The following is a 144179-nucleotide window of genomic DNA, read 5'->3' as shown; positions in this document are numbered from 1 at the left end:
TTATTTTGAATTTTAATTTCGAACTATAGTATTGGAATCATTTTAAACAAATGAATAAGGTCAGCTTTGGAAGTAAACATTAAAAATCAACCACTGAGCATGTCTACGTGCCAAGAACCTTGTGAAAGGGCTGGAGATACAGAACTAAATTGCAGTTGTTTCTTATTTGCAAACAGGTTTACAATCTTATGCGAGGCAGACATATATGCAGCTATTATGAGGGAGTAAATAAAAGGGAGGCAGAGGTTTGAGTTGGTGCAGGAAGGATCCAAAGATGTGTTGTGTGCATGGAGGGTGGAACTGGGTAGTCTCAGGGCTCCAAACCGGAAGACTGGGATTGAGGTGCCAACTTGATATTCTGACCCAGAGGCTTGATTGATGAAGGAAAAAATGAGACAAAAGAGTGGCTTATATTGTTCACCCAAAGATATATATTCACAAAGGTAGCAGGTGCTCAATAAATACTTGTTGAATAAACTAAAACATGAAATAAAATTTAGAGTTGACATATCCCTACAGTGGGATGATTATTCAGCCTTCTTTTTTTTTTTTTTTTTTTTTGTAGAGACAGAGTCTCACTGTACCGCCCTCGGGTAGAGTGCTGTGGCGTCACACGGCTCACAGCAACCTCTAACTCTTGGGCTTACGCGATTCTCTTGCCTCAGCCTCCCAAGCAGCCGGGACTACAGGCGCCCGCCACACGCCCGGCTATTTTCCTGTTGCAGTTTGACCGGGGCTGGGTCCGAACCCACCACCCTCAGCATATGGGGCTGGCGCCCTACTCACTGAGCCACAGACGCCGCCCTATTCAGCCTTCTAATGAATCCTGACACCTTCTATTTCATGGATGAACTTAAAGATCCTTAAAGATCAGTCACAAAAAGACAGAGACTTTATGAATTCACTTAGACAAGGTATCTAGAGTTGTCAGCCTCACAGAAACAAAGTTGAAGTATGGCTTCCAACAGCTGGGGAGAAGAGAAATTGGAAAGTTATTGTTGAATGAGATTAGTTTCAGAGTTTCCTCACTGTCCACTAAGAATACTTAAAATGGTGAGCTACGACACCACAGCACTCTACCCAGGGTGACTGAGACTCTGTCTCAAAAAAAAAAAAGAAGAAAGAAAAGTTAGACCCTGTGATAGTCAGGGATCATTCTGGGAAGCTTGGAACTAAATTCATGGTCTCGTTTTAGGCATTTTCCCCTCAATCTGAATGCTGTCACAGTGCAAGGACCTCAGGCATCCCAGTCAATAAATCACAATTAATGTCCAAAACTATAGCACCAATTTATTTGCTTTGGAATGAAGGGATGTGACTATAAATGGTTTGTATTTGCAGTTTCACACATGGTGATATATAAAAAAAATTGAGCTCACCTCAATCTTTTCAAATAAATACCTTGGCTGGTCAAAAAAAAAAGAATACTTAAGATGGTAAATTTTATGTTATGTGTATTTTCCCACATTTTAAAATAATAATGATGATAAAATTTATAGTATGGTTGGTGTCTCAGCTGCTCCTCTAGGATCTCATAAATTAAGTTACGATGAACAGTTTTAGATGTCATTTTAAAATGTGTTAGAGTAGTTTTTTCAAAATTCTCTTACTCTGTAGGCAGGTGAACCTAATAAGTTTGAAGACAATTGACAGAGATAATTTTTTTTTTTTTTTGAGATAGAGTCTTACTTTATGGCCCTCGGTAGAGTGCTGTGACATCACAGCTCACAGCAACCTCCAACTCCTGGGCTTAAGCAATTCTCTTGCCTCAGCCTCTCAAATAGCTGGGACTACAGGCGCCCGCCACAACGCCCAGCTATTTTTTGGTTGTACTTGTCATTGTTGTTTGGCAGGCCCGGGCTGGATTTGAACCCACCAGCTCTGGTGTATATGTCTGGCACCTTAGCTGCTTGAGCTACAGGTGCTGAGCTGGCAGAGATAATTTTTGATGAACTGTCCTCTCAATAGGGATAGTGAGAAATTGGTAGGTAGCTGGAGGAAGGTGGGAGCCAAAGGCGATTTTTATTTTGATTTTGCTTTGCTTTTGTTTTTAAAGATGGTAAAAATGATACAGTGTTTGCGTGCTTAGGAGAAGGATCCAGAGAGGGGAAAACTGATGGTGCAGGGGGGAAGAGGTTCTGGGAGGGTTGCTGGGGGGTTCTGCCTGTGACTGAGGCCTCACACATAGTCAAGGCCAACCAGGGTTAGATTGGGTGGGTAGGTGGTGAAGGCCCAGGGGAGTTCTGGCCTGATTGCTCCATTCCCTCTATAAAATAGGGGAAGACTAGCAGTAGTAAATAAGAGGGGCAGAGCAGCTGTTGGCAGCTGAGGGGAAGTGGTGTAAAACATGTGTTTAAAGAGTGGGAGAGGATCCACTAGGGAAATGTGGAAGCACTGTTCAGCAGCCTTAACTACCCACTTAGAGTTGGTGTCAAGAATTGATTGGGAGGAGTTAGCCAGGCTGTCTGCTTCTCTGCCACATTCTGCCAGGCAGGTGCAGGAGACGGTGGACGGCAAAGTTGCATTTGACCAGCTTGGGAGTTGGCAGGTGTATCCATTGTTGGGCGCCAGCAGCGGCGAGCTGAGGCTGGATAATTGAAGTGACAGAATAGAGTTGACACTGGGGAACAGAGCGGGGAAGGCATGCGGATGGGTGAGGAGCAGCGAAAAGGCTGGAAAATCAATGGATTCTTAAGTCCCTGCCAGCTGACAAATGTTTCTGTTGGGTTGGAGTACTAATTTTTCTTTTGTAAATTTCAGCAGGTCTATCACAGTAGAACCTCTTTAAGTTGACCACCCAAGGGACTGCAACAAGCTGGTCAACACACGGAGGGGGTCTCCGTAAGGAGCGAGGCTACTGCATTGCTACGGAGATGTGCATGTCCCGTCTATGAAAATTAGGTTAATTTAAGGAGGGAGTCCACGTAGGGGGTGGTCGACTATAGAGTGTGTGTGTGTATGTGTATATGTAATGTAGATACATTGTACGTACACACCTGTGTTTATACACAGTTTAGACAGATATATACACCTGCATATACATTTACACCCAGGAGCACTTTGTGACTCCTCAATTCTCCGGCTTCTTCAGAAGCCTCTGCAGTTGTTTTCCTGGGCAGTTTTGGAGGAAATCGGTGGCGGAGGTGCCTTTCCGCAGGTTGCTTTCCGCGAGCTGTGACCCCCTTGGTCAGTTTCCTGGGCACCAGCTTTCCAGCTGGTTTTGGTGCAGGGCTCTCCGCCCCCTTGGGGCTCTGCCTGCGGTCGCCGCTTCTGGCTGTTCCCGTCACTGAGTGGGGGGCGTAGAGAAGGCCCCGCTGATTGGAAGCTCCGCGCAAGGGCGGGGCCGGTCCTCGGGAGCCGGGAGGGACCGAGACCCCCCGGGTGGGCGCGCCGCGGCTGGTCCTGGGGAGCGGGGGAGGGACGGAGACCCCCGGGGTGGGCGCGCCGCGGCCGGTCCTCGGGAGCCGGGGAGGGACGGAGACCCCTGGGGTGGGCGCGCCGCGGCTGGTCCTCGCCGCCGAGGCTCCCGCTGTCGCCGGCTGTCTCCGGCCCGGGCCCCAGGCGGGCAGCGAGCTGGGGGCGGCCGGGAGGGGGCTCATTGCCCGGCGGGCGCTGGGTCTCTTCTCTGGTTTTCATCCCCGGATCAGATTTTTTAGAATTCAAATGCTGGCTGCTCGTGTGGCCGTCCGTTTGTCCGGGAGCCTAGGTTTGTTTGGGGTGAGATCACAGCAAAAGGTTTTTGTTTGGCTTTTTACACTGTTTCCCGAGAGAGCTCGGAGAAGCCCAGGGGAGCTGGGGGCGCCGACCTGCCGGGTGGGCGGGCCGGGCAGGCGCGGGCCCCCGGGGAGCGGCCGCCGCTGGAGCCGGTCCTGGCTTTGCAAGGAATCGGGTCAGAGGGGTGTTCAGCATTAAGGCTTAGTGGGGTGGCGGGGAGACCTGGCGGGTGGGAGCTGCTCCCCTCGGAGCGTCCAGTCCACTAACGCCACATTTCCGGTTACCTTTGTGCCACACCCTGGGGACATTTCCCAAGAGAAGGGTGACTTCTGGTCACTGCATCTAAGGTTCCTCTCCAGTACCTGGATGTCCAGGGCTTCATCCCTCACCTACCGAAGATGTAACTCTTCCTGCCTTCGTTTATTTATTTATTTATTTGAGACAAAGTCTCACGATGTCACCCTCGGCAGGGTGCCGTGACCTCACAGCTCACAGCAACCTCAAACTCTTGGGCTTAAGCAATTTTCTTGCCTTAGCCTCCCAAGTAACTGGGACTGCAGGCACCTGCCACAACGCCCGGCTATTTTTTTGTTGCGATTGTTGTTTAGCAGGCCTGGGACAGGTTCAAACCTGCGTCCTCTGTGTCTATGACCAGCGCCATAACCACTGTGCTACAAGCACTGAGCCCCTGCCTTCATTTCTTTAAACGAGGCAATCAAAACTCAGAATATTGAAGTGTCTTACCCAACATCAACCACAGCGTAGTGGACAGGGCCCTGCAAGGCCCAGATCTGCCTTCCCTGGCCCTCTCTGCTACTCCACCCAGGTGGTGCCCTGCAGAGGAGGCCAGCACGGTGAGTGGGGAGGAAATAAGAGAAATTAATGTCAAACTGCGGGAGTGGTTAAGTGCCATATCCTGGTGAACGCTCAAAGCAGAAGATGTGCTACTTTTTTGTTTGTTTGCTTTTGTGTGATTTAGGGAAATAGCCCCAGAGGAAATTAAATTGTTCCACCTGCAGAGATGGGCATTTCAGGCCCAGGGAGTGGCAGGTTCAAAGGGACAGAGCCTGTGGTGCTCACTGAACATAAGAACTGTAAGACCCTGAGGGAACTCCCACCTGGTAGTTTTACTGAAGACAGAAGTGGAGGCCCAAAGAGGAAGTAATTAGTTATGAACAGGAAACATGAGAGGGACAAAACTGGGACAAAAACGCAGGTGCTCTGCTTTTTAATCTGTGCTCTTTCTTAGTCATAATGTAAGAGCCACATTTGTTTAGCACGTAACAGTGGGCCAGCCAGTTTACATACTTCTATCTCTTTAAGTCCTTGTAACAGTTCCATGAGGTAGATAGACACTGTTTTATAAAGGGAAGTAACTTACCCAAGATCACACTGCACCTGGAGCCTGCGCTCTTTCCTCAGCTGCCTTAGTGCTGATAAGGAGAGGAGGCAAGAAGGGGGACATGGAGAGAACAGGTGGTGGTGTAAGCCCACAAAGCCTTTGCACTATTAAAAAAAAAAAATTGTTTTTTTGAGGCAGAGCCTCAAGCTGTGGCCCTGGGTAGAGTGCTGTGGCATCACAGCTCACAGCAACCTCCAATTCCTGGGCTCAAGCGATTCTCCTGCCTCAGCCTCCCCAGTAGCTGGGATTACAGGTGCCCACCGCAACGCCCGGTTATTTTTTGGTTGCAGCCGTCATTGTTTGGCGGGCCCAGGCTGGATTCGAACCCGCCAGCTCAGGTGTACGTGGCTGGCACCTTAGCTGCTTGAGCCACAGGAACCGACCCTGCACCATAAAAACTTTTATCCCTCTATTCAGATGGGGAAACTGGGTCTCAGAGATGGCCAATGACTTGCCCAAGGTCACAGAGAATGTAATGGAGCTGGCACTGGAGACCAGGCCTGGGTTCTCCCTACTTCCCCCACCTTGGATGGTGAAACAGTCAAAATTCTCCCTCTCCTGATGGTCTTTCAAATCTTTCACAGCCAGTTGTGCCTTGGGATCATTGACCTCTGCCGACAGAGAAGGTCTGGTTTGGTCCACATGTATGGTCAAATCATCTAGGCTTCTCTGCTAGAGTCACCTGCCACCACGTCTCACTGCGGGAGTGGCGGGGCAGGGGTCAGAACCTGAGGCTCCCTGCTGCCAGTGGGGGTGATTTTCTATCTCCTGTGCAGCATGTCACCAGATCTGGACCCCATTCTCCCCAAAGCCCAAAATATGAGTTGCCTTAGGCTTTCAGGGTCCTTTAGAGAAGCCATTTGGTAAAGCAAGTTTCGTTTAGGTTTGCAAGCTAAGAACTTCAGGGACAAATCCAGGTCGGGACAGCCTGTATTACAGGCATGGGACAGGCTGGAACTTAGTACATCTTAAATCTGGGTGAAGAGTGACAAGCAGGCAGAAATATGAATTTGGGGTGGAAAAACGAGACTGCTTAAATGTTGCTGTGTGCCAGTAACCCTCACCAACCCAGTGGATAAGATGCATAAGATTGCTCGAAATGGATTAAGTTCATCTGGCTTATCTTCACCACCAACTAAGGTGTCTCTGAGGACTTGACTTCCAGAAGGAATATTTGGAAGGAGGGCTTACACGGTGGAAGGAAGTTCTGGACTAGATTTCAGGAGGCGTAGGGGTTAAGCCAGCTCTGCCACTTACTGGCAGTGTCTCTCGAAAAGTCCATTTACCTCTCTAGAGCTCAGTTGTCACTCATTCATGTAGTGTGGCGTCCCGTGAGCATTTCTTGAAGTCCTGCTGTGGGCCTGGCACGGTACTGATGGTTGAGACAATGTCACACAAGACAGCCCCTGTGTGGAAGGACTCACAGCTTCCTGGGGGAGACAGACAAGTTGAAAGTGGACTTTCAACTACTCTGGACTGTGAACAACTTGCCCCCGCCCCACCGTAAGGACTTATGTCAATAGGACCAGTTAGCTCTTGAGGAGCCTTTGTGAAAATTTGAAAATTTGAAAAAGAAGTCACCCCTTCTTCTGGGTGACTGCAGCTCCATGCCAAGATGTCCAGCATGTCCAGCAGAGACAAGCAGAGATGTTTTCACCTCTAGTTGCCCCATCAGCTGGCCAGTCTTGCCTGGGGAACAGTCTGCAGACTGGAGTGTTAAGACTGAGACCTACAGGCCCAGTGGAAGGCAAAGGTGGAGGGGTCTATTTTGGGCTGGGGAAGAGGTGTGCACAATGCGTGCAGGCTTGGAAGGAGTGTCCCACACTTGGCCACCTGCACAGGGTGCAATGTGACCAGCAGGCAGAGTGACTGGAAGATGGAAGAATGGAAGACACGTGAGTTAGGAAGTTTGGGAGGGGCTGTTTATTACTGATCCATTAAATAAGAATTTAGTGAGCATCATTCCAAGTTGAGTGTTGTAAACACTAGGGAAATAGTGGTAAATTAAATAGACAAAGTCCCCTGATTCCAGTGAGATCCTGGTGGCCTCCAAGGTCATGTTAACCGGTCAGAGAGCATACTGATTTCTGTCCTGCCTCTCTGCTAACATTGAGCAGGCCCCAAATGCTGTAATGTGTGTAAACGGCCTTTGAGAATTGGGACCATCTGGATCATTCCCATGAATAATCCCTTTTAACCTTATTCTGAGGGATCAACAGTGGTGCCCAGGAATTGGGGGACCTGTTCCTGACCCTTCCTCTGGGACGAAGAGACCTTTGGTCAAGATTCCGCAGAAACTGTTGGAGTCATCTGAGAAGGCTGGGTGGCCCCTGACTTCCTGGGGCCGGTTTAGGAATTCACCAGCCCGGCCTGAGGCTACAGTACCTGCCATGGTTACAGGGTCTTTTTCTTTGGGGTAAAATACAAATGGAGACAAGAGAGTCATCTAAAATTCATAAATGGAAGAGAAGTTCTGTCTGTGGGATAACGGTGGGCTGAGGGACTTTAGGAGGCCTTGCCAGGTTATTCCCAGGTTAGAAGCCAGGTCTGGCTGGTCTGTCACTAGGCCTGGTTCCCAGGCGTGGGGAGCTTGGCCTCCCCCTCACTGCATGACTTTGGGCAAGCCACTTCCCTTTTCTGGATGCCAGCTCCTTCCTCTTTCAACCACGAGGTCAGACTTGTTCAAATTTGAACAACAGAGCCCTTCGAATGTTTCTACACAACCCCAAATTCTAAACCAAATGAAAGCGGTGGTGTAGTGGTTGGCAAGGGGGGGACCTGGGATTCTGCTGCTTCCGTCTCCACCTTGCCCTGCCTCCTTTGCTCAGGACTTCTCCCACAACCAGGTATTACCCTGGCATCACTGAGGAGCGTATTCGAAACTATTGGATTAGTTCCTTTTATCTCTGACTGGGCTCTGAGGACTCCCAGATTCAGGATAGGGGTGGGGGCGATTTAAAAGTTCTGTAATACTTTATAGAATTTTATGTTTACATTGACGTAATTATCCAACCTACCCCCAGTCCATCATAAATAATCTGGATTATCTAGGCAATGGCCCTCCTTGCTCGGTTTCCATCTACAGACATGAGCTTTCAGTGGCTCCATTTGAATTTCTCCCCCAAAAATAAAAAATAAAAAAAAAATGTGTCCTCCCAACTGTGGCAGCACCATGCAAACATCTGGAGTGTTAGCATTTAGCTTCCCACGTGAGGTGTTTTCCTTATTGAGGAATCTGTGATTTTTTTTTTTAAGGGATATAATTGTTAGAAGACAGAAGTGTAAGCTAGATAGGAATTTATTTCTCTCTCAAGTGTAAGGTTCAGGTAGGCGTGCAACTAGAATGAGGGCTCTGCAGTCGTGGAGACCCCTGATAGTCCTATCACGTTGCTGTGTGGTTCCCAACACTTGACTTCTGTCTCACGATCCAGAATTGCAGCTCTGGCTCCTGTCATCAAGTCTGCATTCCATCCAGCAGAAAGGAGAGAGGAGACCCCACCATGTCCTGTTAGAGACAGAAGTTGTACACATCCCTTCTTTCTACATCTGACTACCCACAATTTGGTTATATGGCCACAGCTAACTGCAAGGAAGGGCAAAAAATCTCTTCAGCTAGATAGTCTTGTGACCAATTAACAATTCTATCACCACGCACAAGAAGAGAGAAGATAAAGGAGGCAAATACAAGTCCTGCCACAGTGGTCTGGCTATTTCCACGGTCCTTTCCAGGCATGAAATTCTGTGATGTGAATAGAACCTAAAACTTAAAGCTGGAAGGATTCTCAAGAGTGAAGCTAACCCAGTCTCCTTCACCAAATGATGAACATATTATAGACTCATTTTACGCAGAGGGCAACTGGGGGCCCAGAGAAGTTTGGTGATTTGCCCAGGGTTAACTCAGTAAATAGCGAAGGGAAAAGTGAATCTTGTGTAGACAATCACCGGGGTGGTGCAGGCTCCTGGAAGGACTCTTGTCCCCATGACCATAGGCCATCATGTGGGGGATAAACCAGACTCTGTCCTGGGGATTAGGATATTCTGAAAGGAGCGTGAGCTTTGAAATCAGACACAGCTGGCTTTGAATCTTATTTCTGCTTCTTCTTAACTGGGTGGCCTGAGCAAAGCATTTCATTCCTTGGTCTTAGTTTTCTCATGTTTAAAAAGAAGGTAACATCTGGGTGGTGCCTGTGGCTTAAGGAGTAGAGCACTGGCCCCATATGCTGGGGGTAGCGGGTTCAAACCTGGTCCCGGCCAAAAACTGCAAGAAAAAAAAAAAAGAAGGTAACTTCCCCCTCACAGGTGTCTCCCTTCCTTCCGCTGTTTCTTTTGCCTGTTCTTTTCTTTTCCTCCCTCCCTTCGTCCTCCTCCTTCTCTCCATTTCTTCTCCTTTTCTTTCACCTGGCATGGAACTTGGCGCTCAGAAGTGTAAACCAAAGTTAACTCCTCTCCTTTCTTCCTTCTTTCCTTCTCTCCCTTCCTTCGTTTTTTTTCCCCCAACTCTCATAGGATTTTGTATTTTTTTTTTCTCACTAAGCTGAACCGCTGGACTGAACAAATTGAGTAGTTGGTGTGCCCTAGATTCTCTTCTGAATATTCGATGCCCAGAAATCGTCTGCCCGGACTGATGAACTTGCAGTTCCTTTTTGCAATTTTGCTTTTTGTTTAATCAGATGAAAATGATGGTCCTTCTTGGGTTTCCCCCTCTGGCGGTCTCATGGCTAGACCCTGACGTGGCTATTTTCTCCTTCCTCTACATGACTTCTGAACTCTTTAAAATAGTTACATAAGTGGTCTGCTTACTATGGGGGTTTCCCCACCTTGTCTTCTCCGACAGTTTTTCTGTGAGCCCCTGGAAGACGGGAGATGTACATGTGGGTATCCAGGCAGTTTAGCTCAGGATCCAGCCAAGAGGTGCTCAGTAATCTGTGCTGAATACCACGAACATACGAAGTCTGACAATTAGTTTGTGAACTCATCCTAGAAAAAAATGCTACATCCCTCATTGCTGAATATCGCTGTGGTCACCTTGGGAAGCCATGCACTGACACCAGCACCTAGTCCACTCTGCAAAGCAATTTTGAAACTCTTTTTCTGAAATGGCCATCAGAGCTGCTGTCTGACAGTTAAGTTCACGAACTTGCCACCATGTGCCTTGTAGGCAGCATTGTACAGACAACTCGGTAAGGTTTCGTAGCCTCGGCATTTCAAGGTCTCACAGCTGTGTTCCTGTCGACATGTGGCGGTGTCTTGCTGAGGTGTGTTCATTATTTCTGTGGTGTGTTTTTGTGTGTTGTGTGATGACGGCACTGATGGTCGTTCCAAAATTGCTTTGAAGGGCAGAAAAGACACTAGCATCAGTGCATAGCTTCCCAAGGGGAGTACTTTGAAGGTGATATTCAGCAGTAAAGGAGGTAGCCTTTTCCTAGGATGAATTCGCAGACTTAATTGTCAGACCCCATATGTTGCTGCAGGGAAATTGGCCAGGGAGGATGCTTCTGCAGAAATCAGCCCTTTTCACCTCACACTTCATAGGTGGAAAAACCACAGCCCCCTTGGAGATGGGTTTCCACCGAGCATGGAGCCTGTGTTAAAATTCTGCACCCTGGCCACCGTGACTGTTAGGAAGAAGGGAAGGAAGAAGGCCTGGGGGCAAAGAGAAAGACAAGAAGAAATGGAAAGACAGAGGAAGGAAAAGAGGAAGAAGTTGGGAAACTAACATTTATTAAGCTACAAGTAACAGGGTTAAGTAAAGGCCACCTCACTTCATCTCGATAATACTCAGGAGAGAGAGGAATGTTACTGTCCCAGCTTGTGAAGGATGCAAATTGAGGCTCCAAAAGGTTTATACAGTGCATATGAGGTGGAATTTGGAACTGGAACAAGGTCTGGGAAACTCTTCTCGAACCATGGATTTGTCACTAATAAGGTCAAGTGTTAGGATTCAATGAAGAAAGCTAGAGCAATGTAAGGAGTCCCTTTTAACAGCAGTGATAACACACAAAGTTATTTGACCTTGAGAAAGTCACTCACTGCCTCTGAGCCTCGGTTTCCTCTTCTGTAGTGAAAGATGGCCTCTGAGAGTGCTGCGATTCCGTCTTAGTCTCCCGGAATTCCTCGGCCGTTGTGTGAGCCATTTAAAAATGACAAATTCTTCCAGGAGGAACCATGTCTCTTTAAGGTCAGGCCAAACAAACTTATTTGGGAGTTTTGATGAGATCTCTCTTAATTGATTGGGGTGAAGAGTTCAGAGCTAAGTTGGAGGATTAGATCTTTCAGCTCTGAGCTGGAAAAGAGACTGGGGCCTGAGGGGATTTTAAGTTGATGACAGCCATGCTTTTAAAACAGCTGACTGGAGAGGCTTCGCTCAGAACCAGCCACACTCTCCACTCCCCCGAGAGGCAGAGGGGGCTGCCAGACACGAAGGGCATGTGCTATCTTGGTCCCCAAGAAACGATGTCAAATTTCTGGGGCTTTCCTGTGTTTTATTCTGCCTATTACTTGGAAGGTTTTCACTGTTCCTTTGTTTTGTGTTTTTTGTGTGTTCTTTTGTTTTTTCTTTCTCTTTTTAAAATGACTTTTGGCTTCTTATTTATTCTGTTGCCTGGAACCCATTCTTAACTCTTTCTCTTTAATTTGTTTTTTGTAGGTTTAAAACATTTAGGACAGTGAGAAATTTTGAATTACTTTACTCTGCCGTTTAGTTAATAATGGTTTTTATCTCTTTTAATATTTATATTTTCTTTCTCTTCTTTATTCATTTAACTAAGATTTATTAACAATAATAATAGTTCCACGTACAGTAGGGAGAAATTACTAACAATGAACACCAGTCACATTCTTTCAGGTAGGAGAAGGCGCCGCATCCTTTCACTTGACAAATACAGAGGGTGCCAAAAAAAATGTATACACATTTTAAGCGATGTTATGTGTGTATTACTTTTCGAAGTTGAATTGAGGGTATTGTTATTGCCAAGTGTTACTTAGACATGCTACGAGCATCCATTTTACCTGCAATTCATACACTTTTGGGGAATGATCAATTTACTTCCAACAGGAGGGCTTAAAATTTGCATACATTTTTTGGCACCCCTGCTACTTATTGAACATCCAACCATTTCCAGGTACTGTTCTAGACACCAGGGATTCAGTAGCGACCAAGGAAAAGCCTCTTTCTTTATGGGGCTTAGATTGTGGTGAGGAACATAGACAATAAACAACTAGACCAATACCTATTTATTTATTTATTTTGGAGACAGTCTTGCTCTGTCACCCAAGCTAGAGTGCTGTGGCCTCAGTGTAGCTCATAGTAACCTCAAACTCCTGGGCTCAAGTGATCCCAGGAGCTAGGACTACAGGCACCCGCCACAATGCCCAGCTAATTTTTCTATTTTAATTTATTAATTAATTTTTGAGACTGAGTCTCCCTCTTTTGCCCTGGGTAGAGTGCCATGGCATCAGCTCACAGCAACCTCAACCTCCTGTGTTTAAGCGATCATCTTGCCTCAGCCTCCTGAGTAGCTGGGACTACAGGCATGCTCCACCATGCCCAGCAAGTTTTTCCTATTTATGGTAGAGATGGGTTCTCACTCTTGCTCAGGCTGGTCTTGAACTCCTGAGCTCAAGTATTCTGTCTGCCTCAGCCTCCCAGAGTCCTAGGATTACAGGCATGAGCCACTGCATCCAGCCCACATATTTGGTATAGTTTCAGGTTCTCCAAATCCATCTTTGGTTCAAAACAACCTTAACATGCAAGTATTTTAAGTCCATTTTTATGCATGCAGAAATGCCAAGGTATCATAACGAAGTTATCTGTCCAAGGTGAGACCCAGTCTGTGGTCTTGGCAGAGTAGGTCCTGGCTTTGTATTGTGATTCATTTCCCACAGGCAAATGAACCATGATGCTCTGAAGCTTAAACTCCAGGGCCCCTTATGTGCCTGGACCTTTTCTAAATTCCCTCTACAGCTGGTTTTTAATCTTTTTCCTCATGAGGGCCCACCACATGGTAAGCCTTGGAGTCTCACAAAACCTGCACTGGTCCTAACTGAGCTACAGATTCAGAGACATTGCGAATTCCCTCAGAAAGCCAGTGGAATAGGCAGATATGAAAACCAATGATCTTAATACAGAGAGGTAAAAGCTACAATGGAGGTGTTGTGGCCTGAATTGCCCCCCTGCCACAGTGGATATGTTGAAGCCCTAACACCCCCTGTGGAGGTAAAGGCCTTTAGGTAGGTAATTGAGGTTAAATGAGGTTATAAGGGTGGACCCTCATCCAATAGGACTGATAATCCTTAAATGAAAAGGAAGAGACAGGGCGGTGCCTGTGGCTCAAAGGAGTAGGGCGCTGGCCCCATATACTGGAGGTGGCGGGTTCAAACCCAGCCCCAGCCAAAAACTGCAAAAAAAAAAAAATGAAGAGACATCAGAGGTGCTTATGCAGAGAAGGAAGACAGGGAGATAGTGGCTGTCTGCAAGCCAGGAAGAGAGCCCTTCCCAGGAACCAAATTTCCTGGCACCATGAATGTGGTCTTCTAGACTCCAGAACTGTGAAAGAATAAATTTCTTTTGGTTAAGCCACTCAGTTTGTGGTATTTTGTCATGACAGCCCAAGCAGACTAACACAAGGCAGATGGATTTGAGAAGGGGGATTTTCTGGCAGGGAAAATATCTCCAGCAAAGGTAGGGAGGCTTGAGGGAGCACATTATATTTGTGGAACCGTAAGTCATAACAGTGCATTCTTGTGGAGTAAGAAGGCAGAGGGGGAATGGCTAGGAGATGGGTGATGACAGGCTGGTAGGGAAAAGTCACAAAGGCATGAGGAGCCAGGCTGAAGAGCTTGGGCTTTATCTGATAGATGTGGGGCCCGCCTGATTTGCCTTTGAGCAGGAGAGAGTCTGAATCCTGATGGCGGCAGCGGCATGGGGAAGACGATGGGAGGAAGGAGTCTGTGTTGACCAGTAATGCAGAAGCCCAAGAAGGAAGGGGGGTGGCCTTGAAGTTGGTGAGTGGGGATGGAGAGAGGGACTTGTTTTGGAATTTGAATGAGGGCAGGGGAGCGAGATGGGGAGGAATGAGAAGCACACAGGGTTTGCTAACGTGCTGCCTTGGTCGATGGATGGTGCTTGTAATATTTTGACCCTACGTCTAAAATAACTTGAATAGATCCATGAATTTGATTTACTTATGAAGAAAAGAGTTTGGCATTCTGGTATTTCACAGAACTATCAGGAGGAGACATGCAATAGTCCTAGGTTTGTAGGTTTGGTTAACTGTCCATCTGCTGTTTGGGAGCCAGAAAGATGGAAATAGGCTGGCCGGGAGGCATGGGAAGGGATGTGCTAGCAGGATGCATTAGCCACGTTATGCTTTGTAACAGGGAATAGGATGCTGCTTTTGCCTCCTACTTCTTTGTTGTTGTTGTTTTTAAACAAAACCTGCAACTTGGGCCAGGGAAGTTACAATCTTTTGCAGCGAGTTGAGGTCAAACTTGGTAACTACTTGGCTTGAGACAAAGAGCACTTCCATCCTGATCTGAGCCTTGGTCCTGCCCCAACTTGCTGTATGCCTTTGCGTGACTCGTTTACTGTCTCCAGGCCTCAGCCTCAGCTTTTCAAAAACGAACCACTTAGCTTATATTCTATGCGCTAATATTCTATGCTTCAGTGTTTAACTGACTTGTGTAAAAGTGTATGGAAATCAAGAGTCAGGGGAAAGATTAAGGTCTTATTTCCAAAGGGAATGACTAATTTGTTCCTGAAATGACAAGCTTTTACTCCAAGTCTTTTTTTTTTATTATTATTTTGAGACTAGGTCTTGCTCTGTTGCCTGGGCTAGAGGGCAGTGGTATCATCATAGCTCATGGCAACCTCATACTCCTGGGCTCAAGAGATCCTCCTGCCTCAGCCTTCCTAGTATTTGGGACTCCTCAGCATGCAACACCAGACTCAGCTAACTTTTCTATTTTTAGTAGAGATAGGGTATCACTCTTGCTCAGGCTGATCTTGAAATCCAGACCTCAAGCAATTTTCCCAGCCTCCCAGAGTGCTAGGATTACAGGCAAGAGCCACCATGCCTGGCTGACTCCATGTCATTTTATCTCACCCTGGACTAGAGAGGAGAGGATATTTGGAAACCATCCCCTCCAGACTCTTTATTCTACACTTAAAGAGACTGAGAAATGTGCAGAGCAGCATCCAACTAGTTAATGGCAGACCCAGGTCTCCTGCTGAGGGCCACGAGGTTGTGCACTGCGTGACTCCAGAGACCCAAGTGCCCCTGGGATCGTGCAGGGTGGAGGTCCTGCCCCTGGACCTCCTTTTGGCACTCCACTTGCTCTGTGTATCTGTAAAACACAGATACTGCTGCACCCACCACCCCCCATGTGAATACCCAGCACTCTCCTCCCTCCCTGTACCTGCCTTGTAGAATTCTACTGGTCCTTCAAGTTCAGCACAGATGTCACCTGATAACCCTTTCTTCCCTTGGTACATACTTCATGGCTTTATATAGAGACTCTCGTGTCTCCACAGTTGACCCAATATGGGGGTGGGGGGGACCATGTCTAATTCCTGTCGTGCATCTAACATCTAGCTCAGATGCTCAGTTCGTGCCCACAGGAGTAATGAATACAATGGATAAATGATGGGTTGAACGGAAACTGAGGTCTTAGGGAATGTAGAATCAAATAGAAAAGGTCTAGGACGTCACGTCCCATGAGGTGTAAATGAGACTAGGGTTTTCCTCTCATCTGGTTGTTTCTTGGCCCTACAGGTCATCACCCTCATTAAGGACAGCTCCCCTCAGCTGTTAGCAGGAAATGCCTTGGTATCAGGGCCGATGGCCCATATTGAAGACATAATCCTTTGGCTCACGACTCACCAATGGATTCCAGAAGGCACAGTGTGGGTGGCCTCCCTCTATCAATCAATGGTTGGGCGTCCCAGCTTGTGATTGGAGCTCCTTCTTGCCACCCAAGCTTATAGGTCTCTCGGATGCAGCCTGCATGGAGACCTCTGGCTATCAGGCCTGCTAAATTTCTAACCACACACCAGGAAAGGTAGAGAAGCATCCATTAAAAACTAGTTTTTATGATCGCTGATACCCCCTTGAGCATGGCTGTGATGATTATTTAACATTTATAAGACACCCTGGGTGCTGACAGGGAAAGGCAGTTTGGCAGCCTCAAGGCAAACGGATGTTTCTATAGAAGCCCCAAAGGTGCTCCCTCCCACTCAGATGAGTTCATTTGCAACTGCATTTAGGAACTCATATAGGTCAGGGCAAAAGTCACTGAAGGTATCCTGTATAATATCAATTCAAGCATTTCCAAGGGAACCTCAGTTAACCAAAACCCAGCAGAAGGGAACCTTTGATCAACTGGATTTTGAGTTTTGCACTTCTGTTGATTGGTTCTCTGAATGATGTTGAGGTGCAAAGTCCTTTATTCATTCTTCTTACTCAGCAAAATATAGAGACTTCTGACTTCATAGCAGACCCTGTGTCTGGTCTTGGCATGATAGAGAGAAAAAAGGCAACCTGTGCCTCCAGGGAACTCAAATTTGAGCAGAAGATAGGCATGGAAACACAAATACGGTGTTACAGCCAGGTGGTGCGTAAGAGCCAAGTTCACAGAAGCATGGAGGCCTAGAGGAGGGACTGGGAGACCCACTCTCCTGAGCGGGGGCAAAAGGAAAAGCTCAATATGGTATTTGACCTGTTTTAGGGTGTGTGGGTGTGGACCTTGCAGGCAGTGGGAATGGCTGAGCAATGGGATGAGAGATGGTGTGGCCTATGCAGGTTGCTGGATCCCAGCCAGACAGACAGGCTGGGATCCACAGCATGAGGAGATGAGCGGGGAATACAGTCGGGGCCTAGGTTATAAAGGGTGGCGGTGCCTGCTGCACTTAAAAATGCTGGTCATGTGGCTCAAGGAGTAGGGCGCCGGTCCCATATGCTGGAGGTGGCGGGTTCAAACCCAGCCCCGGCCAAAAACCAAAAAAAAAACAAAAAACGCTGGTCATTCTTTTTGGATTGTGCTCCTCCCTGGGCTCCAATGGTGCCACATGCTAGAAGGTGGCTCCTGCCTCTCTGGACACCCCCTCTGCTGTTGGCATGGGGTTGTCTTTCCCCACCCACTGACGCGAACCCTGTGGCCTTGGTCATGGCCGCATGAAGGAACCAGGCGTGACACAGATTGAAGTACAACCTTGCAGGAGACGGGCTAACCTTAAGCGCAGGGTAGCCCTGAGCCGCCTCTGCAACAGCTATTTATTAAGCTTATATACAAGTGTGGAGAGTTACGGGAATGACAAACACAACAGGTGTGGAGAGTTGGAGTAATTCCATAGGAGGGCTGCATGCGTAAGGATTGCCACGGGCTCTTTCCCCACACCCCCCAGGAAGAAGTACCAAGCATCAATGTTTAACAGATGTTTACTAACAAGTGACCCATCTTATCTCTTTTTGGAACACTGAGTTACTTGAAAACATCTCTAGACTGTCCTGTTCTCAGCGTTTCCTTTTAATGTGATAAAAGTCAGTAACTGTCTTGCCAGCCTGGCGTCCACTCCTCTACAACCACCCTGTAGTGCCAGTGTTCTTCAGGCTTCCCTTGACTGTTTTCTCACTCTAGACCCCTCCCCCCGAGGAATTTTCCCACTGCAGAGATTCCCTAAATGATATCTCTCCTCCAGATGAGCTCTCTCCTGAACTCCAGATGCATACATGGGTCCAATTGCCCAGAGAACGTTTCTGCCTGGTAGGGGCAGTCGTCTGCTCCCTAAACTTTCATTCATTCTGTATTTCCTGTGCTCATGATCTACGTCCAGATCTACGAGTCATTGATCCTCAACTCTGTAGTTACCCTAGACTCCTGGCTCACCCTCATAAATCACATCAAGTCTCTCGACTATTGGTTCATTCACTCACCCTGACACTTACTCAGTTACCCTTGCCAGGACTTTGGCTGGTGGTTGGTTGATACAAAGATGAGTAAGATGGAGTCCTGGCCCTTGAGGAGCTCACAAATGGGAAGACAGGCACATGGACAGTGACTGTCCCTAGGGGTGCAGGGGTGGCAGTAGAGAGCCACGGGAGCCTGGAAAAGGCACTGCCACCAGCGGGGTGGGTGGACTGGGAGGGGAGAGTGCTGACAAAGCTTTCAGAGGAGGTGACGCCTGTGCTGAGCCCCAAGGACGAGCAGGAATTAGACAAGTGACCAAGGTGGGAGACAGTGAGGGGAGGGAGGTGGTCCAGGGAAAGGTAGGAACACAAGGAAGCGAATGAGGACGATACATGGTAGCAGGTGGCTTTAACTGCAAACAGAAGGGGAAGATGAATGGGAGGTGTGGCCGGAGAGTAGGAGAGGAGGCTCCCTGGTAAAGGGTTTGGACTTCCCAAGGGAAACGGCAGTGCAGCAGTGGGAGCAGGCGACTGGCCCGCCCAGGTTAATGTGCAGGGAGATCACACCCGGCCTTGGGGTAGGATGGCAGCGGGAGGGAGGGGTGGCTGCAGTAAGCAGGTGGGGAGGCCATGAGGCTGGAGAGGGGGCAGGTGCTCCAGGAACACAGCAAGGGAAGAGATGTCCAGGAGACACTTCTCAGGCAGAGTCAGCCGGCATTGCTCCTCATTTGATATGGGACTGACACAGAGCGAGGAGGTGCTGAGTTTTTTCCTAGCTGAACGATGGGGTGGGTATCCGTGTTGTTCATTAAGAACATAAGAGTGAAGCAGGCCGAGGAGGCTGGGCAAGGGCCTGCTATTTCAGATCACTGGTTTGTAAGCCTGAATGATTTTTTTTCACACAAAGGATGAGGCTGACTGCAGCTCTTGGATCTGACTTTGACCCCTCTAAATAGGCATCCATACCTTTGAAGTGGGTGCAGAGGCCCGGACAGAACAGTGCACGGTCAGGCAACGTGGACAGCCAGGATCAAAGGTGCAGTGAACGTCAGAATGAGAGGAGGTCTTTGTTATCTTTCCTGACCCCACTGGCGGTGCTGCGGGCCTCCTGCTCGCCTCACTTCCCGCGAGGAATGCTGGGATGTTGGAGATAACACAGCAAATCCCCATCCACGCCAGAAACGGGAGGACCCTCCTGAACTCTGCCCGTCCCACCCTCGCTCCCCCGCACCTGCATGTGTTTCTCATTACAGAGCTGATGGCAAGGGCTGCTGTGGTTGGTAGATCCATCATCACTCTGTCCTCCCCCAGCGCAGTCCTCCAAGAAAGCTTATGGTCTTAAAAGGAGAGGGGCTTTGAAGAAGAAAGGGCAGTTCTCAGGGAACAATGGATTTTGGGGCTATGTTAGATACTGTTTTTTTTTTTTTCTTCTTCTTCTTTTTGGTTCTTTCTTTGTTTTAAAGGGCAGGTGTTTTCTGTCATCTTTGGACAGAACGGTGTCTCTGGTATTTCTGTGAAGCATGGTGAATCGGGCTGGCCTGAGGGTGAGGAAGGTGACCATGGAGTCGCCTACCCTGGGCCACTTCTTCCTTGTCTTGAGGAGGTTGAAGCCAAAAGTCCTCTCAGTTCTGAGCATCTGAGGGTCACTTAGTTGAGGCCGCAGCGTAACAGTGGATAAGGTGTGGGTCAGGAGTTCTTGCTCTACTTGAGAGCTTGAGACCCCCGGCAAGTCAAGTTACCTCTCTGAACCTACGTTTTCCGATCTGGCAAATGAGGACAATTATCCTGTTTGTATACATTTCAGAGTGCTGTGGAAAAAAAAAAGGCTATGTACTTTCAATGAACTTGGGCCCCATGGGTGACTTTGTCCAGATAGTTGCTTCTGCAATTCAGTCCAGCTGAGTAGTGCCCAGAGGTCTAGAACCTGGTCAGTGTGTTGACAACCAAGACCCACCTTCGTGGGACTGAGATTTCCTCATCTGTACCATGAGTCTAACAGGAGCTATCTCATGAGGTTGTAGTGAGTAATAAATGACATCCTTGCACCACCTCTTCCTCCTTCCATCCATCCATCCGTCTGTCCATCCATCCACAAATGTGTATTCAACACTTCTTCTCTCCCAGTTTCTGTGCTGAGTTCTGGGAATACAGAAAGAAATATGATCTTGTCCTTCATGGAAACACAGTGTCAACACAGAGACACAAAACTAACCAAAGAATTACAAAAGGATGTGAGAATCAGGGAGACACCTGCACTTGTAGTCTTCAGGAGCCCCGAGGACAGCAGCATTTGGGTTTGTGTAGGTGGAGATGGCTACCAGCAAAGGCACCTTGGAGAAGATGGCAGCTGAACTGAGACTTGAAGGCTGAGTCAGCAGGTATGGGGTTTGCAGGGGACATGAGAGTTGGACCACCAGCTAGCAAAGGAGCTGGCATGGAATGTCTTTTCTCTACAACATCACACGGCTCCCCTCTCACTTCCTTTGGGCCCATGCTCAAAATGTCATCCCCTCACAGGCATGTTCTTATATGCCCTGATCCCTCCCTAGCTCTTTGCTTTATTTTCCTTTATATCATTTATCAGTACCTGAAATCATACATATGTTTTGTGAACTTAACATCTGTCTTCTCTGCTGGGACATAAGCTCTACGTGGGCAGGAACCGCCTCTGTCTTCGGTCTTAGACCCCTGTCTCTTAACAGTCTGACCCTGTATTAGCTTGTTGGAGCTGCTGTAACAAGATGCTATGGATAGGGTGATTAGAACAACTGAAATTTATCATTTTGTGGTTCTGGAGGCTGGATGTCCAAGATCAAGATGTTGGCAGGGTTCTTTTTATTTGGAGAGTTGTGAGGCTCTGTTTCAGGTCTTTCTTTTAGCTTCTGGTGGTGTTATTGGTATCGTTGGTATTCTCTGGCTTATGGACAGACCATTCCTCTCCTGCCTTTATCTTCACATTGATATTCCACCTGTGACTGTGTGCCTGTGTCCACTTGCTCTCTTTTTAGAAGCACAGGACTCATTCAGAATTAGGGGCCCACCTTGTTCCAGTATGATTTCATCTTAACTGATCACATGTGCAGTGACCCTATTTCCAAATAAGCTGACATTCTGAGGTACCGGGCATTAAGACTTCAACTTATGAGGTTGGACAATTAAGTTTGAGAACTCAATCTTAGAGAAAGTGCTACGAACCTCATTGCTGAATATCACCACTGTCACCTTTGATGTACTCCTTTTGGGAAGCTCTGCACTGATGCCAGTGACTAGTCCACCCTTCAAAGCAATTTTGGAACTCTTTTCCTGGAAAAGAGCTGTCATCATGTGTATTTTGGAGGGACACAATTCAACCCCCAAAAGACACATAGTGCCTAGTTGGAATATATTTGTCTGATGGAGGAATGAATGGATAAAGGCAGAGACAAGGATTAGAACGATGCCTATTGGGAGCTCTGGGTTGTTCAGGATTCTTGGAGTTTAAAGAGCAAGGCAGCGTGTGGTGAGAACTGACACCCCAGAGGTATGCAGAGCACCTCCACAGTGTATGGGAAGCTCTCGGGTGACAGGAGCTGCTGTGATTTTAGTCTCCACTGCTTGGCAGGTGGACGCAGGACCAGGACTCCTAGAAGATTCAGTTCCCAGCAGGCAGGGCCGACCTGTCAGCGGCTTGGGCTGGCAGCATCCTGTTTGCTGAGGGTCATGTGTGCACCAGCTTACTCAGCAGGTCCTTGGAGTTCACGTCTAGTACGAGGCCTCCTAATCCGGCCATTTTCCCTTTACGCCCAACAATAGGCTGCATTCTGCCTTCTGATAAATAGTTTATCACCCATGAGCTGAGATCAGGGACAGGTTGGTGGAGGTTCCGGAACATTTCCTTTAGGGTCATAACTACTGAGACATAATTTCTGACTAATCAATCCTGGTGATAGGGCATGGGCAAAATAACAGAACACAAATAGCAAAGGAAACCAAGATTAATGTGGACATGTTCCTGAGCTATCAGGATAGGAAGCCGCAAAAGAGCCGAAAGAGATCCTCGGAGAATGAGCTGGAAGTTGGGGGAGATAACCTGATTGTGGGGTGCAAATGGGCTCTGGTGTTGACTGGTTGGCAGGAATCCAGCTTCTGCCTCCTATTAGCCGTGGGACTGAGGGCAGGTCATCCTCCCACTGCGAATCTCAGTCACCCAAGCTCCAAGGGGGGACAACGTGACCCACATCATTGTGAAAATGAATGCATGTGGGAGAGTTTAACACAGGCCTTGGCATTCGGAAAAGCTCAAGTTGTGGTAGCAATAACAATAATAATAGCTTACACAAATCGAGTGCTTACAATAGGCCAGGCATTATTCTGATTATTAACCTGTAAGGTCGATGTGATCATAAAACGCATTTTGCAGTTGTGGAAACAAGTTCAGAAGGTTTAAGTAAATGTTTCAAATCACACAGCTGCGAAGTGATAGGACGAGATTCAAACTCAGGCCTTCTGGCCCAGAGCTTATGCTTCAGCCATGCTTGGAGGTAATTTCAGGCACAGTTATAATTGACATTTAATGTTTTTTAGCCATAAGGTGAGAATCTGGGGCTTTTTCAGTCAAGAAAACTGGAAAGAAATTAAAGTTATTAAACAATTCTCAGGAGCCAGGGGATAAAATACTCATATCATCTTGATTAATCCTGATGTTTGGCCTGGAAAGATGTATTATCACCTGGCTTTTAAAGTCAAGGAAACCAATACTCAGAAATATGGCATAGCTAAGAGTCACACCCAAATCTGAGTCCCCAAAGCCCAGCCTTTCTCATCACACCTGGGGCCTCTGGAAATTCACAGAGGTCACATGTGGGGCTGCATGACATCCCGGACCCCAGTCCATAAGGGATGACATCACACCTGGGAGGCTTTTCCTGACTGCGTCAGAGATGGCAGGGGCCAAGAGCCATGAGTAAGTTCCCAAAGTATCAGGTTCAAAGAGAGTAATAAGCCAGACTCCCGAAGGAAGTTTAGAGGGCAATAGGAAAAACACTGCAGGGCTAATGGTCCACGGAGCACAGAGGAAACGCCAAGATCAAGGAAGATGAATAGGGGAACCTATATTTAAAATTGGCCCAAGGTAAGGAAGGAAGCGATCAACTTAATTTTAGAAAGCCTCAGACTCTGAGGCTCCTAAGGTACCAGACGTGGAAACTTGGGTGAGGATTATTTGTCATTTATCACCCACTGGCTTCCAGAGGAGGGTTTGAGGCTGATTTAGCTCCAAAGTGTCCCTCCGCAGAGTAGGAAAAGGATGCCGGGCCCAGCTGAATTTGCTCAAGCAGCTAATTTCATCACTTTGCTTTCCTGATCTATGAAATGAGACAATAATATCCACCTGGTAGAGTTTTTAAGCATTCAATGAGAAAAGATTGAAAGGGCCTAATACATGGCCTAGCCCAGGTAGATACTCTATGAATGTTCATTGAATGAATCTTTTTTTTTTTTTTTTTTGAGACAGAGTTTTACCATGTCACCCTCGGTAGAGTGTGCGGTGTCACAGCTCACAGCAACCTCAAACTCTTGGGCTCAAGCGATTCTCTTGTCTTAGCCTCCCTAGTAGCTGGGACCACGGCACCCACCACAAAACCAGGCTATGTTTTTGTAGCAGTTGTTAAGTTGGATCGGGCTGGGTTTGAACCTGCCACCCTTGGTGTATGTGGCTGGTGCCATAACCACTGTGCTACGGGTGCTGAGCTCATTGAATGAATCTTTATGGGAAGATGAAGTGTATATAAAAGAGAGTCTTTAGTGATTCATGACCAGAGTGTCCACAGACTCTCCTGTCTTTAGAACAGAAAAGAGATCTTCATGTCTGCTGTGTTTGGCCTTTTTCTTACTCAGCATTCAACGTCTACAACATTTGGAAGACTTTAGGAATATGTGATACCTGATGAACCCTACATTTGTATGCTCAAACCCTCCTAATTACATAATGCATTCTGATTTTTATTATATGACTTCAACATCATTGTCTTTTTACTTTAAAATTGAGATGGCTTTGCTTTTTTTCTTACTCTAACACTAATGCAAATTGGCTGAAAATAACTTTATTAATTCACCATGATTTGAAATAGAAAGAGAAAGAATAGCCTGTAACTTGACTTCCTAGATATAACCATCTTGTGTGTAGTTTCTAGACTTTATTCTATACTCACAGTAAACATATATGCTGCATTCTACACCCTCCCTCCCCTTGAGTGCAGAAACTTGATGTTTAGCTGAACACCTTGAAATAGAGACTACACCTCTCCCTTCCAGCTAGAGGTGTCCACATGGCTACGTTCTGACCAATGACAGAACAGAAGATATGTTCATGCAGCACTCGAAGGTCACTGGGGAGGCACTGACTTCCATGGGAGGTGTGTCTTTTTATGCTCTTGTCCACCCTCTTTCTTCTGGTTTAAAAACACATATGAAGTTGAAATTCCAGCATTCACCTTAGGCCATGAGGTGCCCCTGAGAATGGAAGCCACACACTGGAAACCAAAAGAAAGGCATAAGAGTCATTAGGGCAGTGCCTGTGGCTCAAAGGAGTAGGGCACTGGCCCCATATGCCAGAGGTGGTGGGTTCAAACCCAGCCCTGGCCAAAAACTGCAAAAAAAAAAAGTCATTGATAGCACCACAGAACAGTCAAGCCCGTCCTGATTGCCCTTCTTCCAGCCTTTTTTAATGCTGATTTTAGGACCTGTGATCAGGTCTTCTCTTTATGCAATTTCTAGATGAGTCTTCCCTTTCCTCTTCAGTTAACTTTGTATTATAGATACTTCAATCCCCCATTAATGGATAAAAAAGTTATCATATTCCATTTAATGATACAATATTCATAATAGTCCATTGTAAGGATTTACCAGAATTTATTCAATTCCTTATTGACAAACTCAAAAGTTCTTTTCAATTCTTACAAGTTATAAAAAGTATGGTATATAAATCTTTGGTGCATATTTTAATGTTCTCTTAGGATAAGAGGAATATTTTAGGGCTGAACAATTTGTTCATTTTGAATTGACAGGTATTGCCAAATTGTTTCTAGAAAAGTTGTTCCAAGCTATACTTCTCTAGATAGAACTAAAAAACTGTATTGTGAGGTATTGCTCATATTCTAGGCATAAAGAATAGCACGGCTGGGATGCCACGGCTGACACCTGCAATCCCTGCACTTCAGGAGGCGAAGGAGGGAGGTTTGTTTGAGACCAGCCTGGGCAACATAGCAGGACCTCCCTCTCTACAAAATAAATAAATAAATAAATAAGCTAGATTTGGTGGTGCACACATGAAATCCCAATTGCTCTGGAGGCCAAGGAAGGGGAATTGCTTGAGCTCAGGACTTTGAGGTTATTGTGAGCTATGATCATGCCACTGCACTCCAGCCTGTATAACAGAGTGAGACCCTGTCTAAAAAAAGCAAAAACAAACAAACAAAAAAGACAAAGAGAGAAACACAACTCATGATCCAGTTTAAGAATTAGAACATGTCCACAGCCTGCCATTCCTGCTGCACCACTCAACCCTCTTCACCAGTGGACCCGTATCTCCAGTTCTTTTCATACCCCTTGAGGAGGTGAGTGGGACTCTTTGGCACCGTATAGACAGCCCCCCCCCAAAAAAGAATGAATGGTTCATACAATTTCAATGTCCTGGGGTAGCACTTGTTGACAGGGGCTCACCTGATATCCTCAGGACCCCTCTCTCTTCCTCTAGGGACTCCCTCCCTCCACATTGGCCTCCTCAGTTTCCACATAGTGGGAAGTGGGTGTGGGCAGTTCCAGGCCTATGTTCTACAGTTCACATCCAGCAGTAAAAAGTTCACACCCTGCCCTTCCCTGTGGTTCCTACACCAGACCTGGACCTCCCCTGAGTAGATTAGCAAGAGTGACGGTGGACATATCTACCCCCACTGCAGATCTGTCATTGGGACCTATCAAAACCTTTCTGATGTCGATTTAGAGTTTCTGCTGTCTGGGGTAACAAACCCCACACATTAACTACCTGTTTTGTAGTGGGATCCCTGGCAGAACACAGTCCAATAGATAGTTTGCTCACATTTACTGGGTACTCTGTACACCCCGTCCAATTCAGCATCCCTGCCAGGTGGGTCTGATGCCCGCTTTGCGGATGAGGAAAATAGAGGCTTAGAGAAGGTAAGTGACTTTGCCCTCACACAGCTCCTGTGAGCCAGGGCTGCAGTCCAGCCCTAGGCTTAGCTCACTCCAGTGTCCGGCAGCAACACGGCAGGCCACGCCACCTCTCTTGCAACAGGCTGTGCTTACCTCCTAGAGCTGCTTTAAAATGTAGCGAGAGAGCAATATCAGATGAGGGACTTCACAAACACCAGTTCGTTGAACTCAGTGACTTGTCCTAGATTTGCCTCCCTCGACCCTCTGGGGGGAAAGGAAGGGATAGATTTCATCACTGGCCTGGTCACCTCGAGGTAAACAGATTAAGTAAGGGAGGAAGGGGACAAGTAATTCCTGGAATTATTTTTCTGTATTCCTACAAAGGACATCTATAACTCTTCAGGATTTTAAGAACAATAACAAACATTAAAAAAAATATGTTTACTCTGGGCAAAGTGTGGTGAAAGAACTGGACTTTGAAGTGGGCGGGTCTGGGTTCCAGAGTGGACACTCCGGCCCTTACCAGCCCTACTATTTGGCTTGGAGAATGGCCCAGTCTCTCTGTTGGGCTCGGTTTCCCCACTGGCTCAATGAGGGGTTTGGATAAAGACATTTCCCACCCTCAAGTTTTTCATCTGTAGAATAAATGTGGGGATTAAGAAGTGATTGTAGGCTTGGTGCCTATATGTCAGGGGCTAAGGTGCCAGCCACATACACAGGAGCTGGCGGGTTTGAACCCAGTCTGGGCCTGCCAAGCAACAATGACAACTACAACCAAAAAATAGCCAGGTGTTGTGGCGGGCGCCTGTAGTCCCAGCTACTTGGGAGGCTGAGGCAAGAGAATCGCTTAAGCCCAAGAGTTTGAGGTTGCTGCGAGCTGTGATGGAACAGCACTCTACCCAGGGTGACAGCTTGAGACTCTGTCTCAAAAACAAAAAAGGAAGTGATGGTAACCTCAGGCTCACCAGGTGTCATCCCTGAGGGCCTCAGAAAGAAAAGGAAATGGCTTCAGAACAACCTGCACCCTCCTGGGCTGAGGAGGAACTGAGGAATGGGACCTTAGGGGTTTGGCTTCAGAACAACCTGCACCCTCCTGGGCTGAGGAGGAACTGAGGAATGGGACCTTAGGGGTTTGGCTTCAGAACAACCTGCACCCTCCTGGGCTGAGGAGGAACTGAGGAATGGGACCTTAGGGGTTTGGCTTCAGAACAACCTGCACCCTCCTGGGCTGAGGAGGAACTGAGGAATGGGACCTTAGGGGTTTGGCTTCAGAACAACCTCCACCCTCCTGGGCTGAGGAGGAACTGAGGAATGGGACCTTAGGGGTTTTCCTGCCTCTGGAAATACTTGACTTTGGTTATTCCCCAGCCCAACGCTTCACAAGTCCTGCAAGGAGTTGCTTGGAGTATGTGGCCAAGCTCCAAGCTCCAGTTTGGAGTGGAGGAATAGAGGTCATTAGTAAGAGACTTCAATGTCCCGTAAATTGGCTTCCTAGAGGGTAGTGCTCTCCCCAGCACAACTGAGCTTTTAGCAGACAGCAGCCGTTTCCAGTCAGGGGCAGACAGAGTTTGAAGCTGGAGGAGGTACAGTGTCAAGAGGTAAGACTTGCACAGGCCTGTGAGTTAGAGGCTCGAGTCCAGGCTGGGTCACTGACCTGGACAAGTTGCTACCTCTCCCTGGGCCTCGTTTTTTGTTTTTTGTTTTCCCAAAATGAAGGTAGTACTGTGTGTGATTAGGGCTTTCCAGTATAAGGAGATTAAGCCAACAGGTGCTGGAGCCTCTCTGCCTGAGTTCTGATCCAGCCTTGGCACTCTCTGTCTTTGTGCATTTAGATGATTTATTTGAACTCTGTTTGCCTCAGTTTTGCCATCTGTGAAGTGGGAACATGACTAGTACTCACCACATGGGGTTTTGTGACCATTACCTCTGTCCAGTGTAATTTTTCTGCCACCCACATGCTCCCCAGCTTGTATTTATTTTGGCGGGGAAAGAGGTTGGTGAATTACTTAAAATTATCCTCTAGTTTTAAAAGAGAAAAACAAATATGGACTCGATGATTTTGTTATCTATTTTCAGTTATATAAAAGAAAGTGTTTTTGTTTATTTTTGTTTATGATTCTTTTGAGTAGGATCTTCCTGCAGCACCTGCAGGATGAAGTCCAGGCGTCCTCTGCAGGTCTCATAGTAGAAAACGGTTTCTCTCCTTCCCCCCTTCTCAGCAAACCAGGCAATCCATTGTTAATGTTTTTTTTTTTTTTTTCATTTTGCATGATAAAATGAATCTTCCCATTCAGCCTCTTCTCGGTGTCAGACGATAATGGTTTTCCCTTCTTTCTTGAATTTCTGTTCCTCGCATTGCTCCCCAGCGGAGTAGATCAGGTTTCTCCTGTAAGAAAGGTACGTCTGTACTTTTTCTCCAGCGGAGTGGGCGAACAAAGACAATCAAAAAAACACGTCGGACATCTTCTGATAAAGGATTGGAAATTAAATGTAGAACGCTTAAAACAGTTCCTGGTATGAAGTAAACACCCTCCAGGTGCAAGCCATTATGTGAGGACACCCCCTCCATGACAGGCAGGACCCCTGTGCAGGAGGTTGGGAGCACAGAGCTTCTGCTGTGGGGGTAGCAGGTGTGAGGATCCCCATGGCAGTGGCAAGAGGACTTTATGCCCAACTGTCTGTTGAGGACCCCACAGGGGAGGAGACCTCTTGCCCAGGAAACCTCTCTGAGGTCAGAGTCTTTGCTGGAGAAGGTAAAGGAAGGAAGGAGGAGGGGGTCTCTGCATTCAGGTCACACCCGGCCTCAAGTGGCTATGATGTCACTGGTCGTGGGAGCCTTGGATAAGTCTCTGGATTCATCTGACCTTCATGCCCCTCTTCTGTAAGATGAGAGCACAGATCTGAGGGGCGTATGAATGAAATAACATAGTGAAACCACCCAGCACAGTGTGAGCGGAATATGATTCTGGAGGCAGGAGGATGTGGCCTGTGACAGCACCAGGGCAAGCCTTGGGATTGTTGTTGATGTTGTCATTGGAGTCGGGGTGTGTGTGTACGTGCACCCATGTGCATGTGTGTAAGGGTGTATTCAGACAGAGGAGGAGAAAGAAGGAAGGTTAGAGATTTCTTGAGGTTTGGGAAGACCTTATCTACCAACCTAAGTTGTGGTTCAAGTGCACACCCCTTGCACTTGGACTTGTGCTGACCTCTTCTCGGATCTGCTGCTTCCACTCTGGCTGTGCCCAGAGATGTCCTCTGTACGATAGTTTCTCCCCTCCCCAGGATCGGTAACAAGCCCCTGAGTCAGGGCGGCTCCTTGTCCTTGTGGGGGGCCCACCATCCTTCCTTCCCACCCTGCTCTGTGTCCCAGACCCTGAGCTGCACCAGCGCGTCCCTGGGCGCCAGCTGGGAGGGGAGGAGGAGAGCTGTCAGAGCACTGCCTCCCGTGTCCTGCCCGTGCAATCTCCCTCAGCCAGAGTCCCCAGCTCCCATCACGGCCTCCCACGGACAGCGCCCTCCTCCTGCCCCTTCGGGCTTCAGGCTGGTTCCGGCTCCTCACACAGGGTAAGAGCTGGGTCTGCTGCGGCAGACGGCTCCTCCTCCCTGCCCACGCTGTGTGTGAAGTTCCTTGACTGTGTGCGAAGTTCCTTTTTTCACACTGCATGTGTGAGCGTGGCATCTCTGTGCCACTGGAGTCCTGACAGATGGGGCTTACCAGGCCCTGTGCCATCTGCCCCTGCCCCTCTCCACTGTCACCTGTGTTCCAGCTGATTCCCAGGGACCAGCCTCTTCCTCAGCCCTGAGCTTTCCCACAGCTGGTGCTTTACCCAGAATGACTTCGTTTCTCCAGACCCACTTCCTCCAGGAAGTCTTCTTTGATTTCGTTAGGCTGGGTCAGAGCTCTTCTTCTGGCACTGTGGTCCCCTGAACGCCCCATTACAGCGGGTAGCATGCATACGCACTGCCTGCTCTCCCTGTCTTCCCTACCAGACTGTGCCCTGCGTGGGCAGGGCAGGACTCATGTCTTGGCTTCCCAGAGGCAGGAGTGAGGAGCACAGACTCTGAGCTGGCTTCCCTGCTCTGTCGTGTGTTAGCCATGTCTGTGCAGCCTTCATAAGCTCCTCGACCTCTTTGTGAACAGTCACTCAGCAGTATCACAGGGAGAGACACTTACCTGCGGAAAGTGTTGCTGTGAGGATGACATTTGTGAATATGAGTAAAACAATTAGTTTTATATCTGGAATGAGTACACAGTAAATGCTAGGTTTATGGTCATTTTGTGAACACAGTGTGTACTCATTAATTAGGGAAGGAATTAATTCAAACTTACAGGTATATTGTTGCATAATATGGTTTTCCATTTCGTTTTTTACAGCAGCCCCAGGAAGGAGATAGGGTAGAAATTCTATCCACAGATGAGGACATCAGGGCTTGAAAGGACATGTCCAGAGACCCCCAATAACACAGAGACAGGGGTGGGGGGTAGGCCTGCGGGAGCCCCAGCTGGGCAGCCTAGCCCTCAGCAGCCCCAAGGATGGGGAGACGGGTGTGATCCACTGTCTCCGGCTGCCATAGGGCCTCGGCGGCCTCAGCTGTGGGCACTTTCCCTGAATGTCTATGAGTCACCTTTGGGACTTTCCAGGCCATAAGCTCCTGGAGAGTTAAAAAAAAAAAGTTCAATGTGTTACAAGTTATGAAAACAGCTGCACGTACAAGGGCCGTTGACCCAGGTGACCAATTGACCGTCCGAGAGAAGCCGTGGCTACAGGGAGAACCCCAGAGAGTCCTGAAAGGGAACGCACCTTAAATGTTTCCGTGAATAGCAGTAATGATAATTACGTAAGGCCCGCAATGACTGTGAACGTCCATCCCGGGCTTCCCTGTGTGATCAGCACCCCACATTCTGATTGGATACCCCTGAGCCGATGGCCTAGTCAGTGGAGATTCTCAATCAGCCCCCAAACCCCAGAACCCAGCTCAGCGCCTGACGTATCAAAGGTGCCCAAGTGGTTGTACAATGACTGGCTGAATGGTCCCCATCCAACTCCATCTTACAGATAAGGAAACTGAGGTTCAGAGGGTTTAAATGTCTTGACCAAGGGGACACTTGTGGGTCCCTCCAGAAGGCCTCATAGTTTAATGTGAAGGAGCCAAAGTTTTCAGGCCAAGCAAACCTTCATTCACATTCCCAAGCTGCCAGCTGCCTGCTGTGTGATAGAGTTACTCAACCGCTCAGAGCCACAGGGGAGGTCGTGGTGAAATGGGCCCCGTGGTAGTAAATATCTTACTTGGTTGTGGCAAGGATCGCCATAATGACTGCAGAGAGACTGGCACAATGGCACGAAGAGAGAGCCCCTTAACGGTTGGTGACCATAATCACTATTCTTACTGTTCTAGTCTCCTTTGCTTACCATGGGAGTTAGACTAACATAGCCTCCACCACAACTGGTGGCCCTAGGGCTGAACGTTTGCAAGAGGTTCATGAAGCCCCAAGTCCTGAAGGTATGGGAGGTGTAGAAAAGGATGAAGAAATCAGGGGTGATGACCTGGGAGGACATTTGCTACAAGCAGGTGGGCAGAAAATATCCGGCTTCTAAGCAAGCCCAGAAGTGCTTCATGCAAGCCCCAAATGGCCCACGCTTTTCTTGCCCTGCTTGAGGGAGGTGGCCACATGTGCTCTTTCTGCGACTTTTCCAAGGATTTCTTGAAGCTTCTTGCTAGTCCCCCTTCCGACCTCTCAGGAATGATGTTAACTCTGTTGGTGTCTTTTGAGATATGATCTATCTGCAGCTCCCAGGCCGGCAACGTAATATATTAAAATCCAGCCAGGAGCCAGGCTGTTTCTACAGCATGGACAGTCTGTCCTGACAGCCTCTGTTCTATCAGGTTATAAGCCTGGCCTGTCATGATGCAGAAGGGAAAACTGAGGTCAAGTGCAGGGTTAGGAAGAGACCCAGACTTTGGGAGTCATCATCAGAGAGGCAGAACAAGGGCGTGGGAAATGCCCACTGCCCTGGGCTGCATCCTGGCTCTGCCATTTACTACCTGAGTGACCCTGGGCAGACACTGCAGCACCTGGGACCTCAGTTTTCTCCGCTGTGAAAGAGGCTTCATGATACTTCCCTTGTGGGAACAGTAGAAAGAATAAAACATACAGTGGAGAGGAGTTACCTATGCAGTGCTTGGCTTAAAATACACAAGTCCCCTTTCCCTCCCGCCTCTCCTTCCTTCCTGAAATGAAGAGGGGCTTTGGCATCAGACAGGCCCGGGTTCAAATCCTACGGGAAACTGGGAAAAGGTCAAACTTGACTTTTCAGGGTCTCAGTTTCTTCGTTTATAGAATGGCAACAAGAATGACCGTGAGGAGGGTCCCCGAGGAGTCAGAGATGACAGACAGCACACAGGAGGCCTCTGAGGCACTGCCACCGTCTCTCCTTCACTCTGCTTCCTCCGACCCCAGCTGAAGTGGCCAGGGAATATGTATCTGCAAGGCTTCGGCCTCCCCCTCTGGGCAGGGGCAGGATTCCTCCGCAGAGCTGACGGTGCTGGGGACAGAGACATTCCCTTCCAGTGCTCAGGCCACTTCAGGACATGGATCCCTTGGCGGGGGGTGTCAGACCCAAAGATGATCACTGCAAAGCTTCCAAAGAGGATGTTGGGAACCTGGACACAAATAACCCTCATGAGACAGCCCCTCCGCCCCCTTCCTGATTGTGAGTAAACATGACGTTATTCAGAGGGACACTTAGGTTTCAAACCACTTCATATTTAATCTGTAATCATGCTTCCTTCCAAAAGCAATTCCAGAGAAAACATCAGCTTAGTTTTTGACAAGAAATAAAGCTCTCTGAAAACCTGTACACACAGGCCAGGCCTTGAGGGACAAACTGACAACTCCTTGTCCAGCCGGAGGTAGTGCCCACTCTGGGACACTGTGGCTGAAATGATGCCCTGTGTGCTGTGGTTAGCAGTAGGGGATTGTTTAGGAACAATGCAGAGGGAGGAGTCAGGGCTGTGGTCCCACCCACCTGCATTTGAATTCCACCTGTGCCTTTTACTGACTCTGTCCTGATTCAGCAAGTTGCTTAACTGCTTGGAGCTTCATCTTCTTCACTGTAAAATAGGAGTGACTGTGTCTGCTTGGAAGGCTGGGGTGAAGTTTAAATCAAATAAGCCAATGATTAGTTGAACCAAGTGAAATGGGCGTTTTCGAAGGCCAAGAACGGTAGAATGTGGGCAATTCCATATGGTTCCATACCAGATGAGGTGCCTGCATATCGGAATAGTTCCTGGACTGTGTTAAGTGTTTAAGTCTCAGACGTTTAAGGCTTAAGAAGGCGGGGGAGGCAGTGAGGGATATGTAAAAAAGATCAAAGTTACAAGACCTGCTGGGGAGCTTAGAAATCGGCTTTTGACAGACTTGGAATTACAGCTCCAGGTGATTCTGACCAGGTGGTGCTTCCTGCTCAGCTGATCAAGGCTTAGAACTAAGAAAAGCCTGCAGGAATGAGTAGATAAGAATAGTAAACGGCCAGTGGCAGAGCCCTTTCTCCACCATTGTCTGTTTTTTGTGTGTGTGTGAGAGAGAGCGAGCTTGAGAATCCTTCTGAATACACTGAATACATGAAAACCCCACCTAATGCTAGTATGTGTGGCCTCACCTCCCTTTTGAAATAGGGAGTCTTTGCACCATTCTGATATAGGGGTTACAGCCTCAGTAGCTGCCACCAATATTCTAATATTTAGGACATAGTTCCAACTCTTTCAAAGTGTCCTTAAAACTTGGAGCAGGAGGAATTAGCCAGTGGAGCAGCAGATTTGCAAGTGTGCTGCAAACTCTCCCGATCCACCTCGGCACCTCTCAGGGGAGGAAGGCAGGAGACGGCACCTCCCCAGGTCATTCAATGCCAGTTAGGGCTGAGGAGGAACCTCAGCCCAGCTCCTTAGTGTAACTTTACCTTAGCCTACTTATCGCTGCACCAACTCACCAAACCCTGGCCAGGGGGGGTTCTGATTTTGCTCAAGTGCACCTGGCTGACTTTTCTCACTAGCTCCTTCCTGTTGAAATTGACACCACACACACCCAACCGCCAGGTGAACTGGTCCTGCTAATTCTTCCATTTGTTCCATAAAGATGAATCAGCTCCACTGAGGGTAAGTGATGAGCAAATTAGACATAATTCTTACCTTCCTGAACTCTACAGACTTCACGTTCCCAGTGTATGTAATTAAAAGAGCTCCACGATAAATGTGGGAGATGGTTGAGAATGTGTAACGGGGGAGACCTGGGCCAGGTTGAGGCTGGGTTCGGGGTGCCTGGTTTTTACTTTGGGAAGGGTCCCTGTTAATAAGTCTAGGCTCAAAAATAATTAGCAAATTGTTTTGGAATCCATACTAATTTCAGGCATTATGCTGGTCTCTATGGTTTGGCTGTAGATCTCAAAGAAAGGAGGATGGAGCCAGAAATAGTACCGTACTTACGCCATGCTGATGGTGGCCAAAGCCTTGGGTTGCACAGTGTTTGGGGTGGGGGGGAGATCCCTGTCCTTCCTCTAGGGAGGTGTTCTTTTTTTTTAAATTTCAGATTAACAGGAGGGTACAGAAGATTAAGTTACACTGTTTGCATTTGTTAGGTAAAGTCCAAGTTGTAGTGTGTCCCTCCCCCAGGACTTGTGCTGTGTACCCTTACATTGTGTAAACCCCCTCCTTCCTCCACTCCCCTCTTTATCTTCGTCTTTCCCTCCCACTTGAGTTAACTGAGTTTTTCTCTTGTGTGGGCATGTATTTGTTCATCTGCTGGTTTCATATTAGTTTGAGTCCATTGGATGCTTGCTTTTCCATTCTTGTGATACTTTACCGAGGAGAATGTTCTCCAGCTCCATCCGGGTTAATACAGGAGAATGTTCTCCAGCTCTATCCAGGATAATACAAAGGATGAAATGGTGGGTGTTGTTAGGACCCCATTTGACACACGGGGTAATGAGCCCACAGGCTTTCTGCCCTTCAGCTCCATCTTAACATCTGCAAAGCAGAGACCAGAAGAATGTCCGCCTCAGAGGGGCTGCTGTGAGATTAATTGAGATAACCCGGGAAGTGCCTAACACCCAGTCTCATCTTGCAGTGCCTGAAGAATATTCACTTTTCTCTTCCGGGGAATTTGCTCCACACAACTTAGGCACCACTTGGTGGGCCAGGCTTGAGCTAAAGTGTGCCTGACACCTCGTCCAGACTCCCGGGTCCCCACCAGGCCATCCGTGAACTCTCCTCGTGGGGAGTTGTGGAAAATTGCAGAAGACCTTAACTTTGTGCTCTGGGTTTGAACATTTTGGGGGTTTATTAGGGATCCATTGTGCTCCTTGAGCAAGGAGTCTTATGACATAGCAGCATTTAGGTGCTGAATGACAGGGTAAACATGGGGTACGGGAAGGGTTGGGAACTGGAGCCTAAGGGTTTGTTTCATTTTGGCTAGTCCTTGAATTTGAGTCTAGAGGAATATTCAGCTCCTGAACCAGGGCAGGGAGCGGCTAGGGAGGACAGATGGAAGAGTGTTCCTCTCCGCCACAAAAGCACTTCGCGGCTGCCTGTGTAATCTGAGCCTGGTTCGGATTCAATTGATGTGGTGCAAGGGCTGTGTCCACAGCACCTACTTTGGTGCCCGCTTGCCACCACATTGGCTGGTGACTATCCTGTTCCACCCTTTGAAGAAGGCAGCGGCTTCAGACAGCAAATTTAAATTGCTGCTGTTCAAAATGAAGGTGGTAACCGCTCTGCCAGTCACCCATTAGCAATGATGTCATAGTTGCTTTTCACACTAGGTACTTTCCAGATACTATCTCTAATTCTTCCAGCAGCCCTAAAAAATGGGTATTGTTATTTGAATTTTACAGATAAAGATCTTGAAGCTCTAAGAAAACATTCAACCATTAAACAACAAGAAGTAGAAAATGAACCCAGCCGGCTCTGACCGGGAACCCACCTGATCCTTCCCAACTGCCTTTTCTGGTTGAGGTGGTTTCCAGATGAGGAAACTGGGGCTCAGCAAAGCAAAGTGAATTGCTTAAGATCACATAGATGGTACAACAGCTGAGTAGCAGATAACTTTAGTAGAGTGTTTGCTGTGTCCTGGGCAGTGGGCTAAGGCCCCAGCACACATTATCTCATTTAATTCACATACCAGCTTGCGTTACATCACATAATAAATACCAGAACTGATATCTACATTCAGGCCTACCTGCCTTCAAAGCTTTCAGCTGCTCAATTCTGCTTTCAAGGACACTGAATTCCAAATCTTCCATGGAGGAAAGGTAATATTGGCTACGAAGCACTTAATCTGAATTTATGGGATGAAGCTGCTACAAGCCAGCCCTTCCCCTGCATGCAAGTCCTGTCTGTTCCTGAGTGATTGATGGCAGTCTGTGCAGTGAGGACAGGAATGTCTGGCCTCATGTAATGGGCATTTGAGTGAAGGGCACCAGATAGTTGCTGTGATCAGTGAAGAGATAAACCCCCTAAAAACCCCGGGACGGCTAAGATCAGATGGATAAATGCACACTGCCCTTCTGGGATCTTTCCTTCCCTAGGAAATTGATGGAAGATGTGTCAGGCTCTGCCCACTGCATTCCAGCCCAGGGGGTCAGCTGTGTCTGAAATCTGTGTGTGCCTCGTGCCAGAGGTGAGGGGCCTGGGGAGGGGTCCTCATGGTCCCTGACCCAATCCTAGAGAAGAGGCCATGTGTGCTCTGCAAATACTGTAAACATTCCTGGGAGGTGAAAGGCAGTGCCACAGGCTGCGTCCTAGGCCCTTCCAAATCCAGGTGTGTACTCGGCCTCCCGACTAGCTCTCTCTAAACAGCACTGTAGAATCCGTGACTGCTGTGAAAGAGCCATGGAGGCCCAGGGCAGCAGTTTCACCAGAAGCTCAGTGTATTTTCTACACATAGCCCCAGGAGAGTGATCTCATCATTGAATTGGAATGATAATCATAAAATTAATGGACAGTGGTAGAAAGTTTGGCAGTTATATCAAGAGCTTACCTCTTCACAGCGTCTGTTCTCCTTTCCAGTAGCCACATGAGGAGTCCATTACTGTTATTGCCATTTTACACTAGGAACTGGGGCCTGGGTCATTCGCCCCTTATGCCTCAGTTACTAAGTGATGGAGCAAGGCCTTTAGCCCCAGACTTCTGTCTCACCATTTCCCTAAAATGTGAATTAGAGATCACCCAGTTAACCTCTGGGGTCTGCGCCGTGTATTAGGCAGATGGGTATCCTGTCTCTGAACAACAACACAGCCTATTCCAGGATTGGACACCCATAATTTGGTGAGATAAATAATAGTAACCATTATTGGAGCCCTTATTTCTTAGCAACCCATACGCTAAATGCACATTGCCGCTAATCACTATGTTCACCTTATGTGGTTTAAATGTATGGAGGACGAGTTGCATAGAGTTCAAGGGACGTGCCCAAGGTCACACAACCAGTAAGTAATGGAGCAGGCTTTCAAATTCAAGTCTGTCTTATGTTAAATTCCCTGTACTCACCCATACATCATACTTTCTCCTTACAGTGAGTGGGAATCATCTCTAATTTCTGTACATGTGTCACAGTTCTGCCCTCTGTACAGCCCAGCCTGCTTGATTTTTTTTTTTTTTTTATCAATTTGTCCACCTGGCAGATGCTGGATGATATCTCTGTGTCATGAGTCTCTTTTCTTACAGGTGTAGAATTTCCAGTCACCCCATGATGGGACCTACTGTTGGAGGGTTCATGATCTCATCATTCACTTTTTTTTTTTATTGTTGGGGATTCATTGAGGGTACAATAAGCCAGGTTACACTGATTGCATTTGTTAGGTAAAGTCTCTCTTGCAATTATGTCTTGCCCCCAGAAGGTGTGGCACACACCAAGGCCCCGCCCCCTCCCTCATCATTCACTTTTAACAGGAAGGTTAAGGTGGTAGAAAGAACACAGGCTTCAGGGCGGCCTCCTCAAGGAGTAGGGCGCCGGTCCCATATGCCTGAGGTGGTGGGTTCAAACCCAGCCCCGGCCAAAAAAAAAAAAAGAACACAGGCTTCAGGGTGAAGACAGTGGGCTCTGGCTCATCACATGGCCTCTGTGATCCTCGTCTATTACATGCGAATTCTACCTGATTCTCAGGGTTGTTTTAAGATTATAGCATATGGGGCCGGGCACCGTGGCTCACACCTGTAATCCTAGCACTCTGGGAGGCCAAGATGGGTGGATTGCCTGAGCTCAGGAGTTCAAGACCAGCCTGAGCAAGAGCAAGACCTCATCTCTAAAAATAGCCAAGCATTGTGGCAGGTGCCTGTAGTCCCAGCTACTTGGAAGGCTGAGACCAGAGAGAATCACTTGATCCCAGGAGTCTGACGTTGCTGTGAGCTGTGACGCTGTGGCACTCTACTGAGGGTAACATAGTGAGATTCTGTCTCAAAAAAAAAAAACGAAAAACAAGAATAGTATATGGAATTAAGAATGTGACATTTTCATAGAAAAGGGAGTTGATCAATCCCCAAAGTAACATTAATTACTATAGTCTAACAAATGAAAGAAAAGTTGTCTTCAATAAAAGAGAAACAGAACCAATCTACAGGAAGAGAATGGTTGGGTCACAGTGGTACATCACTTTAGTGAAATATTATGCAGGCATTAATGTATTTCTTTAAAAAATACACCTGTGATATATGCTAATTAAAACAACAGAGATAGAAGACTTGATCTCTAGTATGATCTCAACTTCACAAGAAGTGAGATGAGTAAAACAATATCCCAGTGCTAATAGCCATTATCTCAACCATCATCTCAGCACGACAGACCTACGGACTGAGTGTGTGCCGATGTGGGTATGCGTTTATGTATAGATGCACACATATATGTGTATTATGCTTATTTCCACTTTTCTGTTTTCCAGTTTTTCTGCAATGAGCCTGGGATCATTTTGAAAATCAGTGCAAAATGTGAGGCTCAGAGGAGAGCCCAGAGGGCTCCTCCCATGTAAGGCCTTGCTGGTCTAAAGATCAGGAGTGCCCTTTCCAAACTCAGTTGTTTTTTTGCAGTGCCAAAGTGCCATTTCAGCGCCTCTCCTCTGCTCACTCATCTCTTTTGGCTTCACTATCTTGATTTGACTGGGTTCAAAGAGGAAGCGAATACAATAGGCTAAAGCCAGTCTTTAAGAACTGCCTGGGCCGGTGCTGCAAATAGGATGTGCTGATATGGTCTTTTAAAAAAAACCAAACAATAAATAAAACCAACAACCTCTTTCCCATCTCACTGAACAAACAGCACAATGAGAAAGTTACCTCCAAGGTGATGTTCTGGCCCTACCTTCTGCCCCTGGAAGGTTGGCTGAATGAATCTGGCCTAAGGTAACAGCAGGTGATCTGGAAACAATGGGCTCCTTGAGTTATTTCTCTGGCCTGATGCTATCGTATCTGATTGTCTCTAGGAAAATTGCTGCCTCCCACTTTCTGGGAAAGGCAGTAGGGAAAGGCAAATGTTTTCTGGAGTAGCTTCTCCTCGCTCAGAAGCAGCAGGAAGCTGAGTCCTCTGTGAGCAAAGGACACGGGAAAATGGCAGGATCTTTGCTCCTTCCTATGGGTTTGGGAGTGGCAAGTGCTGGGGCCTTATAGTGGAACCATGTGAGAAGGAAAGGAATGTAGATGTTATGGGGTACCTGCCCTTTGTTGTAACTGAAGAGAAGGACAACATCTTGCAAGAGTACCCAGGCACCTCACTGGCCCCTGGTCGTCCATTAATGGCACAAGAGGGAGAAGCCTCGGACATCTATTGCACACTCCCTCCCGAGGCACCAGTACCCGTGACACCTGCCATCTATATAATATCTGCTGTGTGCTAGGTGCTGGGAGGAAATTTAGAAGCATCATTCCATCTGTTATGGGGCTGAATTGTGTTTCCCCCCAAATACATGTGTGGGAATCGTAAAGCCTAGTATCTCAGAATAGGACTGCATTTGGAGATGGGGTCTTTATAAAGGAAATTAAATTAAAATGAGGCCACTGGGGCAGGCGCTAATCCGATATGACTGGGGTCCTTGCAAGAAGCAGGGGGTTGGGACACAGCCAGAAGTTCATGGAAGACCAGGGGAGGGCCAGCCCTGCCACAGCTTGATTGAGACTTCTAGCTGCCAGAACGATGAGGAGATAAATTTCAGTGGTTTAAGCCACCCCCTCTGTGGTACTTGGTAATACACTATTCTAACCCTAGTCCTGCCCGCAGGGAGCACTTGCCCCAAGTGACCAATGAGGAAACAGCCTCAGAGTGGTGACATGGCTTGTCCAAGATCACAGTTAAAAGAAGTCTTGATTAATGACCCAGTCTCATTGACTCTAAGATCTGAGACTTGACATTAATTGTAGAAGAAATGAAGCCACTTCTGAAAAGGTACATCGCAAACTGTAAGTGGTTTTTGAAATTCTAGCTGAAGCCTGGCCCTCAGAAGGGTGTTTCCTGAGGATGGATTGCCCTTTGATCCCAGGGGCCTATCCCTGCAGGCTAGAGAAGGGTCTTCCCAAATCATCTAATAGTTGCTGCACATTTGGGATAGCAGCAGGGAGCCAGGGCTCTGTAGTTCTCCACCTGCCAGAGGAAGGGGTGACCGTGGGTGAAAGCAGTCTCTCTGGGCCTTTGAATTTGACCTTTACACTTTCTGGATTGCTCTTCCAACTTCTGCTATCAAGCTTTTTGTGGGTGTTTTAGTGAGCTACCTACCCTATTTCCCTATAGGCAGCCCCATCCCATTGCCAACTATGACACACTTTTAATCTTCTCACCCTGTGCCTTTTGACTCCTTAATGGTAACTTGTCCCTCAGGTCTTGGCTTAGCTGTCCCTTCCTCTGGGAAGCCCTCCCAGCCTGGCCCAGTGCCTCCTGTTAATCTAGTTAGGTGAGTTTCATAAAGGATTCATCCCTTCCAGAACCTCGAACTCTGCCCAGCACACAGTAGGCTCTCAAACAACACAGGTGCATAAATTAATCTCTATACCATTCATTCCTTCATTCATTCAACAAATGTTTACCCATGGTCCTCTCTTGGGTCAGGCCATGCATGTACGAAGCTGTCAGGAAATTGTCTTGGCTCCTTGTGGGCAAGTTCTGGCCGGAGGGCAGGCACTGAAAATGGTTATGGTGATTCAGCATGATCAGAGCTATAACCATGGACAGGTGCCAGGTTCTGTGCAAGCGGGGTGCAGCGGATCCTGGGTTCTGGGGAAGAGCAATTAGGCTGTGCCCTGGATGGAGTGCTACTGTTTGGGGGAGGGGAGAGGAGTTGGGAGGTGAGGCTGGGAAGGGGGGCAGGCCTCAACGGGTTCTCTGGAGGCCTTTGCAAGAAGGGAAGAGCAAGTTGGGGCTCAGCCTTTGTCCCAGTCTGGGCTCAGCTCCTTTGATCCCCTGCAAGGCCATTGTTTCCCCAGCAGTGGCCTCCCAGCTTCACAGGGGAAAATGTTGTCTTTGTTTTCCTAGGACTTTTCATCCAAACTCTGCCCTGGTGGGGACAAGCTGGGAGGGGCTCAGTGTGAGGACCCAGTCCCTGGAGCTGAAGGACAAGGGCAGCCCTTGCACCTTCTCTGGGCTATGCAAAGCCCTCAGAATCCTCTTGCTCATTATAAATCACCCTGGGTTGGGGGGCTGGAGATGGAATTGTGGGCAAACATTTTCAACTTCTTTATTTTAAAAAATTGCCTTTGTTAACATGTCCAGCCTGATCATAATATAAGCCAAATGTTGTGAGGGCCCGTGATAAGTTGCATTTGAATCATAACTCAACCACTTACTGGCTGCCTGACCTAGGGCAAGACATTTCAAGCCTCTCGGGGTCTCAGCTGCCTTCTCTCCAAAACCCAGAAAATGATATTTATCCCACAGCACTGACATGGGGTCGATGCACCTGCTCATGTTAGGGACTGATGCTTACAGGGGAAGAATGGCATTAAACACACACTTTCAGACGTAACATTCCATGTAGCTTGCTAAGGGTACATATAACGGAACTTCACTGGCTGTTTCGGGGGTCAGGGAAGGGGCCCCCAGGAAAGCAGTACTCATGCTGAGATTGGAAAGATGTACACACAAAGGAGCCTGGTCAAGACATTCTGCAAATGTCAGTTCCTGTCCCTTCTGCCTTGAATAGGATCCCTCCGCAACACCTGCCGGGTTTGAGCCGGTTTAAGAAGCTCCCCCTTCCCCTCCAGGGAACTTACTCATCTGAAAAGAAGTGGATGCTGGGAGCTGCTTCCAGGGGCCTGGAAATTGATGAAGACACATGCAAGGGAATGAAAATGGGGCCAGCTGTGACACTTTCTGTGTGCCCTAATGAGAAAAGCCGGGGCTGTACTACCCGGCGCTGAACTCTTGGCCCAGCATGCCGGGCTGTAGAGGAAGGGGGAGTCGTCTCCCAGACTGCAGCGCTTTGTGAGGAGAAAACAAATGGGCCTGTAACTTGATCGAGGCAGAGGGGAGGCTGCCAGAGCTGTGAGGATGAAGAATGGCTTTCAGAGGAGCCACAGGGGGAGGAGGCAGCCTTGTCCCTGCAGTGCGGGGATGTGCAGAGCACAGCTGACTCTTGGAGTGTCTCCAAACCAAGACCGATGGGTGTGTGATGCTGCTCAAGGCACATTTATTATTCCACCTGTATCAAGTACCCTCCATGGGCCCCAGGGACACTCACAGAGGTATCAGTTAGTCCTTGCCGCAACCCAAGCTTGTGGCCAATACTCTTACCCCCATTTTGCAGATGAGAAAGGTGAGAAGTTCAGAGAAGTAAAGTAACTTCCCTGAGGTCACACAGCCAGTAACTGGTGAAGGTGGTATCTCTACATTCACTTCTGTATGACTTTAAATCCACATTCTTCCCACTATATCATGCTGCTAGATAATTTTTTAGACAATATTTTCCTCTGCATTTTCTACATCTAATAATGATAATAAAAATCCCTTTTAGGCAATAATACGTCGAACAACACACTCTTGCAAATGCTAATTCGAGGGTTCTTCATAGTACCTGCCCTGTGAGGCTAAGTGTTCAGCCAAAGGGTGGCATCCTTCATGCCACAGAATAAAGAAATCAAGTTGCTGGGTAATCGCCAAATCTCATGTACTTTCCACTGTTGTCTTGAGATACAGGTGGGCTCCTAAGGTGTCTGCTGATAATCCAGACCATCTCCTGATCCTTAAAATTGAAGGCCGGAAGCATGGTTAGTTTTTCTAACAAGCTCAGAGCTTTTACTTTGTTTCTAACTGTTGATAAAGCCTGTAGCCCAAATCCCCTCTCCTAGGGCCCCTCCTTCTGAGAAAGGGATGGTTGGCCATGTGTGTTTTTCACTGGGGCTCCCACAAAGAATGTTGCATATAATATGAAACATATGTCCTCCGTGTTTGCTGGAGTGCCCCCATCCCAGGCCTGCCTTGCACAGCTGGGATCCCCTTCTGCAGCCGCCCCGTGCAAGTGGAGGGAGGCAAGTGCCCCTAGAGAGACTCTAGCTGGGCCTTCTGCCTTCAGCAGGCAGAGCAGGGCGCCGAGCTCCTCTGCTGTCTCTCCATCAGAGTCCTGGCCACCCCGTGCGATACCAGACTCAGACTCGGGTGCGTGTCTGAGCTCAATCCTGAACTATACGTGGGCCATGCAGGGCAAGAACCCTCCTGCCTCTTGTCTCTCTGCTGGTAGGTGCTGTGTGATGTGTGATGGGGGAAGAATGAGTCTACTACCATGGAGCCCTTCATGGGGGTGTGTTTCTGGAGAACGCTTAGCTAAAGGCAGCACCTTCAGTCCTTTCTGTTCTTAGGAGATGGGACTGTCTGGCTCAGGGGTTCTTGAACTTGCGTGTGCTTCAGCTTGTTAAAGTGCACCACCTTTGTGTTTCTGATGCCACCAGGGTGGGGTGGGGCTGGGGAATTGCATTTTTACCAAGTTCCTCCTTGATGCTGTGCTGCTGGTTCACGGCCACACTCTGGGAACTACTGGTCTGTAAGAGGAAGGAGGGAAGGGTAGGTGAGGGTTTGTGAGAAGGGAGGTTAGGAAATGAGACCAGATTGAGTCCAAGTCATCTTTCTAAAACTCAAAGCTGTCTCCTGGGCTCCCGGCTGCCTGCAGGAGCCCTACGTGGCATGCACAGCGCTTGTCAGTCTCAAGTCTCGTGGCGGCCTCCCCTCCCCTCTTTAAAAAAAAATTTTTTTTATTAATCATAAACACATAGATCATGTATACATGAATGCATTTACAGGGTACAATGTGCTGATTTCATGTAGAATTAGGAATGCTTACATCACACTGGTTGATATATACCTCATATCGTTTACTTAGTTATTGTGTTAAGACATTTATACTCTATACTAATAGATCCAACATGTGCCCTTGCGTTATGCACCATCCGTGTGATCCCACCATTCACCCTCCCTCGATCTGATCTCCCCACCCTCCTCTCCCATCCGCCTTCCTCCCTCCTTCATCTTGGGCCATGGTTGTGATCTATTCTTCATATGAAAGTGTGAGTGATTGTAAATCGGCTTCATAATAGTACTGAGTACATGGGATATTTTTTCTTCCATTCTTGAGATACTTTACTAAGAAAGATATGTTCCAGCTCCATCCATGTAAGCGTAAAAGAGGTGAAGTCTCCATCTTTTTTTTAAGGCTGCATAATATTCCATGGTGCACACACACCACAATTTATGCCATGGAATATTATGCAGCCTTGAAAAAGATGGAGCCTTTCGCCTCCCCTCTTGGGCTCCATACCCCCTGACACGGAACTTCTCATGCTTCCCTAATTTGGTGGCCCTTTTCCTCCTTCCCTGTCTTTGCACATGCCTTTCCTTCCACCTTGGCCATCCCAGTCCTCTTTCCTAACCCTGGAAAACTCCTACTTTTCTGAAAAGACCCATCACTACCGCCTCCTCTGAGAAGCCCTCCCTGATCCTCTGAGATAAAGTTCTCCAGCAGTAAGAATGTCTCCGTACTTAGGCTTCATCCCCTTCCACTGCTGTCATTTCTTGCCTCCGCTTGTCTGGTATCTTCTTGAGAGCAGAAATTTAGATCTATTTGTCATTTTATTCCAGGAACTAGCCTGGAACCTGACACATAGTAGGCGCTGCAGACATGCTGCTGGACTGAATTCGGGGGTGGTCACATCTGTTCATCTGTTGTGAGCTCAGTGCAGAGTGAAGGGTAGGTGGGTGACTTGTGCACCTGCCCTGGGGAGGCACTGCACTAGGTGCTGGGGAGTGACCTGAAGAATGAGAGACACAGCCCCGGTTTGTGAGAGAGGGAGAAAGGGATCAACTGGTTAATTTCGGCAGTGATAAGAATGGCCGTGGGGGAGCACAGGGAGCGGGGAAACTCACAGCAGCCATACTTATCTGAGCAGGACTGGAGGTGAAGATGAAGGAGGTGACGTCTGAAGGATGACGAGGATGAGGGGAACCACAGCACCGTGCATCTGGGGAACTGAGACCATCACGGTGGAGCACACAGGCAAGGTGGCCTTAACTGCAGCATTGAAGCAAGGTGAGGTTGCAACAGGTGGGGGGGCAGAGGGAGGGCCCTCGGAGAGTGACTGTAAGCGGGAAGTGGGGGACAGCAGGGTCCTTGCTGAGTGAGATGAGAAAGACAGAACAGGAACAAAAATACAAACTTAGCAGAAGAAAGAACAACTCTCATGATGCGGCCCGGTCTGCAGAAGAAAGAGCGACTCTCACGGGGCGGCCCAGTCTGCAGACACCAGACACCTTGAGAGCATGAGAACGCTGTAGTTAGCATCACCAGAAGGGACTTCTCAGAAATACTGTTGTCAAAGGCGGCGAGGATTTAGAAGATGACAGGAAGGAGGGAGAGCTTGGGGTGGAGGGACCCTGAAGGAAACATGGGAGGCGAGGAGACCAGCCTGGCAGTTCTGTGCAGATAGAAACCACGTCCCTCCTCAGCTGGCCTGTACTTTGCAATGCCCAACCCTGCTGCTGGGCGGTGCACACAGTGCAGACAGCCCTGCAGGGCAGGGATCACCTGTCCATGTTTCAAGGCAGAAACCAGCGCGGGGAGTCATGGGAATGATGAGGGAGGTCACAGGGCCACGCGTTGTTCTCTGGTGAGTGGCTGACCTTTCCCCTGCTTCCAAAGCCCTCTGCAGCAGCTTTTCCAGGGCTGAACAATGCCATCGACTCCTTGGCAGCCATCCTGGTTTCTCTCTCACCTGATTTTTTTCCTCTTCCTGTTATAACTTAAGAATACCATCAACACAGAAACTGCCTTTGCTCTCCTTAAGCCATCTTCCTTCCTGGCTCCCTGAAAGGGAGCAGGTGCTCCCTGCAGCTGTGGGGAGGGGTGGGCACCCTGGCTGTAGGTGTGTAAGGACCGCTAGGCGTGCTTGCACATGAGATCTCATTTAGCCTTTACTACCAGGGGCTTGAGGGCATTCAGGCATTGAAGCAGGCCCCATGCAAACCCTGGCTTGAATTTCCATTGCTAAATGATCTGTCTGGGAACTGATTTCATATCTGCTTGACTTCAAATGAGCAGAATAAACAACACCAGTGGGTAGAAAAGGTTGAGAAACCAGAACCTCTATCCGAGGACCAATGCTGTGTGGGGAAATGTTCCTGGAACACCGTATGGTTTTTCGTCGTTCACACCTGTTCACACGCGGGTCTCCTGCCTGTGCTTCCTGCTTCCTCTACCCACAAGCCCCTGTGCATCTTTAGCGTCCTGAAGATGCCTTGGAGCATCCCTGTCTGTGCTAGGCGCTCTTCTTCCAGCCTCTCATTTCTCTGTACTTACACTTAGTGCAGAATTTAGCACAATCGCTTGCAATGGATCTTTCCTGGGCTTTTTTCAAGTGACTATAAACTCCCGGAAGAGGATTTTTATGAATCTCTGAATCCACAATGCCTAGCACAGCACTTGGTACACAGAGGGTGCCTCATCAGATTCTTGGTGAATAACTGAGTGAAGAGAGGAAAGACTATCTGTTCTCAGATTCACCTCGCCACAGGGGCGCTAGCAGTCCCACACTTTATATTAGCGTAAATTCAGAGAGGTGAGTGACATGCCTGGAGTCCCATAAGTAGCCACATGAAAGCCGGCCAAAACTAAACAAACAGCAACACACCAATGTTCCGTGTCCTTCAACACTTTGCAATTCTCAGCTGCCTCGAGTTTTCATCCAGGGCGCTCTCATTGTCAGCCCTGGGACTGTAGCGGACATCACCAGCTGCCTGGCCGTATTTGTTCTCCCCTTCTGGGTTTAAATGAATTGGGGGTTGCAACATGCCCAGTTTAAAAGCCTATTTCCCAGCCTCGTTAGCAGCAGGGTGTGATGCTGCGACCAAGTTCTGGCAGCTTTGGTTTTCCAGGCGTTGTGGCAGGCTCCTGTAGGCTACTTGGGAGGCTGAGGCAAGAGAATTGCTTAAGCCCAAGAGTTCGAGGTCGCTGTGAGCTGTGATGCCACAGCACCCCAGGGTGATAGCTTGAGACTCTGTCTCAAAAAAAAAAAAAAAAAAGAAGTGGTTTTGGGGTGGAATATTGGGAAAGCTCTTTGAGAAGAGAGGTAGGTGGGGGATGACGGATACAACTTTGCCCTCATCCTTTTAGGGTGTGACGCATTGACAGCATCACAGAAGCAACCTCAGCCCCCAGAGTGGCTTTAAAGGTGGATCTGTGCTGAGGATGGAAGAGCCAAATGGTATGAGGGACTTGGGTTCTTAGAGATAGGGACCCTGGGCGGCTCACTTCTAGACTTCTTACCTGGGGGAATAAAAGACTTTTATTTAAGTCCCTGTCTTTGGTTTCTGTTATTTATCAGAAGATACAGGAAGGAAAGTGAGTGATCATCAGCGTAAGGCCTGGCAGGCTAGGCTGGTTTTAGACATACAATCTGGGAAACTGCCAGCGGGGTAGCCTGGCTGAGTGCTCTGCAGGGCCCAGACTGATCCGCCGGTGTGGAGGTCCTGGGTTGTTCATCAGCACCACCTACCACCCCGTCCATCTGGAAGGGGCAGTGTAGGACATGGAGCCTGGGGATCCAGGAGTTTCATGGCTAAGCCCCTCCCGTGATAGTCTATGACCTTAGACTGATCTCAGGTTACTGACCTTGTGGCTGGAATGGACCTGAGAACCCCCAGAGTGTGTGTTGGAAGCTGGGCGTTGCCTACCCACCAGCCATTTCCATGTTCTTTCTCATCAGAACACCGATTTTGTTGCTTTTCGTGGTAATTCCTTTTCTCTTTCCCTGATTTGTTTAGGTAAGAGGCATATGGTCATTTTCTTGCCTCTGCACCTCACCCTTCCCCACCAGGAAATACAAGGGGCACATCTGGGAAAGTTTTCCTTATTCTTAAGAGATCTAAGACAAACACTTGCCTCCTCTTGCCTTTGGGCATTAGCGAGGGAGGGTGTGAAGTTTGGAGCTGCAGGAGCAAAAGTAACACATTAAAGACTCACATACAAACAGGCCTGTGGCCCTGAAGCCTTTTAGACTTTATAATACTGTATCTATTCTCAGATTCATAGCCTGGCCCCTATGTCGGGACTACCTGAAATAAGAGATATCATTACAATGTTTTTGAAGCCGTTAGCATCCCGACTTTTCAAGAGAATCGAAAGTCCTCATTTGGCCTGGAAGTAGAACGAGGCTCAGAGAGGCAAAGCTGATGACCACACACTGGAGTGTGCATGGAAAGTTGGAGTTTAAGTCCCATTGTACTGTGGCGACCATAATCCTTCATGATGACAAGAAGAATAATCATCCCTCAAATTTACAGAGCACTTGCTGTTTACATAGCATGGCAACACCTGCGAAGGTTTCTCATAGCCGTCTTTTCATCCAATTATTGCAACGCTGTGGCGTATGCAGGATAATAATAATAATGGGAATTATTATTCCCATTTTTCAGATGAGTACACTGAGAATCAGAGACCAAGTAAGATATCCGGGAAGAGCCAGGCCTTGAAACTGGTGAGCGCAAGCTCCTTGCTGCTTACAAGGACTTTCTCCTTCCGTAGTCTGGGTTGTAATTCCTGGCGGTCCTCTATGGTAGTCAGGTGAGGACGGCTGTCCCCATTTTACAGATGAAGAAGTAGACGTACGGAGAGGTGAATGATGAGCCAACCAATGGTCATCTGTCCATGACTTTGTAGCATTTTCTGTAATCATTCCCGGCATAAGTGTCTGAGCTAGTGGTGGGTAGGACGGACGGGCCATCCTTGAGGAAGCCAGTGTTCCAGAAGCAGAGAGAAGCAAAGGGTTTTGGTTGAAATGACTGTGTTGGAAGCAAAAATAAGAATCCGGGCCTCTTGACTCCCTGTCTGTTGCTTCTCCTCTTTTCTCTTCTTATTTCCAAAGCCATAGGTAATGTTGGCTTATGTCCTCTCATCACAGAATACAAAGCAGAATATTCGTTCCTTTTGTCTCCAGGAAACACGGCCATCTTATCCACTGCTGTATCCCATTGCCTGAAACTGTCTGTCTGGCTCGATAAATATTCCTTAAATGAATGAAGGACTGTCTGCATTCTCACCAAATATTTATTGGTGGTAGGCCTTCGCAGGGGCGGGAGGGTTAAAGTTGGCAGTAACAAAAATCCACCTTTTAGTCTCGTGGTCCCTGCAGCTCCCTCTCCTCATGGGTCGACTGTGGCATCCTAGGCAGGGTTCAGACCTGAGCCCCTCTGGGCATCTGGGCAGCCCCATCTTCAGCCGAAATGGGGCTTAGAATAAGCATTGCTGTCAACGTGGCCTAAAGAGCTATGCCTTCACTCTATTGCATTCATCCCACTAGTTCATTCACTCATGGAACAGGCAGCCCTAGTGTCAGATGGTGAAGATAACAAGACGGAGGGTTCCTGTCCGTGAGCCACTCACAGTCTAGGACCACACGTAAGGAGCAGATATTAAAACAGGGAGATAAAGGACGACTGTGGCAGCAGGCACAGGGTGCACCAGCAGTGGGGAGGAGGGACACCTCAAGGCTGGGGCCGAGGAACGATTCCTTCGCAGCACAGCTGCCATTCATTATATGTCAAGTGCCGTGACAAGCTCTTTGTACTCTTTTACCGATTTACTTCTTGTAGCAGCCTTGTGAAGAATATGCCATAATTTCCATTATACAGATGGGCAAAGTGAGCCACTGAGATGGGAGGTGACTTTGCCAGGTCACAGAGCTGAGAGGCGCTAGGCGTGGAGATTTGCCTCACTATCAGGGTTCCTAATAACTGTCTTGCTGGCCGGCGGTGCACGTACCCGCCCCTGCTAGTCAGGTTACCCTCGAGTTGCATTTTGAAGGATAAGTATGAGTCACCTGAAGGAACTGGCTGTTACCAGCAGGGTGGGGGCAGGCATTGCAGAGTTTGAGGGGTGGCATCCAGAGGCTGAGAAGGGGCATTCTAGACCAAAAAAGGGAACCCCTGGGCTCAGACACGGGGGTTGCAGATAGCATGGTATCAAGGGGCAAATGAAGAGAAGGTGGGTCCTCCTCACCCATCTTCATGGGGAGACCACACAGGGGCTCTTCCTCTCATGACCCCTGACAACCCCATGGCAACCATAACCCTCAGGTGACTGGTTGAGCCATTCAACTCACACAGGAAAGTCCTGGTGGAAAGAAAAGCCATAGCTGGGCTTTGTGAATTTTGTAGTTTTGGCCAGGAAGACTGAAAATACCTGAATTCTAGTCTCAAGGACAGAGGTGAGTGTGTGTCTGCCCAGTTGCTGAGCGGGCAGGAGAACCGGCCGGGTCAACCGCTGCTGGTGGGGAGGGGGGTTCTATTTCCTTCTCTCCCCTTCTGCCCCCTTCCCGTCTTCCTTCCTGTCCTCCACACACACCCACTAAACACCACCATGCGTCTAGTTTGGCATCCTGGTAGAAGCAGACCTAGTCCTTGCCCTCAAAGTATCTGGGTCACTATGAAAGTTTTGAGACAGACTATTATGGTCCATTATTTCAGTTTCAAGGAACACAGTCCACAGCGTCCTTTCTGATTCACCTGTGGAAACTTCAACTTGCTCAGCTGATCGGGATGCTGGGGGGCTTCATTTGTTTCCGTATGCACAGATTTTATGTTTCTTGATTTTCGTGTACCTCAGCACTTTCATAAAGATCTGCATATAGTCTAGGTAGGGTACCCTGGTAGGTATAATAGTTAATGATCACAGAGGGTTGCATCAGTTCAAAGTGCATGTCACATGATACGCATTTCTAGGAAGCCATGCATGGCCAGGTGCAGGAAAGCAAGGATAAATAACCTATCGCCCCTGTTTCTGAGCAGCCACGGTTGAGTAAGAGGAGAGAAACTGCAGGTGCAGGGCACCAGGGAGCACGGAGCACAGAGGAAGAGTCGGCCAGACCACGGGCAGGACTCCACCCTCGAGCCAGGCCGTTTTCCCAGCCAGGGACGACCCCGCTCGTGTTTCATGCACTGGCTCTTTGAGGAAATAAATTTTGAACCTATGATCTCAGAATCCTTCACAACTCTGTGAAATCCATACAATGAGCTCCATTTTTCTGTTGAAGAGATTGAGGCCCAGAGAAGCAAGGTGACTCACCCAAAGTCACACAGCGGGCACATGGTGGACAGGGCTGGGGGTGGGGTCCAGCCCGAGTTTTTCTGTTCACGGCTTTTCAAGGCTGCCACTGCCTTTACAGATAACACAAAGAGTGACAAGGGCTGCGTGCTCAGGCCTCATCTACTTTTACCTCCCTTATTGGACTAAGGCCCAGAAAGTGTCCCATCCTGTCACATCTGTCCAAGCCTGTGGGGGACCTGTGGGCTCAGGCTTAATCTGGTCGAGGGGTTTAGTAACACAGGCTGCCTGGCCTCTTGGCGGGAGAGCTGGTTAATCTCTCCAAACTCCCCGTTGTCCCAGTTCCATCCCTTAGTCACACTGACTGGAGCGGGTCTCGGAACCCGATTTGGGGTCTTTGAAGCACGTGTGGCAATGGTTACCCTGGAGCTCTCCCTGAAGGTACACAGAGGCTCAGGGCTTCAGTGGGGTGTGGGGCAGAGCTGCCTGTGGCAGGCAGTGAGGCATGGAAAAGCGGGTGGGGGCTCTTTGAAGCAGTTGCAAAAAAAGGGAAGGAAAGGGCATTAACCCTGAGTTAGTGCGCTGTGCTAAGTGCTTTACATATGCTTGGAGGAAACATTTGCCACCAAAAGCATCTAAAGATTTGCAGCAAACTTTGAAGGCCTGCTTTGGTGACACAGTCATCTGCTTGCCATTTTGTTCCTGTTAGACTAGCAATCTCCTTCAAATGACCGAGGCGAGAGCATTCTGCCAGCCCCACCTAGAGTCCTGTCACTCCTGTTTCACAGGGGAGAAGAAAGTGGCCCAGAGCGGTCAAGCAGGGTCACAGAGTTGGTTATTGGCATTGCAGAGACTTATATTTATGTCATGAATTCCAGGACAGCATGAGGGACAAATGGAACACGCCTAAGGCCCCTGAATCTTTAGGGGGAGGTTGGAGTTGGGGGTGTCTGTGCCTAACACACCATGATGTTTGCTTGATGCATAAAATCCAGATAAAACAGCCAAGAGCCTGCCTTGCCCAGTGCCGGACTCTGAGAGCAGGCTCTCGCAGAAAGACGCCTGCAGCCCCCAGTTCTCTGCAGAGGAGCCAGTCAGATCCCAGCTCTGGAGGGCCCAGGCCATTCCTCGGAGAGAATGACCTCTTTCTTGAGAAGCTGCTGCTTTCAGAACGGTGGCTACTCCAGCCCCAGGCACCAAACACCAAACACAATCAAACCAAGAAGTAAAGGGTTCTCACAGCCAGGGAGGCGCTGCTACACATTTTAATTGGGAATAATTACAAGTTCCCTCAGTGTGTTTTATTATGTGCATTATTGTTTCAGCAAAAATGATTTGGGCACAGAAAGGTTTTTTAAATTACTAAAAGTAATAGTAGTTTTTCCCTGCCCTAAGGCTGGTTCCTTCCCACATTCACATGTTTTAGTGACTAGCATAAACTGGGTAGCTTTCCCCCCTTTTCTAACATGTGCTTTGAAGGAAGAGGGAAGCCTAAATTATATGGCAGTGATTTTCAACCTAGGTGCCAGGGCACACTGGTTTGAAAGGGAGAGGATCTTAGATGCACCACAGAAATTTTTAAAGATCACTAATTAAATTATTTTCAAAGGACGTTCAAAGCACAGTACAGTAAGTATATTCTTTTTTCTTTTACTCTTTTTTTTTGATCAACATAATGTAAGTGTATCGTGGAAGTTTAATTGAGGGTTCACGTGTGCCAGGAGATAAAATGAGGTTGAAAAACACTGGTATAAGGCAGCACCTGTGGCTCAGAGGAGTAGGGCACTGGCCCCATATGCTGGAGGTGGCGGGTTCAAACCCAGCCCTGGCCAAAAACTGCAAAAAAAGAAAAAAAAAAAAAAGAATAAGGAAAAACACTGGTATATGGTGGGATTCTAGAGGCTGCAAAGGACAGAGGAAGGCCAGGTGGATGGGGAAGGGAGAAGGTGCCTCCTTGACTGTCAAGAGTTGGACATCAGCCTCCCTGAGCCGAGGACACAGGTGCTGGCTCATACACTGTGCCCTGAAGGCTCCCGGGACCCTAACTTTGTAGTCTGCTCACTCAGGACTCAAATTCTGTGTCTGACACTTGCTAGCCATGTAACTTTCACAAAGTACCCGATCTTGCCCTTTCCTTCAGGGCAGTGTACTCCCCACACTGAGGTACAAATAAATCTTCCTGAACGGAGCATATCGCTGTGCTGGGAGATATAAAGTCACCCAATCAATAAACACAGCATCTGCTAATAACGCACTGGTTTTATCCAAACATTGGTGGTGGTGGGGTGTGAGTTCTCTGGCAACCATAACATAATGTTTGTCTTAAAAGGAATATAGCTATGTAATAGACGATGTAGTCAAATGGTCATGAATTTTAAGGCTGAACAGGGAACTCTGAAGCCTTTTAATGTGGGTCTTCTTTTGTCTGCACATTCTCCCTTTTTTCTGCTATAAAATGGAGATAGTATCCCCTGCCTCAGATCAGTGGGACAGTGATTACATAAGAAAACATATTTCAAAATCAGTCCAGGTTTGGCGATGAGTGATGAGATAACGTGTTCAAAGACTCAGAAAAGAAAAAGCTGGTAACTTAGAATTCATTAAAATGAAAAATTTCTGCTTTATGGAAGGCACTAGTATGTAGTCAAAAGATTTTCTCCCACAGAATGGGAGAAAATATTTGCAAAAGATATGTTTGATGAAGGACTTAAATCCAAAATATACAAAGAACATGTAAAACCTAACAATAAGAAAACCCACAATCCAATTAAAAAATGCCCTCACCAAATAAGATCTATGGAAGAGAAATGATCCCATGAAAAGGTGATCAGTATAGGCTCCGTGCCTGTGGCTCAAGCAGCTAGGGTGTCAGGCACATACACCTGAGCTGGCGGGTTCGAATCCAGCCTGGGCCCGCCAAACAACAATGATGGCTGCAACCAAAAAATAGCCGGGCGTTGTGGTGGGCGCCTGTAGTCCCAGCTACTTGGGAGGCTGAGGCAGGAGACTCGCTTGAGCCCAGGAGTTGGAGGTTGCTGTGAGCTGTGATGCCACAGCACTCTACCCAGGGTGACAGCTTGAGGCTCTGTCTCAAATAAACAAATAAATAAATAATTTAAAAAAAAAAAAGAAAAGGTGATCAATATAATTTGTCCTTAGGGAACTGCAAGTTAAAACAACAATGAGACGGCTCAGCGCACATAGCTTGATGGTTAGGGTGCCGGCCACATACACAGAGGCTGGCAGGTTCAAACTCGGCCTGGGCCCTGCCAAACGACAATGACGACTGCAACCAAAAAATAGCCCGGCATTGTGGCGGGTGCCTGTAGTCCCAACTACTTGGGAGGCTGAGGCAAGAGAATCGCTTAAGCCCAAGAGTTTGAGGTTGCTGTGAGCTGCGATGGCACAGCACTCTACCCAGGGTGCCATAGTGAGACTCTGTCTCAAAATAAATAAATAAATAACAAACAAACCAACAATGAGATGAGATATTATGACACACCTATTAGAATGGTCAAAATGTGAAACCCTGACAGCACTAAATGTGATCAGGGGTGTGGAGCAACAGGAGCTTCATCCTGCAAAAAGACACAGCTCCTTTGGCAGACAGGTAGCAGTTTCCTATACAGCTCAACAGAGTCTTCCCACAGGACCCAGAAGTTGCCCTGTGGGTTTTTCTCCAACTGATTTGAAAACTAATGTCCAAGTAGAAACCTACACGCAATTGTTTATAACATGTTATTTTCGTGATTTCCCAAAACAGGGGAAAAAAAAAAACAACCCACAAGATAGCTTCAGTAAGTGACTGGATGACAAGTTGTGGGGCGCATACACAGTGGAGACTATTTCATGATGTTACACAATAAGGAGCTATGAAAAGATATGCTGAAGGTGAAATGCATAGTGCTAACTGAAGGAAGACAGTCTGAAAGGCCAGTATGGTGTAATCTCAACTACGTGCCATTCCAGCGAAGGCAGAATGGCAGCAGCAGTGAAAACAAGCGGTTGCTGGGAATTTAGGGGAGTATTAAATGGCTGAAGTGCAAGGGACTTTTTGGAGTGGTGAAACTATTCTGCATGATACAGCAGGTACAGACACAGGACAACATGCATGGATCAGAACACCAGGAACTTGGCAACATAGATCCAACCTAAATGTATTCAAAGGAAAAAAAAAGCCATTTAGGGTGGAAGGGAATCCTGGGATGGGATGCGTAATGTGACACGTAATCTAACTGTATCTCAAATGTACAAAACAACCACAGGTAGGGGTGGAAGGAATTGTTGCCGACCTAAGTTACTTTGAAAAGGAAGAAAAGGGAGACTGTACATAAATGTTGTATTCCCGTTGACAAGCTGTTTCCCATGGGGATATGGGTTAATAATTCTGATACTACTACACAAGTGAGCTGGAATTGAACAATTAAATAAATGGATGGTGGATAGTGGGGACCAGGTTTCTTACTGCTGTGGTGGGAGTGCATCAGTAAACAAGAGGAGGAAGGTACAATGAACCACATGAAGATGGATTAGAATAAGAGACAAGAGTAAGGGGCGGTGCCTGTGGCTCAAAGGAGAAGGGCGCCGGCCCCATATCCCAGAGGTGGTGGGTTCAAACCCAGCCCTGGCCAACAACTGCAAAAAAAAAAAAAAAAAAAAAAAAAAAGAGATAAGCGTATGAACCAGGTTTAGCTTAATATAGATATAGATGGTTTAGAAAATTTATAGATATATGTGTACACACAGGTTAGTACATACTAATATATTTCTTGGTTCTGTCAGCTGAGACAGCCTAGAAACAATAGCATCCCAGGAGCAACAGGCACACCTAGTGTCTGGGGTTGGGTTTCTAATACTGTTCTGTAATAAAAGGAACCAGCAATCCCTGCAAAACTGGCTGGATCTATTCCAGGAGCAGAACATTTATAAGATGAGCCTAGAGCTCATAATACCAGAAAGTAAGGAACTGTTCAAAAACAAGACAAAAACAATACGATGGGTATGTCAAAGCAAGGAAGGAACCAATTAAAAGAGCTTCCAGTGGCCAAAGCTGGAACATTTTGAATGACAAAATAAATAAGGTGGTATTCGATTATAACATGAAGTATAAAATAAATACCCATGTGTTTAAATTATACGAAAATAATTCAAGAAGTGAGCCATTCCACATGAGAGAAAAACACAATTGAATTCAAGAAGGAGGGGAGGGCAAAGAGAGGAGGGGTTTGGTCATCTCCCCCTTTCTGGGTGCAGTGCAGGGCTATACAGCACACCTCCTGGGGGAAGGCTTCAGCGACAACGTGGACTTTACCTTTAATTGCAAGTAAGGTAACCTACTCATATGTTAATCTGAAAAACAAATAATAAAAAATCCTGCCTTAGTTAATACTATACGGTCTTGATTATTGTAGATTTGTAATAAGTTGTGAAGCCACGAAGTCAAGTGGTGGGCTCCTCAAGTTTATTATTTTTAAAAATTATCTTGGCTGGGCGGTGCCTTTGGCTCAGTGGGTAGGGCGCTGGCTCCATATACCGAGGGTGGCGGGTTCAAACCTGAACCTGGCCAAACTGCAACAAAAAAATAGCTGGCTGTTGTGGCCGGTGCCTATAGTCCCAGCTGCTTGGGAGGCTGAGGCAAGAGAATCGCCTAAGCCTAGGAGTTGGAGGTTGCTGTGAGCTGTGACCCCATAGCATTCTACCGAGGGTGATAAAGTGAGACGCTGTCTCTGAAAAAAAAAAAAATTCTTGGCTATACGATGTGTGTTTAATTTTATATTGTATGATTCCATTTATTTTTTTCTTTAAAAATATGTCAAATATATATATATAATTGGGGATTCAGTGACGGTTATAATATACCTCTTAAAAATATATTTTTGTAACTTAATACTTTTAATTTTTTAATTTTTATTTTTTTTGAGACAGAGTTTCACTTTGTTGCCCTCGGTAGAAGGCTGTGGCGTCACAGCTCACAGCAACCTCCAACTCTTTGGCTTAAGTGATTCTCTTCCCTCAGCCTCCCAAGTAGCTGGGACTACAGGCGCCTGCCACAATGCCTGGCTATTTTTCTTTTTAAATCTTTTTTATTTATTTTTTTTTATTTTTGTAGAGACAGAGTCTCACGGTACTGCCCTTGGGTAGAGTGCCATGGCGTCACATGGCTCACAGCAACCTCCAACTCTTGGGCTTACGCGATTCTCTTGCCTCAGTCTCCGGAGCAGCTGGGACTACAGGCGCCCACCACAACGCCCAGCTATTTTATTTTTTGTTGCAGTTTGGCCAGGGCTGGGTTTGAACCCGCCACCCTCGGCATATGGGGCCGGCGCCCTACTCACTGAGCCACAGGTGCCGCCCCCGGCTATTTTTCTTTTTGGTTGTAGTTGTCATTGTTATTTGGCAGGCCCGGGCTGGATTCGAACTCACTAGTTCCGTTGTATGTGGCTGACACCCTAGCCTCTGAGCTACAGGCGCCAAGCCACTGAAAACTTTTCAAAGATAACTTTAAAGATATTCTCAATATGGGATATTCTTATGGTTGCTCCTAATTTCAAATGAGACCTGAACACAATTCACAACCGCAAAGATGTGGAATCAACGCAAGCGCCGATTGGTTCTTGTGTGGATTAACAGAATGTGGTATATGAATCCATGGAATACTACTAAGCCAGAAAAAGATGAATGAATGTCTTTTGCAACAATGTGGATGGAACTGGAGACCATTATCCCCAGTGAAGTCTCTAAACGACAAACACCACCTGTGCTTCCTATTAAACTGGAACTAACTGATGAGGACTCGTGTGCACAGAGGGAAAAGGGAAGAAGGGGATGGGTGAAAACCTACCTAAAGGGTACAATGAACGTGGTCTGGATGAGGGACATGCTTATAACCTTGACTCAGGCACAACAAAAGTGATCCACGTAACCAAAACATTTGTACCCCATATTATTTTGAAATAAAAAATAAAATTAAAAAAGAGAAATAAATCACTGGGGAGAATATACAAATTTCCTGTGCAGCAGAATTTCAAATAATTCATGTAAGATATTTCTCCCTCGGTCAAGGAGGTGGAGCATAACTCCCTAATCCTTAAGTGCAGGCTGTGTGTAATGATGTTCCAGGGCATATAGTATGGAGACAGACCAAAAAAAAAGAGAGAAACTTTCCAGTGAAGAAGTCTGGCAGATAGTACCTAATGAAGCCAGGTTGTCACAGTCCATCCACATTGACGGCAGTAAGTCACGTTGACATTATGTGCTCTTGATTTGATGTGGTCACAATGCCACCTCCGGGTCCTTCTCCCCAAAGCCCAAGCCCCAGTCTGTCTAATCACAGGAAAAGTAAGCAGACAAAGTGTAATTAAGAGACGTGCCGCAAAGTACCTGCCTGATACTCTGAAAAACTTTCAAGGTCATAAAAAGCAAGGTCAGTCTGAGAAACTTGTCACAGGCCAGTGAGAGCTAAATGCAATGTGCTGACAGGGATCAGGGGCCTGTCAGGGATCCTGACCCAACAGAAAAAGAACGTTAGATAAAGCCCAAACATCCCTCGGGTAAGGATGTCTGAGGGAAGTATGGGCCTTAATTAATGATAATACGTCAATATTAATTTGTTAATTGTATAATGTACCAATTCACGTGCAATGCTCATATTTGGGGAAACTGCGTGTGAGTTATGTGGAACTGTATACTAGCTTTACAGTATTTTTTTCTGTGAGGTTAGAACTATTCTAAAATATGAAGTTTATTCTTAGGAATGAGATAATACCATTAAAAATCACGTAGTGAGTGGCTGCTATTAAATGGTAGTCAACGATAATGAGGTTGAGGACTTTTTATTTACTCCAAGCCCCCGCAAGGAAAGCACTCAGAGAAATATCCTCATAAGGCCTGTTCCTATAGAAACTGAAATTCCAAGGCATGGATGGTGGCTGGTGCCAGGGTTTCAGAGAAGGGGTACCATTATTCTTCCTGAGACAAGGAATGGGTTTTCTTTTTTTTCTTTCTGAAAGGGAGGAGGAGCCAGAGTAAAACACTAAGGAACATTTATTGAGTACTGAGCTATGTGCCAAGAGCTTTGTCTCCTTGACTCTTCTAACAACTCCGAAGGGGTGGTCACTGCCATCCCCATACATTTCCACAGGGAAATAGAGGGGGAAACTGAGGCCCTGGGAAGCTAACTGACCCACTCAATCAGGCATAGCTGTTGGGGGACAAAGGGCATGAAAGCAGGATTTTCATCCAGGACGCTTGGCCCCAGAGCCCTCTCCATGAGGCTACCTGCCAGGACATGTGACGGTGCTGTGATCACTCGGCACTCAGCAATGTTTCTCAGCTCCTGGAATGTGTGGTGGGAGCACATCACTGTAGAAACTAGGAGAAGACTGTGTATGTGCTGTCGTTTTTGTGTTGTGGTCTGGGATGATGGATAAAAGGAAGGTGGTGGATAGAGGAGGTGGTGGATGGAAGAGGTGGTGGATGGAGAGGGTGGTGGATGGAGGAGGTGTGGATGGAGGAGGTGGTGGATGGAGGAGGTGGTGGATGGAGGAGGTGGTGGATGGAGGTTGGTGGATGGAGAGGGTGGTACATGGAGGAGATGGTGGATGGAGGAGGTGGTGGATGGAGAGGGTGGTGGACGGAGGAGATGGTGGACGGAGAAGGTGGTGGATGGAGGAGGTGGTACATGGAGGAGGTGGCGGATGGAGGAGGTGTGGATGGAGGGGGTGGTGAATGGAGAGGGTGGTGCATGGAGAGGGTGGTGGATGAAGAGGGTGGTGGATGGACGAGGTGGTGGATGGAGAGGGTGGTGGATGGAGGAGATGGTGGATGGAGGAGGTGGTGGATGGAGAGGGTGGTGGATGGAGGAGATGGTGGATGGAGGAGGTGGTGGATGGAGAGGGTGGTGGATGGAGGAGATGGTGGATGGAGGAGGTGGTGAATGGAGGGGGTGGTGGATGGAGGAGGTGGTGGATGGAGAGGGTGGTAGATGGAGGAGATGGTGGATGGAGGAGGTGGTGGATGGAGAGGGTGGTGGATGGAGGAGATGGTGGATGGAGGAGGTGGTGGATGGAGGGGGTGGTGGATGGAGGAGGTGGTGGATGGAGAGGGTGGTGGATGGAGGAGATGGTGGATGGAGGAGGTGGTGGATGGAGGAGGTGGTGGATGGAGGAGGTGGTGGATGGAGAGGGTGGTGGATGGAGGAGATGGTGGATGGAGGAGATGGTGGATGGAGGAGGTGGTGGATGGAGGAGGTGGTGGATGGAGGGGGTGGTGGATGGTGAGGGTGGTGGATGGAGAGGGTGGTGGATGGAGGAGGTGGTGGATGGAGAGGGTGGTGGACAGAGGAGGTGGTGGACAGAGGGGGTGGTGGACGGAGGGGGTGGTGGATATAGAGGGTGGTGGATGGAGGATGGAAGTCCTTGAGGATGACAAGAGGTCATGGGAGGACCAAGGCCAGTGTGAGATGGTCGATGTACTCAGATCTCTGGGAGCTCCAGTGAAGGGTGGGGGTGGACGGTGTGGCTCTTGGCAGACACCAGATCACAGTTATTCTTACCACCGTCAGCCCCTTCCTGCCCCGCTGCCCTCTCACTGCCCTGTCACACCCAGCGGCTCCTTCCATCTGGCCACTTCCTCAGGGGAAGCAGGCCATGCTCTCCAGGCTTGGGCCAGGTCTCTGGGGCTCGGGGTGGGAAGAAGCTGTCTAATTGGTTAACCCGGAGCTAGGCACCGGAGAGGAAGTCGTGTTTCCGCGAGTTGAGGAAACTGCCATTTCCCCCTCCAGCAGGAAGCGGCCTTGGCTGTTCTCAGCACCCCGTCGTGGCCGTGTGGACTGGTGGAAATCACAGCCTAGCAGTGTCTCTGGTTTGCCTCCTGCAGTTTAACAATCTCCCAGTCAAAATAAACTGGCTCCTTAGGTCTCTGGGGCATGGTTAAGGTAATAATTGAGAGAGAGAGAGAAGCCAGAGGCCTGGCTGTAGCATAAAGGCGTGGAGAAACGTTTAAAACCCAGGGCTGGCACTGGTGGCTGGTGCCTCATTAGAGGGCTATAATTGGGGCATTGTGAAGACAAGCAAAGCGGGAGGTTCAGTGATGGGTCTCGCACAGCCAGGCTCCACCTTGCAGGACTGATTCGGACAGGGGAGCGTGTCGATACTTTGAACATAGAAGAGTTTTCAACAGGACAGCTGAAAGGGAGCTGGAGGGGAAATCAGAACCTGAGCTCCAACCCGGACTTCACCTGACAAGCTATTTTGAGGAGGTCACGCCATTGTGGACTCTGCTTCCCTCCTCTCCCAGGAGGGAAAGTCACGGAGTTACTCTGAAATCAACATTAATTCTTTCTTTTACTTTGTCTTCTCTTATTTACTGGTTCAGAGCCCTAAAGACTTTCTTTCCCTTGCTGTCCCTTCAGTCCATCCAAAAGGGTTTAGTGAGCACCTACTCAGGGTCCAGAAGTGCCTTCCCCCAGGGATTCAGCAAGGAAGGATATAGTTTCCATCCACTGCAGAAAACAAACAAGTGAACACAAACACGGGAGATCATTTTATAAGGGCTATGAAGGAAAGAAGGAGGGGGGCGAGGAGGGATTACCCCAGATGAGGGAGGCGGAGGTTGCCCCGGGGAGGTCACACACCAATGGTTTTTAACTAGTGAGACCCAGCCAGCCACTTGAGGGGGTGGCCTCTGAGTGGGAGGAGTGCAAGTGGCTCACTTATTTAATGTATGTTTATTGCGGGATTCTTTTTTGAGACAGAGTCTCACCTTGTTGCCCTGGGTGGAGTACTATGGCATCAAAGCTCACAGCAACCACCTCGAACTCTTGGATTCAAGCAATCGTCTTGCCTCAGCCTCTTGAGTAGCTGGGACTACAGGAGCCTACCATGATGTCCAGCTAGTTTTTTCTTTTTTAGTAGAGATGAGGTCTTGCTCTTGCTCAGGCTGATCTCGAACATCTGAGCTCAAGCAGTCTACCCGCTTCAATCTCTTAGAGAGGCTGTGCCCGGCCCCCTATTGGGGGATTCTTAATATGAGGGATGCAATAAACATAGACAGTCAAGGCTGGGTGCCTGTAGCTCAAGTGGCTAAGGAGCCAGCCACATACACCTGAGCTGGTGGGTTCGAATCCAGCCGAGGCCTGCCAAACAACAATGACGGCTGCAACCAAAAAAAAAGAAAAAAATAGCCGGGCATTGTGGCAGGCACCTGTAGTCCCAGCTACTTGGGAGGCAGAGGCAGGAGACTCGCTTGAGCCTAGGAGTTGGAGGTTGCTGTGAGCTGTGATGCCACAGCACTCTACTCAGGCTGATAGCTTGAGGCTCTGTCTCAAAACAGCAACAATAACAAAAGGTAGTCGAGTTCCTTACTCTTAGGGAGCTTGTATTTTGGAGGGAAAAACAGAGAAAAATGAAAAAATAAAATCAGTCGTTGATAAGCACTCTTCAGAGAATGAAGGTAAAGGTTAGTCCTGATGTAGGGTAACTGGGTAATCAGCCAGAGGAAAGGGCAGGGCAAAGGGCCAGGGCGGGAAGGAAAATTCGGGTGAGATAAACAGAATGAATGTTCTACAACCCACCCATGGGTGTATCCCATGGCCACTGATCACCCCATTGGTCACACTCATTGTTGCCCAAATCATAGTGGCTCTGAGGCCCCTCCCTGTGTACTTACGAGAGCTCCCTTTCTTGGGAGCATTTCTGCCATCCTGTGCCTTGGGTATTGCTGAGCCATTGCCCCTGCTGGCTGCCTGCAGGTCAGACACTCTGCCGGCCACAGCCTCACATGCCGACCTCTCCTCAGTGGTGGTCTCCATGAGGACACTCCTGGGGAAGCTGGACGACCAGACCAATGCCTAGCCAAATGTAGCCGACTCCAACAGAGAGCCAGCTCCAGCAGCTGACTCAGCAGAACCCCAGTGGGGCTGGGAGGCAGATTCTGCACTGGAGAGAGACTTGGGCTCATCTGTTCAAAGGAAAAAAAAATGACCGAGAGCCTGCCCTGTGCTAGGTTGATGTCTAGCAGGGGCTGGCAATCCCAGGCTTGCCCTTGCCTCTCATTGATCTTAGAGTTTAGTGGGACTTTAATACCAAGGTAGGGCATCTGGATGTAATTCCAAGAACACCAGCAGGCATGTGAATCACACAGGAGACCTTCTGTGGCAAGTTATAGAGAACCTAACCCAGCTGGCTTGAACAATAAAGAGGGTTTGTTGGTTTATCATAATGGAGAGGTTGAAAGGTGGGGAGGCTTCAGGTGCGGTGCGATCAGGGCTCCAGCTCTGGGTTCCTGTGATTTCCTTGGCTCTGTCCCCCTCCTGCAGGCTGTCACCTTTCTCAAGACAGCTGCAGCAGGCATGGGGCGGGAGGGGTGCTTTCTCATTCATATTCCAGGGAGAGAGACCATTATCCCTGTAACCTCAAAATTCAATCCCAAGCTTCTAATTGATGGCCTGTTCCTACACCAGCCCGAACTCTGTGGCCAAGAGAATGTGAAACCCTGATTACCAATCCCTGTAGTGGGGACTGTGGCGCGGGGGCAGATCCTCTCTGAACCACCGAAGAGTGGATGGGGGAGTGGCAGAAAGCCCATTGCAAGGGAAAGATGGGTGTCACTGGGCTTCGCTGCTGAAGATCACTCTGGCTGGAGACAGAAGGGAGAAGGGCCCAGGAGGAGCAAGGTAGACTGTTAGGAGCTACCCCAGGGAGAGGCGATGGTGGAGGGGCCTCCATGGAGGCAAAGTGACAGGGAGAAGGGGACAAATCTGAATCCTGCCTCTTGCCCTTGGCAGCTGAGTGGCAATAACAAATCCCTTAACCCCTCTGCATATCCTTTTCCAAACCCACAATATGGCAGTATAAATCCACTTTTAGGATTAGAGAAGCTACATTAAAGCTGTCTGCCATGGTGTAAGTCCTTCATAAGTGGCATTATTATTACTGTTATTATTGCCCAGACTCCTGAGTATGAAGTATAAGTCTCTTCATGTCCTATCTCCACAAGACTCCAAGTGGGTAGATCTGTGTTTCATAGACAGAATGCCCTTTCCATCAGAAGGCAGAACCTTCCAGAAGGGAAAACAATTATTCTATAGCCAGTTATGAAGTTTCCCAGGGGATTTTGTCCCTGGTCCCATTAGGCAATGTCTACGCTTGGAACAGTACTGGGTGTGTGTGTGGGGGGTGATTTGTCATGTTTCCAGTCCACAAATACTGACAAAATAATGAAGGTTGGCTTCATATACTTCAGTGAGTAAGAACAAACCAGCTTCCTCAAATTTCCAGGAATTTGCTCCTGAATTGAGTTGCAGTGTGGCTTTTGCCACCTTTCCCAGCCAGAGTCCTGAGCCCAGGAAAGCCCCCAGCTTATCACTGTCACTCCAAAGTGATTTCACCAAAAACAGTGGGTTGAGTGTTTTCCCTGAGTGTAATAATCTTGTATAGTACAAATAGTGACTCAGCCTGCAAGGGAGACATGAGATCCTGGTGGAAAGTGAGTCCACAGCAGATGAGGGGGCTGCAGAACAGGTGTGGGGGTGCTGGGAGAGCTGGTGGGGGTGGGGGAAGGGCAGCAGGACCTGGGGTTTGGTCTCAGTGAGGTTTCTACTGGGATGGTGGGGTCTGTGTTTTGGGACAAAATTGACCTGGATTTTAATCTAATCTCTGTCATTCACTAGCTGTGGGATTGTCCATTCATTCAAAACAGGCAAGGCATGGAATAAAAACTACAAAACCTAGGGCAGGCACAGTGACTCACACCTGTTATCCTAGCACTCTGGGAGGTGAAGATGGGAGGACTGCTTGAGGTCGGAAGTTCAAGAACAGCCTGAGCAAGAGTGAGACCCCATCTCTAAAATTAAAAAAAAATAAAAAATAAAAAATTGAAAAAGAACTCTAGCCAGGGTTGGTGGCCTATGCCCATAGTCTCAGTTACTTAGGAGACTATGGCAGGAACATCACTTCAGCCCAGGAACATTAGTTTGCAGTGAACTGCAATGATGCCACTTCACTCTATCATGGGTAACAAAGTGAGCCTGTCTTGATACAAAAAAACTACAAAACTCGTTCCCAGGAAATTACTATCTAGGTTTGGCGCCCAGAGCACAGTGGTTACGGCACCGGCCACATGCACCGAGTCTGGTGGGTTTGAACCCAGCTCGGGCCAGCTAAACAACAATGCCAACTACAACAACAACAACAAAATAGCTGGGCATTGTGGCGGGCGCCTGCAGTCCCAGCTACTTGGGAGGCTGAGGCAAGAGAATGGCTTCAGCCCAAGAGTTTGAAGTTGCTGTGAGCTGTGACACCACAGCACTCTACCAAGGGCGATAAAGTGAGACTTTGTCTCAAAACAAAAAACAAAAAAACAACAAAAACCAAATTACTATCTAGTGATGGATACAGAGAAGGAGACTATAATACCCCGGTTCTCGACCTTCCTAAGGCTGCGGCCCTTTATAAACAGTTCCTGTGGGTTGCGACCCACAGGTTGAGAACTGCTGCTATAATAGGATGTGATAAATTGGGGCGAAATGGAAGGAAGGGTTAGGAGAACACAGAGAAGAGACGTGGAATCCAGCCTTGCTCTGGGCGGTTGTGGTGGTGAGGAATCCCAGACTGCTTCCTGGAGGAATCAGAGGAACTCAGGGGCCTCCTGGAAAGGAGGAAGCCTCGGCTGCAGGAGGAGAAGCAGTGGGGGAGCAGGGACATGCTCCAGGCGGAAGTCCCGGAAGCAAACGTGAACATGGAATGCCATGGCATGTGGGGGCAGGGCTGGGTGATGAAGGCCCAGGAAGCCAGGATGAAGTCCCCACTTTTTCAGAGGACAAGGGGGAACCATGGGAGGGTTGGAAACAGGGGCTAACCCTGGGCATCCGTGTATTTTTGGCTGCTCTGTGAAGAATGGATGGAAGGAGGACAAGAATCCAGAGGCTGTCGCCTGGCTGAAGGCATTGGGTTGGCAAGAAATATTCATCCGTGGATCTCAGAGAAAGAACAGATTATTGCTGTTCATTTTATTTCACCCAAGGTGCCGTGAGGTAGAGACAGATCTAAGAGGTTTAGTAACTGGTCCACAGCTGGAAACTGGCAGCATCAGAGCCCAAACCCAGGTCTGCCAGGCCCCACAAGCCGAGAGGGGAGCAGGGGTGGGTTTCCTAAGTCAAACATAAGGAGCTGTGGTTTATCACATTTAAATTAAGGACCGCCGAAGTTTAACGGATTCTGAAGAATTTAAGAGGAGAGAATATTGTTGATTGGTATCTTTGATCCATCGCGGTCAACATCCACCTCCATCTGTCAAAACCCCAGCCGCTGGCCTCTCGGGGATTTTAAGAAGTCCATATTCATGGTCTCTAGGAAGCCTCTCCGGACTCCTCCTTCCCCATCAGAATTTAGAGCACTCACTCCTGTCTCCTCATTGCCTCTTCAGGCCACTGTTTTCCCCACTGGCCTGGAAGCTTTTTGAGGGCGCAGACTGTGTCGTCGTCATCGTAGTATGCCCAGTGCTTAGCAGGGGATAATCTACAGCAGTGGTTCTCAGCCTTCCCAAGGCCGAGGCCCTTTAATACAGTTCCTGTGGGTCGCGACCCTCCGGTTGAGAACCGCTGCTCTACACTATCATTGACTATTAGATGAACGCATGAACGCGGGACCACATTAATCACAGTGATAAATAACACCTGTCAGTTTTGATTTTGTAAGTGGGGGATGAGGCTTAGTTGGGGTCCGTTGTCCAAACACTTGGCCCTTCTTTCTGCCAAGTGTTGTTCCTGCTCTTTTTCTGGGAAATCATAGAGACTTTCTGTCTGTGGGTTTCCTCTTCCCCCTGTGGAACCGAAGCTGCAACGCAACGTCTCCTGCGTCTGTATTCGACCGAGTTCTTCCTTAGTCTTGCTCGCTGAGTTCTTTTGCACAAATTACATGTTCCTCCTAGCCTGGCTTTAATCATGACATCCTTGAATCCTCATCAAACTCTCTGTCCTGTCTCAAACCAGTGCTTAAAGGACACTCTGATCCTCAGAAGAAATGGTATAATTTTCATAAGCACGAGTCATTTCCCCCTGGCATGAATGTCAGATACTAAACCGCCACTTAACAAGATACACCAGCAATGCAGAATGTCCGAACAAAGGCCGTTGACAATAGTATTTTTTTCCTTTTATTTATTTTTTTTGTAGTTCTGTGAGATTGCTCTCCCAAAATATTCCTAATGCTTTATTTACTTCAGCTTTGAGTTTATTTTGGGGTAAACCCGTAGCTGAATCTTAGGATGTGATTCTTATCCTGGTCACATCCTGGGGTGTTGTTTTGGGCCTTGTCTGAGTGGGCTGTGGCTCTCCCGGGGGACAGAGGATGTCCACTCCTGTCTGCAGGATACAGAAAGAGACCACAAGCCGTCGGTTAGAGTGGAAGTACTCCCCGAAGGAGAGCCCGGGTCTCCTACGTTACAGACAATGTCTGAAGCAAACCCAGCTCAGAATTTATCTATTTTCTATTCCAGGGCCTGATGTGTCCCATATTTCCCAACATCTGAGTGATTTGTGACTGTTAGGAATTCAGACACTGGATGATTAAAACCGCCGGTGCTGGGAATTTTCTCATTTCAGGAAATTTTGGTTGTGAGGCATGCTGGAACCTTACCAGCTGGAGGACACGAAGGGGAGGAAGTCCGGACAGGGGCCAGGAATGAGACTATGGGAACTGACCAGAGGCAGCACAGAGTCCACTTCCATGTCAGACAGATCTGTGTGTGGATCCTGCCCCCCTGAGCTTCAGCTTCTTCACTAGCAGAGTGGAGGTGGCAAGGATTTAATTAGATGATATCATGGCTGGTACACAATAAGGGTCGGACAGTTCCCCTCCCATTCCAACTGGTGTCTACAGGCACGGGGTGACCTGAGGTTTTGTCCAGCATAGCGTTGCTCTGATTTGGGGCACAGATGGTTGGCAGTGAGCATCTAACTTTCCTGAATTCAAGGAACTGGGTCTGCCTCTTGGGGAGGGGTGTCAAGGTTAGAAAGCTCATCTGGGCTCAGGGTCAGTCTCTAATCTGAACTTGGATCAGTGAGGAAGTTCAGATAGCCCCAGGTTTATCCTGGATAGTAATCACACAGGGTGGGCTGAGCACCCTGAAGGAACTTGAGGCACTCTCAGGGTTTCATGAGATCAAAATTATTTTTGCAATATTACTAAGATGTAATTTGCCCTTTTTCTGTGGTTGATGCTTAAGCCGATGGTGTAAATGGCTGGTGCTTTAGTTTGAATCCAGACAGTGGTGGCAAATGGTAGTAGTTATTATTGCATTATTCACCACTACATTTGCGCAGCTGAAAAAAAAAAAACAAACAAACAAAACAGCCAGTCCTTGATGAAGCAATAAAAATGATATAATTTTTGAAACTTCCATCCTGGAGTGCCTGTCCTTTTAATGATTTGTGTGATGACTTGAGAAGCATGAGCAAAGCCTTTCTGCCGCCAGAAAGGCACAGCGGTGGCCTAAGGGAAAAGCACTGGAGCAGGAGTTTGCCTTGGGAGCTAAAGTGTCCATTTTCTCTGCTGAACACCTGCAGAAAAACATGGTTTTCCTCGGAAAGAACAGTTGACAGTCACACTGCAGTTATTTAGCCTTGGGAGGCAGAGACAGATACGTATTAGCTTAGATAATCTTTAATTTTTTTTTAATTTAAAAACTTTAGGAAGCACAGGTGTTTTTTCTTACACGGATGAATTGTATCACGCTGTAGTCAGGGTACATATACATTTAAATGACAAAGTCAGGGCTGTTTCTTAAAGGAAAACAAATGCTAGTATTTGCTGCCAGTGATACAATTTGAGAGTTCAAATGAAAAATTAGGACTTTTGGAAGACTTGTATCCATCAGTGTGAGCTGGTTCACATGGCAGCAAAGTTCTATGAACCACCACTTGTCAAATTTTGTATATTATCGAAGAAGAAAATACACAATTATCTGAGCAAGTTATTAAAATACTTCTTTTATCAACTTTGTGACTGTAAAAGACCATATTTCTTCATATACTTCATCATAACATGTGAGAATAAAATGAACGCAAAAGATGGGAAAAACTGCTTTGTAGGCTACTATCAGACATTAAAGCAATTTGCAAACACATAAAATAATAGCATTTCTCATTAATTTTTATGTAGCTTTTTATTTAAAGCATATTATTTAGATTAACATGCAATGAGTTTATTCTTGTCATTTAAAAAAATTAATGTCTTTTAAAGTTTTTTTTTTTTTTTTAGACAGAGTCTCAAGCTGTTGCCCTGGGTAGAGTGCCATGGCGTCATAGCTCACAGCAACCTCCAACCCTTGGGCTTAAGTGATTTTCTTGCCTCAACCTCCCAAACAGCTGGGACTACAGGCACCCACCACAACACCTGGCTATTTTTTGGTTGTAGTTATCATTGTTGTTTGGCAGGCCAGGGCTGGATTCAAACCCGCCAGCTCCAGTATATGTGGCTGGTGCCCTCGCCCCTGAGCGACAGGTGCTGAGCCTGATTTTTTTTTATTGTTGGGGATTCATTGAGGGTACAATAAGCCAGGTTACACTGATTGCAATTGTTAGGTAAAGTCCCTCTTGCAATCATGTCTTGCCCCGATAAAGTGTAACACACACCAAGGCCCCACCCACCTCCTTCCTTCCCTCTTTCTGTTCCCCCCCATAACCATAATTGTCATTAATTGTCCTCATATCAAAGTTGAGTACATAGGATTCAGGCTTCTCCAGCTGAGCCTGATTTTTAAAGTTCTTAATTTTAATTTCTGATATAGCAAATTTCATTAGATATGAGCCACATAAACAACAGCTCTTTAGAATCCACAGTCTTTTATCTTAAGAGTATAAAGAAGTCCCAGTTCAGATTTCGGTACTAAGTGTGCTATGCTAAGCGAGTTACTTAACGTCTCTGTACCTCCCTTTCTTCACCTATCAAATAGAGATAATTTTAACCTACTTCATAAAAGTCAGTTGTGAGTGCTAAGTAAGCTTAACATGTGCAAAGAGCTTAGAACAGTTCCTGGCCTATAACCAGTGCTGTATAAGTCTTATAATAGTAATAGTTCGGATAATACAGCACTCTGATGCTATTGGTTATGGCCTATGTCCCTGTTTGCCCCACCAGGCTGTGAGGAACCTCTCTCCCCACTCCCCCCCAGCAGGGTCTGTCTCGGAGTCACCTCAGTGTCTTTGCACAAAGCTTAGCGTGGACGATGTGGTCACAGAGTCTGGCGAGTGAAGAAATGAGTAGTTGGGAAAAAGCAAGGCACATTCCAGCCTGATAGACAACCAAATTCACCTGCAAAAAGGCTCAACTCCGAAGTGGTGAGAGGAAGGCAGGGCGTGGGGCAGGAGCTGGACTGAGGGGGTTGCAGGTGGAGGTGAGGCCGAAGGACTCCGATGCATGCAAGGTTGGGTTAGGTTGAGCCTCGGTGAGCAGGCAGGTGCCGTGGGAGGCTGGGGGTGAGAGTGCCCCACCTGCTGATGGGGCTGGGGAGCACAGGCTGCCGGATTGCACCTGCCCGCCTGGACCCTGCAGACAGCCTGGGCTAACCACAGGGATCTGCCCGGCGCCGCTTGGACTTGGGAGATCGGAGTTGAAACATTTAGGTTGGAGCACGACATATGAGTCTTTCTGAATTTTCCAAGTCTACGTTTTTATATAACTAGGTGTGTGTTTGACCATCGTGTTCTTGTGAATTGTTATTCTGAGTTATTTTGGGACATCCAGGAAGGAAAGGAAAAATGACATTCAACGTCCGCTCCGGGCCACGCACTTTATTCGTGCCTTCCCACTTAAGCCTCCTGACCCTTCATGAGCGAAGTGCCATTACCCGGTTTGGGTGTGGGTGTGGCAGTCCATGGCATTGCTGGGATTTGAACACAAGACTGTGTGACCATCAAGCTCATATCCTGTTTTAAAAAGCCTATTTTTGTTTTATTTTTTTAACATACAAGCAATGAATATTTACTTTAAATAACATTTAAAATAAAAATGAAAAACTACTCACTGATAAACAAGCTAAAATTAAAAATTGCCCATAAATTCTACCATGCAGATATAAGAACTATGATTACACTGACATGTCTTTTCAGAATTTCTTTCCACGTATATACTGGGTAGTCATAAAGTTCACGTGCAATTTAAAAAATAGTGTGCAAAATTGCACACGAACTATACAGACACCTTGTATTTTTTTTTTTTTTTTTTGTTGCAGTTTGACCGGGGCTGGGTTTGAACCTGCCACCCTCAGCATATGGGGCTGGCGCCCAACTCACTGAGCCACAGGCGCCACCCAACACCTTGTATTTGTAAATGACTTGTCTGCTTAACAGTATGTTGTAAATGTCTTTCTGCATCTATAAACATATTTCTGTGTCATTTAAAAAGACTGTGTAGTATTTCATTATATGAATTTACTGTTTATTTAGCCAGTCTTCAGTTGTTAAATATTTAGCTTATATCTAGCTTTTCACTGATATTAAAAACATTCTGCAATAAACATCCTTGTAGCTTAATCTCTGTGTATGTCTATACTTCCTTAGATAAATTCCTAAAAGTGGGCTTGATGATTTAAAGTGCATGTTGGTTTTAAAGGCATTTTGATATACTATATTGCCAAATCACTCCCAGGAAACTTATAAAAATTTTAATTCTCACCACAGACATGTGAATATTCTTGTTTCTCTGCGCCCTTAACAACAGTTGAGTATAAAAAGATCTTTGCCTGTTGGATAGCCACACATAAAATACTTGTTTGACTAAATTCATGGTCTTCCAATTTCATCTTCTTGCTTCATCATATGAAAAGTTTTAATATATTAGTTACCCAAGGAGACATTCCCCACGTCCTCTCTGAGCTAGGTGGGCTGAGAGTGGACAGGGAGCTGGGTGAGAGGGACAGTATGTGTCTGTGTTTGGTTAGGCAGTAGGACAGGCTGGGGGGGGGAGGGTGCTGGTTAGAGAGTAGACCAGCTGTATAGTACTCACCTGCCACGGTGTGCTTGCTCAGGGACTGTGTTGGGAAGTTCAGACAGAAAGCTGGAACTAATAGTCTACCAGGGCTAGCCAGAGCTAGATAGCAGGAGGTGGGCAGGCAACCCGGCACGGGGCAGACAGCAGTGGAGTAGACACACACTCCTGCAGGGGTGGTAGCTTCAGGAGGAATTAGGGAGAAATGGATTTTAAATGTAGGGAGGAGAGCTCTTCTTGGGAGATGCATATCCTACCCAAGGACCCCAAATGGCTCAGTGGCCGAAGGGTTTCACAATTTGACCTTCAGTCCCTTGGTGAGTTCCCATAATCTTGTAGGCTGTTAAGACGTAGGCATCTGTTTTATAAGTAGATGTGCGTTGTTGCAGCAGATCTGTAACTTGGGGGTAGACTCCCCGGGGTGGAATATGCTCAGCAGATTGAAGAAGATTTCAAAAGCCGAATTTTTAACTTGCTAAGTCAAGTTTGCAGGGGTGGAATTCTCCCATTGGCACAGTAAGCTCATGTTTTTCCTGAAAGCAGACTTGCTGGGAAAACTGAAGGCCGGAGGTTGTATTATAAGCGGGGAAAGGAATCAAGGAGAGGTGGGTATATAAAACACTGAGTGACTTCTGAATAAGTCATCCTAATTACTTCATAGCAGTGACCGTCTTGCCATTGGGGCTGTAGAAACTACAAGTTATTTGGCTAAATCTTCTCCCCAAGCAGTGCTCTGGTTTGGCTTTATGATATCTTTCTTTAAAATTAAAACAATGGGCCAGCATCTCTGCAGGGTGAGTCATCTTTAGAGATAACCAACATAGTCATGGTGGTTATTCAACCTCGCCTGCCTGGGAGCAAGTGTGTCCTTCAGGTGACTTTGCATATCCCTGTTCTGATTCACTGATTTTTTTTTGCAGTTTTTGGCCAGGGCCGGATTTGAACCTGCCACCTCCAATATATGGGGCTGATGCCCTACTCCTTTGAGCCACAGGCGCCACCCTCTGACTCACTGATTTTATTTATTTATTTATTATTTTTTTTTGACTTTTTTTTTTATTTTTTTTTTGTTGGGGATTCATTGAGGGTACAATAAGCCAGGTTACACTGATTGCAATTGTTAGGTAAAGTCCCTCTTGCAATCATGTCTTGCCCCCATAAAGTGTGACACACACCAAGGCCCCACCCCCCTTCCTCCCTCCCTCTTTCTGCTTTTCCTCCCGCCCATAACCTTAATTGTCATTAATTGTCCTAATATTAAAATTGAGTACATAGGATTTTAAAGGTCATCTCTGAGTGCAGCCTTAGCTCAATTACTTCTAAGTTTGTGCTTGATTTCTCCTGTCACTATTTTGTACTCACGTCCCGCCCCAGCTAAAGGCCTCTGGGGTGGTGCTAGGGCTCCAGGCTCCAGATGCTAACAGAAAACAAGAATCAACACCAGTCCCTGGCCAGGCAGTGTCTACGTCGCCTGGGTGTGTGTAGAGTAGGGAATGTCTCTCGTCCTGGATTTTCTTATCTTCTTCCTGATTTGTCAACTATTTGAAGGCACTGTACTTTCAAAGGTGTAATCAAAATAACAAGAAAGTTCAAGTCAAGTCGTGTAGCATGGTGAAGATAAAAGCAGGAAAAAGCCCTGGCAGGTGAGGTCAGCAAACACCAAAGATGTTAACAAGTCCCATTTACTTGCTTCTGGGAAGTGGCAGATTTGGATCCAGTTTTTCTAATAGTCCGGACAAAGAGGGGTATATCAAATTCATCTTTCAGAGCCCATTCCATGTGTCTCATCTCCTCCAAGACTCTCCTACCTACTTAGGGGTACGAAGCACATATTGTTAGATGTAAGTATAACATCTCTCCTTCAGAACTTGCGTTCACTAAAGGCAGAGATGATGAATAGGTCATATTTTACTTTGGAAGCATGAAACTCCGAAGGTGCTTTGGCAATTAGAATAGATGGAACCATGTTCCATTTCAGTTCTATGCAGCAGCTATGTGACTGTGGGAAGTTGTTAAACCTTGCTAAACCTTAGCAAGTTGCTGAGACAGTTCACAGGAGGATTGTTCTGCTTTTTATGAATGAAGAACTTGGTGGCCAGGGAAGGTATAACTTATATGGTCCACTACTTGCTAATATGTGGCAGATTCTTATTGTCTCGTTTCATAGACACTTGGCAAAGGAGGCAAAGAAATGTTCAAAGAATTGTCAAAGATGCCCCAGTCAGTTGCAAGGACCTCGATCTTGGCCTTCTGCATTCATAGTGTCTGCTCTTTCTTCTACACACACTGCCTTTCCCTAACACCCCCGTTCTATCTGCCTGCCTGGAAAGAGTCACAATTAGCAGAAATGTCATTGGGTTGACCCCAGAAGTGCTTGCTTGTCTAGCTTTTGCTTCCTGCATCCCTTTCTGGGTTCCTTTGGGAAGCTGAGAAGTAAGGAGGGTCCATGATGAGAAAGAACTTCTGGACAAGCAGTGGACCCTTGAGAGAAATCTTGACTTGAAAGCCTGCTGAGTGCAATCCAAGAGCCTGGCTTTGCCCGACAGCAGAAGATTCCCTCAATCTTGGGACAAGACTCAGAAATAGAAATTGTTCCATGATGCATTCTGGAATAAAGGCAAGCGGGAACAGAAACTAGACCAGACTCCAGATCTCATTGTTTGGAACGTGGAAAAGGAAGTGGGTGTCAGGCCACTGGACGTTGGGTGGTAAGACTGGGGTGGGCTTGGTGCTGTTGTGGCCTCTGTGGGGAGTCGAGTTCCTCTGCAAGCGGACATTCACTTGGCCTCCGGATCTCTTGAGACTGTCTGGGTGTGTGAGTTCAGACTAGAAAAATATCTTATTAGCTGCAGGCTCTCAGTGGCTACTAGCTATTTTCCATTTCTACAAGTCAGGGCAGGCTGAAATGTCATGGACCTCAGCCTAGGAGACACTGAATGTGGAAGGGAGCCCGAGAGGCCTAATCTCTCAGGCCTGGGGTTTGCTTTGGCAAGGTCCAGGGCCACTGAGAGGGTAGGAAACAGTGAAGTACATTGATTATTTTCTTCTCAAGGAAGATAAGGAATTAAATAAATAGGATTAAGATTCCGAATAGGAGTGCTTTGGCATGAAATTTATTAAAAAATCACCATTTGGAGTGTCAACTATGGGTTGGGTGTGGCACTCAGGGATAGGGACACCGAAGTGAAGAAAATGTCATTCCTGCATTCAAGGAGCTGGCAGCCTCATAGGGGAGACAGATATTGAATAAGTGGCAGGCCCAGGTCTTGGAGGCATCTGGCCAGACCACAGAGCAGCTGCTTCACTGTGTGGGCGACGGGAAACCACTAATGGCCTCTCAGCCTGCAGGGTCTCTGGTCACTTCCAAGGGTGCTTTTGAATGAAACAAGCCTGGAGTCAGGGAGAACCCCAGATTTAACACAGAGGTTAAACAGTTATAGGCAACATAAGCCAGGAAGCACTTGCTGCCGGTCAACTTGAACGAGAGCCTGTACTGACTTTTCACTAAACTGTACGAAACACACATGCCTCTCTCTTGAGCCTCCTAAACGTCCTCTTTTTGTGTCACCAAGGTCTCCCCCTAGTCTACTGCTAGCGTGGGGTCAGGCTGGGCTCCCAGTTGGTTCATGATATCTTCTAAGTGGGACAGGTGTGAGTTCTCCCACTTGGGGGCACACAGCTTTTCCTTTCAGAAGTCAGGGTGATTTTCCCCTCTGCTGGACTTACTCTCTTCCTGTTGATGAGATTGGGTAGCCTCAAGGACATGTAACTGTAAGGGGGTAGGGTGGCACCAGTTGTTGAATGTGTGAGGCTTCCAGGGCACAGCCCGACCAGGAGAGGTCTTTACTCCAAAAGTTCAGGCTTTGAAGAAAGAACCAGAATGTTGTTAGCTAGGGGGCAATATCAATTTCTGTTGTTGGAGGGTGGGTGTGGAGGAGGAAGTTCATTAGGCAAGGTGAAGATGTAAATGAAAAGTGGGCCCTCAAGACTGGATCTGGGTCAAAAGCAAGGTGCATTGAGGTTGGCAGAAGAGATAAGGCCAAATAGCTCAAGGGCACACATCGTAACCCAGGGCACAAAGAACCAGACTGTGCTGGGGGCCCCTTCTGTGGTTCCATGTTCTAGGTTCAGGCATCTTGGAACGGTTCAGAACACTGCTGGAAAGTATAACTTTGCAGAGAAATATAAGGTCTAACAGTGTGTTAGACAAAGACAGAAGCAAAGAAATTAATGAAAGAAAAATAAATGTCCAGCAAAGAAAAAAAAAGAAAAAGACAAGTAGATTTAACAGCCACTGGCCCTAGTTGCTGGGAATACATAGCTCTTACACAATTTTAGATACCAAGCCCCTGCCTGTATGATATAGACATGGCAGTGGAAGGGACAGTGAGCACTGGCCTAATATAGTAAGACCTAGGAAGGAGAAGCTGGAGGGGGTTTTGAAAAGATGCATATTCAAACCAGCCAGCCTGAAATTTCTAAAAGACTGTTGTTGTTTTTTTCTTGATGGCACAGAAGTTTCAAGCTATGTGTGTCAGTATAAGCATACTTATGACTCTCTCCTATTTCTTCTTTCATTGATGCGAGGGTGGGTTTCCAGACTGGGAGAGGTCATTCTGGCCCCATGTTTTTAACCTGCATTGGCATTGTAGTGGTTATGGCTATCTTGATGAATTGCTTTGCCTCTTGCTGTTAGCAATGCTGATTGAGACCACCCTGAAGCTTCTAGATTTGTGTACAGTCATCCTATTCTTAAACAGGGCACCATAACTCAGGGGAGATGGTGGAAGTATTCCCTGTTCTTGAAAATAATTAAATGGAGTCTGGGTTTGGAGGGGCGCTGGGAGGCCGAGGCAGGTGGATTGTCTGAGCTCAGGAGTTCGAGACCAGCTTCAGCAAAAGTAACACCCTGTCTTTACTAAAAATAGACAGACTAGCTAGGCATTGTGGCAGGAGCCTGTAGTCCCAGCTACTTGGGAGGCTGAGGCAAGAAGATCATGTGAACCCAGGAGTTGAAGGTTACTGTGAGCTATGATGCTATAGTATTCTACCCAGGGTGAGAGTGAGACTCTATCTCAAAAAAAAAAAAGTTAAATGGGAGGCTATTAGACTTAGATGGCTCTGATCCCTGAGATCCTACGTAAGCAAACTGAAACTGAACTCAGAATTTAAAATAAAACAAAACTCGAGCTCAGCCAATTGGGCACTGGCTATATGGCTTTCACCTTCCTACCAGGGTAGTCTAAGTAAGACAGTTGTTTATATTTCAACTACTGAAAACTTGTCTTTGCTCTGTTCCCACATTCATCCTATAAAATTGTTGCCCTTCTGCCTCTTTGGCAGAGCCCCCATATCACCTGTGGACTGGAACTGCCAGGTGCATGAATTGCTGTTTGCTTAAATAATTCTCTAATATTTGAATGTGCCTCAGTCTACCTTTTAACACAGTGCCAGAGTGCCTAGCTGAGGTGGTAAAACACAGCTCACACTCAACTCACTGAGCCACGTGGCTTGATATGTAGGAGGGGTGCCTTTTATTAATTCAAATGGAAGCATCATACATGCCGGTGGTGGCCTTGTCCTGACCACTAGCTCAGACTCAGCTGATCACACTCACCTCTCATAGCAACCTAATGCATCCGACGGACACTGATGATATTTTCCCCAATGTCAGAGGAGGAAGGGGCAGGGCAGAGAGGGTAACCAACTAGCTTGGGGCAGCCTGTAGTTTGTCAAGGCCAGAGGTTGAATTCATCAAGGCCGAATCTTAAGTCCAATGCTCTTTCCACCCTGTCTCCTGCTACTACTTTTCCTGTCTCCAGACTCCCAGCAAGGAAACCTATGCCCAGCTCTGAGTCTGCGGGAGCCCCGAGGAAAGGGGTCCTCGCAGAGCAGCAAGGAGCAGCATCAGTGGGAACGCCTCCTGGGAAAGGGGTGCCGAGCTCTTGCAGGAGCCTCTGTGGGGAGTCCTCACTGAACACCCGGCTGGATCTGCAGGGCTTGAATTCCATTTGAATTAATAAAACGCACCCCATCCTACATGTCAAGGGATGAAGTTCAGCCTGAGCCCCAGCAACGTTAGACTTTTCCCTTGCGGGGTGGAGTGAAGACTGGCGAGGAGGGGGCAGGGATTGGGTGGGTTTACCAAACATTAATGAATGTAATCTGTGCCTCTTCCCTGACCCAGCTTGGCTGGCTGCACTGGGCTGGAATTCCACATTCCATTGTTCTCCTTTTAAGAAAACAGAACTGGTTCTATTTGGCCCTAAGAATTGTCTGTGTGGACTTGTTTAAGAGAATTTGCAAATTAGATGGATTTACTGTTGACGGTGTCTCCTCCAGTCCAAGGGAAAAATGTTGTATCTGAAGACCATCCGCATATGTTCTGAAACTTTTCCCAGCTGTTCCTCACTCACATTCTGGTCAGTGTGCTGGCTCAGTAGAACTTTCTCATTTTTTCCTTATCTGTATGCACGTTTTATGCATCCTAGCCATAGCAGCCAGCAGTTGGCTTTACTATCTGATGCTTTTCTCTACCAACTCTTCTTTGTCAGCCTACGTGGTTACAATGATGAGGCACTAGTAATCACTTTGTATAATGCCATCCACACCACTGTGCCAGTCACAGAAAACTAGACCAGAGCAGTGTGCGCCCAACTCAGTCTGTCTCTGGGAATTTGCAGGTGGTCCAGTAGACTCAGTCTTTCTTTGGACTGTTGGCTCTGAATGGCTTAAGCTTAGAAGATGCTGCTGGTCATGTTGTCCGCCGTTGGACAGAGTGAAGTTCTGGAAGCAAACAGAAGTAGAGGAGGAAGAATGAAACAAACTCCGGAGAAAAACAGAGACAAAAGATGCAGTTAGAGACCCGTCTCTGGTTCCAGAACCTATTTGAAACCTAATTATGTTCCATCTTTAGGGTTTCAGGGCATGCTCCTAGATCTGTATGATAAAAGGCTCGTTTTTGTTTAAATTATTTCCAGTTGGCTTCTATTAACTATGCAATTAATATTCCTTTCTGAGGCTTTAGCCAAATGGTTCTCAAAGTGTGACTTACGGGGACTAGCATCATCACCTTTATTGTGGAAATTCTTAGAAACACAGATTCTCATTCCCATCTCAGTTTACTAAGTTAGAACATCTGGAGGCCAGGCCCAGAAATCTGTGTTTTAAAACCCTCTCCAGGTCTCTGCAATTTGAGAGCCACTGGCCTGGCCATCCTGAGTAGTGGGTAGAGAGAGCAACACTAGGCCTGGATGTGAACCCTGGGCCCGTGGACTAGTGACGTGACTCTGAATAAGTCACATCACCTCTTGGAAACCTGGCTTTGTCAATGGTAAAATGGAAGATAATGATGTTTACATTATACAGCACCTCTAAGAAAAGTACTCACCTCTGGGCACTTGAAAAACACTGTTTTATTTTTACCTTTGTGGACCCTTGTTCTGTCATAGAATAGAATTGGCATTGTCCTAGATCATTTTTTGTGGACACACAAGCTGAGGTTCAGAGCTCATACCTAATCTGAGTGCCCAGACCTTAGCCCTGGGGCCAGGTTCCCCTAGGCTACAATGGGCCTGTTGGTAATTAGACCTAACAAATCTGAAACTCATTTTGATCCCTTGGGTTTCACTGACCTGTTTTCCTCCTCTGTGATGAAAACCATGCAGTCTGGACCATCCTAGAATAAAACTAGGACATGAGCTAGTTTATCTTTGAGGGAAGAGACACTGGCTTCCACTTACTAAGTTACCCATCCGTTCATTCATTTGTCCACTCACCACTTATTCATTGACTGGCTCGTCCATCCATCCATCCATCCATCTGGCACCCATGAAGCTACTTCTACGTCTAAATGCCACGCCAGATGCTCGGGATCTAGGGATAAGGCCCTTGTGTCCCCTTCCTCTCCCACAATCGTTGACAGCGTGAACAAAGACACAAAGCAGTCTGGGCCTGAGGAGATTATAGGCGGGAGATCTATCTTTCTGGGTGTTAAAAGATATGGGAGTCAAAAGCCAGTAATAGAACGAAAAAGCTACAAGACATCTGCTTTGGTTCCAACAGCATACCATTCTGTAATTAACAACAGCGGATGTTTTGCAAGGACCTCCCAGCTGTGGGGCTACATTTGAGCCGACCCTGGGCCGATGACCCTGCAGCAGGTAGATTCGTTTGCCAAATACTGATCATGCTGTTCATACTCTTCGAGGGGTGGGCTGGTTAGGTCTCATTATAAAAGAATCCTGTGTCTGCTACTGCATGACAGCTGAGTCAACCCCAAGTGAACTCCTGCTGGTATCCAAAAAGCCTACTTATTTTGTGGATGAATCTCCACCCAGTTCTTGGCCTTTGTATCCCCGGAACTTAACATTCCTACGCAAGATGGGGCAAAAACATCGAACCCAGACAGCCCTGCAGGAAATGCATCCAATTGGATGCTTCCTCAGACATATCCTTGAAGGAAGTCTGGGAAGGTCTGGGAGAGGACAGCTACTCAGTAAACTCTGCCTCACTTTTGAAGGGTGGTTTTTCTGCTTGCGTCAATTACAAACTCCTTTAACGAGAGTCCATTTGTGTCTGTCTTATTCCCAGACCTTATATAAGAAGAACCAAAATAATGACTAACATGTTGTTCGGGGTAGATAACACCCTTGGCCTCATCTGGCCCTTGGTGCTGCCTCGAGGGGTAGTTGTTAGCATTTCTTCCCATTTAACAGTTGATGAGGCCAGGTAAGTTTCATCAGAGTGCCTGGGTTTATTCTTATCCCCAATTCCTGGACTCCAGATTTTATGTTCCTTATAGAGTAGCAGGTTGTTTTCAAGGAAAAACATTGTTAACAGTACACAGGATTACAAGGAACTTCTTGGGGGAATTTGGAAATACGGAGGCAAGATGATCCTCTGGGAGTTAAAGTTTAAGATAGGCACAAGAGGATTAGTGAGGAGACAGGATGGCTCCCGGGACTGTGAGAGTCAGCTGATTTTAATCCAACCACAAATCTTTAATATATTTGAAGAAAAAAGGACAGCAGAGCCACAGAGGGAAATTCTGGCACTCTGTCTGTGCTGTGTGCTAGCAATCACATGAGCTATCTTAATTGGGTGCTATTAGATGGTTTGTTCATGTCACTCCTCTTGTGCTGATACCTAGCTCACTGGGCACCCTTCCGAGTGACGTGACATCCGACTGCTGCAGTCTGCAGGGGGAGAATGCACTGGCTGGGCCAGTGTGAGGATTCCACGTTCATGTCGGTAGCTTCGTCATCTCCCAGTACGGTGACATACGAGTGATGTGGCTTCCAGGACCTTACTCTTGGTGTGCCGGAGTCAGCTCTTGGAGGTTGACAAAACCAGACTTCTCAGCCTGCAGAACTGCAGGATAGATGCAAAATTTGGTCAATTTTAGTCAGTAAACAAATCAAATACTCTTTTGGAAGACTGAACCATCTATCTGCCTGTTTCCCTGGCCACATTTTTTTTTTTTTTTTAATTTTTAAACTTTTATTTATTTTTGTTGACTTTTAAAATTTTAAATTAATAATTTTTAGGTTACATTGTTCTCACTCCCAAAGTAAAGTTCAAGTTGTAGTTCACCCAGGGGCGTGCTGAACACCCTCACATTGTGCACATTAGGTGAGATCCTGCCAATTGCCCTTCTCCCTCCCCACCCCCCCTCCTCTTCTCTCCCCACTCACCAGATTATATTTGTGTTTATCCTTCATGTGGATGTCTGGCAGTATGTTTTCTTTGCTTTGCAGACAGAAGCCCGAATTAGAGCCCACTGCTGTTCCTATAGCCTTGGCCTTGTTCTTGGTAGAGGTCAGAGAACTGCTTATATGTTACGTAATTCCTGTCCCAAATCATTTGCTGAACACCTGATCACTTCAAGACCCTCCTCCAGGAAGGTGATGAGGAAGGCAGGCTGAACCAGACACCATTCCTCCAATTCAAGTGCCCAAGTTTACAAGAGAGGAAGACTTGTGCATAAACAACTTTAATAATTTCAGTGGTTTTCTGTGTTCCCCAAAGGCTCAGCCCATATATGGAACATTTTACATATATCATTTCATTTATTTTTCACAACTAATCCATGACCAGATGAACAAAGGGACTTCGGAAAATGAAGTAATTTGCTATATGTCACAGAGCTTGTAGGGCAGAATGCTAGAAAGATTATCACTGAAGTTCCAAACAGGTAAGAGCAGGCAGCTGAAATGGTTCTCCTGGTAATTTCAGCTCTTCACGTCCTGGTTCTGCTCTGGGAATCACAGGTAGGGCCCTGAGGCAGCTGGGAAAGAGGCACCTCCTTCACTGGGGTAGAAGAGCCAATGGACCTCAGTCTGGAGTTCTAGTTTAACATGAACAGACAAAGAGGATCTAAAACCCGTTTTTAGTATCAACAATTAAAATGAAAATTACATCTTTATCTCAAATAGTACTGTACCCACTCAGTCTAGTTACACGGAGTACCTCCTCCTCTTGAGCTCTGATTAACTGGAAAAGTGTTAGTTCATTGAGTTTTAATAACCATATATTGAGTATTTACCTACTATGGGTAGGACACTGAATTGTGTTTCAGGGATATAGACACATAAAAAATGCTCTTCCTATTTCCAGAAACTTGTAGTCTGGGGAGATGGGGCATAATTATGTATGTTAATAATATTTTCTTTCAAGTTATAATAATAGTGCACTCTCATTGCAAGCAGTGGGGGAGTATTTCTATCACAGGTGCTGAAGAGCTGTTGTACAATTTCATGCTGTGGCTTCATGAACTAGGATGGGCCTTCCTGGTTGCCAGATGGAGACTGGTGCAGGGCTGGAGGCTGTGGAAGGCAGAAAGTCTCAGGCACCAGCCAGGGACCACATGCCACTTCAGCTAGAGGTGGGGAGGGCTACGCTAGGTGGATTTAAGAAATCAGGGGAGGGGAAAGTATGTGTTGGACTACTGGAGACCAGGGAGAATAAAGCAGCTTGACTTAAGAAACGGACCTTGCTAGACAAAACTTCTCACAAGCTGGTCTACTGCAGACCTGAAGGCACAGCTAACCCAACAACCATCCCTGCTGGGCAGAGGCTCCTACCAGGTAAATGGTTTCACCATATTTCTAATTCCAGGAACTGGCTGGAATAACACTTATGCAATGGGGATGCTTGGGGCCCACCTCCTGGAGACTGGCTGATGGAGAAGTTGGCAAGACTGAGACTGATTCCTCTGCAGAGTAGAAAGTCCTGCCACTGGACTGCAAATGAACTTCACTTGGAGGGCTAACTTCAGGGGAAGCTGGAGCTGGCTGCCTGCAAGGCTGCATGGATCCAACACTTGGGTCTGGAGCCTCTGGCAGAGGGGAGCTGGGGACGTGCACAGAGGGCTGTGGTCCCACTTTGTGGCCATGTCTGTGGCAGAGCCAGCAGAGAACACTGGGGTGGAAATCTCTGCTCTCTTTCCCAGGAAGTGGGTAGAGAGAGAAGGCTTATGAGCCAAAACAGCCTGCTTTGTCCCTTCGGCTCCGTGTGACCCTGAGCAAGTCCCTTAACTTCTTTGTACCTCCTTGTATGTAAAATGAGGATATGGGTAGTACTCACCTCTTAGGGTCAGCACAAGAATAAGCCACAGTGAATGAAAACTGCAAGTACTTTGCACAGCACCTTGTAGACAGTTGCTAAGTGGTAGTCACTGTTCAAAGAGTCACAATTCTAAGAAATGCAGCTCCCAGGAGGTGGGAGAAGTAGGGGAGAGGCAGAAGGCCATCCAGCAAATAAAAGGAGAAATAGGTGACCGGTGCCAACATGGCGGCACCCAGCGGCTTCTACCTGTTCATCCACAGGGAGACCCCCATCCAGAAGGAGAGTTAAAGGACAGAAATTTAGCAAGTTAACTGGCAGATTAGAGCTGTGCCAAGAGAGAAGGTTGAAGAACCACATCAACCTTGCTGAGGTGAGCTGCGACCCCAAGGATACAAACAAAAGGTAAAAAATCCATCACCAAGCAGATGGGAGTCCCCATCTGAGTCCCCATGAGAACGGCTCAGAGTATCCCATAAAAAAATGAGCAGAGTTCAAAAGTCCTTCCATTATACTCCATGGGAGAGCCCCTCTAAAAACTGGACCTACTTCCCCTACTAGGGTGCCATGACACTCTCCTGCCAGGCATAAAACTGTATATATTCTCTACCTACAATTCTGAGCTCCCAGCACTCCCCTCCACTCTCACTCTGAGGTCGAGAGGCCTGTCCCCCAGGAGTCCAGATTCTTGGGTGTTTTCTTGAGAGGTGTGGACAGGGCCTGAACTGCTGCTGGTCAGTACTGATTCTGCGGCACGGGAGTGAGGAGAGGACCATCGGCTGAGAGGGAACCACGTGGGAGTGGTGGTGCCCCGAGGTGCAGAGCAGCAGCCGTTTTTGGCAACAATAGGGCTCACCCCTGGGTATTCCAGAGTCACACCCCTTGTCTTTCTGGGCAACCAGAGGAGGCTGGGCATCTTCTCAGGTGGCAACCACCGGTGGAACAGATCTGGGACAGAAACACAGGCCCCGTGAGTAAAGGGTTGGCCTGAGGTGGTACCGGCCTGGGTGGAGTGCAGGGACTAGAAAATGTAGATTTCCAGGGTGGGGCTGACCCAGAGCACCACTTTACTGAGCCTAAGATGCACCCGGCCCTCAGGGAACATCAGCCTACACAAAGGAGGGCAGGAGGCTAGAACTGATAGCTAACCATGCTGCGAATACAAACCTGCAGGAGCAAAGACAGGGCCTGAGGTGCAGGTTCTGTGAACTCAAAACAGCTTCTCTTCTGCAGGGGAAGTTAGGTGGGACAGAAACAAATTCCGCAAAGTTGTTCTGTTCTGGGTGGGGCTGGAACTGAGTGAACAGCCCAGCCTCCATCAAGCGCCCGAGGTTGTCAGGCCTCACCTCCCCCTGCTGGATAGAGGCAGAGAGCAGCAGCCTGGCTGAGCACACATAGATTTCCTTGTGAATCAGGCAGGTGCAAACCCCTGGAGTATCTGTTCATTGGAGGCAACTGGGTCATAGCCCTGCGGGGTTATCAGTGACTGGGTGTGACAGAGGTACAAGGTGAGGAAGGAGGCATCAACCTTCCCAGACTAATCTATTTGCTGGGTGGGTCCTCCTGACCTCACAGAGCACCGGAGCAAGTCATATTTGATTTGTCAACAGACCCCTGTGATCTAGTTGCCAGAGACCTTTAAAACTCTCCCACCTGAGACAGGTGCTGACTGAGACAATTGATTTGAACCATTTGAACTGGACCAATCACCCGAGGACTATCCAAGTGGTGCTCTGGGTGTGTGGTTGTAGGAAGCTTTGATTTTCCTTTTCCAATTGTTGCCTGTGGGGGCGGGGTGTCTTAATTTCTGGTATTTCTCCACAGCTGTGACTTCAACCCAGAGTAACTGTCTCACTAGGGTCGGACAGAGACCAGATGAAAACAAGACAGAGCCACTTAGCCCCACCACACCAAGCAGGTCCCCAGTTTCTCAGCACTGTATGGGTCTTCAGCAAAGCTCCAGGAGAAAAGGTATAGACACCAGTCCCAGATTTTGGGCAAAGGGTTGGTTAATCACTACTCCTGGTGCCCCGAACCCAACTTTTCTTTATCTACTCATTTAGTCAAATGGTGTAAAATAATGATGGGGTGGAATCAGCAGAAAAACTCTGGTAACATGAATAACCAGAGTAGATCAATCCCCCCCCAGGAAAGATATGGCAGATGTAACTGAAGATCCCATTCATAAACAGATGGCCAAGATGTCAGAAATCGAATTCAGAATTTGGATTGCAAACAAGATTAATAGAATGGAGGAAAAGTTGGAATTAGAAATTCAAGGAGCAATTCAAAAGTTGGAATAAGAAATTCAAAGATAAATTAAAAAGTTGTCTCAAGAATTCAATAAATTTAAAGAAAAAAAACACCAAAGATATTGACACATTGAAGTAAGAATTTGCAGCCCTCAAAGATCTGAAAAATACAGTAGAATCCCTCAAAAACAGAGTGGAGCAATCAGAAGAAAGAATTTCTGACATTGAAGACAAAGCTTTTGAACGCTCCCAAACTCTCAAAGAGGAAGAGAAATGGAGAACAAAATGGATCATTCTCTCAGAGAGCTCTGGTATAATTAGAAGAAGGCTAATATCTGCCTCATTGGAATCCCTGAAAATGATGAAGTGGCTTCGCAAGGCACAGATGCTCTTTTCCATGAAATTATGAAAGAGCATTTTCCAGACATGCCAAGAGATTCTGAAATTCAGATAGCAGACAGTTTCAGAACCCCAGTATGACTCAACCCAAATAAGACATCCCCCAGACACATCATAATTAACTTCACTAAAGTTAATATGAAGGAGAAAATTCTGAAAGCAGCGAGACATAAGAAAACCATAACCTATAAAGAGAAGAATATTAGAATGACTGCAGATCACTCTGCTGAAACCTTTCAAGTTAGAAGAGGGTGGTCATCTACTTTTAATCTCCTAAAACAAAATAACTTTTAACCCTGGATCCTGTATCCAACTAAACTGAGTTTCATTTATGATGTAGAAATTAAATACTTTAATGACATTCACATGTTGAAGAAATTTGCCATAACCAAATCAGCTATTCAGGATATTCTCAGAGCTATCCTCCATAATGACCAGTCCAATCCTCTACCACAAAAGTAAACTCACTCAGAAACTTTTGATCAAACTCCAACTTCCACAGTGGCAAAAGGATTAAAAAAGTCCACTGGACTTTTGAAAAACTTGATACCCCAAATTTTACCAGACTTATCAATATTCTCCATTAATATGAATGGCTTAAACTGTTCTCTAAAGAGGCACAGGTTAGCTGACTGGATACAAAAACTCAGGCCAGATATTTACTGCATACCAGAATCTCATCTTACCTTAAGCAATAAATATAGACTCAGGGTAAAAGGATGGTCATCCATATTTCAGGCAAATGGAAATCAGAAAAAAGCAGGTGTTGCAATTCTATTTGCAGACACAATAGGCTTTAAACCAACAAAAGTAAGAAAGGATGAGAATGGTCACTTCATATTTGTTAAGGGGAATACTCAATATGATGAGATTTCAATTATTAATATTTATGCACCCAACCGGAATGCTCCTTAATTTATAAGAGAAACTCTAACAGTCATGAGCAACTTGATTTCCTCCAGCTCCATAATAGTTGGAGATTTCAACACTCCTTTGGCAGTCTTTGATAGATCCGCCAATAAGAAGCTGAGCAAAGAAATTTTAGATTTAAACCTAACCATCCAACATTTGGATTTAGCAGACATCTACAGCACATTTCATCCCAAGAAAACTGAATACACATATTTCTCATCAGCTCATGGAACATACTCCAAAATCGATCACATCTTAGGTTACAAGTCTAACCTCAGTAAATTTAAAGGAATAGAAATTATTCCTTGCATCTTCTCGGACCACCATGGAATAAAAGTTGAACTCAAAAACAACAGGAATCTGCATACTCATACAAAAACATGGAAGTGAAATAACCTTGTGCTGAAGGATAGCTGGGTCATAGATGAGATTAAGAAGGAAACTGCCAAATTTTTGGAACAAAATGACAATGAAGACACAAATTATTGGAACCCCTGGGATACTGCAAAGGCAGTCCTAAGAGGGAAATTTATAGCACTGCAAGCCTTTCTCAAAAGAATGGAAAGAGAGGAGGTTAACAACTTAATGGGACATCTCAAGCAACTGGGAAAGGAAGAACATTCCATCCCCAAACCCAGTAGAAGAAAAGAAATAACCAAAATTAGAGCAGAATTAAATGAAAATGAAAACAAAAGAATTATACAACAGATCAATAAATCAAAAAGTTGATTTTTTTGAAAAGGTCAATAAAATAGATAAACCTTTGGCTAACCTAACCAGGAAAAAAAGTAAAATCTCTAATTTCATCAATCAGAATTGACAAAGATGAAATAATAACAGACTCCTCAGAAATTCAAAAAATCCTTAGTGAATATTAAAAGAAATTTTATTCTCAGAAATATGAAAATCTGAAGGAAATTGACCAACACTTGGAAGCACATCATCTTCCAAGACTTAGCCAGAATCAAGTGGAAATTTTGAACAGGCCTATATCAAGTTCTGAAATAGCATCAACCATACAAAATCTCCCTAAAAAGAAAAGCCTGGGACCAGATGGCTTCATGGCAGAATTCTACCAAACCTTTAAAGAAGAACTAGTACCTATACTACTCAACCTGTTCCAAAGTATAGAAAAAGAGGGAATACTGCCCAACACATCTAGGAAGCAAACATCACCCTGATCCCCAAACCAGGAAAAGACCCAACAAGAAAAGAATATTATAGACCAATATCACTAATGAATATAGATGTAAAAATATTCAACAAGATCCTAACAGAATCCAGCAGCACATCAAACAAATTATACATCATGACCAAGTTGGTTATATTCCAGGGTCTCAAGGTTGGTTCAATATACGTAAATCTATGAATATAATTCAGCACATGAACAAACTGAAAAACAAAGACCATAAGATTCTCTCAATTGATGCAGAAAAAGCTTTTGATAATATCCAGCATCCCTTCATGATCAGAACACTTAAGAAAATTGGTATAGAAGGGACATTTCTTAAACTGACAGAGGCCATCTACAGCAAACCCACAGCCAATATTGTATTGAATGGAGTTAAATTGAAATCATTTCCACTCAGATCAGGAACCAGACAAGGTTGCCCATTGTCTCCACTGCTTTTTAACATTGTAATGGAAGTTTTAGCCATCCAATTAGGGAGGAAAAGGCTATCAAGGGTATCCATATAGGGTCAGAAGAGATCAAACTTTAGCTCTTTGCAGATGATATGATCATATATCTGGAAAACACCAGGGATTCTACTACAAAACTCTTAGAAGTGATCAAAGAATACAGCAGCATCTCAGGTTACAAAATCAACATTCATAAATTGGTAGCCTTTATACATAGCAACAATAGTCAAGCTGAAAAAACAGTTAAGGACTCTATTCCATTCACAGTAGTGTCAAAGAAGATGAAATATTTTGGAGTTAATCTAACAAAGGATGTGAAAGATCTCTATAAAGAGAACTATGAAACTCTAAGAAAAGAAATAGCTGAAAATGTTAACAAATGGAAAAACATACCATGCTCATGGCTGGGAAGAATCAACTTTGTTAAAATGCCCATACTACCCAAAGCAATATGCAATTTTTTTTGTTGTTGCAGTTTGGCCGGGGCTAGGTTTGAACTCGCCACCCTTGGCATATGGGACCAGTGCCCTACTCACTGAGCCATAGGCAATATGCAATTTTAATGCAATCCCTATTAAAGCTCCACTGTCATACTTTAAAAATCTTGAAAAAATAATACTTCGTTTTATATGGAATCAGAAAAAACCTTGAATAGCCAAGATGTTACTCAGAAATAAAAACAAAGCAGGAGGAATTATGCTACCAGACCTCAGACTATAATACAAATCGATAGTGATCAAAACAGCATGGTACTGGCACAGAAACAGAGAGGTGGATGTCTGGAACAGAATAGAGAACCAAGAGATGAACCCAGCTACTTACTGTTATTTGATCTTTGACCAGCCAATTAAAAACATTCAGTGGGGAAAAGATTCCCTATTTAACAAATGGTGCTGGGTGAACTGGCTGGCAACCTGTAGAAGACTGAAACTGGACCCACACCTTTCACCATTAACTAAGATAGACTCTCACTGGATAAAAGATTTAAACTTAAGACATGAAACTATAAAAATACTAGAAGAGAGTGCAGGGAAAACCCTTGAAGAAATCGGTCTGGGCGAGTATTTTACGAGGAAGACCCCCCCACCCCGGGCCATTAAAGCAGCTTCAAAGATACACTACTGGGATGTGATCAAACTAAAAAGCTTCTGCACAGCCAAGAACACAGTAAGTAAAGCAAGCAGACAGCCCTCAGAATGGGAGAAGATATTTTCAGGTTATGTCTCCGACCAAGGTTTAATAACCAGAATCCACAGAGAACTCAAATGTATTAGCAAGAAAAGAACAAGTGATCCCATTGCAGGCTGGGCAAGGGATTTGAAGAGAAACTTCTCTGAAGAAGACAGGCACACAGCCTACAGACACATGAAAAAATGCTCATCATCCTTAATCATCAGAAAAATGCAAATCAAAACTACTTTGAGATATCATCTTACTTCAGTAAGATTAGCCCATATCACAAAATCTCAAGACCAGAGATGTTGGCGTGTATGTGGAGAAAAGGGAACAGTTCTACACTGCTGATAGGAATGCAAATTTATACATTCCTTTTGGAAAGATGTTTGGAGCACACTTAGAGATCTAAAAATAGATCTGCCATTCAATCCTATATTTCCTCTACTAGGTATATACCCAGAAGAAGACCAAAAATCACATTATAACAAAGATATTTGTACCAGAATGTTTATTGCAGCCCAATTCATAATTGCTAAGTCATGGAAGAAGCCCAAGTGCCCATTGATCCACGAATGGATTAATAAATTGTGGTATATGTACACCCTGGAATATTATGCAGCCCTCCAGAAAGATGGAGACTTTACCACTTTCATGTTTACATGGATGGAGCTGGAACATATTCTTCTTAGTAAAGTATCTCAAGAACAGAAGAAAATGTATCCAATGTAGTCAGCCCTACTATGAAACTAATTTATGGCTTTCATATGAAAGCTATAACCCAGTTATAATCTAAGAATATGGGGAAAGGAGAGAGGGAGTGGAGAGAGGGGGAGGTGGGTGGAGGGAGGGTAATTGGTGGGATTACACCTGTGGTGCATCTTGCAAGGGTACATGTGAAACTTAGTAAATGTAGAATATAAATGTCTTAACACAATAACTAAGAAAATGCCTGGGAGGCTATATTAACCAGTGTGATGAAAATGTGTCAAACGGTCTATAAAAACAGTGTATGGTGCCCCATGATCACATTAATGTACACAGCTATGATTTAATAAAAAAATAAAATAAAAAAAGGAGAAGTAAAGAATAAACTCATAACAATAAAGGCATGCTCATGTTACATATCTAGGGATGTAGGGAGAGCATAGCTCCCGAACATTTGCAAACCAAATATATGCAAATAAAATCATTCTTACACACTGAAGGAGGTTTCTTATTCACAGGCATCTTGGTGGGAGTTGCTGTAAAACTGATGTCTCTACTGACATGCTGAGAGTAATACAGGATTACCATCGCACCAGGAGCTCTTGGAGGAAAGAGACAGTTTAATCTTTCTTCTTGGGTCCTCTTTCTTTTTTACTAGACAGAATTATTTGTTGAATCCCATATTTATGTAGTGCTTGCCCTGGACTTTAGAATACACCGTCTTGTTTATTCTTTGAGCAATCTAGAATTGTAGATTAAAGTTGCATTCGAGTCCCTTTCTGTCCTCATTATATAGGTGAGGCTATTGAGGCTCAGAGGAGTAATGTGGTGTGCTGAAGTCATTCAGCCAGGAGTGCATTGAGCATCCAGACTCGGGTTTTCAGATTCTGGGTCTGGTGTTTCTTCTGCTCAGTGGTTAGTTCTTTGCAGGGACCTGAAGTGTCCATTCTCCCTGTGCAGACATACGGAGCATGGCAAGGAAGGGCTCTGGCAGTGGGTAGCAGGTGGGATTTCGCTACTGTGCATGGACGTTGTTTTGTGACTGGGTGCATGTATGCAGGGTAAATACTTAGACAGGGAGGCTCCCTTCCCTTGCTCTCCACCCTGGTAATGTAGGAGGGAATGCTGGCTCACACCCACCATCATCGGAATATTAATACCATGTTCTTCAGACAACAGCCTGAAAGTCCTCCCACCCAACTCATCCCCAAGTTCTTGGTCTTAGACAAGATTCTAGCAAGAATTAGTCAGAACATTCCTCCCAAACCTGCCTGGCTAGGCCCTTCCCGTTTGTGGGCGTCTCACCAGCACCCTACTCTGGAGGAGGGAGGGGAGCACCCAGGGAGCCTGGATGCTGCCCCACACAGGACTCCCTCTACCCAGGAGGCAGCGCCCAGCATGAGTTTAACTCTTCCTGGATGACTGGTTTTCAATTTTTTTGTGATAGGTAACTGGGAAATTCACTCATATCTTACTTCATAAGTCTAAAAATGGACTCAGAATCAGGTTTCCCATTGGTCCTCACAGGAAGAATGCTCTAGCTCTGATTCCCGTGTGTTTGTCTTAGGGGAGTGGGGCTATGTGCTCGAGGGTGCACACGAGAGGACGTTTGAGATGAGACTTGAGTGAGGTGGAGCTGGCTCGTGTGCCTTCCAGAAGGAGAACCATGGGGCCAGGGCCTTGAGATGGGAGGGAGCTGTGGTGTCCAAGGAACAGGGCAGATTCACTATGTGTGCTATCAGATTTTAAATGTTCTCACCACAGAGAATGGATATGTCTGTAAAGTGACAGATGTGTTAATTAGGTTCACTGAATCATCCTATAATGTAAAAATGTATCATGACAGCACACCATATCCCATAAGTATTTAGTTATTATTAATAATTGTTGATTCAAACAAAAATAATAATACAATTGGCCACTGGGTCTGCCTCATTCGAATCACACTTGAGGGTGTCTTCCTTCAGCTCTAGGGAAACGTGCTCAGCCAACACACTCACGTGCTTCCTATCCGTACAGGGCGCTGGGCTAGGAACGTGAGGAGAGGAGTGGGCTTGTCACAGCAGAGAGGAAATGGGCTTTGGAGTTACAGAAAGTTGAGTTCAAAATAAAGTTGCATTCACTAGTCAAGTGACCTTGGGGAGATGACTTGACTCTTTCAGCCTCAGTTGTCTCATCTGTAAAATGGGGATTTTAATGACCACCTTACATGGCGATGGGGAGGTGGGAGATGCTGAGTGAACAGTAACCATGCACAGACCCAGGCATACTCAACAGACATACTGGTGTATTTTGCAAAGAAAAAAATAAAATAAAGCACTGGCCTCAAGTCTTGAAAAATTACCTAATGTTTCTTCTCTCTCTTTTTTATAGATCTGGAGCCACCTGCTCCTTTTCCCTCCCTGCTGGTATGTAACTTGTTGTGATTGTCAAATAAGCCAGCCAAGAGGACATCACTGGTTCACTGTAAATAAGCTTCCTCGGGTAAGATTCCAACACACTGCTTTGTGCTTTTAATTAGTACCCGCGGGCACCTGGGCTCAAATCTGTGTAATAAGATCAAATACAGTGTATGTGTGTGGGGGGGACGCTATGTGGGGCCCTTTTGTGTGTATTCTCCTGTTTCACTCTCACAACCACCCCAACATACGCTTTATTATCTCCTCCTGACAGTTGGGGACCTGAAATGTCAAAAGGATTAAAGGATTTGTCCCATGTCATATAGATAGCGTGACACGGGATTCAAACTCAGGTCTCATGGGTCCACATTGGAGTCTCCAGGCACATACATATGTATAGATGTAAACATGTGCAGAAAAATAGACCAGAGTGCATTTAAGTAAACATATAACCCTCTCTCTCCAGATAGTTGAATATTCATTTATTTATCATTATGTGACTACATGTGGCATCATTTTAAAGAGGAAAGAACAGTTTGGATCCGAATCTACCTTATGTGTTTGTTATAAGAATTAGAAATTTAAAAATGTCCCAGGGTCAATGACATTTTAAAAGTTTATTTGGGGAAACGTGTGTAGTTAATAAAAAGAGTGAAGGCCTGGGAGGAAGGAGAATGGACTTTAGTGCTTCCCCGTGGGGTGGTGAGGATCCAGGTGCCCCTTACCAGTGCTCCCTCCTTCCCTCCTTCCCTTCCTTCCTTCCTCCCTCTCTTCCTTCCTCCCTTCCTTCCTCCTCCCTTCCCTCCCTTCCTTCCCCTTTCCTTTCCTCCCTCCCTCTCTCCCTTGCTTCCTCCCCTCCCCAGTCCTCTGCCCCACCTCTCAAGGCTTGCTCCCCTGGAGGAGTTCACTGAGACAGACTGCCTGCAGAACCCCCACTGCTATCAGAGATATTTCTGGGCCTTTAATGAGGGGAGAATTTGATCCTGAGACCCCCAGTTAAGATAAAGACCTGGCTGGTTTATTAACTCTATCCAGCTGGGGTACAGCCTCACAGAGAAATAATTAAAGGTTCCCTGCCTAAGGAGGGTCAAGGTCTCAGAGAAAACCTGGCCTGGATCTCGTGAAAAAGGGAGAACGGTTGAGCCCTCAACTCTTGGCCAGTCATGCTTTGGAGCCCACAGCTGGTGGGTCTTGTCCTCTCTGGAAGAACTGCCTTCCTCTCCTCTCCACACATCTGGACCTTATCTTGAAGCACATCTTCGATATCAGAGTTTGTTCTTTTATTCGACAAATATTTATGGAGTACCTGCTATGTGCCACTTGCTTTGCTAGGTTTGGGGTGGTGATATGGACAGCCAGCTCATTGATGTCACATAGGAAGAGACTGTAGCCCCAAGAGAAGCCGTGTACCTGGGGCAACAGGCTCAGGAGGGACACAGGCCCACCCTCACTCCCAAAAAATTCTTCCTGCAGCCGAGCGGGTCTGACTACCTTCCTGCCTCCTCCACCCTCCCTGTTCTCTCCTAAAAGTTTGACTCTCCTTGCCCTTGGTAAACTCAGAGTTTTAGCTACCAGACTGTAAGTGTCCTGAAGTTGGAACCACGTCTGTCACCTCTGGGCTGGCCCTTTTTTATTTTACCTTTTTTTTTTTTTTTTTTTCTTGAGACAGAGTCTTACTATGTCACCTGGGTAGAGTGCTGTGGCATCACAGCTCACAGCAACCTGTCTTGGGCTTAAGCGATTCTCTTGCCTCAGCCTCCCAAGTAGCTGGGACTACAGGCACCTCCCACAACACTCGGCTATTTTTGGTTGTAGTTGTGATTGTTTGGCAGGCCTGGGCTCAGATTATGTTAGGTGTTTATGATAAATTAGTACTAGTTCTTCAACTATGGGAAGGGTTGTCTATGTGTTTGTGAGACGAGGTTTGTAAGGAAGCTCAGGGTTGTTGAAAACCTAAGTGAGAGGAGAAATTCCCTAGTGTGATGTACCAGAAGAGAGATGGAGGGGAAAGGTGGGGGCAGAGGATGAAAGTGCTCCCTGTGTGCTAGGCACTGTCCGAAGCTCTTTGAAGTCTTAGCTCATGGAAGGTATCAGATGGACTAACTTGTCCAGTCCTCACAACATGCCTGCAGTGAAATAACTTCTTATTTATATTCGGACATAAGGAAACAGAGGCACAGACAGGTGGAGGTTCAGAGAATGCACACTTCCACACCAATTTACTTATGAACGTTTAAATGTTTAAAATTCTTACAGAAGCATGCCCACACTTCAGAAAATCCTACACAGGTTTTGCATTTGTAGATATCATGAGCACGTGGCTCCTTGCCTTCAGAACTATCACTCTCCATGGTGGTTACCCGCCCCCGCCAAGTTTCGGATATTTATTAATCAGTGTATTCCTCAACACAATGCATCCACGAACATTCATGCATTTAGAGGAGAAATATTTCCTGGTTAAGTGGAAAATTGTTCAGGTGGCTTCTGGTAGACCTTCATTCTAAGTAGCTTTAATGGTTTAGAAGTCTGGGTCTTCTTTCTTTCGTTTGTGATGGAGAAATCAAATACTTTTGGAACATTGGTTTAGAAGTCTGGGTCTTCTTTCTTTAGTTTGCTATAATCCACATTCGGTGAGTAGAACTTGTACTGACCATTGGGACCCTGTTTGTTCCAGGGTTCTGGGTTATTCTTTCTGTCCCAACTGACATCTGGATTGAACAATGCCAGACCCAAGACAGACAGTGCTGCCCCAGTACCTCTGGATCCAATAAGTACGAAGAGGGGGATCAGCTCCGATGTTTTTTCGACTCAGTATCTAGGGAAGCATGTTTGTGGCAGAGGCCTTTAGTCTTAAAGGAAGGAAAAATAAACCTGCGAGCCAAACCCCAGACTAAGTCTGCACAGAGGCTATGTGGACATCCAAAGTCACCTAGGACCTCCTCCTACCTACCTGATACTAGAACTATTTTTTCTGCTAATGTGAACATGTCAGGGCATAAATATTTAACAACTTTTGTTATGTTTTAAAGATACATTTCCTGAAGTTGAATTATGGAATGAAACCAAGTGGCTGACTTTAGGGCTCTGCACTTCACATTGTCAATTCACTTTACCCCAGGGCTGAGCCTCCTCACTATGCCCTGAACAATTAGGAGTCTGCTAATATAACTGTATCCTTGCCAGCATCATGTATTATTATTATTATCAGTAAATTTATCAAGGAAATATGGTAGACCATTTTAATTTGCATATTTTTACTTCTCAGTGGGATTATTTCCTCTAATGTAGGATGGATACTTGCAGTTTTTCTTTAATGATTTTAATAATTCTTTTCTTTTCAAAATGAAAATTAGCATGTTAGGATGAGTGGCATATATAAAAGGGTGAAGGGAGGGACAAAGTTGAGGAACCAGCAGCTTTGGTTGAGCCTAGGAAACTGGGGGAAAGGACACCACACTTTGGGCCTCGACAACAGAGGGGAGGCCAAGGTCACCGGCAGATGCCTATCCGTCAGTGCTGTCTGGACAGTGGTGAGTCTTGCTCCCTTTTGGTCAGTGTCTTCCTTTTTTCCTTGTATCACACAAATAAAATATGTTCATTGCAGAAAGAATAAAGATAAGGATGAAAGAGATAAAAGTCAACAGCCATATGTACACCATTCAAAGGTAAAATCTTTAACTTTTTAAAATATATTCTCTCTTTCTTGGTATACAAAACACACCATCAGGATCCCTGGGGGATCCATATAGAGTCTGAACCAAGCCGCACAGCAGGGAAAATTATTTCTGGCCCCCTTTTTAACCTGATTCTGTTAGCTGTCAAGTGCTTTCAACTGAGAGTGGACAGCATGGCTGGATCTGGAGGTACAAACATACATCTCATGCGTGTGTGCTCATATCACAGTCATAATCACTTCTTTGAAGAAAATCTATGTAATCTAGAAGACTTTTCTCCAAAGAAGTGATGTAAAAGTTGGTGCTGGGCTGACCTTGAAACTTCTATTATTGAAAAGTTTCAAGGGCAGATTTCCTCATAGGCCCCACGTATAAAAGAGGGCTCCTCTCTGTTCTTATTGTTCCTTCATCTCATCATAGCTTTTAAGACTTGGTCTGTTAGGGTAGTTGGGTTCTAATAAAGTCCAGCAGGCCACCAGCTCTAAATTCCCTGTCAGAGGTAGATAGAATTTTGGTTGCAACATTTACATCTCTACTAGGGGATAAGCTCTTTCGAAAACAATCCATCTAAATTCTCTAATCTTTCCAACCTATTACTGCATCTGCAAAATTAGAAACACTACTCCTGGTTGGGTGCATAAATGTTAATAATTGAACTCTCTTCATGTTGAGTGTTTCCCTTGACAAATATGAAATGACCATCCTTATCTTTCCTTATCTTTGTTGGTTTAAAGCCTATTGTATCTGTGAATAAAATTGCAACCCCTGCTTTTTTCTGATTTCCGTTTGCCTGAATTGTAGATGTCCATCCCTTCACCGTCAGTCTATTTTTATCCTTTAAGGTAAGATGAGATTCTTGTTTTCAGCAGATATCTGGTCTGAGTTTATGTATCCAGTCAGCCAACCTGTTTCTCTTTAGAGGACAATTTAAACCATTCAGATTAATTGAGAGGAATGAAAGCCTGGTAGTGTTTTGCACATCCAGTGCATTTGAAAAACTTATGGAAGTTGGGTTTTGTTCAAAAATTTCTGAGTGAGTTTACTTTGGTGGTAGAGCATTGTGCTGGTCATTGTGGAGGATGTGTCTGAGGATATCCTGGTGAGCTGGTTTAGTTATGGCAAATTTCTTCAACATGTCTAGGTTATTAAAGTATTTGATTTCTCCATCACAAATGAAAGTCAGTTTAGCTGGATAGAGGATCCTGGGCTGAAAGTTGTTTTGTTTTAGGAGATTAAAGGTTGATGATCATCCTCTTTTGGCTTGAAAAGTTTCAGCAGAGAGATCTGCAATCATTCTAATATTCTTCGCCTGGTAGGTTGTGATTTTCTTACGTCTGGCTGCTTGCAGAATTTTCTCCTTCATATTAACTTGGGCAAAGTTAATTACAATGTGTCTAAGAGATGCTTTATTTGGATTGAGTTGTGCTGGGGTTCTGAAACTGCTATCTGAATTTTATATCTCTTGACATGCTTGGGAAATTCTCCTCCATTATATCTTGGAGTAGAGCATCAGTGCCTTTAGGACCATCTCTTCTCCTTCAGGAATTCCTATAAGGTGAATGTTTGCTCTTTTGGAGTGGTCCCACAACTCTCTCAGGGAATGATCCATTTTTGATTTCCATTTCTCTGCTTCTTTGAGTGTTTGGGACCATTCAAAAGCTTGTCTTCAGTGTCAGAGATACTTTCTTGTACCTGCTGCATTCTGTTACTGAGGGATTCTACTGTATTTCTCCATTCTTTGAGGGCTGCCACATTTAACTATGAAACTCTGAGAAAAGAAATAGCTGAAGATGTTAACAAATGGAAAAAACATACCATGCTCGTGGCTGGGAAGAATCAACATTGTTAAAATGTCCATACTACTCAAAGCAATATACAAGTTTAATGGAATCTGTATTAAAGCACCACTGTCATACTTTAAAGATCTGGAAAAAATTGTACTTCATTTTATATGGAATCAGAAGAAACCTTGAATAGCCAAGACATTACTCAGAAATAAAAACAAATCAGGAGTAATTATGTTACCAGACTTCAGACTATACTATAAATCTATAGTGATCAAAACAGTATAGTTCTGGCACAAAAATAGAGAGGTAGATGTATGGAACAGAATAGAGAACTAAGAGATGAACCCAGACACTTATCATCATTTGATCTTTGATAAGTCTATCAAAAACATAAATTGGGGGAAAGATTTTCTTTTTTTTTTTTTTATTGTTGGGGATTCATTGAGGGTACAATATCTTTTTTTTTGAGACAGAGAGAGCCTCAAGCTGTCACCCTGGGTAGAGTGCCGTGGCATCATAGCTCACAGCAACCTTCAACTCCTGGGCTCAAGTGATTCTCCTGATAAGTAAACAAATTTCTCTCTCTCTTTTTTTTTTTTTTGCAGTGTTTTTCACTGGGACTGGGTTTGAACCCACCATCTCTGGCATATGGGGTCAGCGCCCTACCCCTTTGAGCCACAGGCACCACCCAAGATTCTCTATTTAACAAATGGTGCTGGGTGAATTGGCTGGTAACTTGTAGAAGACTGAAACTGGACTCACACCTTTCACCATTAATAAAAATTGACTCTCACTGGATAATAAACTTAAGACATGAAACTATAAAGATACTTGGAGTGAGTGGAGGGGAAACTCTTGAATAAATTAGCCTGGGAGAATACTTTATGAAGAGGACCCTACGGGTAATTGAAGCAACACCAAAAATACATTACTGGCTCCCATCAACCTAAAAAGCCTCTTCACAGCCAAGAATACAGTAAGTAGAGCAAGAAGACAACCCTCAGAATTGGAGAAGATATGTGCAGGTTATGTTTCTGACAAAGGTTTGATAACCAGAATCCACAGAGAACTCAAATGTATTAACAAGAAAAGAACCAGTGGGTGGTACCTGTAGCTCAAATGGCTAAGGCGCCAGCCACATACACCAGAGCTGATGGGTTTGAATCCATCCTGGGCCTGTCAAACAATGACAACTACAACCAAAAAATAGCCAAGTGTTGTGGTGCCTGTAGTTCCAACTACTACGAAGGCTGAGGCAAGAGAATTGCTTAAGCCCAGGAGTTGGAGGTTGCTGTGAGCTGTGACACCACGACACTCTACCCAGGGTGATAGCTGAAGGGAAGAGAAGGGAAGGGAAGGGAAAGGAAAGGACAAGTGATCCCATCTCATTGTGGGCAAGAGATTTGAATAGAAACTTCTCTGAAGAAGACAGGCACGTGGCCTACAGACAAATGAAAAAATGCTCATCATTCTTAATCATCAGAGAAATGCAAATCAAAACCACTTTGAGATATCATCTAACTCCAGTAAGATTAGTTCACTGGCTCCCAAAAAATCCCCAAACTATAGATGCTGGCATGCATGTGAAGAAAGGGAACACTTCTGCACTGCTGGTGGGAAGGCAAGCTAATACAAAGTAAACCTACCATTTGATCCTGCAATTCCTCTACTAGGTATATATCTAGAAGGCCAAAAATCACTTTCCAATGAAGATATTTATACCAGAATGTTTACTGCAGCCTAATTCATAATTGCCAAGTCATGGAAGAAGCCCAAGTGCCCATCGACCCATGAATGGATTAATAAATTGTGGTATATTTATACCATGGAATGTTATGCAGCATTAAAAAAGATGGAGACTTTACCTCTTTTGTGTTTACATGGATGAAGCTGGAACACATACTTCTTAGTAAAGTATCTCAAGAATGGAAGAAAAAGTAAAGTATTCAATGTACTTAGAACTATTAGAAACCAATATATACTCACCCACACTTTTTTTTTTATTGTTAAATCATAGCTGTGTACATTAGTGCAATCGCCTGTACCCATTCTAAGATGCACCATAGATGTGGCCCCACCCATTACCCTCCCTCCACCAAAACCTCCCCCCTCCCTTCCCCTTCCTTGGCCCTTTCCCCATAGTCTTGTGCTATAGTTGGGTTATAGTCTTCACGTAAAAGCTATAATTTAGCTTCATAGTAGGGCTGAGTACATTGGATACTTTTTCTTCCATTCCTGAGATACTTTGCTAAGAAGAATATGTTCCAGCTCCATCCATGTAAACATGAAAGAGGTAAAGTCTCCATCTTTCTTTAAGGCTGCATAGTATTCCATGGTATACATGTACCACAATTTACTAGTCCATTTGTGGGTCGATGGGCACTTGGGCTTCTTCCATGACTTAGCAATTCTGAATTGGGCTGCAATAAACATTCTGGTACAGATGTCTTTCTTATATTGTGACTTTTGGTCTTCTGGGTATAAACCTGCTAAAGGAATTACAGGATCGAATGGCAGGTCTATTTTTAGGTCTCTAAGTATTCTCCAAACATCCTTCCAGAAGGAATGTATTAATGGGCATTCCCACCAGCAGTGTAGAAGTGTGCCCTTTCCTCCACATCCACACCAACATTTCTGGTTTTGGGATTTTGTTACGTGGGCTACTCTTACTGGGGTTAGGTGATATCTCAGAGTAGTTTTGATTTGCATTTCTCTGATGATTAAGGATGATGAGCTTTTTTTCATATGTTTGTAGATCTTGCGTCGGTCTTCTTTAGAGAAGTTTCTCTTCAAGTCCCTTGCCCACCCTGAGATGGGGTCACGTGTTCTTTTCTTGTTAATACGTTTGAGTTCTCTGTGGATTCTGGTTATTAGATCTTTAACAGAGGTATAACCTGCAAATATTTTTTCCCATTCTGAGGGCTGTCTGCTTGCTTTACTCATTATGTTCTTGGCTGTGCAGAAGCTTTTTAGTTTGATCAGGTCCCAGTAGTGTATTTTTGATACTGCTTCAATTGCCTGGGGAGTCCTCCTCATAAAATATTCACCCAGGCCGATTCCTTCAAGAGTTTTCCCTGCACTTTCTTCAAGTATTTTTATAGTTTCATGTCTTAAGTTTAAATCTTTAATCCAGTGAGAGTCTATCTTAGTTAATGGTGAAAGGTGTGGGTCCAGTTTCAATCTCCCACAGGTTGCCAGCCAGTTTACCCAGCACCATTTGTTAAATAGGGAATCTTTTCCCCACTGAATGTTTTTAATTGGCTTGTCAAAGATCAAATAACGGTAAGTAGCTGGATCCATCTTTTGGTTATTTGTTCTGTTCCAGACATCTACTTCTCTGCTTTTGTGCCAGTACCATGCTGTTTTGATCACTATGGATTTATAGTACAGTCTCAGGTCTGGTAGCGTGATTCCTCCTGCTTTGTTTTTATTGCTCAGTAATGTTTTGGCTATTCGAGGCTTTTCCTGATTCCATATAAAACCAAGTATTATTTTTTCAAGTTCTTTAAAGTATGACAATGGAGCTTTAATAGGAATTGCATTAAAGTTATATATTGCTTTGGGCAGTATGGACATTTTAACAATGTTGATTCTTCCCAGCCATGAGCATGGTATGTTTTTCCATCTGTTAACATCTTCGGCTATTTCTTTTCTTAGAGTTTCATACTTCTCTTTGTAGAGATCTTTCATGTCCTTTGTTAGGTATACTCCCCCAAATATTTCATCTTCTTTGGCACTACTGTGAAAGGAATAGAGTCCTTGACTGTTTGTTCAGCTTGGTTATTGTTGGTATATATAAAGGCTACAGATTTATGGGTGCTGATTTTGTAGCCTGAGACATTGCTATATTCCTTGATCACTTCTAAATGTTTTGTAGTAGAATCCCTAGTGTTTTCCAGATATACGATCATATCATCTGCGAAGAGTGAAAGTTTGATCTCTTCTGACCCTATGTGGATACCCTTGATCGCCTTTTCTTCCCTAATTGCAATGGCTAAAACTTCCATTACAATGTTAAAGAGCAATGGAGACCATGGAAAACCTTGCCTGATTCCTGATCTAAGTGGAAATGATTTCAATTTAACTCCACGCAATACGATATTGGCTGTGGGTTTGCTGTAGGTGACCTCTATTAGTTTAAGAAATGTCCCTTCTATACCAATTTTCTTAAGTGCTCTGATCATGAAGGGATGCTGGATATTATCAAAAGCTTTTTCTGCATCAATTAAAAGAATCATATGGTCTTTATTTTTAAGTTTGTTTATGTGTTGAATTACATTTATAGATTTACCTATATTGAACCAGACTTGAGACCCTGGGATAAATCCAACTTGGTCATGGTGTATAATTTTTTTGATGTGTTGTTGGATTCTGTTTGTTAGGATGTTATTGAGTATTTTAGCATCTATATTCATTGGTGATATTGGTCTATAATTTTCTTTTCTTGTTGGGTCTTTCCCTGGTTTGGGGATCAAGGTGATGTTTGCTGCGTAGAATGTGCTGGGTAATATTCCTTCTTTTTCTATATTTTGGAAGAGGTTTAGTAGTATAGGTACTAGTTCTTCTTTAAATGTTTGGTAGAATTCTGACGTACAGCCATCTGGTCCTGGGCTTTTCTTTTTAGGGAGATTTTGTATAGTTGATGCTATTTCAGAACTTGATATAGGCCTGTTCAACATTTCCACTTCGTTCTGGCTAAGTCTTTGTAGGTGGCGTGCTTCCAGGCATTGGTTGATTTCTTTCAGATTTTCATATTTGTGAGAGTAGCGTTTCTTATAGTATTCATTAAGGATTTTTTGAATTTGTGAGGGGTCTGTTGTTATTTCATCATTACCATTTCTGATTGATAAAATTAGAGATTTTACTCTTTTTTTCCTGGTTAGGCTGGTCAAAGGTTTATCTATTTTATTGATCTTTTCAAAAAACCAGCTTTAGTATTTACTGATCTGTTGTATAGTTCTTTTGTTTTCAATTTCATTTAATTCTGCTCTGATTTTGGTTATTTCTTTTCTTCTGGTGCATTTGGGGTTGAAGTGTTCTTCTTTCCCCAGTTGCTTGAGATGTTCCATTAAGTTATTGACTTCCTCTCTTTCCGTTTTCTTGAGGAAGGCTTGCAGTGCTATAAATTTCCCTCTTAGGACTGCCTTTGCAGTATCCCAGAGGTTCTGGTAATTTGTATCTTGATTGTTGTTTTGTTCCAAAAATATGGTGATTTCTTTCTTAATCTTGTCTATAACCCATGTATCCTTCAGCATAAGGTTGTTTAGCTTCCATGTTTTTGTATGAGTATGCAGGTTCCTGTTGTTATTTAGTTCAACTTTTATTCTATGATGGTCTGAGAAGATGCAAAGAATAATTTCTATTTTTTTAAATTTGTTGAGGTTAGATTTGTGGCCTAGGATGTGGTCGATTTTGGAGTATGTTCCGTGGGCTGATGAGAAGAATGTGTATTCAGTTTTTTGGGGATGAAATGTTCTGTAGATGTCTGTTAAGTCTAGATGTTGAATGGTTGAGTTTAAATCTAAAATTTCTTTGCTTAGCTTCTTTTTGGAGGATCTATCCAGGACTGCTAAAGGGGTGTTAAAATCTCCAACTACTATGGAAGTGGAGGAAATCGAGTTGCTCATGTCTGTTAGAGTTTCTCTTATAAATTGAGGTGCGTTGTGGTTGGATGCATAAATATTAATAATTGAGATCTCATCATATTGAGTATTACCTTTAACAAATATGAAGTGTCCATACTTATCCTTAATTATTTTGGTTGGTTTAAAGCCTATTGCGTCTGTGAACAGGATTGCAATGCCTGCTTTTTTCTTCTTTCCATTTGCCTGGAATATAGATGACCATCCCTTCACTTTGAGTCTATATCTATCTTTTAATGTAAGATGCGATTCCTGCATGTAGCAGATATCTGGCTTGAGTTTTTGTATCCAGTCCGCCAACCTATGCCTCTTTAGAGGACAATTTAAACCTTTCACATTAATTGAGAGTATTGATAAGCCTTTTGAGAGACCAGTGGACATTTTTAATCCTTTTGTGATTGTGGAAATTGGAATTTGATCAAAAATTTTTTGGGTGGGTTTACTTTTGTGGTGGAGAATTACGCTGGTCTTTATGGAGGATAGGTCTAAGAATATCCTAGAGAGATGATTTAGTTGTGGCAAATTTCTTCAACATGTGAATGTCGTTGAAGTATTTAATTTCTCCGTCATAAATGAAGCTCAGTTTAGCTGCTTACAGGATCCTGGGTTGAAAGTTATTTTTTTTAGGAGATTAAAAGTCAATGACCATCCTCTTCTAGGTTGAAAGGTTTCAGCAGAGAGATCTGCAGTTATTCTGATATTCTTCCCCTTGTAGGTAATGGTTTTCTTTCGTCTGGCAGTTTTCAGAATTTTCTCCTTCATATTAACTTTAGTGAAATTGATTATGATGTGTCTGGGGGATGTCTTATTTGGGTTGAGTCGTGCTGGAATTCTGAAACTGTCTGCTATCTGAATTTCGGAATCTCTTGGCATGTCTGGAAAGTTCTCCTTCATAATCTCATGGAGAAGAGACTCTGTGCCTTGTGAAGCCACTTCGTCACTTTCGGGGATCCCTATAAGACGAATATTGGTTTTCTTCAAATTATCCGAGAGCTCTCTGAGAGAGTGGTATGTTTTTGCTCTCCATTTCTCTTCTTCTTTGAGGGTTTGGGAGCATTTCAAAGCTTTGTCTTCAATGTCAGAAATCTTTCTTCTGCTTGCTCCATTCTGTTGCTGAGGGATTCTACTGTGTTTCTCAGATCTTTGAGGGATGCAACTTCTTGTCTCAATGTGTCAAAATCTTTGGTCATTTGGTCTTTGAATCCGTTGAATTCTTGAGATAACTTTTAGAATTCTAATTCAATCTTATTTGCTATCCAGATCCTGAATTCAATTTCTGACATCTCAGCTATTTGTTAGTGCATGGGGTCTTGTGCTGTTTCTGCCCCATTGATCCTTGGGGGAGTTTATCTACTCTGATTATTCATATTGCCAGAGTTTTTCTGTTGATTTCGCCTCATGATTGTTTTTCACCGTTGCCTCTGGCTGTCCTGAGTTGGGGAGGTGTATCTCCAAGATTAGACCCCCGTGGGATCACTCTATTGTTGCTGGATCTTTGTAGGGAGTGACCCTGTGTAGTTCCTCTGGGGCTGCTCTAGCTAGGGAGTTCTGGTTGTGGAAGCAGCTCTGTTTTTTGACACACCCGGATCCAGCAACAGGGCTGGGGGTGGTACGCACGGTTCTGGGAGTGCCAGGCACCCAGTCACTTTGGCACAGACAGCCCAAGGCTCCAGCAGTCTCTGGCCAGGAGAAGAGCTCTGTGCATAGGCAGTGAGGGCTCCAAAGGGCACGCAGCTACCAGAGTCCCTGTCCAGATGAGCGGGCTAGTGTGGAAGCTGGGAGGACACAGGAGGGAGGACGCAGGGTTGCGTGGCTCCTGCAGTTCCTGGTCAGGGAATGTGGAGGCCTGGTGGGTGCGGGTCACTGGTCGGGGGTCGCTGCACAGCTCTTATGGAGGTCTGGGCGGCGCCAAGCCCAGGAGTTTGAGGTTGCTATGAGCTGTGACGTCACGGCACTCCACCCCGGGCAACAGCCCAAGGCTCCATTGTGCCAAAACCGTCTCACTCTGCCCCTAAGGATTAAGGCTGTAAGGCAGCTCAGTCCCTGCCTTTAGGCTGCTCAGTCAGTAGGTTACTTTGACCTGCCCAATCCTTGCTCTGAGACCCTGAGGGCGGGGCTTGCCACGGCAGTTCTTTCACAATGGCTTCCTGCGCCCAGCTCAGTGGCTCAGTCTGGGGCCCCAGACAATGCCCAAAGTTCTCCACACTCCTGCTCAAGCTCTCCCCAAGGCAGTTCAACTGAGTGCCAAGTCCAAGAACACTGAAATAGTTCACAGGTAAGGCCTTTCCTGTTTGCAGTCTCACTGCTGCTTGTACTTACGGTTGCTGGTGTGATTCGGTCAATCGAACACACGCAACCACTTGCCAGTTTTCCACTGTTTTTGTCCTCCTCTTGGGGTCCAGAAGTCCCTTACTGGCTCCCTATATCCTCAAAGGGATGATTATAGGCAGATCCCACTGGCCAGAGATGCCTGGAGTCTTGTCTCCCCAGACTCGCTGTTCCCAGTTGCAGGGAAGCTGTTACTGGGCCGCCATCACCCACACTTTCATATGAAAGATAAAACACAACTATAGCCCATGATGAAGGAGGGAATAGGAGGGGGAGGGGAGGAGAGGGAGGTTGGATTGAGGGAGGGCAATCAGTGGGACCTCACCTATGGTGTGTGCAAGGGTACATGTCAAATCTATTAAGTGTAGAGTATAAATGTCTTAACAATAATTAAGTAAGTGAGGTGAAGGCTATGTTAACCAGTTTGATGTAAGCATTCCAAATTATATATAAAATCAGCACATTGTACCCCATAAATGCCTTAGTGTATACAGTTATGATTCAGTGAAAAATCCTGAAAAAAATAACAGAGAAATATTACTACTACTTTGCAGGTTTGCCATGGAATTAAATGGTATCAGGAAAGTAAAATCTTAGTTTAGGAACTGGCAAAGAGGGGGTACGATGGATGTAATCATTCAGTATTGTTCTATGAGGGTCTGGGATGGCTTTTTCACCTGTCACTTACGGGGACCTGCACTCATGTTGGAAGCTGCCTCGGGGGAAGAGCCTACAGACAGTAGGAAGGTGATTCACACAGACCGGCCACCCAGCCAGCTCTTCCACCATTCTGCTAGGTAAACATTACTCTCTGTTTTATGAATCCATCTATTTCATTCAACAAATATTTATAAAGCACCAGTTATGTGCCAGGCACTATTCTAGACGGAGACACAGATGTTGGTAAACAGGCAAAGGCCCTTCTCCCATGGAACTTACATTCAGGTTGAAGGAGACAGGTAGGAAATAATTGAATGATTATTTCAGGATTATGTGGGAGAAGAAAGCAGATCTTTGCTTTTATATGGAGGGTCAGGGTCCAGGACAGGATGAGGGATTCAGGAAGGCCTCTCTACCAGTGTGGGCAGGGGCCTGAAAGGAGTGACCCCTCCATCACCAGGGGAAGGAGGTGTGCTCCTGGCAGAGGGCCCAGCACCTGCTAGGGCTCAGAGCAGGGAACGTGCATATTGGAGGCACAGAAAAGAGGGCCTGGTTGGGACAGCAGGGCTGGTTGGGAGCCTGGTGGGAGGTGAGGGAAGAGGGACTGGCTGTGGGAGGAGATATGCAGTAGATCTGTGAGGCATTGTGGTCACTTTAGCTTTCTCTGAAAAAAAAAAGTCATGAAAGGATTTGGGTGGAGAAGTGACACACGATTTGTCGTTGTCCAGGATGACTATGGCTCCTGAGTGAGGAAAGTCTATAAGAGAGTGAGTGTGGGAGACCAGCGAGCTGATTTTTGCATGATCCGTACCAGGGATAAAGGGAACTTGGCCCTCGCTGGTAGGGGGGTAGGTGTTACGAAGAGGTCAGGCTGGGGGAGGGGGGCCTGCAGCAAGTGGGGGTGAACACAATGGCCTTAGATCCCAGTAACTGTTAGAACGGTGTTGCCATTTACTAAGGTGGGAGCCCCAGGCAGAGCAGGACTGAGAGGTTGGGACATGCAATTAGAGAGTCCACTGGCCGTGGTGGGTCTGCTCTTAGATGGTTGAGCCTGGGGTTGTGGGGAGGGGTCTGGGTTAGATTAACATTTGGGAGTTTGGGGTGATCTTGGGGGCAAGATCACCAAGGAGATGAGCACAGAGGGAACAGAGAAGCTTCCTGAAGGCTAAGGTGCCAGCATTTCCAAGTGTCTCAGGTGAGGGAAACTAGGACAGACAAGGACAAGGCATGTCAAGCAATTTGCTTCACAGTTAGTGACGGAGATGGAACTCTAAGGTCTATGGGACTGACTCTGAAGTCTGTCTTATCAACCCCTTAAACAACACTCCAAAGACTGAAGCACAGGTCTTTTCTTGGAGACATAAAAAGCACGGGTGGCTTGCCAGAGTCTCACCTCTCTGCAGGCTGGGGCAGCAGGCTAGGCCCTCAGGTTTGAGCAAACACACTTCAGGTGCCGGTAGGACCAGACTGCACATCCATCAGCTTCGCCTGGTGTAGTACTCAGGGCTCTCCAGGGAGCAAGAAAGGTCTGGTAATTAAGAAGGATTCCTTTCCTGAGCTGCAGTGGGTCACAGTGACTGTCAGGGTTAAAAGATTGATGGCTTAATAAAGACCACCTGAAAAGGCAATTGACCAGCAAGGGGAAAACAATCCCCACCACCCACCACTCCCACAGTCTCCGTTGTTCAGAGACCTACCCTAAAAACGAGCTGCTTGCAACTGTCTGCACTGGATATCACTTGGCCTTATTTTATAGTTGTGAACGATCCTCAAAGAACTGAACTGCTGAACTGCCGGATGTATTAATGGTTACTCTGTTCAGTGCCTGGAGTGGATACGTAGTGACAAATCAGGCTCAGCGCCCCTGCTCTCAGGAGTTCAGGATGTCATGGGGGCTGTGACCATATTCATGATTGTGCAGAGGCCAAGCCCTGCATGTCTTAATCTTTAAAAACTCATTTACTTAATGGTGTGATGATTTAGAGCCCAGAATATAGTAAATGTTCAACAAGTTGGTCACTGATTTGAAGCGTGTGTAAAGTGAAAGGGCTCAGAACCAAGAGTTAGGAGACCGGCCTTGGAGAGACAGCTGTGGCAAAAAATAGCTTTGTGACTTTGTTAACAGCTTACGCTTCCTGCTTAGGGTCTTAATTATACCCATCTGCCCCAAAGGGGTTTGGATTAAAGTATCCTTGGTGATATTTTAGAGCTAAGATTAGAATTTGTCAAAAGGTCTAAAAGGCTCCAGTAAAAAAAAAAAAAAAAATTGCTTCCTCAAATGCCACTAAATGCCGTGAGACATGAGAGCTTTTCCCAGGATGTGAGGCAGGGAAGCAGATGCTGCCTGCCTGTGAAAGCTGTCCTTGTGTTTGTAGAGCCTCCCCCTTCCCTGGTCTTCCTCAGATCCCAATTTCTCAGGAGGTCAGCAAGCTGGAAGAGCTAGAGGGGCAGTTTCCTGGAAACTTAGCCCCATCATTCCCTAGGGCAGCTCAACAGTGGCAAGGTGGAAAAACTTCCAGTGCCCGGCAGCAGCAGCTCACGTGCTGGCCAGGAATGGGGCACCTGTGCAGAGCTTCTTCTTGCTTTGAGTCAGAAGAGGGAAGGATTGCTGGGTGCCTCAGCCCCAAATTCAGGCAGAGGGCACGCGCTGGCCTGTTAGTTGGATGCATCCTGGACGGTAGCTTGCTGTGCAGTGCTGTGAGTGTACGGAGCCTTTCCCAAGGAAGAGGTTAGCTGTGGCTGTCTCTCCATCTTTACTGCCCCCGTAGTAGCTTCAGCCCCGGCTTTTTTCCCTCGACAGAATAATGACATGTCTCCTTCGTGAGAGTCTGCCTACAGCCTCCTTCCTATGAATTTTCTACAAAAGAACTAGAGTTACCTTTCTGGGAGTAGGTTTTTTTAAAGGCCAGAAACCCCCCCCACCTCTAAGAAGTGAGGTCATGGAGAGACCCCTGCCACACAGGGGATCACAGATGGGCATCGCTCAGATGTACCCCCAACACCCACAACTGGCTAGACCCAGCTGCCTTGGCTTGTCTACCTTTCCAAGCTCTTCTCAAATAAAAGAAATGCTTTTATCATAAGGACATTTGCACTAGACTGTTTACTGCAGCTCGATTTACAATCACCAAAGTGTGGAAATGCCTAAATGCCCAGCAATCCAGGAACGGATTAACAAGCTGTGGTATATGTATACCATGGAATACTATTCAGCCGTTAAAAAGATGGAGACTTTATACCTTTTGTACTAACTTGAATGGAGGTGGAAAACATTCTTCTTAGTAAAGCATCACAAGAACGGAGAACCAAGAATCCAATATACTCTATTCTAATAAGAAGGCAGTAGATGGGCTAATGGGGGGAGTAGGGGAATGAGCAGGTGGGGAGGGGAAAGGAAGGAAGGGGATGGGGGTCACGGTGCATGGTACACCGCTTGGGGGCGGAACACAATTATAAGAGGAACTTTATCTAACAAATGCAATCAGTGTAACCTAATTCTTTGTACCCTCAATGAATCCCAAACAATAAAAAAAAAAAAAAGAATGGTAAAGGTAAACACTATTTTATCTGTGCCAAACACTTGACAAAAAAAAATAAAATCTATCATTGTCCTTTTGCTCACTAATTCCATCCACTTTTGATTTTCTGATTTCGCCCAATTCTTGTCCTCCTCAGGGTTTGCCCCATCTTTTCTCTCTGCTCAACGCCCCTTTTCTCTTCCTCACCTCCGTCTCTGATCCCTCTGAAAGCCTTTCCTGGCCACTTTTTCTACACATTATACATTACGATGCACAAATGTTTCCTTGATTTGTCTTTTTTGGTTTTGTTTTGTTTGGGTTTTCCCCACCACTCCTCCCAGACTGTAAACTGTAAACTCCAGGAGAGCAGAACCATTTCTATGTTCCTTACTGTTGTCTGTACCTCCGGGGTCTGCCTCAGGAGTAGTAATAGGTGCCCAGTGAGTGTTTGCTGAAGGGCTGGTCTGGTTCTGTGGCTTTCCCAACCTCCCCACTCCCGCCACCCTGCCCCGTCCACATGTACCCAGCTCCTCCATGGGTAGCGATCGCCAAAACATTCTCCCTCACTTGGATTGTTCCCGGGCCTGAAATGTCCTTCCTCTCCACTTTCTTCCTAGAAAATCTAATTCATCTTTTACGACTCAGTTCAAATGTCACCTTCTCTTTGGTGCCTGCCCCCATCCCTCCTGGAAAAATCAAAAGTGTAGCCTCATGATCAGTGCAACCCGGGGGGAGCTTTGCCACTGTGTTCTGACCTGTTTCAAGTGTGTTTCCTCCACTGGACTGACCTCTTGGGAGCAAAGAAGAGATCCTTTCATTTTCCATCCCCGCTTTTTTTTTTAGTTTGCTGGCACTTTATTGTTTATTTAAGTCCTATACACATGACCATGAATACATTTATGCATATGTAGGGTACAGTGTGTTGTTTTTTTTACAATTTGATATGTTTCCATCAAACTAAGTAATATAGCTTTCGCCTCATTTACTTGATTATTGTGTTAAGACACTTAGGTTCTACACTTGATAGATTTGACTAGTACCCTTGCAATATGCTCCATGGGTGTGGTCCCACCGTTTACCCCCCCCCCTCAAACCTCCCCACTCCCTTCCCTTCCAATCAATTTTCTCTCCTTCCTCCTGGGCTATCATCATCCCCACTTCTTCTTCTTCTTCTTTTTTTTTTTCAAATTTTGGAATTTTATTTTATTTATTTATTTTTGTTGCAGTTTGGCCAGGGCCGGGTTTGAACCTGCCATCCTTGGCATATAGGGCCAGCGCCCTACTCACTGAGCCACAGGCACCACCCCATCCTCACTTCGTAACAGCATTTGTCACATAGCGTTAAGTGAATGCTAGTGGAGGCAATACATACCTTAATAAATAAAGGGATTTGCTGTGAAATTTTGGTGTGTGCAGTCTTCCTATCTGGGAAACCCATATGTGTACACCTGCTGTTTGCACACTCACACTTGGACATTTTCTCCGGGGATCCTGGGTCAGGGAGACCATCGCTCTGTCTTTTGTCTTCTAGATAATTAGGCAATCCTAGATCAGTTTGGTTTAGAAAACAGAATTTGCTGTTGCCCCCTTTAAAAGCAACCCGGCCATTAGTTAAGGTCTCCTAGGAGAGACGAGGATGCCGCTGCAGGCACAGGTCCTGAATCCTGTGATTACCACTCTCATTCACTCATCCCTTACTCACTCACCGGCCATTGTTCTGCTCTGGGCTGGGCACTGTGTTGGTGCTGAGGTTAAGAGAGGCAAGAAGTGACAGTCCTGTTCTTTGTAGAAGGAGGCACAGATAGACAAAAAGTGTGACATAAGCAGTGCTCCGATGGGGGTGTGTGCAGACACGCGGCTGCACAGGGAAAGGTGGGCTTTCAACTACTTGCGGAGGGGAGTTAGGAACATCTTCTAAGTTCGGGGCCTCTTTACGCTGACTTCTGATAGATAAGAATTCTTTGGTGAACAGAGAGAAGTGGGGGGGGGGGGAAGAAAACTAAGGAAGGTGGAGGGAACAGATTCACAAAGGCCTGGAGCAGAGAGTAGTAGGTGTGCTGGGAAATGGGGAGGGATTTGTAATCCACTGTTGTCCAGAGATTTGCTGCTCAGGGTTTGAGGTGTGGACCTACAGTGCTGACATTGCCAGGGAAGTTGCTGGAACAGCAGAATCTTGAGCTCTACCCTGGACCCACGAAATCAGAATCTGCATTTAAACAAGATCCCCCAGATGGTTCCTGCGCACTTTGAAGTTTAAAAAAACGGGGAAACAGGCGGCACCTGTGGCTCAAGGAGTAGGGCGCCGGTCCCATATGCCAGTGGTGGCGAGTTCAAACCCAGCCCTGGCCAAAAACCAAAAAAAAAAAAAAAAACTGGGAAAAGAGTCCAGGCCTCGTGGTTCATGCCTGTAATCCCAGCACTTTGGGAGGTCGAGGTCAGTGAATCACCTGAGCTGAGGATGTTGAGACCAGCCTGAGCAAGAGCCAGACCCCATCTCTACTAAAACTAGAAAAACTAGCCGGGTGTTGTGGCTCACATCTGTATTCTCAGCTACTCAGGAGGCTGAAGCAGGAGGACTGTTTGAGCCCAGGAGTTTGAGGTTGATGTGAGCTATGGTGATACCACAGGATGGCATCTGTGACACTCTGCCCAGGGTGACAGAGTAAGACTCTGTCTCAACAAACAAACGAACACCCTAAGCAAACTAGCACACACCAAATCATCTGCAAGTTTGTAAAAAAAAAAAAAAAAGATGACCGGAGTTTCTGAAAATCAGTAGCTCTAGGTGGGGCCGGAGAACGTGCATTTCTCTGAAGTGCCCACATGACACTGATGCTGCTGGTCCAAGCATCACTCCATAGAACCAAGGTGACGGGGTGGAACAGGATGGGGAAGTTTTGGGAAATGAGCATCAACGTCTCTGTCCTGAGTCGTGTGGGGCTTCCTGGGAGGCCAGGAGAGGGTCACAAGTTAGGTCCCTAGCAGGATTCAGATCTTGATGGGCCTAGACTGGGGACGAGTTTGGACTTTGCCCTGAAGTGCCGGGGACCACCGTGGAGTTTCACCCAGGAGCGCGATGTGGCCCACCTTCATGTTGGGGAGATCTCCCTGGCAGCATGTGGAGGACGGATGGGAGGATGGACGGGAGGATGGACGGGAGGACAGGCTGTCTCCAAATTCCAGGTGAGGCTGATGCCTTTTAAACCAAGTCAGTGGCAGTAGAGATAGCTTCAGGGTAAAACTGGTGGTCAGACTGGGTGGGAGGGTGGGGGTCATAGCCCTCTCCCCCTGGGGCCTTGGGGCTGGAGGACAGCCTGCTGCTCACCCCTCCCCTTTTCCACCCACGCAGCCGCACACCTTACTTGCCTCCTCTGCAGAGTCGACCTCTGGTTTCATCTGACAGGTTTCAGCCTGCAGCGTTTGAAGAAAGGGCTGCAGTAAACCATTCAGAAATAGGATTTATTAATGGGAGGCATGTAATTACTGCCAGACGCAGCAATCTGAAGAGTTTATGGCCTAAGTGTCTGGTGTCATTCATTAAAACAAAGTGGGGTCTTGGCATAGATGCCGTCATCCTGGGACCTGTCTGCCCTGTGAAGGTCCCTCCCCGTGGGTCTGCAAGTCGAGCCTGGCTCTGCAGGCCAAGGCACATAAGTCACCGGGGTGGGGAGTCCAGCTCTGGGACTGACCTTGCTGGGCCCCCTAGGAGGAGCAGGTCCTAAAGTCAGGGTAGGATTCCTGGAGGGGATGGTGGCCTATCTGTTTTTGTCTCCTGGACCTCTGCTTCCATAGTCACGTGCCAGAGACCCATCACTGAGGATGGACTTGCACGCTGTGACTTCTTCAAAGCCTTCTTCCCTGCCATTATTTTTTTTTTGAGACAGTCTCACTATGTCACCTTCAGTAGAGTGCCATGGCGTCACAGCTCACAGCAATCTCCAAACTCTTGGGCTTAGCAATTCTCTTGCCTCAGCCTCCCAAGTAGCTAGGACTAAAGGTGCCCACCACAACACCCGACTATGTTTTTGTTGCAGTTGTCACTGTTGTTTAGCAGGCCTGGGTTGGGTTCGAACCTGCCAGCTCCAGTGTTTGTGGCCGGAGCCCTAACCACTGAGCTATGGGAGCCAAGACTACCCTTCCATTTTGGATCTCACCAGCCCTTATGGTGCAGATGGCAGAGGTGAGCACTGCCTCTTGACAAGTGTGAAACTGAGGCCCAGAGAGGCTTAGGGAGTCTCCCAAGGTCATATGGGCCAAGCAACACTTTTGTATGGAGCCTCCACGAGGTCATGCTGGAAGTTCCAGCTCGGTGGTGAGGATGCTGGTTTGTCTCCAGGGCAGACAGGTGGCCAGGGTGGGCGTGAGGATTAAATTGCTCTGCAGGTTCTGCTGCTGCCCATCCTCCTTTCCCCTAACTTGTGACCCTCTCCTGGCCTCCCAGGAAGCCTCACATGTCTCAGGACAGTGGATGCTCGGATGAGATAATGGAGGGAATATGCTTTGGAAAATCCTTGCACACCATTCAAATGTGAGGTAATAATCGGAAAGTGGATCTGCTATCACCCTGCCAAGAAACCAGCAACTTGTGAGACAAAAAGCAGACCAGAGAAGTCTAGAGTCCTCATCTTTCTGATTGGTTTGGGATAGAGGAATTTTTCTGCCCTTTTGAACAAACCTTTATCTCAAGGGTTATTTTATATTGAGAGAGAATATCTGTAAAGTACAATGTGGGACACACAGTAGGCTGTGGATATCTGGCAGGAACCAGTTTACTGATTGGGATATGGTTCCATCCAGCTGCAAACCTTTCTGGGGAGGGGCTGGTGTCTTAGTTATCTCAATATCCCCCAGTGCCCAGCTCAGGGTCTGGCCTATGGTAGGTGCTCAGCATTATTTAAACTGAACCAAATTGGATTCTGTCCGATTCCATGGGTCCTTTGAAAGCAGAACCTATGTGTTACTCAAGTCTCTCTTTCCAGAGCCAAGCCCAGTGTCTGGCACAGAGTAGGCGCTTAGTAAATTCCAGTTGCTTTGACATTAAGCACAGAGAAAAATAAGGCAGATTATCTGGTGTCTGCACTGAACATAGGAGGAACCTGGGGGCCAGGGAGGGAAGGAGCCTGGGATTTGTAGCCTGAACAGGTACTGGTCAAATGACAGGTCACTTCAAAGGCAGTGGTGGGCGAGGAAGGGGGCTGTGGTTTCCCAAATGCCTTTCTGGCTGGGAGGGAGCCTCAGTTGGCAGCCAGGGTCAGGTTGGGGGAGGCTGGCAGCGTAAGGGAGGCCTCAGCCGGGGCTGCAGAGACAGGAACAAATGAGCCAGAGGAAAGGAAGCAGCTCAGATGGAGACGAAACACACTCACACTTGAAATCTCCTTTTTCTCTCTGCATCTGCAGGAACTTACGTGGCAGCAATGTGCGAGCAGGAAGGAAAACAGCTTTGCAGTCAAATAAATCTGCGTGCAGAGGCTCTCAGGGCAAGCCAGGCCTGCAGGGTCCTGAATGTGATGTTTGATTCTCTGAATCTCCATTTCTTCATCTTAAAAAAAACAACAGGATAAGTGATTCTCAGCTTATAGCATTGGTATGGATATCAAAAGAGTGTTTTGTAAGTAATAAAGCAGCCATTTATTAAGCCCCTGTTCTCTACAAGACACTGCATCCAGGAGCTTATGGATTAATTAGAAATCCCCTAATCACCCTGCAAGGTAATTTTTATCATCTCTAGTCCCCACTGTAGGAAGTTCAGAGGCATAGAACAATTTGCTCAAGTGATAAAGCGAGAAATCCAAGCAGCTTCTGCCTGTAAGGACTTCCCTGTGGATGAATATGGACATGGCAGTTGCATTTCGTGAACCTTAGTCAAGCCTAAAGCTCCAGCCTCCTGACTGTCAGCACTTTAGCTCCCTTCATCTGCATCCTTTTTTGTTTTTTAAACAAAGCTAAACCTTTGGCTAACCTGGCAATCTATGGAAGAGGGGTAAGTTCCACTAAGTGATTTCAACAGGATTGGATTCCCTCCATCCAGGTGCTTTTTGGCTTCAATGGGATGTGGATCAGGAAATTATTTCTAGGTGTTTCCATAAGGGAAGAGGAAAAGCTGCTGAAAGTTCAACTTTTGGACAATCCAACAACATCTGAAATATCAAAAACTATCCTTCCAAATGAAAACTATCAACTCTTTTGCCTTTTTATAAAAAAACTTTCTTTGAAGTTTTAGCCAAAGATGAGATAAATGTGAAAGGTAAGGAAAGCAAATTAAGTTTGATTGCAACCGACCATGTGCCCGTGTCTACATGTACGGTCTCCCCCCTGCTCGCAGCAACCCTGTATGGGAGGCCACTGTCAGATGCATTTTCACATAAGAGCGCTCAGAAAGGGAAGCATCTGTCTGAGATCTGCACGGGGATTTGGCATTAAAGCCACAATTCAAACCTTGGCCTGTTTGGTCCTGAAATCTGGGTCTTCTTCCAGTCTGTGCTTCTTGGTCCACGTGTCTCCTGATGGGAACTGGTGCATCTTCATTCTTTAAAGAACCCATCCTTCAGTCCTGTATAGCCCCGGAGAGATCTGGCAATTTCAAAAGAAAAAGGACTTTTAGCTTTAAGACTGCTTGGGACCACCAAAGGTGAGCACGCTTTGTTTGGAAGGTGCCCTTAGTGAAATGGACCCTGGTTGGATGGTTCTATTTTTAGATGTGAACTTGGGCATCAGGAGCAGGTGCTTTTATTTTTTTTTGAGGATGGATTGGGCTTGGGGAAGGAGGAAACAGGAATCAAGCAGTGTATCCAACTCGGAGTAAGTGTTAGGAATTTGAGTAACCCAAGTGCTGCTCCATTATTTAGAATTCTTACTTAGATCCAGCCTCCTCCAGGTGGAAGATGTCCTATCTGGCCCACCTTGTTTTGTTTTCAACGCACTCTTGGACGACATCGTAGAAAAATCCAAACGAGCTACCCAATCCTTAGTTTGCAGGCCATCCTCAGGGATTTCTTCACAGGTAGTGGAAAACTCATGGGCTTTGGAGTTCATGAGACAGGAGTTTGACTTTCAGCCATGCCACTGATCTGTGTGGCTTTGGATAAGCCAGCTAAGATCTCTAACCTCAGGTCCCCCATCTATAAAATGAGTGTAATAATGCCTTCATTTTCATGTTGTCATGGTTGTAAAGAGCTTGACGCTCGGCAGACACTCATTAAATACTAGTTACTTTTTCTCCATGTATCTCAAAGTGAAAATTCTCCATATTCTCTTAGGTCGAGTAGTGGGCATGAAATCATGACCTGCACTTTTTAGGACAGCTTGGATCCACCCAGATTGTTGGCAGGGACTATCAGCCTGAGTTTAAGACTTAAGCCAATGCCCATTATGTCATTATGGAGCCTGCAAAAGTGATTACTAATGTTACTTTTCCAGTTCACTGCAGAGCAGAGGGGAGAGTTTTTCACACTGCTGGCGTTTTGTTGGAGCAAGACGATATGAATCACAGATGGCTTCCTCGGCAGATGTGGCCCTGCAGAACTACAGGGCTGGTTTATAAGGGGTTTAATGAAAACCTGGCACCCTTCCAGACCTGAATCAATCCTCTGGGGCTCTCGGCTTCTGCACACACAGACCAATCTGCAAATGTGCACCCTGTCGATGGTGTGGGGAATATTGGGGTGAAAAGTTCTTACCTGAAAAACAAAGCCAAACTGATCTGGCCAAGTTCACAGGCTTGGGGCCTGGGAGATGGAACAGTGGTTTGGAAGGGAAGTTGGTAGGGGGAGAGCAGCTGCATCTGGAGCATGGCCAGACGGCCACTGCCCAACTGGGGGTGATCTGGGCTCAGGTAGAACAATGACTTCCCCAGATGCTTGGGGTGCATGGTACTGTCTTCCTTACTTCTTGGGTTAGGAGTAAGCAGGAGCCGCAGTGGGAGATAAGGAACACCGGAATAGTATCCATTTAGTGTGTGCTGTAGACCGAAACTGGGCTTGCCTCCTCTTGAAATGCTCTTACTCATCAAATGGTCAGCTGTTATTTTTCACTTGTTGTGTTTTTCCATCAATGTCATTCCTTAGGGGAAGGCTTCCTTGATCATTTCCCTCCAAGCTCTTTGCCATATTCTATCTTGGCCGTGCATTTCATGGCATATCAATTTATTTGCTTATTTGCTTGCTGTTGTAGCTCTTTAGTAAAATATAAACTCCTTGGGGGGTAGGTACTCTGTTCATCTTGTTGGCCAACACAGCACAGTTCCTGGTGGAGAACCTGGTGCATAGTGAACAGGCAATAAATATTGTCAGATGAGGGTGCGTACAGGTGAAACTTACTAAATGCAGAATATAAATGTCTGAACACAATAAGTAAGAAAATGCCATGAAAGCTATGTTAACCAGTGTGATGAAAATATTTCAAATTGTATATAAAACCAGCACATTGTACCCCATGATTGCATTAATGTACATAGCTATGATTTAATAAAAAAATAATAAAATAGATTCGTCTTTGCAGCTTAATGCCACCATCTACAAGTCGTGTAACAGTCCAAATTACTTACTCTTCATCTGTAAAAAAAGGATAAAAATATAACAGACGATAACGGTTTATGTAGAATAGCATCTAGCGTGGAAGAAATAGTCAATAAATAGAAGCTATCATTATGCGATAGTGGAAGAATTAAGTTCACCACCAAGAAATATTTACCAATATTTCCATTCAGCTCTTATTTATTGAGTATCTAGTGTCTGCATTACCCCCAACAGAGCACTTTTCCCTGTGCCATCTTATGTCATTTGTCACAATGACGTTATGAGACGTTCTTCCCATTTTAGAACAAAAGAAATGGAGACTTAGATGGAATAGGTATGTAAGCTTACGTAGTGGCAGAGGCAATATTAACTCCATTTTTATTTTTAAAGCCATAATTCCAGCCTGCTTCCTATTAACAGTCACTCTGGATAAATAAACATAAGGAAGCCACATTCTCTGTCCTCTGGGGGCTCTGGTTTAGGCGATAAGACACGTGTAAGAGTAAAAGGAACACTAATAAAAACCGAAGTTTTTTTTTGTGCTGCTTTGAAGTTTACAAAGCCTGTCCCTCTATTTACAACACATTCAGATTTTAAAAGATTCTTATCCAGGATATATAAATAATTCATACAAGTCAATAAGAAAAAGACAAATAACCCAATGGAAAAATCGACAGATTATAAACAGGCAATTCAAACAGCCATAATCCCATGCAAAGGGGCTTGGCAGTATTAGCTGTGGGGGAAATTCAAACGAGAACACTGAGATACCACTTCCCATCTGTCCGATAGGCAAAGAGACAGTGAGAGCAACCCAAGTGTTGATGAAAATAGGAGATGGGAGCTACCATACCATGCTGGTTGGGACTGTGAATTGGTAAAATCAATTTGGGGAGAAACTAGGATACTTCGCAGGAGTCGAGATGGACATACCCACAGAACCAGGGCTTTCCCAATGAGCCAAAACCTTATAGCAGTGTTTTTCAATCTTCTTCTTCTTTTTTTTTTTTCTCATGGCACATTGGAATCTACAGTTAAGCTTTTGTAGCCCATTAAATTATGTTTCTTCAAAAAAAAAATACTTACAGTGCTTTGAACTTCTTTTGAAAATAATTTAATTAATGATCTTTAAAAATTTCTTGGCACACTGGTTGAAAACCACTGCTTTATAGCACATGTGCTGAAGGAGATGTACCATGACAGTCAGTGTCAGCGTTTTATATAATAGTGAAATATTAGAGCAATCTAACAGTATACCAGTAGGGGAAGGGGTAAACAAATGGGTCATTGTAGGTGGAATGGGAAATGGTGGCTGAAAGAGTAAACGAGAGCTGTGTTTAGCAACATGGAAACGGATTGCTGAATAATACAGAGCAAGCTGAGGACAGGCAGGCAGAATATCATTTGTGCACATTTCAGAAATGGTGCTACATGTTTGAAATTAACTCTGATCCTCCACCATGAAGATCTGGTCAGGAGTAATACATGCTGGTACCCTGTTTCCCCAAAATAAGACAGTGTCTTATTTTAAGGTGTGCTCCCAAAGATGCGCCAGGTCTTATTTTCAGGGGATGTCTTATCTTTCCTGTAAGTAGGTCTTATTTTCGGAGGATGTCTTATTTTCGGGGAAACAGGGTAGATGGTAATAATTACCTCTGGGAAGGAGACAGGGAAAGTTTATAAAGAGGACTTGTACGAAATCTTCAACTGAATGTTTTCATCAAAAAAAAAAAAAAATCTGGGCTGGTGCAGTGGCTCACGCCTGTAATCCTAGCACTCTGGGAGGCTGAGGCCAGTGGATCGCTTGAGCTTGGGAGTTTGAGACGAACCTGAGCAAGAGAGAGACCCATCTCTTTTACTGAAAATACAAAAACTAGCTGGGCATTGTGGAAGGTGTCTGTAATTCCAGCTACTTGGGAGACTGAGGCAAGAGGATCACTTGAGCCTAAGAGACTGAGTTGCTATGAGCTATGATGACACCATGGCACTCTACTGTGGGCAATAAAAGTGAGACTGTCTCAAACAAAAACAAAAACAAACAAGCAAAAAAAACGAACTGAAGCAAATCTGGTAACATATTGCTCCAGGGGGTGGGTTCAGTGTGCTTGTTATACTCCTCTCTGAACGCTTCTGCATGTATGGGATGGTTGATAAACCAAACTCACACCTAACTAACCCCGAGCTTTCCCCCTACACTATCTAATCTGTTCCTCATTAAGATCTGAAGGTCGCAACAAAAGGGAAGCAGTTAGACTCTGTAGACTTTCCCTCTTGGGCCACTTGCCTTTTCGTTGGGATGATTGGGGCTGCAGGGCTAGTGTGAAGAGGCTAATAGATTAGAAAGGGCCTTGTGGTGAGGGTGGGGCAGGGGTCAGGAAAAAGGGGGAGGAAACCAGGAGGGCCAGAGTGCTGAGGTTTTTGAGAAAGGGTTAAAGAAACTGAGGTTCAGGAAAGTAATTTACCCAATATCCTACAGGGGCGGAGCTGGAGTCCTCACCCCCCCATGTTACCTAACTCTGTTTAGGTTCAAGGCAAGGGTGCTCTAGGGACAGAAGCATAGATACTGCGTGTGGAGAGATCTGGGTAAGATCCCAGCTGAGCTATTTAGTGTTCTCTGTGTGCCCTTGGGCACCCCAAGCTTGGGTCCCTGTTAGCTCTCTTAGAGTGTCATTGAGAAGAACAAGTAAGATAATGTGTATAAAGGGACTGGAGGGGATTTGTACTATGTCTAAATCTTGGCGTTTCCTCCATAAGCAACAGATAATGCCACCATCGGTAGTACCATTCTGATTTGTTTTAGCCATTCTTCAATAACTTGTCTTACAACCTTCTCCCACTTCCTCCTTTCCCCAGTCTAAGTCTTGACATTTTTCTATGGGCAAGCAATCAATTTATCTGCTTTCAACAATTTGTTTCAGTATTGTAGTGAAGTTTACCAAACCCAGAGACAAGGAGAAAGATCACCTCCTTTCCTCTGTAGTCCACACTCCTAAGAGTGAAGTCAGAGGTCTCATCAATTTTGGGAGCAGCCACATCATGTGTCTCTGAGAGCGAATGTAGTGAGAATAAGACGGAGTCCATCAGGCCAGGGCTGAGAGAGACCACACAGCTGCTCTGGCTGGTTTAGGTCCTATGAGACCTTCACCTCTTGCCTTCCGTCCTTGCTGTTTTCAAATTTGGCTTTAACCTAAAAGTGCATTTCTTGAGTAGTTTAGGACAATTGAGTTAGAAGATTAACTTTTCACTTGTTATATAATGTTGTTATATGGGCTGTGTTATGTCAATTATTGATTATTACGGGTCATGGGTTATGGCGATTACTGTTGTTTAAGGTAAGGGTTAGTGTGGTTCTTGCTTTTAACTTTTATGCATAAAATTGTTATTTTGGAAATAGAAGAACAGAAGCATCTTGGAGAGGCTACTCTCACTGTTCTCCAGAATTGCTGGCCTCTGATAAATAGTTTGGCGGACCTAGGCCCATCTCTGCATATTGGCTGACAGACACCAGGGCCCTCATCTTCTGGTAATTTCTCTACTGAACTACTGACTAAAACCCCTGAGTCTTTTTATATAACTTACAATTGAAATATGTTCCTTGCCCACTCTACACAGTTGGATTTTTCCAATACAAATGAAGGATCTTGAGTAGAAAAAGAAAGACCAAGATAACAACAACAACAAAAAAATCCTAGTGCTATGGAGGAAATAAAATTTGTTTGATGTGTTGCTGGATTCTGTTTGTTAGGATCTTGTTGAATATTTTTGCATCTATATTCATTAGTGATATTGGTCTATAATTTTCTTTTCTTGTTGGGTCTTTTCCTGGTTTGGGGATCAGGGTGATGTTTGCTTCATAGAATGTGTTGGGTAGTATTTCTTCTTTTTCTAAATTTTGGAAAAGGTTGAGTGGTATAGGTACTAGTTCCTCTTTAAAGGCTTGGTAGAATTCTGATGTGGAGCCATCTGGTCCTGGGCTTTTCTTTTTGGGGAGATTTTGTACAGTTGATGTTATTTCAGAACTTGATATAGGCCTGCTCAACATTTCCACTTGATTCTGGATAAGTCTAGGAAGGTGGCGTGCTTCTAAGTATTGGTCTATTTCCTTCAGATTTTTGTATTTCTGAGAATAGAGTTTTTTGTAGTATTCATTAAGGATTTTTTGAATTTCTGAGGAGTCTGTTGTTATTTCATCTTTGTCATTTCTGATTGATGAAATTAGAGATTTTACTCTTTTTTTCCTGGTTAGATTAGCCAAAGGTTTATCTATTTTATTGACCTTTTCAAAAAAACAACTTTTGATTTATTAATCTATTGTATAATCCTTTTATTTTCAATTTCATTTAATTCTGCTCTAATTTTGGTTATTTCTTTTCTTCTGCTGGGTTTGGGATTGGAATGTTCTTCCTTTTCCAGTTGCTTGAGATGTCCCATTAAATTGTTAACTTCCTCCCTTTCCCGTTGAAGGAAATAAATTACTTTTATTTTGTGAGTTTTATTATGATTTTACAGGTTCTTAAAAAAAAAAGATTGTTAAATGTGCTGTCAATCATTGTCATTGTTCTTTTTGATTTCCTAAATTGATGTGACTAGTGGGAATTCCTTCAAATCAATTCCTATGTCTTTTGGAGACATCTCCTTCAATCTTTGAGTTACTGCTTGTTTTCGGACATAAGATATTTGAAGGCTTTCTTTGTCCCAGAGCCCAAATTGTCTATATATCCAAGGAGCACTGATTCCTTTGAGTGGAGCATGGTGTTTAGAAATGAAGATTTGGTGCTATGTGTGCTCTCTACTACTGGGGTGTCATTGCTTCTGGGCCCTTTCAGTGTAGATTGCAAATAAATAAATGCATGTCTCTCTCTCTCCTCTCCTTCCCCCTCATTGCAGTCTCTGATGATTATCTTTATGTGTAAACAGGGTTCAAATATTTGATAAAGCACTGTTCTGGTTCTTTCTGTGAAGATGTTTTTGGATGAGATCAACATTTAAATCAGAGGACTTTGGGCAGAGCAGATTGCCCTCTATAATGTCAGTGAGCCACGTCCAATCCTTTGAAGGCCTGAATTGAACCAAAGGCTGACATTCCCTAACCCAGAAGGGCCTCTCCAACGGTGCCCTCAGACCTGAGTGGCAGCATCAGCTGCTCTCTGGACCTCCAGCCTGTGAGTCCACTCTGCCGATCTGGGAGTCTTCACAATCCTGTGGAGCAACTGCCTGGAATTAATCTCTCTCTTCTGATAGATACACACATCCTATTGGTTCCATCTCACTGAAGAATCCTGATCAACATGGCAGCTGCTAATTTCATGCCACAGTGCTCTTGCTCACTTTCCTTGTTCGTCTGTGTAAACTCCCATCTTTTACAGTGAGAATCACGGTTTCCAAAAATTTTCAATATTTACTCATTTGTTCTAGGATTCTTCAATACCATGAAAGAAAGTAAAAAATTGGGAGAAATGTTTTGTGTGAGATAAAACTACAGAGACCTGGCAACCCAAAGCAGTGCCTGATACTGGTCTGGATTCTGGATACTACTGGGAAACGTTGACTATGAACCGTATGTTAGATCATATTTTATAAAACTAAAATTCTTGGGTCTGATAATGATATCATGTGGAGAAATACAATTGTTTATGAGAGATAGAAGACACATGTTAAATTATCGAGGAAGGCAATACTTCATTTTTTATTTATTTATTTTTTTCACTATGTCGCCCTCTGGAAAGTGCCATGGTGTCACAGCTCACAACAACCTCAAACTCTTGGGCTTAAGCAATTCTCTCGCCTCAGTCTCACAAGTAGCTGAGACTACAGGCGCACCCCACAATGCCTGGCTATTTTTTTGTGAAATTGTCATTGTTGTTTAGCTGACCTGGGCCAGGTTCAAACCCACCCCCCTCAGTGTACATGGGTAACACCACAACCACCACACTATGGGCACCAAGCCCCTTCCGTGGATTTTCTATTCATATTCTTTGCAGTTTTTTCTTTGACGTTATGGAAGGCAATACTTTAAATTGGCAAATTACTCTTAAATGGTTCACAAAAATATATAAGTAAATAAACATAGACACAGATTCGTTGATAGAGAATAAGACTGCGTGTTTGTGTGTATGTGTGTGACAGAGTGGGAGGGAGAAGAAAGGAGGGAGTGCACACAAATGTGGCAAAATGCTAATTAGTTGGTAAATCCAAGTGTAGGAAAAATAGGAGTTACTTGGATTATTCTTCCCACTTTCCCATTGAAACTTTTCAGAATAAAAAGATGATGGAAGGCCAGGTGTGATGGCACGCATCTATAATCCTAGTAATCTGGGAGGCCAAAGCTGGTGGCTCACCTGAGCTCAGGAGTTTGAGATCAGCTTGAGCAATAATGAGGCCCCATCTCTACTAAAAAAAAAAAAAAAAATGGAAAAAATGGTGTTCTAGTGGGCACCTTTAGTCCCAGCTACTCGGGAGACTGCAGCAAGAAGATCTCTTGTTCCCAAGAGTTTGAGGTTCCTGTGAGCTATGATGATGCCAGGGCACTTTAGCTAGGGCAACTGAGTGAGACTCTGTCTCAAAAAATATAAAAATAAGTGAATAAGTAAAAAGATGGTGGAAATAGTAACAAATATTATATATCAAGTATTGTAACAACTAGGAGGTTTCAAGTGCTGACTTTGGGGTTGTGTTAAGTTGCTTTATGTACATCATTAACGTGTTTAATCCTCACCTTCATGCTCTGAGGTAGGTAACATTATCACCCGTCTTTACAGTTGAGGAACCTGAGGCTTGGAGAGGTGCAGAAACTTGCCGATCTTCACACAGCTGGCAGGATAGAAGAAGAAGGTCCAGAGAGAGGAGTGTTCTGCCAACACCATCGGGTAGATAGTGACCCCTGAAGGCCCAGGACAGAGGCATCTGATTCCTACTCTGGGGCTCAATCCATTGTAACAGAAAAGTTCTTCCTCCTGGCTTTTTTGCTTACTGGGGCTCCATTGAGAGAAAGATTTCTCCCAGTTCTGCTAGGCTCATTCCAAAGAGAACAGCTTCTGTCTCTCCATTTGCCTTTGAGAAAGATAAGCATCCAGCTTCCTGTCCTCTGGCTTTTCCCCAGGCCTTTCATATTCATTATTCTCAGCAAGGCATGTTCTCTCTGGTTATTGGGTCACAACTTTATCGGATTCCAGGGATGTGAAAACCCAAGCAGGCAGCAGAGGCTTGAGACTAAGGGCAAGCATTCATTAGCAGAGGGACAGTGATTCTTTGTGTCTACTAGCTATGTGCACGCCATTCAGTTTAAACACAAGCAGAGAGTTAGCCTAGTACAGTTCTGCTCACTGGGGGTTATGACCCATTAGTGGGTCTTGAAATCAATTTAGATGGTGGCTGTCAGCATTTAAAGAGTGATTTAGAATTGAATTAGAGTAGAAAATGTCAGCATGCATGCTCATTAGAACCGTAGGTGTTGTTTTGTGGGCACGTACCACACACACACACACACACACACACATACGTTTGTTTTTTTCTGAGTGATGATGTAAAATTTATTTCTAATTATGAGTCACAGTTTAAATGATTCTGCAGCTACTGGTCTAAGGTAGAGGTTGGCAAATAACCAGTTTTGTGAACAAAGTTTATGGGCACATAGCCACCAGTGTATGTATTCTTTCTGGCTGTTTCCATACTAAGTACACGACAGAATTGTATACTTGTGAAACAGTACATGGCTTACAAAGCCTAAAATATTTATTTCTTGGCCCTTTACAGAAAAATGTGCTGTCCCCTTATCATCTGGGATATTGAGGCGAAAACTTCTAATTCAAAGTCAAATAAAGCTCCACTTATATATAATCTCTAGAATTTCTATCTCTAGTATTTCTTCCCCAATCACCATCTAAGTTGTAGTACTCTTATGTAGATTTATGTAATTACATTTATCCCTACAGAATGTAAGTATAACAAAAACAATTATTGCATAGGAAACTAGGCGCATTCAAATGCCGTGTCCCAGCACAGAGCAAACAGGATGACCTTTCCATCCTAGGAAAATATTTTGATGTTTAACCTCATTGCACTCAACCAGACGTTTCCTTGCACAAATTTTCAAGTGAAATACTTCAATCCTGCATTCATTTTGGGGGCCACGTGTCTTATCCAAGTTAAATATTTCCAGAAAATAAATGTCTAGACACCGTCTCATAGAAATTAAGCACCCGTTTTTAAAAAGATTCTTAGCAGACCTCCTTTTTGGTATGTGGGTGAGTATAATTTCACTCCTGTGAAAAATGTCAGGTAAAATCTGATGTGCCTCAGTCAGTGCACCTGCTGGTGGTTAATGAGTGCTGGTCAGTCATCAGTGGGCAGTGTATGCGTCCACATGTCCGTGCGAGGGTCTGCATGTGCATACGTGTGCATACCTGTGTGTGTGTGTTAGGGAGGGGGAGATGGGATGGGGAAGACGGGACTCAAAGAGTATATTTTATAGAAGAGCTCCCATGATTTATGAGATTCTTGGATGAAAAAGCACATCTATATTGACGTCTGCTTAGCAATCATAAGGAATACGTAAATGGAGTTCATGAAAATGAAGATCTGCTTTATCTCTTTGACTTCACTCTATTCACATTTAAAGTTTCTTAAGCCAAGAGGCTTTAATTCAAGAGAGGCTTGAATTAAACATTAATTCATTGTAGTGTTTCTGGTATTTATATTTTCTTGGACACATGCTTTCCTATCACTGTGACCTAAATTACAGTTTTTTTTATAGAAAGGGAATCTTTAATGAAGACTGAATACTTGAAAGATTAAATGTTTTTGGCCGCTCTTATTGTATTTTTATTATATATTTATATTTTATATAAACATTATGCATATAAATATTTCTTTAAATTTTATAGCTATATAAACATAAATATAATAATTATACATGTTTTAAACTAATATTATAAAAAGTTTGTATTTTATATAAATTTAATAAGTATATAACATGTATTATGTATTTATATACAGTAAGTATATCAATATACAACAAAATTAAAATATGTTATATTTTTATTACACATATTTTCATGACATATATTTTAACCATATCTATTAAGATAAAGAAAAGAATGCCCAGTGAGGGAATTTATAGTGAAATATATTCTCTGGAGACGTAGTCACTGTAGTTTCCTTTTCTAGATTTTTGAAAAATCATGCACAGCATTCTTCCGAGGATAATATATATATATATATATATTTTTTTTTTTTGTAAAGACAGAGTCTCACTTTGTTGCCCTCGGTAGAGTGCGATGGCATCACAGCTCACAGCAACCTCCAACTCTAGGGCTCAAGTGATTCTCTTGCCTCAGCCTCCTGACTAGCTGGGACTACAGGTGCCTGCCACAAGGCCTGGCTATTTTTTGGTTGCAGTTTGGCTCGGGCCGGGTTTGAACCTGCCACCCTCAGTATATGGGGCCACCACCCCCCGAGCATCATATTTTTTTTAACAAGAAAATTTGGGAGAGGATTCAGGAAGTAGAGGAGAAAGTAGGAAGTTTACATTTCATTGAGATACATGTAAAAGTCCTTTATTCTCCTTACCCAGGACCCTGCAAACAAAAAAACGAACAAATTTCTGATGTACCACTTTCCATTGATTCGTTCAGTGACTATTTAGAGGTTGTCTAGGATGTGCCAGAGAACAGAAACAGCAAGGTCTGTGCTCTAATGGGACCTGTGATCAGAGGGAGGGAGATGGGAAAAGTAAACACGACAATTTCAGGTAGTGGGCACGTTGGGGTAGAGTAACACCAAAGTTACAGCAGGGCTACAACCAGCTGTTATAACCAGGTTTGCTGCCTGCTGCTCAGGAAGAAGCCAATACACAGAGAGAGCGGGGACCACAGCAGAGAAAGAGTTTCATAACACAGGTACCATTCTCAAATGAGAATTTGGGAGAAAGGGTTTTTAAAGATAGTTTGGTAGGCTAAGAGCTAGGCAATGGGTTCCGTGGATTGGCTGGGTGTAGAGTTGAACCTAAGAGAGTAGAAATTTTCTTCTTGCACTGAGTCAGTTCATGGGTAGGGGTTGCAAGTCCAGTTGGATTAGTTCCTTGGTAGGGCCATTGGTCTGGGCGGGTAAGCCTTGTTTACTGTAACGGAGCCCCTGGAAGATATCTCAGAAACTAACTTTAGGTTTCATAAAGGTGATGTTATTTATGGGAGTAATTGGGAAAGTGAGGAATCTCTATTGCTATCAGTTATTTGACTCCTGGAAGCAAACTAGAGGACAATGGGTGGTTTTATGTCTCTCTCTTTCTCTCATCTATTTATATCTATTTATATCCATCTATTTGTCTCTCTCTTTCTCTCTCTCTCTCTCTATATATATATATATATATATGTATGTATATGCATATACATGTATATATATTTTAAACTCTGTCTATACCTTTTTAGAGTTCAGGCCCTTACCACAGTCCCAACCTTGTGGTCTTTTGTTAATTTTTTAAAGGGCAGTTTCACCAGATTATATGCTAGAAAGAGTAGGCACGTTCACCTTGGTATCTGGAAAGCCCTTTCTCTAGAGGGGATGTTTGAAATGAACCCTGAACATAGAGAAACCCAGTCTTGTGAAGAGTTGAGGGAACAGTGTTCAAAGTAGAGGGAAGAGCTGCTGCAAAGTGCTGAGGAAGAAGTTGGGACATACTTCATTTTGAGGTCCTATCTTGTATGAATAACCTTTGTATGAATATTTTGAAAAGTAGGCTTGAGATTCTTCCCTTAAGAATCTCATGGGAAAAGATTTCTGTGGTGAAACAACGTTAGAAATTGAGTATGGCTAAGATGATCCTGTTTGCATTTCTTAGCAAGCTCCATTGCTACACACATATATATACCCATAAACTACAGTGTATATGCATACATACATATGTATTTCCCTTAAATACCTTGCTACCTTTAATAATGTATTAATTGTATCAAAAGCATGGGGTCATACATATTCTTTAATGACCTACCTTACAAACTCATTGATGTGAGCAAAACTAGTCTTGGTCATGGTCATTTTGTCTTGGAAATAGGATAGTGTTCTGTTTCCTCCAGGGCAGGGGACATGCCTTCCCTACCTGTGCGATCTCGGGCTCCTACACAGGCTTGTCCACTGTAAGAGTTCTATGAATGTTTCTCGAATTAATGAATGGCTAAGGGATCCATCTGCGATGTGTCAGTAGGATGTACAGCCTAATGTTACCATGTTGAAAAATTGATTCCATCTTCATGAGCTCTCTGACCATGCATCATCTCAAGTGGCAGAAGGTCTGAGACAAGCCCCAGTGGCCTGGCATGTCAGCCTCCAGGAGGGAATCTAAGTCAGAGAAACTTGAGTCATTAAACATGAAGCAGGAGAGCAAAAGCAACAAGAGCTTCTACTGTGCTGTGACACCATCTCTCACCCATTCATGTGGGTGAAAACGGTTTACCAGTGGTCCCGGGAATTAAAAAAAAACACCTCAACCTCTCCATCCATTTAAGAATGTAAACGACCCCAGGAAATGACTTGAGTGCTGAGGTCATTTCCTAGATGGGCTTGCAAATTTCATTTGTCATCAATTTCAAGGCAAGTGTAAAGAAACTGGAAACTCCATGTGGATAGTTCTGGGAAGTGAGTGGGACATGGACACCATGGTTTACCACCCAGGGTCTGCATAGGAACTTTTGAAATATGACATCATAAGCCTGGGACCAGGTCAGGCTACAACGATAAGGCACTTGGATCAGAATATGGAAAGAGAAAAGTCTCTCCAAGTGGAGAGCAGAGACCAGCTGCAGTGGTTTGTGGCAGTGTAGCTTCAGGTTCATTTAAATATTTTTAAAATATGTGCTCTTTGGGGCGGTGCCTGTGGCTCAGTCTGTAAGGCGCCGGCCCCATATACCGAGGGTGGCGGGTTCAAACCCGGCCCCGGCCAAACTGCAACAAAAAAATAGCCGGGCGTTGTGGCGGGCGCCTGTAGTCCCAGCTGCTCGGGAGGCTGAGGCAAGAGAATCGCGTAAGCCCAGGAGTTGGAGGTTGCTGTGAGCTGTGTGAGGCCACAGCACTCTACGGAGGGCCATAAAGTGAGACTCTGTCTCTACAAAAAACAAAACAAAACAAAACAAAAAAAATATGTGCTCTTTGTCAGGCAATGCTGAGGACACAGAGATCAGTGCAATTTCTGGCTTCAAGAAACTCATAGTCTGATGTGAGAGACCAGTAGATAAGCAGATAATCTCCAGGCGTGTCCTAAGTGTGGGAAGAGAGGGAGGTAGAGGTGCCGGGGTAGCACAGAGAAGCATCTTGGGTCTAACCCGCCAACACCACAGTCACCTCCCATGTGTGAGAGGGTTCTTTACTTAGGGTATACCATGCTGCCAGGGTGGTCTTTTAAAATTGAAAATGGCAAATGTGGTCATATTATTTATTATTGACCCCCTATAAGGCTGTTTTTTAAGAGACTAGGTCTCACTCTGTTGCTTGGGCTAGAGTGCAGTGGTATCATCATAGCTCACAGCAACCTCAAACTCCTGGGCTTAAGCCATCCTCCTGCCTCAGCTTCCTGAGTAGCTGGAACTATAAGCATGTGCCACTATGCTTGGCTAATTAAATTTTTTTTTTTGTAGAGCCATGGGTGTGTGGTCTCAAACTCCTGGCCTTAAGAGACCCGCCCTTCTTAGCTTCCCAAAGTGTGAAATTATAGGCATGAGCCACCACACTAGACTAATAATGCCTTTTTAATAGTTCCTTTGCACTGAATGTTATATCTCCCAAAAGTTCATGATGAAGTCTAATCCTTAATGGGATGGTATTTGGAGGTGAAGTCTTTGGGAGTTGATAAGGATCAGGTCAAGAGGGTACATCCCCCATGATGGGATTAGTGCCTTTATAAGGAAAGACACAGAAAAGATCACAGTCTCACACTTTCTGTCTTGCTCTATCTGTCTTTCTCATTTTCTCAATTCTCTCTCCTCCACTCCCACCATGTGGGGACACAGTGCAAAGGTGGCTGTCTGTAAACCAAAAAAGGAGTCCTCACTAGAAGTCTACACATGCTGACACTTTGATCTCAAACTTCCAGGCTTCATAACTGTGAAAAACAAATTTCTGTCATTGATAAGCCACCCAGCCTATGGTATTTGTTATAGTAGCCCAAGCTAAGAAAATAATTTAAAATAATAATAGCTAACATTGACTGAGGATTTATCATGTGCTGAAATCTGCTTTAAGTGGTTTTAAAAATATTTACTGCCATTGCATCCATAGCTGGCTGTTACTTATAAAGGGTATCTCTGTTTTCTTTGCATATCATTCAAGGCTCTCTGTGCACCTTTGTTCTCTAGTTTCTTTTTCTGCCACAGATGAGCTCCCCCACCACAGGTATCCTCAATTGCTTGCAGCTTCCCCTGCAGAAATTCCTCCATGCTTTGGCATCTCCTGTTCCATCTGTTCTGAAGGTGCCTTTCGGTACTTTTCCATCTGGGTCTATTGCTAGTCACCCTTCAAGGCTCAGTTGACTTCAAGACTCTGGGATAGAGTGCATGGCCCTGCCCTTTGAGCCTTGGCTTATGCTCTCTAGTGCTCCTTAGCTGTTATCAACTTATCTTTCAAAACCTATCTCCAGAATCACTCTAGGTATGAAGTTTTACTGGCTCACCTGAGGGAACTGGCTGTGCACTCCTCTTCATGCTCCCCCTTGATAGACTTCTCTTATTCTACCAGTGACATGGAACTGTGAACTCCTTGAAGGCAGAGGCTGAGATTTTATTTCTAAATCCTCAGCTCTCAGTAAATTTTGGGGAAATGGATGGTTGGATACATTTATTGCTTTGCACGGTAATTAATCCACCTGCACTTCAGAGTATGCACCAGTATACCAAGAGCCCCTTGAGGACAAGGATTTATTGCTCTCATCTGGTTTAGCTTGTTTTTTTTTTTTTTTCTGTGTCTTCTCTCTCCAGCATGCAATGGGTGAGTCAAGACTCAGAAAACACATCTGCCTACCATTTGGATTATTTTTTAATCTTATGCTAAATGAAGTTATATGATTAAGTCCATGCTGGAGTCACAAGAACACCTTGCAACAAGCCCTGTGCTCTGGGTCTTAAACCCCAAATCTTTACCATGACTATGGCCACTCACTCAACTTGAGTCTGTTTTCTTAGAATGACTTGTCAGCTAGACTAATAGTATCTACTCCTCAGGGTGGTTTTGAAAATTAAACAAGACAGTATACATAAAATGCTTGGCACTTGAAGATGCTCAAGCAGTGTTAATTTCCTTTTACTCAGTGAGTGTCATAATATGGCTTCAATTTGATGAGTTCCTTCAAAGCAAAAGTTTGGAGGTCTTTGAGCATTGCAGACACAGCCTGGGTTATGTCCCTCAGTCAGCTGGATGTTAAACAGTGCCCTTGAAACCTGACCCTGGACTTTGCTAGGAAGATATTAGCCTACTCACAAGTTATGCTATTTTGGGATTTGATGGCTTTGGAAAGAAGATAGCAGCTGACTTTTATGCAGATAGAGGATGGCTGTGCTCTGGAAGAAAGTGCCAAAACCTCAACTAATGCCACTTGGAAAGAACTCAGCATGCTCTGAAGTTGGGCATTCAAAGGCTATTATTTTTATGCCAAAATCAGAGTTTATTCAGGAAGTTGAAAAAAAAAAAGAAAATCAAATCTCATAGCAGTGAACTCCAAGAGAACTGGAAAACTCTCTGGCTCTGTGTTCAACAGTTATGAAGGTGGAAATAAGGGTGTATTTGTTAGAGTGGTCTGGGTGATGCTGTAGTTACAAATAACTTTAAATTTCCAGTGACTTAAAACAACAAAGCTTCATTTTCAATTTATGCTACATGTTGATTATAGACAAGAAGTGTTCTGCTCCACGTGTTCTGACTCAGGAATCAAGGCTAGGGGCTCCTCCACCGGGTGCGATGTTGCCAGTCATGGTGGCAGGGGTATAGGTCACGGTGAATCATGCATCTTACAACTTCCACCTGATAATGGCATATGTCATATCTGCGCACATCATTGTTCAAGCCGGTCACAGCATCTTACTAACTTCTCAGAATGAGGAATTGTAAGCTTACTATGAGCTCTGGAAAAGGAGCACCAGAAACAACAGTGAACCACAGTAGGTCAGAGGGAGTAGACACAAGAGGTAATCAGGAAGCAGAATAAATGGAATTTGCATATTGACAGGATATTGGATAAAAGGGAAAGGAAGAACACCAGAGTGATGTCTTGGTTTCTCATTTGGATGATAGAGTAAAGATAGTGCAATTCGTCAAAAAATGATATGCTTCAGTTGGGGCATCTTACATTTGCTCTGCCTGAAGACAACCAGGAGAGGATATTAAATAGACAGTTGAGTACATGAACCTGGAGTTTGGGAGAAAGATACCAGCTGCAGATAAACATTTGGTGGTCATCGCTCAAATGCTCGGAAGTGGTGGCTGAAGCTAAGGGAGGGTAGATAGAGTCAAAAATAAATCAGAAAAGTATGACAGTTAACAAGTGTCAGTAAGGATCTCAAGCAACTACAATATTTATGCAATGAGGATGAAGTGCAGAGTGATTCAACTGCTCTGAAAAACCACCTTCGATTACCTGGTAACGATGTGTAAACCTTCTCACCTAGAAACACCGGTCCTGGGCCAATATATGTCGTGTCCTAGAAAATTTCAGAGTAGATATAGAAAAGAGGCTCAGAGCAGCATTACTGTACTCATAAAAAATTGGAAATAACCCAAATATCCCTCACTGATAGAAAAGCTACTATCAAAGCTACTATAAAGCTACTATGTGGCATACTCATATAATGGAATGATGCAGTGCTAAAAAATTATGTAACAGACCTTCAGAAACAATATGAAGCTCAAGAACATAACATTAAGTGGAAAAATAAAGCTGCAGAAGAGAACATCAGTATGATTCTTTTTATATAAAGTTGAAATGCTTGCAAAAGTAGACACATGCAGTGAAACTTAAAAAATAAATGAGGGAACGGTAAACCCAACTGTCAGGATAGAGGTCATCTCTGTAGAGAAAAGGAAGGGTATGGGATCCCAATTGTGCATGCAGGGGATTTTGAAATGGGTATAAAATTTTGTTTCCTCAAATGGGTGGTAGGATCAGGGGTATGAGTTGTTCAAACTTCTTTTTTATCCTGCATTTATTACATAGTTGTTCTTTTGCTTCGTCTCAATACTTTTAATAACTTTATTTTAAAAAGTAATAATATAAAAATGTAAAAACAAACAACAAACAAAATAAAGGAGATTGAACCGTAGACACAACACATTTTAAAGGACAGTCAAAAGAAGAGGAATCTTTAAAGGAGATCCACCTAATGGCCAGGGGCAGCCAGGAGAGAATAATGCCGTGGAAATTAGAAGAAAGGAAATAATCATGGATATTATTTACAAAGTACCTTCTATGTGCCAGACACTTGGCTAAGCACATGATAATTGCATTTCATTTAATCTTTCAACAATATTATGAGGTAGATGTTGTTACGCTTTTTTAACAGATGGTGAAAATGAGACTCAAAGAAGTTAAGTACTCAAGCCCAGGCCTTCTATCTAGATAGGTAGAGGAATTCCAATAGGAACAAGGAATTTTTAACTAAAAATCTGTGCTCTTAACCACAATGTTATGCTTTCTTTCCTCCAAGGCAATGAGGATTTTGAGAGGGAGCAAGGAGTTAGCAATACCAAATATTGAAGAGAAATCAAATAACATGGGGCAGAAGTGCTTTCACTGGACTTGAGAACGAGGAGATAATTGGTTTCTGTCCACAGGGTTAGTAGTGACAGTGGGATGGGATTAGCAAAATTCAGACTGTGTCAGATCAAAGTGTGAACTGGAAGTAAGAAAGTGAAAGCAGAGACGATAGAGTCGTTCTTAAAGGAGAAAAATGTTCCCAGACAGAAGTCATCTTACATTGATAGCTAGAAATTTGGATGAGAATTCTTATAAGTGGGTTGCAGAAATCAGGGAATTGAGGAATGGGAAAATGTGAGCAAGAGGGGAGGGGGGCAAAGACGCGGGTAGAGTATTCTCACTTTCAACCGTGATGAAGTAACACAGGATGAGCTCACCGTTCTTGTAAGCAGCAGACAATGGGACAAATTACATAAAAGAACTGTCACCCAACATTCAACAGCAGGCGGTGCAGGATTCAAATCCCTGCAAAAGTAAACAGGTCAGGTGAGCCCCCAAATTGCTCCAGTTTTCTGCCTGAAGGCCATTTCTGGCCTGTGGGCTCAGGAAAGGAGAATCTGAAAGGAGCCTAGAGACCTTGGTGACTGGAGGAAAATGTGAAAGATGAAGAAGTTGAGGTATTAGAAATTCTCATGGCAGACCTATAGCAATAAGGGAGGTATGCAGAAAAAGATCTCCAGAAATTTGCATAGGTGGACTCTGTAAGTCTCCTGAATAAAAAGAACACATATGCATAAAGTGAAATGGCACAAAGCCAGGCAAAGAATAACCTGGATTTGCAGTCAGGACAACTCCCAGGGCTCACGGAAGGCAGAGAAACATTCTAGCTCCAACCAGGCAATTGGAAAAGCCTTGGTGATTGGCTGGAGAACTCATGGGCTGAACGACCTCTGCAATAAAGCTTACTCTGGAACTGCACCAGAAAAGCTTGAAAACAGGTCTGTCGGGAATCAAAGTGATCCACAAATAATGACCCGTCTAAATAAAGTGTTAACATTCTGTCAAGGGAAACAGCAATTCTAGAACTTCAATGACATCATAGTCAAAATATCCAGAATCCAATAAAATATTGTAAGATGTTACAAGGAACAAGAAACTACTCATACGAGCCAATAGTGAAAAAAACGAACACATGAACACTAACTCGTCGATAGAAACAGACCCAGAAATGGCAAAAGTGATTAGGAACTGGGTAAACAAGGACAAAGCACACGTTAAAAAGCTGTTTTCACTGTGTACAGATATTGAAAGGGAAACAGTAAGGAGAGAGATGGAAGGTATAAAACAAGCCTCAAATGGAACTCCTAAAAATATAAATTTCAGTGAACAAGATTAGTAGCAGATTAAATATGATAAAAAATATATGAACTTGAAAAGAAGTGAACTTGAAGACAATAGACTCTAAGTTGAAGCATAGAGAGAAAAATGTCTGTGGAACAAAACACAGTGTTACTGAACCATGGAGTAATATCACAGACACTAATAAACGTATAATTATAGTCCCAGAAAAAAAAAGATAAGGGGAAGGCACAGAAAAAATATTTGAAGAATAAGGGTCAAACTTTTCCAAATTTGATGACAACTTTAAATCTAAGAAGGTCGAAGAACACACACACACTTACACCAAGATACTTGAATTGCTCAAAACCATGGATAAAGGCTCAGTGCCCGTAGTATTGTGGTTATAGCACCAGCCACATGCACCAAGGGTAGCGGGTTTGAATCCAGCCCGGGCCTGCTAAACAACAATGACAACTCCAACCAAAAAATAGCCAGATGTTGTGGCCGGCACCTGTAGTCCCAGCTACTTGGGAGGCTGAGACAAGAGAATTGCTTAAGCCCAAGAGTCTGAGGTTGCTGTGAGCTGTGATGCCACGGTACTTCACCCAGGGCGACAGCTTGAAACTGTCTCAAACAAACAAACAAACAAAACCAACCAACCAAACAAAAAACCATGAATAAAGAAAAATTCTCAAAATTCTTAGAGAAAAATGGATTCTATGTGTATAGGAACAAAAAAGAATGGCAGCATATTTCTTTTGGACACGATGAAATATATATATTTTTACGTGCTAAATGACATTTAAGTACTAAAACAAAAAAATGTAAACTTGGAATTCTATGTTGAAAGTGAAAATATCTTTCAAAAATGAAGGTAAAATTTCAAAAGTTTTCAAACAACTAAAGTTAAGGTAATTCATTATCAGTAAACCAAAAAGAAAAGCATTCAGGAAAATTCTATCAGGAAAAAAAAAAAAAGAGTATCTGATTGTAACACAGATCTACACAAAAAAATGAAGGATGCCAGAAATAGTAAATGAGCGAGTACATATTAAAGGATGTTTTCTCATTTAAAAATTTTTAAAGGGAAATTATTTAAAAATAATAAAAATGAAAAAAAAATAATAAAAATGTATTATGAACTTAAATAAAAAATAAAATATATGACAATTATACCCTAAGGGGCTAGGGCTAGGGGATGGAATTCAAGGGCTTAAATGGTCTTACATTATGCATTAAATGGTTTAACAATATTTTTAAAATTTTAAAATATTAAGGAGGTACACATGTTTTTGTTACATGTCTTTTATAAAGCTTAAGTCAAGGCTTTTAGTGTGCCTATCACCAGAGTAGTGTTTGTTGTACCTGATAGATAAATTTGTTTGTTTGTTTTTTGGTTTTGAGACCGGGTCTTGTTCTATCACCCAGCCTCGGTGGTTTCATCACAGCTCACGCCAACCTCAATCTCCTGGGCTCAAGGGATCCTCCTGCCTCATCCTCCCAAGTTAACTGGAACTATAAGTGTATGTCACCAAGCCAGGCTAATTTTTCTGTATTTGGTTGAGACGGGGTCTTATTCTTACTTAGGCTGATCTCAATCTCCTGGTCTCAAGCAATCCTATCTCCGACTCCCAAGGTGCTAGGATTATAAGCATGAGTTGCTGTGCCTGGCCCAACAGGTAAGTTTTTGCCCCTTACCTTGTACCACCCTCTCCCCTCTTGTTTTCCAATGTTCCTTCCATATTTTTTGTGCTCATGTGTAACCATCATTTAGCTCTCAATTATTAGAAAGTACACACAGTATTTGATTTTCCATTCCTGAGATACTTCACTTAGGATAATGGTCTCCACCTCCACCTGAGTTGCGGCAAAGACATTATTTCATTCTTTTTTATAGGTGAGTAGTAGTCCATGGTATACAGATATCACGTTTTCTTTATTCAGTCATGAACTGATGGGCATTTTGGTTGATTCCATATCTTTGTAATTATGAGTTATGCTGTAATAAACATTTGAGTGAGGGTATATTTTTGATAAAATGACTTCTTTTCCTTTGGGTAGATACTGAGCAGTGGAATTGCTGGATGAAATCGTGAGTCTACATTTATTTCTTTGAGAAATCTCTGTACAGTTCCCATAGAGGTTGCACTAACCTGTAGTCTCACCACAGTGTTTTTAATTGTCTCTACCTCTCTACGTCCATGCCAGCAGTATGGGTTTTGACTTTTTAATTATGGCCATGGACAGGAACAAAGTGGTATTTTATTGTGGTTTTAATTTGCATTTCCCTGATGATTAGTGACAGTGGGCATTTTTTCATGAATTTGGTGGTCACCTATCTTCTTTTGAAAAACTTCTGCTCATGGGGTGGCGCCTGTGGCTTTGTAGATTGTGGATGTTAGTCCTATATTACATATATAGTTTGCATATACTTTTGCCCATTCTTCAAGTCTATTAATTCTATTTGATTTTGCTGTGCAGAAGCTTTTTAAGTTTAATTAAGTCCCACTTACTTATTTTTGTGGTTGCTTTATTTGCCTTTGGGGCCTTAGTGATAAATTCTTTACCTAGACTGATATCTAGATGAGTTTCCCCTACATTTTCTTCTAGGATTTTTATGGCTTCATGCCTTACATTTAAGTCTTTTATCCACCTTGAATTAGTTTTTGAATATGGTGTGAGATAGGAGTCCTGTTTCATTATTCAGCAGATGGCTATCCAGTTTTCCCAGCACCGTTTATTGAATAGGTCTTCCTTTCCCCAGTGTATGTTATTGTCTGTTTTGTCAAAGATCAGTAGGTTGTAGGTATTTTAGACAATTTTATTTCTGGGTTCTCTGTTCTATTCCATTTCTCTATGGATCTACTTTTATATCAGCCTCATGCTGTTTTGATTACTATAGCCTTGTAGTGTAATTTGAAGTCAGGTAATATGATGCCTCCTGATTTGTTCATTTTGCTTAATATTGCTTTGGCTATTTGGGCTCTTTTTTCATTCCAAATGAAGTGTAGAATTATTTTTTCTAGCTCTGTGAAAGATGACGTTGGGATTTTGATGAGACCTGTGTTGAATTAGTAAATCACTTTGGCAGGTATGGGCATTTTTAACAATGTTGATTCTACCAATCCATGAACATGGGATGTTTTCCCATTATGTTTGTAACATCTATGATTTCTTTCATCGTGTTTTGTAGTTCCTTTTGTAGAGGTCTTGCACCTCCTTGGTTAAATATATTCCTAGGTATTTTGTCGTCTGTGCAGCTATTTATACATATCGATAATATTGAGTCCTTGGTTCAACTGTCAGTTTGACTATTGTAACCTGAGACTTTGATGAATTTATTTATCTATTTTAGGATTCTCTTAGTGGAGTCTTTAGGGTCTTCTAGATAGAAGATCCTATTATCAGTGAAGAGTGATAGTTTGACCTTCTCTTTACCAATGTAGATACCCTTGTCTTGCTCCAGTTCTTAGGGGAAATGCTCTCATCTTTTCCCTACTCAGTATGATGTTGGCTGTGGGTTTGTCCTAAGTGGATTTTATAATTTTGAGATTTTTATACCTAAGTTTTTGGGAGCTTCAATCATGAAAGTGTGGTGAACTTTACCTAACTTTTTTCTTTATCTATTGAGATGACCATATTGCCTTTGTTGTTGCTTCTGTTTATGTGGAGAATCATGTTTATTGATTTGCATATGTTAAACCCTTCTCGTATCCCTGGGATGAAACTTATTATTTGATCAAGGTGAATTATCTTTTTGATGTATTGTTGGATTTGGTTTGCTAGTATTTTGTTGAGGGTTTTTGCATCTATGTTCATAAGGGATATTGGGATATTAGTTTGTAACTTTCTTTTCCTGTGATGTCAGTTGTAATGTCTCCTATTTCATTTCTGATTTGGCTTACTTGAATCCCTGCTCTTCTATTTCTAGTTAATCTGACTATTGGTCTATCAATTTTGTTTATCTTCTCAAAATATCAACATTTTTGATATTTGGGGACCGGGCAAGATGGCCAACTGCAAGCAGATTCTGAAAGAGGCTCCTCTCAAAAAGGGAAGATAATATCCAAAAACAGCCCAATTAAGGTGAAGACTGGGAGCCTAGCTGAGAGAGAAATGATAACCGCAGGTCACCTCTGCTGAGGCAAGCTGTGACTTCAAGAAACCAAGCTTCAGGTATAAAATTCAACTGAAAGGAAAAAGGTCTGGCCCCTCCCCCAAGAAAGCTGTGGTCTTTTTGTTCTTCTGTCTCCTTTCATTTTTCTCTTCATTTGCTCCTGTGGGTTTTCTACAGACAAATGGTGAACTGTGGAACTCTTTCTCTTTTTTTTATTTTTTTTATTTTGGCCGGGGCTAGGTTTGAACCCGCCACCTCCGGCATATGGGACCAGCGCCCTACTCCTTGAACCACAGGCGCCGCCCGAACTGTGGACCTCTTGTGTCACCCCACAGGTGAGTGCTATGGGAAGTGGGGACTACTTCCTCAGAGGGACCCTGCTGTGACTCTGAACACTCTCTCACTAGGCAGAAAAACTGAACTAAAGTCTTCTCTGCCATTCTGAACTTACAGTACACCCTTCCCCCCTTACCTGATGAACCAGAAGCCTAACCCCTGCTGAGACTGAGGGAGGAGGTTCTTGAGTGGTGCCCCGCCTCCCTGTCTGCTGGACCAAACACTCCCCAGCAAGAGATTCCAGGGCCATGCCAAGTCCCCCCAGCACTCCCTGCCTCCTCCCATCCCCCCTGTACCCCCCTGTGAGGGACTCAGCCAGTGCCCATGTGAGCCAGTGTCTCATGCCTGCCGCAGCCGGGGGACTCTGCCAGCACCCACATGAGCCAGCAACCCCTGCCCACTGCAGCCAGGGGATGCCACCGGCGCCCACGCGAGCCAGTGACACACGCCTGCCTGGGCCAGGGGCCTCCACCGGCGTCCATGAGAGCCAGTGACCCATGCCCTCAGCAGCCAGGGGATTCTGCTGGCACCCGCAAGAGCCAGCGACCTGTGCCCATGCCTGGCACCCACCGGGCCTCTGCCCCACCTGGCCAGGGACTCCGGGAGCTGCGCAACCTGCAACATCCCTCCTGTACCCTTCCTGCCTCCACACGGGCCCTCCCATCTGGCCAGGGACTCTGGTCACCACGCAACCTGTGCCCTCCCTCTGGAGCCCTCCCTGCCTATGTGCGGAGCCCTCCTCCTGGCCAGAGATGGCTGGAATCTTAGGCTCTCTGTGCCAAAGTCACCAGGCACCAGACACACCCATAACCATGTGCACCATCCCCCACGCTGTTGCTGGATGCAGGTGTGCCATACTCCGGAGCTGCTCCCACAGCTAGAACTCCCTGGCTGGGGAAGTCCCAGAAAAGCTACATAGTGTCATTCCCTACAAAGATCCAGCAATAAAAGAGTAAACCCACTGGGGTCTAATCTCAGAGTGACACTCTGAGGACAGCCAGAGGCAATAGTGAAAAATAATCATGAGGCTGAATCAATGGAAAAATTCTGGCAATATGAATAATCAGAGTAGATCAACTCCCCAAGGAACAACAAGGCAGACACAGTACAAGATCTCATGCATAAACAAATGGCTGGGATGTCAGAAACTGAATTCAAAATCTGGATAGCAAATAAGGTCGAATTAGAATTCCAAGCAGCAATCCAAAAGATGTCTCAAGACTTCAACAAATTCAAAGACCAAATGAACAAAGATGTTGATGCATTGAGACAAGAAGTTGCAGCCCTCAAAGATCTGAGAAATACAGTAGAATCCCACAGTAACAGAATGGAGCAAGTAGGAGAAAGGATTTCTGACATTGAAGACAAAGCTTTCGAACACTCCCAAACTTTCAAAGAGGAAGAGAAATGGAGGGCAAAAACAGATCATTCTCTCAGAGAGCTCTGGGATAATTTGAAGAAAATCAATATTAGCCTTATAGGGATCCCTGAAAACAACAAAGTAGCTTCACAAGGCACAGAGTCTCTTCTTCATGAAATTATGTAAGAGAACTTTCCAGACATGCCAAGAGATTCTGAAATTCAGATAGCAGTTTCAGAACTCCAGCATGACTCAACCTGAATAAGACATCCCCCAGACACATCATAATCAATTTCACTAAAGCTAATATGAAGGAGAAAATTCTGAAAGCAGCCAGATGTAAGAAAACCATAACCTACAAGGGGAAGAATATTAGAATAACTGCAGATCTTTCTGTTAAAACCTTTCAAGCTAGAAGAGGATGATCATCAACTTTTAATCTCCTAAAACAAAATAACTTTCAACCCAGGATCCTATATCCAGCTAAACTGAGT

General features: G+C 45.3%; 2 long non-coding RNA genes across 3 annotated transcripts; one reads left to right on the top strand and one right to left on the bottom strand.

The window, feature by feature from the left end:
- The first annotated feature begins 27633 nt into the window (after positions 1–27633).
- Positions 27634–119779, top strand: LOC128575476 (uncharacterized). 2 transcript variants are annotated; one of them, XR_008376997.1, is made up of 5 exons: positions 27634–27764; positions 93718–93828; positions 115794–115885; positions 116750–117980; positions 118769–119779. It is a non-coding gene; the product is annotated as an uncharacterized LOC128575476 (long non-coding RNA). The 2 variants fall into 2 exon arrangements; XR_008376998.1 differs by lacking the exon at positions 115794–115885.
- Positions 42317–45515, bottom strand: LOC128575477 (uncharacterized). Its single transcript, XR_008376999.1, has 3 exons — positions 45158–45515; positions 44106–44163; positions 42317–43370 (listed from the first exon to the last, which is right to left on the bottom strand). It is a non-coding gene; the product is annotated as an uncharacterized LOC128575477 (long non-coding RNA).
- Positions 119780–144179: the final 24400 nt, after the last annotated feature.

The sequence above is a fragment of the Nycticebus coucang genome, chromosome 22 (assembly GCF_027406575.1).
Source record: "Nycticebus coucang isolate mNycCou1 chromosome 22, mNycCou1.pri, whole genome shotgun sequence".
NCBI classification, from domain to species: domain Eukaryota; kingdom Metazoa; phylum Chordata; class Mammalia; order Primates; family Lorisidae; genus Nycticebus; species Nycticebus coucang.
This window is presented reverse-complemented; position numbering and strand designations above follow the sequence as displayed.